At 34.7% G+C, this 128,856-nt stretch overlaps 3 protein-coding genes across 8 annotated transcripts; 2 read left to right on the top strand and 1 right to left on the bottom strand.

Annotated features, from left to right (window-relative positions):
* Positions 1–31,531: 31,531 nt before the first annotated feature.
* On the top strand, positions 31,532–111,032 carry ftz-f1 (ftz transcription factor 1). Of its 6 annotated transcripts, XM_090105157.1 has the most exons (9): positions 31,532–31,844; positions 87,100–87,393; positions 97,095–97,717; positions 100,338–100,596; positions 100,772–100,872; positions 102,586–102,728; positions 104,029–104,088; positions 106,057–106,104; positions 106,401–111,032. In XM_090105157.1, coding segments are annotated over exons 1-9 (1,713 nt in total). In that variant the 5' UTR covers positions 31,532–31,660; the 3' UTR covers positions 106,402–111,032. The 6 variants fall into 6 exon arrangements, with proteins under 6 accessions (XP_089961283.1, XP_089961267.1, XP_089961299.1 ...); XM_090105141.1 differs by lacking the exon at positions 31,532–31,844 and having other exon boundaries at positions 86,524–87,393; XM_090105173.1 differs by lacking the exons at positions 31,532–31,844; positions 104,029–104,088 and having other exon boundaries at positions 86,524–87,393.
* A 211-nt stretch (positions 111,033–111,243) lies between these two features.
* On the bottom strand, positions 111,244–117,704 carry scu (hydroxysteroid 17-beta dehydrogenase 10). The gene is made up of 6 exons (XM_090115168.1): positions 117,457–117,704; positions 117,174–117,338; positions 116,677–116,841; positions 116,157–116,285; positions 112,649–112,757; positions 111,244–111,497 (listed from the first exon to the last, which is right to left on the bottom strand). Exons 1-6 carry the CDS (start codon positions 117,463–117,465, stop codon positions 111,307–111,309), a joined length of 768 nt encoding a protein of 255 aa, XP_089971294.1. The 5' UTR covers positions 117,466–117,704; the 3' UTR covers positions 111,244–111,306.
* A 2,974-nt stretch (positions 117,705–120,678) lies between these two features.
* On the top strand, positions 120,679–123,829 carry LOC149911300 (RNA polymerase II subunit A C-terminal domain phosphatase SSU72-like). The gene is made up of 2 exons (XM_090105066.1): positions 120,679–121,000; positions 121,555–123,829. The coding sequence occupies exons 1-2, from the start codon at positions 120,938–120,940 to the stop codon at positions 122,137–122,139; spliced, it is 648 nt and encodes a 215-aa protein (XP_089961192.1). The 5' UTR covers positions 120,679–120,937; the 3' UTR covers positions 122,140–123,829.
* Positions 123,830–128,856: the final 5,027 nt, after the last annotated feature.

Below are 128,856 nucleotides of genomic sequence, written 5' to 3'. Positions count from 1 at the left end.
ATTTTTGCTTTTAGTCCCATAATATTATACCCAGTTGTTTTGCAATGTTAAGTAGGTACCTAACATGTATCACATCATAACTGATAACATATTATATAGGCTGTATAATAAAATGACCGCCTCCTTGGTACAGTGGTTGACGCGTAAGCGTAAAACCGAGGGGTCCGGGGTTCGATTCCCGGAGGAGACGAAGAAAAAAAAATGTCTCGGTCTGGCAGGACACAAAAGGCTGATCACCTACTTGTCCCTAAAGAAAATGGATCAGTGAAACCCACTTGGGGACACGGGACTTCACTTTTTTTGTATAATAAAATGTAATATGTACTTAAGAAATGTTTGTTTTATACACATAGATGTAACTACAGATAAATAATTGTTTTTCTAAGGAAGCGGTACATTATCCGAAGTGTTAGTTCAGGGTAGAGAAAAATAGTGATGCAATAGGTTTTGAAATATGGATTTTAGAGTTTTGATTAACTAAAATCGGCTCCCTTTTCTTAATGGAAATAAGACATTTACTGAATATTTCATGACAGATTTGCATCGACCGCGACTTGGTATTATTTATTAAACAATTATGGGTTTTAACTACTTCAAACATACTTACCAACTATTTAAGGGCAGAAATTATTACCTACTTATGACGTACTCAAATAAGATCACAGAAGGAATGTAGCACGGTTTTCCTTATTTGTGATATTTTAACATTATAATAATATGCTATTAGAACTCAAAATTTTCACCACCCGTTTGTCGCGTTTTAATCGTTTCTGTCTTTTTCAAGTAGCTCAATAGAGCCGGGTCTCCTTAATTATTATGGGCCTAGCCGTATTTGGGTCCAATAGATATTTATAAGATGTCATTGTCAGAGTTACTCAAAAGGGAGAAATAAACCATCCACGCGAAGACCGACATCAGCGCGGACGTACTCGCGGGCGGAAGCTAGTATACAATAATTAACATATGAAAATCAATTACCTCATGTTCCTAGGTACAAAAGAATCAAACATTAATTATCGTTAAAGGAACTCAAGTTGCAGTAATAGGACGGGGTATTACGATACTCGTTGTTTGGAAAAAGGTTGTTAGTTTGGGAAACCTGAATCCGATCAAGATAATAATTCTTTTTCACCAATATTTGCTACTGAACACTATTATCTAAATGTCTATTGAAATTAGGAAAATAATGTACAACTTAATTAATGTTAAAATTTCTCATTTAAATTAATAATATAAAAATACATATATCTATATCAATTTCCATGTGGCTACGATGAAAAAATGTTATATAATATGCGATCTCAATAATTTGATTACAAAATCATGTTGCATCCCGATTCCTTTATATTTTTCATATTATCTATGTTTTTATTACAACTGCAACGTAACTAGGTATTTTAAGGATGAAAAAAACCTCTTAAATTCTTATTCTCATTATTTTCTCAGAAAAATAAACCTATATGACCGGGCCATGTTATCTTTTTATTCTTGATTTTTTTCAATACAACAAATAAACTGATAATGTAAAGTTATAGGCCCTCTTCAGACTTCACAATGGGCAGCGTTGGGCGAGTAGAGGCAATCACGATAGTGTAGAGGGCCTAAATGCCTATGATCGGCCGTCATTGTAGATGTTTATTCACAATCGCCGTAGCGGTAGCAAACATTGACGATCACTTGTTGGGCCAACGCTGCGCATTGTGAAGAGGGCCCAAAATAGTTGTAATTTCCATGAAAATTTTGCTGTCGTTATCTCTCACGTTTCTGCAGCATCATTGTTTTTGTCGATTTTACATTTGAAAGATGACAAATTAAGTTACAATAATTTTTTTTTCTTTCAGATGTATTACTTTTAAAATTCGTTAATTTTTTAAGTATATTTTGGCGAACAGAATAATAAAATAGTTTTGCTGGGAGATATAAAGGTTTTTAGATTACATTTTTAGAATGATTAATAATAATGCAGTTGTGAATTACGCACTTACATGCCTGTGCTGTGTGCCCAGAGTATAAAAAAATCACCAAAGTATACTTCCTGCATATTGGAGTAAAAAAAGCAATCGACTACCGATCTAAAAATATATATTAGTATATTTAATATTGAATAAATAAAAAAAATACATGAGCTCTGTTTTTGTAATTTCTTATAGTTTTAATCCAATTTATTTTTCTAATTTTGTTAAAACTAAGAGGACCATTTTGTTTATATGTATTTAATAATTTTGAAAATAAATAACCTGAACTCATGCCATAAGACATGCTCTGTTGGCGTTCACAAATCCACGTATGGGTTCAAGTTATTGCAGTCTGTACCCGTATATGGACTTGTGGCACGCCCTCTGAGCCCCGACAACGTGGGAGCCATCTTGTGAAGTTTTATCACTATGCAGTTCAAACCAGGACCATTTCCGGCATCCCGTTGGTCTGCGTTTATAGTCTTTAAGTAATATACTACATAATAAAAGACTAAAACGCCACTAAACTATCGGGATACCGCTACAAAACGACAATTGATTTGAGAAACACGGAAAATTATAGAAAAAGAAATCCCTCGGATAGTTCCGACTGATAGGCACCTACAGGAACCCTAGTAGATATTTTTAAATGGAAATCTGTACGTGTCCTGTCAGTTGAGATTATTCCCGAAGTCCTGTGGAAGCTGAAGATATCAAGAAAAACAAGATGAGAGCACGCCTGTCATATTATAGCTTTTAACCAATAAACATATTATATTACGTCTACTTACAATCCTTGGTTAAACTTTTTCCGTTATCGTATTAAATAACCATTTCAAAACTAAATGCTACAATTGCTTGTATAATATGAAGTTTTACAGTTAACATTGTTTTATGTTATTTTATTTTAATTTTGGACGGACAAGTATTAACCAAGGATTGAAAGATCAGCCGAAAACGATACAATGCAGTGTACACGCAGCAAATAACATGGCACGGTCTATAGAATAATTAGATATATTTTATTTAAAATAAACTACATTTTCTCAACTCTCAAGTAAAGAAAAATATAGTGGCGTAGGGATGTGACGACCCCGTTGCCCATGGTTGGAATATCCACGTGACAGTAGATATATGTATATCCCAACCTTGCACCCCTGTCCTGGAATAACAGGACAGGGGTGAGGATCTTATTTATATGTGCAGTAATAATTATTCATATATTAAATGATAATCAAGATATTCGTTATATAGGTTTAAGAATTTAAACTGGTCGTACCGAATATACCGCTGTTGGTGAGATTTTTGTGTATTTGTTGTTTATTTTATTAAATGTGTTTTATGTAGATAGCGTTAAGGTCGAGTGGCCTGTAAATATCTGTTAAATACGTGTTTAGCAGTAAGAGATATTCCGGTTGAGTGCACTACGGCGCGGTCAGAATATGGATGGGTAAATTTATTGTATTTCATAATATGTATATTAATTAAAAATTATTAGCGTAATACATATAATATAATTTCAATTTGTACATTTATTTGCTGTAAGTAATATCTACCTAAATTAACTAAAGCTTTCTATTACGGTGAGTTTAATGCGAAGTTAGAATATTTTTATAATTTAAAAAATGTATGAATTTACCCAAAGATACAAGTTCAAGTATTTTTTTCTATCTTATTTAAACTCTACAGCCCTTATTTAATTCAAGCTATATGTATTAGCAAATGTATAAAATTGAAATATTTTTCTTTCAGACTGTGACGTCATTTACCCCCAACATGGCAGGATTTGTTTTCAATCTACTTGTCTCCGGCCTTACACTAACTTACAGGGAACGAGCCAAACCATTCGTACATGTTACAGCTGAAGAACTTGTTTTTGGGTAAGTATTATTTATTTATCATCGGCACACACGCTCTTCTTTTTAACCGACTTCAAAAAAAGGAGGAAGTTCTCAATTCGGTCAGTATATTTTTTTTATTAGCAAGTACAGATACTATAGCAAAATTTACACTTATGAAGTTTGTAATAGCGCTCACAGTCGCATAGACCGTTTGCTATTTGCAAGGTGGATAGATTAAAATATGAATAATAAATTAATCCATACTTAATATTATAAATGCGAAAGTCACTCTGTCTGTCTGTCTGTTACTCAATCACGCCTTAACTACTGAACCAATTTGCAAGAAATTTGGTGTAGAGATATTTTGATACCCGAGAAAGGACATAGGATAGGTTATATATCCCGAAAATCCTACGGGAAAGGGTTTTTCTTTGAAAACGCGGGCGAAGCCGCGGGCGGAATGCTAGTATAAATTATATAGTAGAAAATACGCTATATCATGAAATTATTGTATTGTCACCGATCCTTGGTAAATGTACAATGCAGTAATTTTAATCTTTGGTTTAAGTTTGAATTAAATCTGTCCGTTTAAAGCACAAATAAACCATCCACGCGAAGACCGACATCAGCGCGGACGTACTCGCGGGCGGAAGCTAGTATACAATAATTAACATATGAAAATCAATTACCTCATGTTCCTAGGTACAAAAGAATCAAACATTAATTATCGTTAAAGGAACTCAAGTTGCAGTAATAGGACGGGGTATTACGATACTCGTTGTTTGGAAAAAGGTTGTTAGTTTGGGAAACCTGAATCCGATCAAGATAATAATTCTTTTTCACCAATATTTGCTACTGAACACTATTATCTAAATGTCTATTGAAATTAGGAAAATAATATACGACTTAATTAATGTTAAAATTTCTCATTTAAATTAATAATATAAAAAAATATATATATGTATCTAAGTATGTATATCAATTTCCATGTGGCTACGTCGATGAATAAATGTTATATGCGATCTCAATAATTTGATTACAAAATCATGTTGCATTCCGATTCCTTTATATTTTTCATAATATCTGTTTTTATTACAACTGCAACGTAACTAGGTATTTTAAGGATGAAAAAAATCTCTTAAATCCTTATTCTCATTATTTTCTCAGAAAAATAAACCTATATGACCGGGCCATGTTATCTTTTTTTAATCTTGATTTTTTTCAATACAACAAATAAACTTATAATGTAAAGTTATAGGCCCTCTTCAGAATTCACAATAGGCAGCGTTTGGCGAGTAGAGGCAATCACGATAGTGTAGAGAGCCTAAATGCCTATGATCGGCCGTCATTGTAGATGTTTATATTCACAATCGCCGTAGCGGTGGCAAACATTGACGATCACTTGTTGGGCCAACGCTGCGCATTGTGAAGAGGGCCCAAAATAGTTGTAATTTCCATGAAAATTTTGCTGTCGTAATCTCTCACGATTCTGCAGCATCATTGTTTTTGTCGATGTCGATACATTTGAAAGATGTCAATTAAGTTACAATAATTTTTTTTTTCTTCGATATGTATTACTTTTAAAATTCGTTAATTTTTTAAGTATATTTTGGCGAACGGAATAATAAAAGAGTTTTAGATTACATTTTTAGAATGATTAATTAATAATACAGTTGTGAATTACGCACATACATGCCTGTGCTGTGTGCCCAGAGTATAAAAAAATCACCAAAGTATACTTCCTGCATATTGGAGTAAAAAAAGCAATCGACTACCGTTCTAAAATATATACATATAATATATTTAATATTTAATAAATAAAAAAATACATGAGCTCTGTTTGTGTTATTTCTTATAGTTTTAATCCAATTTACTTTTCTAATTTTGTTAAAACTAAGATGACATGTTACCATTTTGTTTATATGTATTTAATAATTATGAAAATAAATAACCTGACCTCATGCCATAAGACATGCTCTGGTGGCGTTCACATTTCCACGTATGGGTTCAAGTTATTGCAGTCTGTACCCCTACATGGACTTGTGGCACGCCCTCTGAGCCCCAACCACGTGGGAGCCATCTTGTGCAGTTTTATCACTATGCAGTTCAAACCAGGACCATTTCACGTTAATGCCTATTCAAACCGGAGCTATTCGCTACCGCAGTGGGTGGCGGCATCCCGAAGGGTATGCGATTAAAGTCTTTAAGTAATATACTACATAAAAGACTTCAACGATGATTGGAGGAACACGGAAAATTATAGAAAAAGAAATCCCTCGGATAGTTCCGACTGATAGGCACCTACAGGAACCCTAGTAGATATTTTTAAATGGAATTCTGTACGTGTCCTGTCAGTTGAGATTATTCCCGAAATCCTGTGGAAGCTGAAGATATGAAAAACAAGATGAGAGCACGCCTGTCATATTATAGCTTTTAAGTTTTAACCTATAGGTAAACATATTATATTACGTCTACTTACAATCCTTGGTTAAACTTTTTCCGTTATCGTATTAAATAACCATTTCAAAACTAAATGCTAGAATTGCTTGTAAAATATGAAATTTTACAGTTAACATTGTTTTATGTTATTTTATTTTAATTTTGGACGGACAAGTATTAACCAAGGATTGAAAGATCAGCCGAAAACGATACAATGCAGTGTACACGCAGCAAATAACATGGCACGGTCTATAGAATAATTAGATATATTTTATTTAAAATAAACTACATTTTCTCAACTCTCAAGTAAAGAAAAATATAGTGGGGTAGGGATGTGACGACCCCGTTGCCCATGGTTGGAATATCCACGTGACAGTAGATATATGTATATCCCAACCTTGCCCCCCTGTCCTGGAATAACAGGACAGGGGTGAGGATCTTATTTATATGTGCAGTAATAATTATTCATATATTAAATGATAATCAAGATATTCGTTATATAGGTGGTTTAAGAATTTAAACTGGTCGTACCGAATATACCGCTGTTGGTGAGATTTTTGTGTATTTGTTGTTTATTTTATTAAATGTGTTTTATGTAGATAGCGTAAAGGTCGAGTGGCCTGTAAATATCTGTTAAATACGTGTTTAGCAGTAAGAGATATTCCGGTTGAGTGCACTACGGAATATGGATGGGTAAATTTATTGTATTTCATAATATATTGGCAATTATTAATTAAAAATTATTAGCGTAATACATATAATATAATTTCAATTTGTACATTTATTTGCTGTAAGTAATATCTACCTAAATTAATTAAAGTTTTAGTTTAAGTATAGGAACTATTATCGTGAGTTTAATGCGAAGTTTGAATATTTTTATAATTAAAAAAATGTATGAATTTACCCAAAGATACAAGTTCAAGTATTTTTTCTATCTTATTTTTTCAACTCTACAGCCCTTATTTAATTCAAGCTATGTAATAGCAAATGTATAAAATTGAAATATTTTTCTTTCAGACTGTGACGTCATTTTCCCCCAACATGGCAGGATTTGTTTTCAATCTACTTGTCTCCGGCCTTACACTAACTTACAGGGAACGAGCCATACCATTCGTACATGTTACAGCTGAAGAACTTGTTTTTGGGTAAGTATTATTTATTTATCATCGGCACACACGCTCTTCTTTTTAACCGACTTCAAAAAAAGGAGGAGGTTCTCAATTCGGTCAGTATATTTTTTTTTATTAGCAAGTACAGATACTATAGCAAAATTTACACTTATGAAGTTTGTAATAGCGCTCACAGTCGCATAGACCGTTTGCTATTTGCAAGGTGGATAGATTAAAATATGAATAATAAATTAATCCATACTTAATATTATAAATGCGAAAGTAACTCTGTCTGTCTGTCTGTTACTCAATCACGCCTTAACTACTGAACCAATTTGCAAGAAATTTGGTGTAGATATTTTGATACCCGAGAAAGGACATAGGATAGGTTTTATCCCGGAAATCCTACGGGAACGGGTTTTTCTTTGAAAACGCGGGCGAAGCCGCGGGCGGAATGCTAGTATAAATTATATAGTAGAAAATACGCTATATCATGAAATTATTGTATTGTCACCGATCCTTGGTAAATGTACAATGCAGTAATTTTAATCTTTGGTTTAAGTTTGAATTAAATCTGTCCGTTTAAAGCACAAATAAACCATCCACGCGAAGACCGACATCAGCGCGGACGGAGTCGCGGGCGGAAGCTAGTATACAATAATTAACATATGAAAATCAATTACCTCATGTTCCTAGGTACAAAAGAATCAAACATTAATTATCGTTAAAGGAACTCAAGTTACAGTAATAGGACGGGGTATTACGATACTCGTTGTTTGGAAAAAGGTTGTTAGTTTGGGAAACCTGAATCCGATCAAGATAATAATTCTATTTCACCAATATTTGCTACTGAACACTATTATCTAAATGTCTATTGAAATTAGGAAAATAATGTACAACTTAATTAATGTTAAAATTTCTCATTTAAATTAATAATATAAAAATACATATATCTATATCAATTTCCATGTGGCAACGATGAATAAATCTATACAAATATTATAAAGAGGAAAGGTTTGATTTTTTGTTTGTTTGTTTGTTTGTATGAATTGAATAGGCTCCGAAACTACTTGGCAGATTTGAAAAATTCTTTCACTGTTGGAAAGCTACATCATTTCTGAGTGACATAGGCTAGGTTTTATCCCGGAAATCCCACGGGAACGGGAACTATGCGGGTTTTTTTTTGAAAACGCGGGCGAAGCCGCAGGCGGAAAGCTAGTGTTATATAATATGCGATCTCAATAATTTGATTACAAAATCATGTTGCATCCCGATTCCTTTATATTTTTCATAATATCTGTTTTTATTACAACTGCAACGTAACTAGGTATTTTAAGAATGAAAAAAACTTCTTAAATCCTTATTCTCATTATTTTCTCAGAAAAATAAACCTATATGACCGGGCCATGTTATCTTTTTAATCTTGATTTTTTTCAATACAACACATAAACTTATAATGTAAAGTTATAGGCCCTCTTCAGACTTCACAATGGGCAGCGTTGGGCGAGTAGAGGCAATCACGATAGTGTAGAGAGCCTAAATGCCTATGATCGGCCGTCATTGTAGATGTTTATTCACAAACGCCGTAGATGTAGACGATCACGTCTTGTTGGGCCAACGCTGCGCATTGTGAAGAGGGCCCAAAATAGTTGTCATTTCCATGAAAATTTTAAGCTGTCGTAATCTATTACGTTTCTGCAGCATCATTGTTTTTATTGATTTTATGTCAAATTAAGTTACAATCATGGACGTATAAAAAAAGACGGACGCCGTATTACGAACAAACAACGTGAAGCCACAATAGTAAGCTAGCGATCGTGTAAAGACAATGAACACGCACACACTCTCACCATAGTAAGCTAGTCGGCCGCCATTACGTCGTGAACTACCGACCGATTAACTGCGTCACTGTTTCACAAAAAATATTTAAAATGCTGTCTTGCGTGGTTAAATGGTGTCGCAACAGTACTATTTTAAATAACAAAACACAAGGGATTACATTCCACAGGGAAGCAAGTTATTTCATTAATGTTTTAATGACAAAATTATTACGGCAAAATTTATAGAAAAAAAATACAGCCGCCATTGTCATCAGGACAGCTGTTGCCATGGCAACATGGCACACACACATGAATGTGTCGCCGCCATTACTAGGCTTCACTCAATGTTTAGGCGATATACCGTCCGTCTTTTTTTATACGTCCATGGTTACAATAATATTTTTTTCTTTGAGATGTATTACTTTTAAAATTCGTTAATTTTTTAAGTATATTTTGGCGAACGGAATTAAAAAAAGAGTTTTGCTGGGACATATAAAGGTTTAAGAATGATTAATGATAATGTCCATATAAAAGTTGTGAATTACGCACTTACATGCCTGTGCTGTGTGCCCAGAGTCTAAAAAAATTACCAAAGTATACTTCCTGCATATTGGAGTAAAAAAAGCAATCAACTACCGTTCTAAAATATATACAGGGTGTCCCAAAAAGTAGCGATGAACGGAAGCTGGGAGGTAGAAGAGCTAGAGGACTATCCGAATCACCCCCATATGTGTTATGCGATTTTTCGTATTTTCGGAGTTATGACATTTTTTTTTAATTTTTCATCTATTGCCGAGTACGATGATATTTTCACTCATGGTGACGTCAATTATTGCGCTAGATGCTTGGTTTTTGTGTGCTAAGCTGAAAGATAGGCCAATTCAGTATGGTAACACTTACTATCGTGAGATCTTTGAATGGAATAAAAAAAAGAATTAAATGCCAAGAAAGATAAATTTACCCAGTATGTTCACAATTTCTAGGGCCCATAAAAAATAAAATCACATAAAAAAAGTTTTCTATTTGGCTTTTAAAAACTTGCTCTATCTATCAGGTAGCTACTCTGAAAATTTCATTTTATTATTCAGAAGGCTTCAATCGAAAAATTGAATTCGAAATTGGGTAAGTGTAAAAATTGAATTAACATGATGATTAATAAAAACAAATAAAAACCAATAACAAGGTGTTTAATTACCAAAAATTTTTAAAATGATAAAAGGGCATTCAGACATTTAAAAGACAACTTTTACAGTGATGTCGCACTTGAACTGAGCAACAGCGGGGTCATTTTAAAATTTTTTGGTAATTAAACACCTTGTTATTGGTTTTAATCTGTTTTTATTGTCATCATGTTAATTCAATTTTTGCACTTACTAAATTTAGATTTCAATTTTTCGATTGAAGCCTTCTGAATAATAAAATGAAATTTTCAGGGTAGCTACCTGATAGATGAGCAAGTTTTTAAAAGCCAAACGGAAAACATTTTTTATGAGATTTTATTTTTTTACGGGCCCTTGAAGTGGTGAACATACTGGGAAATTTTACCTTTCTTGGCATTTCATTCTTTTTTTTATTCCATTCAAAGATCTAACGATAATAAATATTACCATACTGAATTGGCCTATTTTTCAGCTTAGCACACAAAAAAAATCAAGCATCTTCCGCAATAATTGACGTCACCATGAGTTAAAATCTCATCATACTCGGCGATAGATGAAAAATTGAAAAAAATGTCATAACTCCGAAAATACGAAAAATCGCATAACACACATGGGGGTGATTCGGATAGCCCTCTAGGTCCTCTACCTCCCAGCTTCCGTTCATCACTACTTTTTGGGACATCCTGTATAATATATTTAATATTTAATAAATAAAAAAATACATGAGCTCTGTTTGTGTAATTTCTTATAGTTTTAATCCAATTTACTTTTCTAATTTTGTTTAAACTAAGATGACATGTTACCATTTTGTTTATATGTATTTAATAATTATGAAAATAAATAACCTGACCTCATGCCATAAGACATGCTCTGGTGGCGTTCACATTTCCACGTATGGGTTCAAGTTATTGCAGTCTGTACCCCTACATGGACTTGTGGCACGCCCTCTGAGCTCCGACCACGTGGGAGCCATCTTGTGAAGTTTTATCACTATGCAGTTCAAACCAGGACCATTTCATGGTAAAGCCTATTCAAACCGGAGCTATTCGCTACCGCAGTGGGTGGCGGCATCCCGAAGGGTTTGCGATTAAAGTCTTTAAGTTAATATACTACATAAATAAAAGACTTCAACGCATACCTTTCGGGAAACCGCTGCAGAACGACAATTGATTGGAGGAACAAGGAAAATTATAGAAAAAGAAATCCCTCGGATAGTTCCGACTGATAGGCACCTACAGGAACCCTAGTAGATATTTTTAAATGGAAATCTGTACGTGTCCTGTCAGTTGAGATTATTCCCGAACTCCTGTGGAAGCTGAAGATATTAAGAAAAACAAGATGAGAGCACGGTAAGGTAAACATATTATATTACGTCTACTTACAATCCTTGGTTAAACTTTTTCCGTTATCGTATTAAATAACCATTTCAAAACTAAATGCTAGAATTGCTTGTAAAATATGAAATTTTACAGTTAACATTGTTTTATGTTAGTTTATTTTAATTTTGGACGGACAAGTATTAACCAAGGATTGAAAGATCAGCCGAAAACGATACAATGCAGTGTACACGCAGCAAATAACATGGCACGGTCTATAGAATAATTAGATATATTTTATTTAAAATAAACTACATTTTCTCAACTCTCAAGTAAAGAAAAATATAGTGACGTAGGGATGTGACGACCCCGTTGGCCATGGTTGAAATATCCACGTGACAGTAGATATATGTATATCCCAACCTTGCCCCCCTATCCTGGAATAACAGGACAGGGGTGAGGATCTTATTTATGTGTGCAGGAATAATTATTATTATTCATATATTAAATGATAATCAAGATATTCCTTATATAGGTGGTTTAAGAATTTAAACTGGTCGTAACTCGTACCGAATATACCGCTGTTGGTGAGATTTTTGTGTATTTGTTGTTTATTTTATTAAATGTGTTTTATGTAGATAGCGTAAAGGTCGAGTGGCCTGTAAATATCTGTTAAATACGTGTTTAGCAGTAAGAGATATTCCGGTTGAGTGCACTACGGCGCGGTCAGAATATGGATGGGTAAATTTATTGTATTTCATAATATGTTAGCAATAATTAATAAAAAATTATTAGCGTAATACATATAATATAATTTCAATTTGTACATTTATTTGCTGTAAGTAATATCTACCTAAATTAACTAAAGTTTTAGTTTAAGAATAGGAACTATTATCGTGAGTTTAATGCGAAGTTTGAATATTTTAATAATTTAAAAAATGTATGAATTTACCCAAAGATACAAGTTCAAGTATTTTTTCTATCTTATTTCAACTCTACAGCCCTTATTTAATTCAAGCTATGTAATAGCAAATGTATAAAATTGAAATATTTTTCTTTCAGACTGTGACGTCATTTTCCCCCAACATGGCAGGATTTGTTTTCAATCTACTTGTCTCCGGCCTTACACTAACTTACAAGGAACGAGCCAAACCATTCGTACATGTTACAGCTGAAGAACTTGTTTTTGGGTAAGTATTATTTATTTATCATCGGCACACACGCTTTTCTTTTTAACCGACCTTAAAAAAAGGAGGAAGTTCTCAATTCGGTCAGTATATTTTTTTTATTAGCAAGTACAGATACTATAGCAAAATTTACACTTATGAAGTTTGTAATAGCGCTCACAGTCGCATAGACCGTTTGCTATTTGCAAGGTGGATAGATTAAAATATGAATAATAAATTAATCCATACTTAATATTATAAATGCGAAAGTAACTCTGTCTGTCTGTCTGTTACTCAATCACGCCTTAACTACTGAACCAATTTGCAAGAAATTTGGTGTAGATATTTTGATACCCGAGAAAGGACATAGGATAGGTTTTATCCCGAAAATCCTACGGGAAAGGGTTTTTCTTTGAAAACGCGGGTGAAGCCGCGGGCGGAATGCTAGTATAAATTATATAGTAGAAAATACGCTATATCATGAAATTATTGTATTGTCACCGTTCCTTGGTAAATGTACAATGCAGTAATTTTAATCTTTGGTTTAAGTTTGAATTAAATCTGTCCGTTTAAAGCACAAATAAACCATCCACGCGAAGACCGACATCAGCGCGGACGGAGTCGCGGGCGGAAGCTAGTATACAATAATTAACATATGAAAATCAATTACCTCATGTTCCTAGGTACAAAAGAATCAAACATTAATTATCGTTAAAGGAACTCAAGTTACAGTAATAGGACGGGGTATTACGATACTCGTTGTTTGGAAAAAGGTTGTTAGTTTGGGAAACCTGAATCCGATCAAGATAATAATTCTTTTTCACCAATATTTGCTACTGAACACTATTATCTAAATGTCTATTGAAATTAGGAAAATAATGTACAACTTAATTAATGTTAAAATTTATAAAAATACATATATCTATATCAATTTCCATGTGGCTACGATGAATAAATGCTATATGCGATCTCAATAATTTGATTACAAAATCATGTTGCATCCCGATTCCTTTATATTTTTCATAATATCTGTTTTTATTACAACTGCAACGTAACTAGGTATTTTAAGGATGAAAAAAACCTCTTAAATCCTTATTCTCATTATTTTCTCAGAAAAATAAACCTATAGGACCGGGCCATGTTATCTTTTTAATCTTGATATTTTTCAATACAACAAATAAACTTATAATGTAAAGTTATAGGCCCTCTTCAGACTTCACAATGGGCAGCGTTGGGCGAGTAGAGGCAATCACGATAGTGTAGAGAGCCTAAATGCCTATGATCGGCCATCATTGTAGATGTTTATATTCACAATCGCCGTAGCGGTGGCAAACATTGACGATCACTTGTTGGGCCAACGCTGCGCATTGTGAAGAGGGCCCAAAATAGTTGTCATTTCCATGAAAATTTTGCTGTCGTAATCTCTCACGATTCTGCAGCATCATTGTTTTTGTCGATGTCGATACATTTGAAAGATGTCAAATTAAGTTACAATAATTTTTTTTTTCTTCGATATGTATTACTTTTAAAATTCGTTAATTTTTTAAGTATATTTTGGCGAACGGAATAATAAAAGAGTTTTAGATTACATTTTTAGAATGATTAATAATAATGCAGTTGTGAATTACGCACTTACATGCCTGTGCTGTGTGCCCAGAGTATAAAAAAATCACCAAAGTATACTTCCTGCATATTGGAGTAAAAAAAGCAATCGACTACCGTTCTAAAAATATATATAGTATATTCAATATTGAATAAATAAAAAAATACATGAGCTCTGTTTTTGTAATTTCTTATAGTTTTAATCCAATTTACTTTTCTAATTTTGTTAAGGGCCGATTTTTCAATGCTTGGATAAAACTTATTCGTCGAATAATGTATTAAAGTACCACTTTAAAAACGTATTCTAATTGACATGTTACCATTTTGTTTTTATGTACCTATGTGTTTAATAATTTTGAAAATAAATAACCTGACCTCATGCCATAAGACATGCTCTGTTGGCGTTCACAAATCCACGTATGGGTTCAAGTTATTGCAGTCTGTACCCGTACATGGACTTGTGGCACGCCCTCTGAGCCCCGACCACGTGGGAGCCATCTTGTGAAGTTTTATCACTATGCAGTTCAAACCAGGACCATTTCATGGTAAAGCCTATTCAAACCGGAGCTATTCGCTACCGCAGTGTGTGGCGGCATCCCGAAGGGTATGCGATTAAAGTCTTTAAGTTAATATACTACATAAATAAAAGACTTCAACGCATACCTTTCGGGAAACCGCTGCAGAACTACAATTGATTGGAGGAACAAGGAAAATTATAGAAAAAGAAATCCCTCGGATAGTTCCGACTGATAGGCACCTACAGGAACCCTAGTAGATATTTTTAAATGGAATTCTGTACGTGTCCTGTCAGTTGTAATTATTCCCGAAATCCTGTGGAAGCTGAAGATATTAAGAAAAACAAGATGAGAGCACGCCTGTCATTTTATAGCTTTTAACCTATAGGTAAACATATTATATTACGTCTACTTACAATCCTTGGTTAAACTTTTTCCGTTATCGTATTAAATAACCATTTCAAAACTAAATGCTAGAATTGCTTGTAAAATATGAAATTTTACAGTTAACATTGTTTTATGTTATTTTATTTTAATTTTGGACGGACAAGTATTAACCAAGGATTGAAAGATCAGCCGAAAACGATACAATGCAGTGTACACGCAGCAAATAACATGGCACGGTCTATAGAATAATTAGATATATTTTATTTAAAATAAACTACATTTTCTCAACTCTCAAGTAAAGAAAAATATAGTGGCGTAGGGATGTGACGCAAGGGCGGATCCAGCTTTAGTGCCAGGGGGGGGTCACATAGACGTGGTCAATTTTCAAAAGCTATAATTTGGTAATTTAATTTATACGTAGATTTAAAAAAAATGGTCAAGTGCGAGTCGGATTGGCGAACCAAGAGTTCCGTACAAACATTTTTATATGTTTTAATATTAAATTTATGCTTTTTGCGATTTTTCCTTTATCTGTGCTATAAGACGTAAGTTTCTATTAAATAAATATTAAATATCAAGATTCTGTGTTCACGGGAAGTACCTTGTAGGTTTTGAGTTTTGATTCCCTTGCGAATGTCGAAATTTGCGAAATTTTTCGGCATTTACGGCTGTATCTTCTGATTCGTTGACATAGAAGTTTGATTTTATTATAGCGTAAAGGTATTTTAGACTTGAGTTTTTGGTATGAATATCAAGTTAATACATGTCAGCGTTCATGAGTAACAGGGTTGTAAGTTAAAATTTTTTAAATTTTTTTTTTATATTATAATCTAAGGAAAAATTCATGCTTTTCGCAATTAGTAAACAAAGTCGTTGTTTCTGTGCCTATGTCCCTATGTATGATTAAATCTTTAAAACTACGCAACGAATTTCGATGCAGTTTTTTTAAAGATAGAGTGATTCAAGAGGAATAGTATATAATTTATAAGGTTTTAGAGAAAGCGGGCGAAGCCGCGGGCGGTAAGCTAGTCTGCGTTATAAGACGTTTGATTGTACTAAATTTCATGACTCTGTGTACTCGGGAACTACCCTGTAGGTTTTGATTTCTTAGGGAGTGTCGAAAAATTTCAGCAATTACAGCTGCATCTTTTGATTGCGTTGGCTAAAACGTTTGAATTTTTCACAGCATCAAGGGACCTAGACCGTAGGATTTCGACATTAACAAGGGAATCAATACCTGCAGGGAGCACCCTGTCCCGTAAACACAGTCTTGAAATTGAGTAAAAAGTATCGTGTTATAGCACAGATGTAGTAATAACTGCGAAAACCCTAATTATTTAATTAAATTAAATAAAAAAATATTTTTAAATATGTAATTTTAAACTTACAATCCCTTTACTCATGAACGTCTACATGTATTTAATTGATATTCACATCAAAACTCAGGTCTATAATAACTTAAATCTGTTATTTAATTCAAATTCTATGTCAACGCAATCTGAAGAAAAAGCAATTAGAGCCGCATATTCTGTAATTCGCAACTACTTGCAAGGGAATCATCAATCAAAACCTACAAAGTACTTCCCGTGAACACAGTCTTGAAATTTGGTTAAAATAAGCAACGACTTAAGCACTTACAAGCACAGATAAAGAAAAAAATCCTTTAAACAGAATTGTAAGATACAACATAATGAAAAAAATATGTTTGCTCGGAGTCCTCGGTGCGCGAGTCCGACGCGCACTTGGCAGTGCCGGATTAGCCACGTAGCAAGAGTAGCAAATGCTACGGGCCCCGCGACTCGGGGGGCCCCGCGGTCTAATACCTGTCTCTGTCTGACCGTAAAAAAATATCAATTTATAATACACGTACCGTAAAAAAATACACGTACGTACCACGAGAAACGTTGATAACAAAATCTACAACAATAATTTAAAATTTTACCACGTGTCTACAATTGAGCGCTGGCTACACCAAAAGTTGTTTTGTACTGCTTGCACTGCGCTACACGCAAGTTGGTAGCACGGCAAAACTAACAGGGGAATCCCCTGATATTGTCATCGAACGAGCTAGTCGTAACAACCCGATCAAATAAAATAGGATTCTATCGACTATCAAACCTTAGATTACAAAATAAAAGGCAGATGGAGCATGACAATCATCCATCGCCCTTGTCAAAGAAAATACGAAATCAAAAACGAATACGAAGGAACCTCCGCCAGTGCTATAGCGATTATAGTGTCATGCAATACGTCAAAAGGGGTTTGCTATTTTAGTAAAAAAATGCTGTCTTGTGATATTAAAACGCTGTAAAATTTGTTCCCGAAAACAAACAAAAAGATAAAACATCGTTTTGCAGGTTCTCTGTAGATTATTTGGCTTATTTAATTTTGTATACAAATAATAATTTTACATATACGAAGGAATACAAAACTTCAACGTATGACGTATGCTGCCATTATTTTGAAAATGAATTTGCTATTTTTATGGGCAAAACGGTAAAATGGTTAAAAGATCTTAGAGGTAGTGCTGTTGGATTTATATAGGTATTGTAATTTTGAAACATTTTTTTATGTAGTTTATTTAAACTCGCAGAATCTGGACTCCAAACTTTAGCTAAAGCTCTCGATAGAAATCTCCTAACTTTAAATATAAAAAAAACTAAATTAATTGCTTTTTCCAAAACACAGGCATCGAAACCAAATCAAAATCTCCAAGTTAAATTTCATACGTGCAATAATCCTGAATTAAACAACTGCGACCAAAACTGTACTATAGTGGAACGTGTAAAAACTATAAGATATCTCGGAATCATACTGGACGAAAACTTATCATTCAAATCTCACATTGAAACATTGTCTTCGCGAACTAGAAAACTCATTTATGTAATGAAAAAACTGCGAGATTGTACTCCTCTTCCAATTCTCACCTCCGTATTTCACGCGCTCTGTCAATCTATTCTGCAATATGGCATATCTGTTTGGGGGGGTGCAGGAATAACTAACTTCATCACTGTGGAGAGAGCGCAAAGAGCCGTCATAAAGGTGATGCTGAGAAAACCCTTCCGCTTCCCAACAGCTGACCTGTATAGCGAGTTCGCAGTCCTAAGGGTCAGGCAGCTCTTCGTTCTCAAGGCTGTGTTAACTACTCACAGAACCTTAAAAACAAGAAAGGACTTTAAAAAACTCACCTCAAGGCGTACATTCTCACTGCCATGTCCTCGTGCATCCTCCCTTTTAGCTAAACGATGTCCAAAATTTTTGTTTCCTCGGATATACAACAGTGTCAACAAACATTGTAACATAACACTACTATCGAACTACACATGCAAGAAGGTCATAAAGAAATGGTTACATATGCTGTCTTTTGAAGAAACCGAACAATTACTTAAAGGACCTCTGAGCTGACACACACTATAACAATATGCCTTCACTCACAAACAATGACACACACACACAAACACGCACTCACTCACGCACACACACACGTGAACACACACACACACACACACGTAAACACACACACACTATCACGAACACGCGTGCTGCAAACCGCAAAATAATGTACTTTGTTTTTCTTTTATTAATTGTATTAACTTCCATTACATTAGAGTATTTACCTACTTGTTAACTTTCTACTGTCCATAACATATGTATATAACCAAGAAGCGCAACTCAGGGTCCCAAGACACAAGTATTTCACTTAGTTTGGGACCCACTGTCGTACATTAATTGTAAATCATATAATGGACAAATAAATTTATTTCATTTCATTTCATTTCAATTAAAAATTTATCGTTTATGTAACAAAAGAATTTTAACAATATTATAAAAAAAATATCATATACAAATATTTATATTAAAATCGCTGAACTGCTGAAAACAGATGTGGCTACTGTTATTGATAGCAAGAAACAAGTCTCTGGAACTGCAATTTTATAAACTTTTATGAAATAACTAGATTTCCGCCCGCGGCTTCGCCCGCGTTTGCAAAGGAAAACCCGCATAGTTCCCGTTCCCGTGGGATCCAAGTTACCCTCTATTTGTGTGCTAAATTTCATTGTAATCGGTTCAGTAGTTTTTACGTGAAAGAGTAACAAACATCCATACATCCATACATCCTTACAAACTTTTGCCTTTATAATATATTAGATTCCTTAGAATCGTGTTTCCCAAACGTAGAAATTGCCTTGCGCATTTATTTGTCTCTCATGATCACTAACTGCAGTGGCGAACGTTCTTTTTCAACGTTAAAACGTATTAAAAACGAGTTAAGAGACACGATGGGCCAAGAACGTCTTAATCACCTTATATAGAGAATATAGAGTATAATTTGCTTAAAGAAGTCGATAGTGAAAGTGTTATCTCTAAATCTGCTCATATTAAATGCAGAAAAGTTTATTTGTAATAGTTTTGTTTTATTTAATACCCTTTAACTTGAGAAACTGTAGCAAACGAAGGGCCTCTTGACAGAATTTGCTACAGGCCCCGCGCTGGCTTAATCCGGCACTGGCACTTGGCCGATTTTTTGTTGTAATTTGACTGTATTTTATAGTGTTCATTTGAAAAAAAATTGCTATTTTATGTCTTATCCACGAACTGGAATATTTCGATATTTGAGGTTTTGTGTGAAAAGTGTAACAGCAAAAGTTGTAGAAAAAAAATTAATTAGATACAACTTTACCATTACACTTTATTCCGCAGTTATAGTTTTTTTTTTAAATCGAAAAACCTGTTATTTGTCCTTAAATTACGACCACAGGTCGACCCTAATAAACTTTTTCTATAATTTTTGTTATATTCTCTTCCGTTACCGTTTGTAATTGATTTCATTGTTCTTTATTACTTTTATGTCTCAGAATTCAATAAAAACATCATATTGAACAGTATTAATTTGTTAATTTAAAAAAATTAATATTAAATTAGTGGTCCACTTAGGTCGTGGACCTAGCCCAGGGGGGGGTCATGACCCCGTGACCCCCCCCCTGGATCCGCGCTTGATGTGACGACCCCGTTGCCCATGGTTGGAATATCCACGTGACAGTAGATATATGTATATCCCAACCTTGCCCCCCTGTCCTGGAATAACAGGACAGGGGTGAGGATCTTATTTATATGTGCAGGAATAATTATTCATATATTAAATGATAATCAAGATATTCGTTATATAGGTTTAAGAATTTAAACTGGTCGTACCGAATATACCGCTGTTGGTGAGATTTTTGTGTATTTGTTGTTTATTTTATTAAATGTGTTTTATGTAGATAGCGTAAAGGTCGAGTGGCCTGTAAATATCTGTTAAATACGTGTTTAGCAGTAAGAGATATTCCGGTTGAGTGCACTACGGCGCGGTCAGAATATGGATGGGTAAATTTATTGTATTTCATAATATATTGGCAATTATTAATTAAAAATTATTAGCGTAATACATATAATATAATTTCAATTTGTACATTTATTTGCTGTAAGTAATATCTACCTAAATTAATTAAAGTTTTAGTTTAAGTATAGGAACTATTATCGTGAGTTTAATGCGAAGTTTGAATATTTTTATAATTAAAAAAATGTATGAATTTACCCAAAGATACAAGTTCAAGTATTTTTTTCTATCTTATTTAAACTCTACAGCCCTTATTTAATTCAAGCTATATGTATTAGCAAATGTATAAAATTGAAATATTTTTCTTTCAGACTGTGACGTCATTTTCCCCCAACATGGCAGGATTTGTTTTCAATCTACTTGTCTCCGGCCTTACACTAACTTACAGGGAACGAGCCAAACCATTCGTACATGTTACAGCTGAAGAACTTGTTTTTGGGTAAGTCTTATTTATTTATCATCGGCACACACGCTCTTCTTTTTAACCGACTTCAAAAAAAGGAGGAGGTTCTCAATTCGGTCGGTATATATTTGATGAATGGAATACAATGATACAAAGTAAATAAAGATATATAACAGCATTTTATTTCGATAAATAAAAATAACACATAGGTATAGCTAAATAGAATAAAAAAAACAATAATTAGGTACTTAATAACTTCATACACGTGCCAGAGAAAAATTATCGAATTGAACTACGGCTTGCAGCCTGGGATACATTCGGATTAACTCTTTTCATTCTTTAACTGGTGTCAACCACGAAATCGTTTCCTTTCACTTTAGTTATGATAGTTCTACCACTATCATCTTGTTGCCTGTGATAGTTTCTACAGTAAATTTTCGTGGATTCCTTTTGGAACACTCGCTGTCAACCATGCATAGTGATTGGCGGTTGATGGTGCCACACGGTCCATGAATCATATTCGTGATTACAACATAATGTTGGTCTGGATCGATTTCAGGATTAGCAAATAGCAATACTCGCACATACAATCTCATCTATTTTATCTGCCCGAATTCTTTCGACTAACCAAATTAAAATGTGTGCATGCTGCAAGCCTGATTTTTTCATTCGATTGAATACATCCATCATTGAATAATCCGTTGTGTTGCTTAAATGAAACTCATTGCTTGAAAATACGTGTGGTAATGTCGAGCCGATCACTAATTGATAACTGTACGAGAAGCAGCAGTAGAATAATTTCCATCCATTTTGGATTTCATCATTTGTCATGTAAATGTAATGAATAGATCAAGGCAGAACATAATGACGAACATAATATTATGTCATTGCATCTTGCGCATATTCATGCGTATGACTTGTGCTACCTGTGTAGGTAACTATGTCGCCGGAAAAATAGCACCTAAGCATCTAAGTAAATAGCCCAACATTTTCTGCATGTTCTTCTCTGTTATAATTGCATCGCATAAATAGATGTAATCTTCAAAACGCAATTTAGCTTGGTTCAACCGAATGAGTCAGGGCCTCCGTTTCAATTTTAACGTTATAAGTAATATTATTTCAATTTTCAACGCAATATTGTTGAAGCAGTCGACGAAATCGCGACAAATAATTGTCAGAATTTTTACATTTTTATATTATCAGATGACGTAAATTTTATAGTGGAAAAAGTAATAATTTATTTATTAGATTAATTATTTTTTGTTACCTTTTGTTACATTGATTATTTTTCCGACCCAAATATCGACCAATAAAATTGCACCATTCGACGTCACGTGGTACAACCTACATGGTATTATACTGATAATTTTTTGAAAATTTTCTCTGGTCGTTGACGTCAAACTGACAGGTTCAATTCAATTGTGAAATTATTGGCCGACATTTGGGACGGAAAAATAATCTCCCGAATACCACACGAGCTTAGATTACGAAATAAAATACAGATGGAGCATGTCAATCATTCATCGCTCTTGTCAAAGAAAATACGAAATCAAAAACGAATACGTTCCTCCGCTAGTGCTATAGCGATTCTAGTGTCATGCAATACGTCAAAAGGGGTTTGATATTTTAGTAAAAAAATGTTGTCTTGTGATATTAAAACGCTGTAAAACTTGTTCCCGAAAACAAACAAAAAGATAAAACATCGTTTTACAGATTTTCTGTAGATTATTTGGCTTATTTAATTTTGTATACAAATAATAATTTTACAAATACGAAGGAATTCAAAACTTCAACGTATGCTGCCAGTATTTTGAAAATGAATTTGCCATTTTTAGGGGTAAAATGGTTAAAAGATATTCGGGGTAGTGCTGTTGGATTTTTCGATCGTGAATGTGATTATTTGTATAGTGCAATAAAAGTTCATGGTCGTTATTAGATTATTTTAAAAAGCATTATACATTTTTTTGATAATTTTATAAAAAGCGTCGTTTTCGCTTGATTCGATTTAATTCATGTGAACTCCATGATGGATATGATGAAAATAAAATGTCCCGCATTCTCGACTAAAAACTACCGCTATTCGCATTCATATGTTTTGAAAAATAAAAACTTTTTTTAATGTAATTTATTTAATAAATTTAATGTAATTTATTTAATAAATTTAATGTAATTTATATAAATTTAATGTAATTTATTTAATAAAAATTGAATAAAATTATTTTGTCCATGTATAACTTTAGTAGATAGGTGCTTTATGTAACAAAATAATTTTTACAATATTATAAAATAATATCAAAAACCCGAATTTATATTAAAATAAAAATTAAAACATGACTGCTAATAATTTATGTAGCCTACGTCACTACCACCACAGCTACCTTCATAATTCAGATGATTGCAATGACACCTCACAAGTCACAACTCAAAATCGATCCAACAGTTTATACTGCAGGGCGTGTCAAAGAAATATTATACATACATACCTACACTCGAAAAACATAACCCTCTTTCTTCCGTAGTCGGGCAAAAATTTGGGAAATTTTTCATTATCTGGTAACATAACACGCACACAGAAGCACCGTGTTCGTACAGTGCAGCGGCGAAATGACAGCACACATAGCTTTATGGAAATGACGATAAATTATTCGGTTTAGTTCGGCAACGCTCCATCTGTCTTTTATTTTGTAATCTAAGCACACGAGCTTCAAAATTATCTGGCATTTCCCTCAAGGTTCCCTGCAAACAAATAAAGTCGTCAAGTTTTTCAGGAAAAATCACTCGCGCTTCGCGCTCGTGATTTTTTAACCTTGACTAAAAACTTGACTCCTTCATTTGTTTGCAACGAACCTATCGGAAAATACCCGATAATTTTGAAGCTCTTGTGAATAAGTGATTATTCTTAATTGATTATATTTAATAAGCAAAATATTTACAAAGTTTCGCCTCTGTAGCGGTGAGTCGATGACATCGCTTAATCTATGACTCACAAGCCGCCCCGCGCCGCCGCGCTTGCAGCACAGATTTTGTTCGTGGTGTCTCCTCTATATCTATGTAGTAGAAAATAATGTACGACCTAATTGGGGTTAAAATTTTACATTTAGTATATCGCCGAAAATCGGAATCCTCGGAGTTGAAATCTCGAGTGACGTTCAATTCCGCAGTCATTTGGAAGCGAAGGCTAAATTAGCCTCGAAAAAACTTTGTGTGCTCACTAGATCGAGACAGTACTTCAAGCCGGCCCACAGACTTCAGCTGTACAAGGCTCAGGTGCGACCGCATATGGAGTACCTACTGTTCTCATCTCTGGGCCGGAGCCCAACAGTATCAACTCCTTCCTCTTGACCGCATCCAACGTCGAGCAGCTCGAATTGTCGATGACCGTAGGCTTTCCGATAGGCTCGATCCTCTGTCAGTACGAAGAGACGTTGCGTCTCTCTGTATACTCTACAGAATCTACTATGGGGAGTGCTCTGAAAATTGTTCTGCGGAATTGTTCCACCTTTTACCAGCCGCACAGTTCCACCACCGGACCACACGCCGTAAAAACCAGTTCCATCCACACTATCTGGATGGTTGGCGCTCCACCACTGTCCGCTTTACCTGCAACTTCCTTCCGCGTACGGTGAAACTGTGGAACGAATTGCCACCTGCGGTGTTCCCGAACAACTACGACATTGGGGCCTTCAAGAAAAGAGCTTATTTGTCCATAAAAGGCCGGCCGGCCGGCCGGTTTATGGGCGGTGGTGACCACTTAACATCAGGTGGCCCATCTGCTCATTTGCTTGCTCTGACATAAAAAAAAATTGAAAATAATAAAATACATATTTCTATCAATTTCCATGTGGCTACAATCATACGATGATACGATGAATAAATGTTAAATGCGATCTCAATAATTTGATTACAAAATCATGTTGCATCCCGATTCCTTTATATTTTTAACCGACTTCAAAAAAAAGGAGGAGGTTATCAATTCGGCCGGTATGTTTTTTTTATGTATGTACGCCGATTACTCCGAGGTTTCTGAACCGATTTACATGATTCTTTTTTGTTCGATGCGAGATGGTGTCATATTGGTCCCATAAAAAAAATTTTATTCGGATAGGCCCAGTAGTTTTTATTTTATGAGCATTTTTGTCTGTATTTGTAAATGTTGCAAGTGCAAGTTTGAAGTCGGTTGTTTTTAACGCAGTTATCACTTGTTCATAATATCTATGTTTTTATTACAACTGCAACGTCACTAGGTATTAACATTAAGGATGAAAAAAACCTCTTAAATCCTTATTCTCATTATTTTCTCAGAAAAATAAACCTATATGGCCGGGCCATGTTATATTTTTAATCTTGACGATAAATTCAATCTCAAAAATCATACCTAAGTCTGAAACTATGTTAAATGCTTCATAATTATCTTTTAAAAATTACATTGTAATGTTAATGTAATATTCATATTACCGAAACAAATATTCAGATGATGACTGTCTGGTTGCCAACGTTATAACCAATATATCAATAATATTATCCATAAATAGTAGTATATAATAAATCATAGTAGGCACAATAACTCATTATTTTTCTATACATTTCTATATAAGTATAGACTTTAAAATGATTAGCGATGCTGGTTTTTCAATACAACAAATAAACTTATATTATAATGTAAAGTTATAGGCCCTCTTCACAATGGGCAACGTTGGGCGAGTAGAGGCAATCACGACAGTGTGAAGGGCCTAAATGCCTATGATCAGCCGTCATTGTAGATGTTTATTCACAATCGCCGTAGCGGTGGCAAACATTGACGATCACTTGTTGGGCCAACGCTGGGCATTGTGAAGAGGGCCCAAAATAGTCGTCATTTCCATGAAAATTTTAAGCTGTCGTAATCTCTCACGTTTCTGCAGCATCATTGTTTTTGTCGATTTTACATTTGAAAGATGTCAAATTAAGTAACAATAATATTTTTTTCTTTGAGATGTAACTATAATTTTTAAAATTCGTTAGTTTTTTAAGTATATTTTGGCGACAATTATAAAAGAGTTTTGCTGGGACATAATATAAAGGTTTTTAGATTACATTTTTAGAATGATTAATAATAATGCAGTTGTGAATTACGCAATACATGCCTGTGATGTGTGTCCAGAGAATAAAAAAATCTCCAAAGTATACTTCCTGCATATTGGAGTAAAAAAAGCAATCAACTACCGTTCTTAAAATATATACCTAAAATATATTTAATCTAATATTCTATTCTAATATACATATATTAAAAGGCGAAAGTTTGTAAGGATGTATGGATGTATGGTAGACCGGGAGATACTGACACAAAATTTCGAGTCATTTGTAACAGGATGGCGGTTCTACAGGGTTCTTAGTACGCAATGACAAAAAGAAAAATGATGGTGTGAACGCTGGTACCGGCGGCTTAGTCGCGTGGGCGTTAGTCGAACTCATCGGAAAATAGCGAAAGTCAAACGATTTGTAGCAGTATGGCACTTATTTTTCCTGTAAGTTTAAGGATCAACGAATATAAATACAAAATTTCAAAGATCTAGGTGTTGGAAATCTTCACTTATATAAATTAATAATAAATTTATTTTTCAAGTATGACAGCCTTTTTCCCCCTACTAGAAGTATGGCAAATATAATAATGGTCACATTTTATCAAATACTCTCCAAAAAGCCAAATGCAATACTGGTACAAAAAGATAGGCGAAATAAAAAAAATTTGCAGATTTTCGGCGGTATGGCGACCATTTGGAATCGTCCGAAAAGTATGGCATGGCGATTTTCGTAAATGGCTGCACGACGATGGTTACCTGTGCAAAAGTTAGCTTGGTACAAATGGTTGAATAATTGTTTTTTTTAAATCAACACATTCGCGTCGGTATGGCGGGCTGTAAGTCATACCGGAAAAGTATGGCATGACACTACCGCCTACTTCTTTTTTATGGGCTATCGGTAAATTCTAAAATTTTTGTGTTACAAATCGTTTGACTTTCGCTATTTTTCCGACGAGTTCGACTAACGCCCACGCGACTAACCCACCGGTACCAGCGTTCACACCATCATTTTTCTTTTTGTCATTACGTACTAAGACCCCTGTAGAACCGCCATCCTGTTACAAATGACTCGAAATTTTGTGTCAGTATCTCCCGGTCTAATGTTTGTTACTCTTTCACGTAAAAACTACTGAACCGATTACAATGAAATTTAGCACACATATAGAGGGTAACTTGGATTAACACATAGGATAGTTTTTATCCCGGAAATCCCACGGGAACGGGAACTATGCGGGTTTACCTTTGCAAACGCGGGCGAAGCCGCGGGCGGAAATCTAGTATTGAATAAATAAAAAAAATACATGAGCTCTGTTTGTGTAATTTCTTATAGTTTTAATCCACTTTACTTTTCTAATTTTGTTAAAACTAAGATCACATGTTACCATTTTGTTTATATGTATTAAATAATTATGAAAATAAATAACCTGACCTCATGCCATAAGACATGCTCTGGTGGCGTTCACTCTTCCACGTATGGGTTCAAGTTATTGCAGTCTGTACCCCTACATGGACTTGTGGCACGCCCTCTGAGCCCCGACCACGTGGGAGCCATCTTGTGAAGTTTTATCACTATGCAGTTCAAACCAGGACCCTTTCACGAAAAAGCCTATTCAAACTGGAGCTATTCGCTACCGCAGTGGGTGGCGGCATCCCGAAGGGTATGCGATTATAGTCTTTAAGTAATATACTACATAAAAGACTGAAACGCATACCTTTCGGGATACCGCTGCAGAACGACAATTGATTGGAGGAACACGGAAAATTATAGAAAAAGAAATCCATCGGATAGTTCCGACTGATAGGCACCTACAGGAACCCTAGTATTTTTAAATGGAATTCCGTAAGTGTCCTGTCAGTTGAGATTATTCCCGAACTCCTGTGGAAGCAGAAGATATTAAGAAAAACAAGATGAGAGCACGCCTGTCATATAGCTTTTAACCTATAAACATTATATTACGTCTACTTAAAATCCTTGGTTAAACTTTTTCCGTTAATCGTTATCGTATTAAATAACCATTTCAAAACTAAATGCTAGAATTGCTTGTATACTATGAAGTTTTACAGTTATCATTGTTTTATGTTATTTTATTTTTACGGCGGACGGACAAGTTTTAACCAAGGATTGAAAGATCAGCCGAAAACGATACAATGCAGTGTACAGTGTACACGCAGCAAATAACATGGCACGGTCTATAGAATTATAATTAGGTATATATTTTATTTAAAATAAACTACATTTTTTCATAGTGGCGTAGCTTAGGGATGTGACGACCCCGTCGCCCATGGTTGGAATATCCACGTGACAGTAGGTATACAGGGTGTTATCGTTAAGTGTGCATAGGCGATTATTCCGTAACTATTACAGATAGATATCAAAAAACTTTAAACTGATCTCGAAAGTACTTAACCTAATGAATAAAATGGCCCTAATAAATTTTTTAAAATAAAACGATAAATATCTTAAAAACTTAACTTTAAAGTTTAAACCCTCCCATACATTTAGTATGAGATAATATTTAAAATGATAGACTTTAGCTTTTTCTTTCTTTTTTTGGTTTTCTGCTCGCAAATTTGAATGGAAGTGTATTTAGAAACTGTAAATAGCTCCTCATTGTATTGCACAATAAAGACGTCACTTCCAAAATCTGCTATGAATATAAAATGTATGGGAAATAATATGTATGGGAGCGTTTAATGTAACATTTTGGTATATTTCTCGTTTTATTTTTAAAAATTTATTATGGCCATTTTACTCATTAGGCTAAGTACTTTCGATATCAGTTTAAAGTTTTTTTGATATCTGTAATAGTTAAAGAATAATCGCTTGTGCACACTTCACGATTACAACCTGTATATATCCCATCCGTGCAATCCACAGACATAATATTATATTAAGACGTCTGTGGTGCAATCAGTTGCGCGCAGGGCACCTTGTGGCGAGGTGTCGGGGAGTTGCGACCCCGCGCTCTCGAATGCTCCCAGGATAGGCCCCATTTCTGGAAATAAGACATTTACTGAATATTTCATGACAGATTTGTATTGACCTCGACTTGGTATTATTTATTAAACAATTGTGGGTTTTAACTACTTCAAATATCCCAACTATTTTATTACTTATGATGTAGGTATTTAAATAAGATCACAGAAGGAATGTAGCACGGGCTTTAATACCGGTATTCCTTATTTTTGATATGGGCCGTAAGTCGCGTTTTAATCGTTTAATCGCTATTTATATGGTGGCAAATACTGCTCGTCTCATATCAAAAGAAAATAATAAGTAATATCAATCAATACTAATATTACAAAGCTGTAGAGTTTGTTTGTTTAAACACGCTAATCTCAGGAACTAAACTTCGCTTTGAAAATTTATTTCGGAATTCGGTGTTATAGCCCTTTTATCGAGGATGGCTATAGGCTACATATCATCAGGCCAAGACCAACAGAAAGAGCACAGCTGGTAAAACCGCGGGGCACAGCTAGTTAAAACATAATTTCCTTTATGTATAATTTTTCTATTAACACATAGATATCTTTCCAAGGTATTAAATTTTAATAAAAAAGTTGTTTTTGTTATTTATATCCAAAAGGAGCTTTTATATTAGACAAAAATAAACATACAATTTTTATCAATTGTTCAACTTTTTCCCGCATTTTCCCGAAAATCGGGAAATTTTCGGGAAAATGCCTCAATAGACAACCCGAGGTGATAAATTTCAACTATTGCAGTAGCATACTTAAATTACCTACCGCAAATTTTAATACCGGAATTGAATTCACGCTTTCTTATAGATACTGGTAGCAGTAGGTCGTACTTTATTAGCCCTGAAAAGGCGAAACAATTTTATTCTGCGAAAGCGACTGAATGCAGTGTGCCAGTGTGGCCGGTTGACCTCTGTTGAGCGGATCATAAGTGATGTAAGCGGTGTCTTTTCCATACGTAGTAATAGTATCGCAATGGTTCCTAGACACTCTTTGCCAACTATATGTTTTATAAATTCATAAGAATTATATTTAAAAAAAATACCGGCCGAATTGATAACCTCCTCCTTTTTTTGAAGTCGGTTAAAAAGAGTAGGTACCACCAGCAACCAGCCAACCAGCGTTTAGTTACTACCTATAATGTATTCTATGACCTAATATGAAATTGCTTAGAATTTATAATTTGCTCTTTATACGATAACTTCATATTTTATGGGTGGTTTAAATAAGTATTATCAGTAGATACATAATTATTTCTTAAGAGCGTGAAACAGCTAGCTGACATTGGTTCATGAGCTGACGTACAATCCACCATGATGGTCAGCAGTTTGTTTTTCTTTCGAGATAATTATAACAAACCTGTCTGACGAATTTTAAATCGAGAGGAAATGACTGAAACAAAAAATTTCTCCCTGCGTGGGAGGCTGTCACTGCCGGCCCCACCCACGGAGTCGCAGTATTCAATATTTTTTCATTCATTGGTGGCGTTATTCGGTGGTGTTGGACATTGGTATAAGTCCCTGATGCATTTTACGAAGTTTCGATTGAGAGGAACTTGGTCATGAAATTCTGTCATGGGCTCCCGTGCTATAACTATGCCCCAGGCACGACTGGGCACGACTATCGAAGATCGACAGTCGACTACAGCTTGTGTAATTATTATTGTAAATTTATGCAAGAAATCAAAGTTCTGTATCAGTGACATCTATAAAGTGTGTTTAAAATAAACAATTGAAAACAGAGCCCTCTATTATTACTGAACCACACCATGAAGTAGTGTCAACGATCACTGCATAGATGGCGCTTATATATACCGGATGTTGAAGTAAATACCAGGTCTTTTAAATATTTAATGTGCTTTTATTTAAAAGGCATTAATCCCATTATCATTAAATTAAATTAATAATAATTCTAAGTTTAAAGCTTTTGTTTTTTTTAATACTTTTAACAAAATTGGTACAGTAATGCTATGCTATCATACTCATACAGATTGACCTACATTCAAAGCCCTTGTGAAAGGATTGTGCAATAGAAACGGTCATTTATTACACAACGCAGCGTATTCATAAGCAAATGTAGTAATTTTGCACTATTTTCATGAATTTAAGCAGATTTAACACGAAATTAAAACTATACAAAGAAGTACTTTTACAAATATTTTACATATTTTTGGGTATTTAACAACTGTAAAAATTCAAAATAAATGAATAAAAATTGACTATATACTATTTACTTTTAATATATTGAAAAAAGCTTGTGACATACTTTTCTAAAATTGGGTTAGTTTCCCACTGCCCTTTACCGACTTATTTCAATGTCAGTCATGAGTACAGTAGTTCTATTGAGTCCGAGTTATGTCGGAATATCAAAGTGTAAGTGAAGTGGCCTAGAGACCTACATTTGTGTTTTACATGGAATTATCGGTTTTCGTGGACAATTTTTAAGATAAAACATTATTATTTTACGCGTAGATGGTATTTCTTCTATTTTGCGAACAGCTAAATTTAGTTGTTTCGCCCGAATATCTGTAAATGTTGCACGAAGATTATCCAAAAATGAGTGTTGCGCAGGGTTTGGTTGCCTCCACGAGCCAGGTGAAGAGCGATATTATACTAGAAACTCCATCTGAGTACGAGATGAGTATAACAGAAAGCAAACCGACGCAAAGCAACATAGAAATGGAAATGAAAATTGCATATGTGGATCCCACAAGCGGTACGTATTTCATCAATTAATCAATTACTGCTTCGACTAAATTAGTACAGGAACCCAAACAGAGATATTATTAGACATTAAATTCATAAAAGCCGGATCATAAACCTATTGATTTAAGTCATTACTCACAGGTTGATAAAAAAGAGATGAATATTCGATTAAGTAAGTAATTTACCTTTCAAATGATATTTTGGGACTCTATATGAAAGATAATTTCGAATTAGACTCCGCTTGGAAAGAGTATGAATAAAACAAGTTTTGGGACATGAGGCCATAAGGAATATGAATGCTTTTATTCAAAACAGACAAGTGCTGGTTGTATAATAATTACATTGTATGCATTGTGGAGGCTATAGGCTACCTGCTCGTACGCTCGGGCGCACGGTGTGGCAACGCCGCATTTGCTTTTTGCGGTAACTACGATGGAACGAGCCGTGTAAAATAGTTTGACTGTTTTTTTTAAACGGATATTATTTTAAAAGACTCATGCGACTGACTAAGTTCGTAGAATCTGAATTCGACATAATTGACTGAATTACACTCGCGTGCTAGCGAAAAAGGCATCTTTTCCTATTGTTAGATTGTTTTGTGTTAGTAGGGCACGCTCAGTGAGCCCGCAGTGCGGCGAAGAGTTCCACAGTCCACAACATCACGTTATACAATATGAAGTAATCATGACGCGCGGACGCGCTTGAAACACGCTTACAGACACGGGCATCATGATATTCTATAGTTTTGATATTTCGCAGATCGATGATTGACTTGTTCTATCTAACTCTGTCATAATAGTACGGTATTGCGCAAACATTCTGCGTATTTTTGTAAGTAGGCCGAGCGATCGTTCTGTTTGGAATCTGGCTACTACTTTACTTTAGCGTGTTGGATTATAATGTGATAATAAAATCGTTTATTTCTTATCAGCTTTAGAAAAAAATGTATAGTCGCTCTAACACATTGGTGTAATCAATTAACAAGCACTCAAGATACTATTCATAAACTTCTATATGATAAGACTATTAACAAACTTATATATAAAAATTTTTGTTTAATAAAATAATACCTAACTAGGTAGTTACCTACCTAAGTAATAAAATAAATGAGATAAAACCTGCGTGTGAGTGTGAGTGCGTGTGTAGTTTGAATAATTCAGATTTATTACGTGACTGAGGCTAAATTTTGTAATATGAGTTTCGCTAAGGATTTTGTAATTTGTTATTATTACCTATAAACCATAAAGTATATTATAAATCAGTGACAGGTTGCTGTAATAGTTTTAAATACTTAAAAAAAACTAGCTACTATCTGCTTTAAATTTGACCTAGGAACAATGCAATGGCCAAAAAAGCTTAATTTCACTTAGAAATATAGGAAAATAATATAAGAAATAAAAAGCATTTACAAGCCAATCTATTGAAAAGAATCTTGTAAAATAAAATTTTCTTGTAATGATATTCAAAGCATTATCAATAGTACCAGTCGATATTTGATAGGAAGTTAAAGACTTAATTTATAGTGTAAAAAGATTGAAACATAGACCTTTGGAATTCCCAGAACTAGGGTTCAATTCGTAGGTAGGTATTAGGAAATACGGATACTCGCACGAATTTACCGTTTTTCCCATACCCTTTATCATAATATATTCATGATTTTTAAACTAATTAATTCCCTGGCTTGGCTTGTCAATTTTTGTGATAAGCAATGATAGTAAAAAACTTACCACAACAATACCTACTTAAATAGATAAAAATTAAAAATATTAAGTTCCTAATTAAAATGTTATGAATGGCTGAAATGATACCTGCAACCCTATCCATAAACATTTAAATTGCTGTAATCATGTAATACGCCCATAACAAAAGGACACCATTAGACAACAAAGGCTTTGGTTACTAATTGATAGAGAAAAATTGCAGTATTTGGCGTCCAGCGTTTGTATTTGTCAAAGATAGCATAACATTATAACATAATATAGCCCTTAAACATACGTAATATGCAGGTACGGGGGTAGCCATCTGAAAACAATATCTTTTCACGCTTCGAAAGAGAAATGACATGAATAAAACTTATATTTGACGGCTCTACTTCGTATTCACAGCGTAAAAATAAATAGTAAATGAAAGAAACCATTCCAGTAAGGAAACCTCGAAAAATATTTAAAAGGCACAGATAAATCGTATGGGGACACCAAACACTTCAAGAAAAACAATAATTAATTAATTAAAAAGCAAACTCGACTGGAGAGTACCTAGTGCATAAAATATGATAGTTTGCTATGAATTAAGGAATATGATAATATGACTGAAGAAAATATCGCCCTGAGCCCCTGAGCAATTGAGCATCGATACTAAAGTATTTATTACAGGAAAAGTCCCTTTCAAGTAAGGTACCTTTTTCACGGGATTATTAAACACTTGTTCATTTTAATCAGCCTCTATTCTATTAAGTAGAGCGGGTCATATTTTCTTACTGATCAGTGTATTCACAAAAATTATTAGAAGAAAAAAAATACAGTAATTAGCAAACCTGTCGGAGCCTAAATTGTAATAGTAGTTCCTTTTTGTACCTTTTAAATGTAATCCGTAAAAAATACCACAAAAATACCAATCCAATGAACTTAGTACATATAAGCATTCCCATTAATACAAATTTAACGAAACCACTCGAGCTGAAATCCATAAAACCGTTAGAGCTACAAAGCGTGCCAAAGAAATATACTTACCTATATATACACACATAATGAAGATATATAATTACCACGTGTACCAAAGCTTCATTCACATAAACTTACTACGTGTACTTTAATCAAAAATTCTCTAAGCTTTAAAACTACGCTACTGATTTTGATGCGGTTTTTTTAAGTTTTAGTGTATCATTTATTGGGTTTAGGCAAAGCGGGCGAAACTGAGGGCGGAAGGCTAGTAGTTATATAAAAATAAAAATCCCTGTAGTTAATTAGCGTCGCAGTAGGTATATGGCAGTGTATGCGAACGTAAAGGGATTGTACGTTTTCAGATAATCCCACGTTTTTGCTCCGAGCGTCCATTTCCGATCCATGTCTGAAATCCGGATTAACTGTTGACACGGCTACGCCTGATTGCATTTGGTTGTACGTGCACTGGCGAAATGCTGACTAATAATTCTATTCATTTGCATGCAACTGGACTGTCAACAGCACTGAAACCCTTTTAATGGATATAAATCCGGAATCCGTGATTCCACGCGAAGCGCTGTGAAATTTTAACACGTTACTGACGTGGCATGGATCACAAGTTTTGCATTTCTCGTAAATTTTGTAATTAGTAGTTACAAAATGTGATTTTTTCGGAAATCGAAGTCCGTTTAATATACTAGATACCTACTTCTTATAAGTTCTAAATAATCGAAGTAAGATGCTTTTAAAATTACAATTAAGAAATGGACTAGATGTGTACCTACTCTAGGTGAAAAATTATATAAATTTGAAACTTAAAAATAGCATCAAATAAGTAGCCAATAATTCTACTATCCAGTATGAGCAGATATCAAAGAGAAAAATTAGCTCAACATCGTATGATGCATATTAGCAGAGGCTTGTATGAAACTAAAAAGATTGTTCTTTAGTTATTTTAGTTATTTATTTTGTTCTTTCTTTTAGTTATTTTTAATAGCAAAGCAGATGTTGATGTAACTGCTCCATACTCAGGTTGACAGGAATACAATCTAGACGTATAATTATCACGTCTCGGAGTAATATTTGTATGCAAATGGCAATCCATTATCGTGTTATAACATAACAAACTAAGAGCAATCTATATTTTATAATTATTTCGCGATCTTTTCTTATCGCAGCATAAACTCACTTGCATTTATGATGTGCATAGTATGCTTCGTCCACTCTATCATAAAATTATGACAATTCAATGGAAATATTATGATAGATACATAACATTCATCATGTTATATTTTAAAGAGAATATTAAAAATAGTTAAATATGTACACCCATTTCATATCTTTAGTCTTTTTTGCAAATCCATCGATTTACATATTTAAAAAGGTAACATAGAATATTCTATAATATTAATAAACATTAAGCGAACAAAGGATTACAGGCCGCATTAAAATGAAATAATTTAACGTGTTTGCAAAATCGCAACCAAGCAACAAGCACATTTCTACTTTATTATGATAATGTCGATTTGCATCGAGGTTAAATATTAAAATAGGTCTTCAAAGAGTTAGCAAGTGCAGGGTCGCCGTTGTAAACAGTAAACGATTCATTATAGTCTACCCATGACCCTCGAGCATGCAACTGTGGAAGTTACAGAAATATCGGACTTTCAAAACGAACACTACAAACAGTTATCGCCCTTATTCGCCTTTTACGTAAGGGTTGAGGCTGGTCGAACGCAACATTAGGATGTATATACGCATTTTGATGGAGATACGTGATGCATGTGTGCGTGAGGACCGTCGCCAGTGTGCGAGCATGACCAACCACGTGTGAATTTTACAAATGACACTTGTGTAACAATACGTTGCGCAGTGTATTTCGTATTATTATCGTTCAATTAAATCTTCACATAAAGTTGGAACCTTCTAGTGGCTAACAATGAATTTTTATACATAAAATAATATAAACTTTATAATATTTATTAATAGACTCTCATGCCTATTTGATCAGTTACAAACATTATTGAACATAATCAACTGGGCTCTAGTTTAGAGTTTTTAGACGAATTTTGTAAATTATTAATTAATGTTCATTTGGAATTTTCACCCTTTTCGTATAAATACTTACCCACATTTGTAAACAATTTATCACCATGTATAAAATCAGAACAATTACAGAAACCATTAGAGTATAATATTAAAAATTAATTATTGATGCAAGTAAGCTTCTTTGGCGCGTTAACTTATAAGTCAATTGGTAGTTACCAAGAACCATCGGTAAAGAAAACAGTTAAGTACCTACTTCGAAAATGAGCAAACCAAAAATCCTATAAGCCTATAAGGTACTTAGGTATACAATTCTCTACTATAATAGAGAAGATTGCATCAAATACATATTCATATAAACTCTGCATCGATCTATTAGTAAGCATCACCATAGCGACAATGCATCAAAGTGCATCTATTATACCTAGTTTCAATTTATTCCCCGATAGTGTGTTACAGTAACGAAACACGTGTAATATTTTATATATCTATTTATATAATAAATTAATATTATTATATAGAGCGGGTATATTTTATGTTGTTTGTTTTTTTTTTCAAATTTTAATAGTAACGAATATGACGAAACGGCGAAAGACACCATAAGAAAAATTTATGTAATAATCATCCTGGACGAAGTAATGACAAGCGTCTCCTATAGGTACTTATAGTTAGTGCTATTATCACAGTATTACAATATCTATTTATTATGTAATACTGTGCTATTATATTACATACTAGTGGTCCGCCCCGGCTTCGCCCTTGGTACATATTTCGCAATAAAAAGTAGCCTATGTCCTTTCTCGGGTATCAAAATATCTCCATACCAAATTTCATGCAAATTGGTTCAGTAGTTTAGTCGTGATTGAGTAACAGACAGACAGACAGAGTTACTTTTATTATAATCGTAATATCTAAGTATGAAAAATGCATGAAGGTTTTTCCATCTGCAATATGTTTCGACATATTTTCTTTGTGATGCGGATTTACTAACAGTGGCACTGTTTTCACCCGGGGCAAAACTGACGAGAATTGAATTTATATAACCGGATTTTCCGCATGGCCTTTTATAAATACGATCCGGGCATCCGATTAACAACAAAGGGGTGATATTTTTTACTTCGTTACTGACTAAAAGCTGTACTAATTGGACGTCATGTGTACCAAATCTATAAAATACTCGTAAATCATGCAATAAGCGCTGAATGATTAAACGCCTTATTAGCCTCAGCTCGGTATCACGACCATATCCGAGTTACGTGACTTTTCAAATTGAAACCCAATTTGCTTTCACTCTAATTACTAAGCATTTAAAATGTATCAAGTATGAAATGATATTAAGAACATTGTCAGAACCGGTCGAGACATTCTGATGGATTACGAAGTCCCAAATTTATATACAAATATGTGAGAAATCACATCATGAATGAAACAAATATTGTAAAATATGGACTTAGTATGAATGTAAAAAAAACTTTTGATAGTTAAACGGTGTCAATAGGGACACTGACCGAAAATATTACATCTTTAGTGTCGTCATTGTTGCTTTACATGATTTTTGTTTTATTCAGTACAATATGAATTCGCTCCAGATTTATTTGTTTTGATTTTATATTAGAATTCAATATTTCGAGAAATATCAAATCTAATCCCGTATCTATTCTGCGTAGATTTATTATCCCTTCCGGTGAATTACAGGCAACTGGAAGCTCGTATATTGCTTTCTTTTAAATTGTCTATGAAATAAAATTTCTAGAAATTCAATACAAACACTGAAAAACAAAGTAGGTAATATGCAGGATAAGAATTCACATATTATTTTCTATTCTCTGTGAATATTTCATGCTATTCCTATGAATAAGGGAATAGATTCCAGATTTACAGTCTTTTCTTAGGTGGCCGGGTTTCCCACAGTTATAACAATTATATGATGGTTTGGCGTCAGCTTTAAAAGCAGTTGATGTATCATTAGATGTTTCGCTCACATTTTCCGTATTTTTCACTTTTATTTTACTCTTTAAATAATCAACTGTTCTTTCACGCTCTGGCAAGACATCAATTAAATCCATACTAATATTATAAATGCGAAAGTAACTCTGTCTGTCTGTCTGTTACTCAATCACGCCTAAGCTACTGAACCAATTTTCATGAAATTTTTCATTCCGGCGAAGCCGGGGCGGACCACTAGTCACCTATATATCTGTAACTTGCTGGTAATGCTTTTAACATATTATAATTAAGTTTTTCTATTTCTGATACCGTTGCACCTGCCTGTTTCAAGTCATTTACAGACTTTTCAAAATCATCGAAAAAAAGTGCCACTTCAGAATAATTTTTCAATTTGATATTTTCGAGGTTATGTCGACAAACTATATATTTGTAACGCTGTTGATTTCTTCAGATACATCTCGTCGAATTTCTGTATGATTTCGTAGGCTGAATCGATTTCACTTATACATATATTCCAATTGCTTGTTGGTTATTGCACTATAAATATAATTTGTTGCTGGGACATCTTTGTCGTCCCACTCATCATTGTCGGTTGCTTTTTTAGCTCGCATTACAAGTTACAACATCTTTGCACTTTTTGAACTGTAGAAATTTCAATATTCTTATTTTCCAATACTGTATTCCGTACCGTCGAAAATTTGAATATTAATATCATTACTTTTGGTCGCCATTTTTTCCTTTGTTCTTGTTCGTTTTAATTCTTCTTACTTTTTGTAGTTCTCGTTATAGTACTTTTCGAAACTTTTGAACCACGCTCTGCTACCATGTTAAATAATTAATTCGAACACCATGTTTTAGCTTCACTTAGCTTTATTAGAGAAAAGAACAGTTTACACTTTTACATAATTAACATTGCTAACCGGCATCTGCCATCTTGCCTACTCGAATACCATACAGTGTTGCCAATATAAATGTACACATATTCCAACAATTATTTACTTGATATTTTCTGCATTTCAAATAACAAAGGTAGCACAAACAGTATTATAATATTATGCTCAATTAGTTGACACAAGAATAAAATGTTCGGAATATTTTCCATTTTGCTTCGTATTTATTCAGTGTCGAGCAGATGAGAGGTTTCCATCTACAGCTTTTGTATTCGAAGTCTATCGTTATTCGTTATACTAATAAGGTTAGCTCTTGCAGCTTCGGTAAGAAAAAAAAACGCGTTCAATGTTGTAATATTTATAAAATGTTAGGTACAGAGTACCTTTATGTGCTACGTTGTGACCCATTTTCTAGCTCGGAGTGGGATACTCGACCTCGTTGCAATTTTATTTGCTATCTGCGAATATCGGTGTGAATTATTACAGGTGTCGTGCATCTAAGGGGCGATGAGAGAATTCTTAATTGAATGACGTACCATTTCATTTTAATATAACATTTTCTAAGTGGCGATAAAAAATACATTTCGAGACATTCGTGTAACCTATTTCTTTTGAAATATTTTTATAACCACTGATGATAGGAAATCTGTTATGTAATATCTGTGTCATTTGAACGCTTTTGAAGAATTAAATTAATTCGAACACACAATGAAAACTCTTTCATCGTCATTAAAACAAATCGTTAGCACCTACGCAAATAAGAGTATATTTATTATCTGAACACCTTAACTAAATCAAATCTAGATCACTTATTGATACACTGAAAATAGTAAGAATATCATCGAGTCTGGGATCTGGTGGTACAATAAGATTTTTTGTAGAATATATCATAACAACCCAGTATTAAATTTGCTAATATTTTTACTAACCGGCCAGTACAACTGTACAAGTGAACTTATCGCGGGTAAATCCATTTACGTCGCACTAGTTTTTTTTTTAATTAACAATTAATTGTTCTCTAGAATGTGGCGCAAGGCTGATGGTCAACTGATGTTTAAATAGAATGAAATGAACCGTAATGATCATAGTTTGCCGGCTCGTGTTCGATTTGCGATTCTAATTGCCAATGTATGTTCTAATTCTGCAATGTTTACACATTAATGCCTGCTACCGTTTACTACTGAGTTGGTAAAAAATCAACTATTAAGTATGAACTAAAGATAGGACTCGATTATTTGTATAGCGTGTAGAGAACGAGGGTTTGGTCCGCAATGGGCAAATGGCAAAAGAAATAAATCGGATCTATCGGCTATTAGCGAATTGGGTAGAAACTAATTGTATTAAGTAAATAGTTTTCTAAGTAGGACGTATGAACATCGCTTTATTCATATTTTTATCATTGTGAAATAAATATTCATGGCGGTTTCTTGGGTAAATGTAAATATCAGAGTATTCAATGATATATCTATCCTGTTTAAAATGATATTATTTGTAACCGCTTAACATTCCCGAATAATTTGATGTTGCAAGAACCACCGTACGTCAAATGTTATACCGCGAATTTTGAGCAGGAAAATGTCCTTCGAGTCGACTTGACCTTGACTGTTTTTCTCCCAGTACGTTCTTTACCAATCAAAGTTGTGAAATATTTTGAAATTAAATGATGATTTGTTTTTTTTTTTTACTAAAATAGTGAGCAAATGTTTAAAGTAACGAATAGTATAGAGATATTATATAGAATGGACTGTACGCATGTCCCTGTTAGGTAAGCGACGCACGTAAGCACCTCCGACCATTAGCTGCGGATGTGTTCCCTACCTCGAATGGGATTGGGATCTAGACGGGAGACTCTAATCACAACGTGACAACGTACCTACTGTAAATATTGCATATACCTACTGTCAGCTCTTCTTTGCTTACTATTTACTACGCATGTACTTTATTCAACCAACAGCTTTTTATCCACTAATTAAGTTAAGTTTTTGTTATTGATCCCCTCGAAATATATGTCGAAGCAACATGTTATCAACGCCACCTGGTCTCTTTTACCCCGAACACAATAAAATGTGATAATGAAAACCATTAAAAAGTAGGTGCGTACGATAAATAAACTCGACTCGTATAAAACAATAATACACTTTGGGAAATGACTGCTCTTTACTATCAGTAGACCTCGTCTGTGACCCACTGACCCAGATACGTAGAGTAGCAGTCGCACATTATCCACGAGTATGTCTTACTCTGAATAAACACTCACTATTCTTCGTAAGAGTAAATAATAAATTATTTTTACATTTTACAACGTGATAAAGTATGGCTCGTTGTTTGTTATGTTTTCGCTCTATGAATAAGAGCTTTGCTTTTGTGACGTGAATATAAAAGTTTTAGGTGGAAAGGTATAGTGAAAAAAAAAGGTTTTCGATGAATAGATTTGAGGGAATTCGAGCGGATTGTCGCGTCAAAGAGGATCAAACACGGCTGCATACCACTACGCGAGAGCACTGAGTTTTGTGTACGGCAAAATAAAATGAAGCTGGGTTTTTGTTTTCTAAATTCCTGTGCACAGTCTAAACTTTTTTTCGAATTTATAATTTCTAACCTAGGACACAAGTTTCACGAATTTTAAATAAATGGGAAGGTTTCATTTAATTTCAACGGATTCAACCACTCATTAAGTTAGCACTCGCGAATATTTCACAAAAAAATATATTGATTAAGTAGCAGTGAAAGATTATTAATAATAAAATATAAAGCGAAGAAAATTTACCATAATGATATAATGGGTATGCTAGACGATAGACAACTTTTAAAAGTGAAGGAAACTTTAAGTAATTATATCGATTGCATCGTCGAAGAATAATGCTGGTTAGGTAAAAATGTGGGTTTCATCCACTGCTGTAATAAATCACATAGTGTTGAATCAAAATAGAGAGCCACTAAAAAGGAACCGAAGATTTAAAAAATAAAGCAATGTTTTAAATTTATTTATACTGTTACTTATTTCTTTAAAATACTTAAACTGTGTGTTTAAAAGAATTTACAGGTATAAAAATATTGAAGTATTCTTAGTAAGTAGGTTCTTACTGCTCGTTTTCTCTATTTTTCATCCACTTATACTTCGCTTGTTTACATTCCTTGATAGACTTCGAAGTTCGAGGGGTATCCAGGGTAAATTTCTATAATTTTGTTTATTATACGATGAACAAGCAGTCTTAGTTAGGAAAGTACATATATTATACAAATGGCATAAAATCGTTCTAGAGAAATACATGATCAAGTTGCTTTCAATGTTACAATCACGTTTGATTTGTTTAGTTATATTTTATACAAGAAGTTTTATAGAAACAGATAAAGCCATACTTTTAAATATAGCAACGATAGGTTGATCAGTGCGAATATTAAAGGTTTTGCTATTTGTCGTCAATTCAATTTTTATTTTTTGGTCCTGCTCGTCTGAAAAACAATTTCCACCGTCAAAGCCGCTTAATTTCTACCGTACCAATATACAGAGGCACTTGCTAATTGATAATTTTTGGTTCACGTCTGAATCAGCGACTAAGCCTTTGTTTCAATCAGTCGTTATTGTGATGGCAAAGCTTCGTTTTGCCATCGAGATTAATCTTCAACAGCGCATAGGAGAAAGGAGAAATTAATCCCGCTAAACCATATTGCTACCGCTTTATCAAAGAGCGCTCCCGTGAAAGCCTTTTTTTTTATTAAATGCTAATTTATGGAAGGTAGGTATTTACGTAATGAAATTGGTTAGAGGCGAATTGACTGCATGAAAGATTTCGTTTTTAAGATTATAACTACATGTACAGGAAGATTGTTAACATGTGCATGATGATGCATGTGCTATCTACAAAAGGTGTAAAGTAATTACAAGATCCTTTATTTTGTGTAACCTTAGATAATCTTATAGGTATATATGACTTATCTTATACCACTGGATTAGAAGTGATCCTTTATATTAACAAATTTATTCTTAAATTATTCCTTGCCATAGAAAACATAATTGAAAACTCTACTACTCTACTGTGTTGCTAAATTAATGGGAAGCCCTCATTGAAGCGGCGTCAAATATTAAAATTTATTTCAACCGAACATACAAAGCATTAACAACTTCTGAATTGCTAAGAAAATTAGGGCGAGCTCTGTAAATATCTACCAGCCAGGCATCACTGTTGTAGCATATTGGAACACTTAAATTCTCCGCATTGAGCTGGCCAATAACATTAATCCGTATGACGTGGTTCGTCACCCACTGACCCGGGTCGTCAGCTTACTGCGACATAGTTTTAAGCTGAAAATCTTTATTTACACCAACATTACATAAAAACATTGTTTCAGAATAACGTTTACCCTCTTTGCACTCGAGTGCGTATTAAAAACATCACTTTATTTTACAATTCCCACCAGTAATATCAATCGTGCATTTTAATTGTTATTTGCAACAGGAAAAAATTCCTGACAGAATTTTCAATGCCCAGCACACGGTTGAAATGCACAATATAACAATATCGTTGAAATGGATTGCGAAATTGCAATATCACTTCATGAACTCTATTATGCCCACAATATTGAATAATATCCGTCCACTCGATGAATTCCTGTATGGATATGAAAATTCAAACATGCAGCTTATTTGATTGCAATACCAATAGCATGAAGCTTTAGAACTATTTCAACCTTTGAACGGATTACGGGTGGTTAATATATTATAAGCTATTTGTAAAATGTATTTCTTTGAATGGAAATAATGAAGGGTAATATTAACTGAAGTTTATTATTTTCACAAACAGTGACGTACCTATAATTTTGTATAAAAATAATCAATTTTACGATAGTACGGATTACGGAACTCGAGAACCTGGTAAATACCCAGTTCTAGGAAATATAATGAAGTATTAAGAACTTAATTGGCATGTTTTGTACTGGCAACCATATACGTTGACGTGAAAAATGTCCAAGCGATGTAAACATAATCAACTTTATGTCAGCCACCAACGTAATGACTCGTAGGGCTTCCCACTACTGTGGAACTGTGTCCTTGATATTTCGTAATCAGAGACTCGTGGGGTTTGGCAGGCCTATTGTTTAAAAACCAAATTATGCGAAAGTGCGTAGCTTCAATGGAATATATAAAAAGTATTTCATTAATGTGAGGTTTCAAGTCATGTGTTTGGTTAAATAAATGCCACAAATTAAAAATCGCTTAATATATTGTGGCAAATTTTAAAAGTATTGTAGGTAGGTATTGTTTGTAGATCCAAATTGAACAACTCAACAAATCGATTTCCTAATTCTTTATGAAATAGGAGTTTTCAAAGCCTAGGCATTAACTTATAATTCGACATTAATAGTCCACACATTAAATATGAAAGCAATTTTCACATGAATTATTACTTTATGTATGTTCATAAAATATGCTTCAGTAATCACCTATTTTATGTTAATATTTCTACGAAGAATTGGGGCCTGCACTCCCGTTTCAGCTGAGAAGCTGAATACAATGCAGCAATACAAAAGATAGACTGAAACAACTAATAGGAATGTGTTTTATTATGACTGCAATCCCATTCAGGTCAAGATGTCTGCTCCATTCAGGGGGAGATACCTACTACGAATGACTTAGTTCCGCCGTTTCATAATCTAGTTATTCCAACAGTTTTTTCCATGCTCCTATACTCTCGTTATTTTATGCGCATAGAATCAAATTTATCACCATAAAAAAGAGTAAATAATTCAAAATAATCTTTGTTCGAAGCAGATAGAAAATGCCGACCTATATATTGTCTGTTAGTCATTGCAGGATAACACAAAGGTACGTTTGTATGCGGGCGCGTTTACGATTGCGGACGTTTTACGCAACTCTTAACACGTGTATTGTGTACATCTTTTTATGTGAGTCTTATTGTTTCAGCTTTTTGCGACGCGCTTATCCGACAGATAGTCGAAACTTATCTAACATTTTTCACGATACTACAGATACTCGGGGGTTAGGCTCTCGAACAGATAGTCAATTTACAAATATCGCTCCGAACAGATTCATAATCAGTTACCAACATTACGACAGCCTTTGTGACGAAACTGCGTTTTATTATGAAACTCTGATATAGCTGATAATAAATATTATTAAAAATAAATGTTTTTACGATAAGATCTATAAGACGTGTTAAAAGAATATGGTTAATTGTTTAGAATACACACAGGTTCACATGAGAATAGTTAAAGATGTTTTTCATCGAAATCATAATGAAATAGAGGCAGTAATGTATAATTTCTATTTTTTTAGAGTTAAACATTTTAAGATTTTTTTAAATAGTGAAGGCAGCGTCCGGTTTTGTGTATTCAAAACGACAGTTTGAGCTCTATCTGTGTCAAGGTGTGGATCGACTCTTGCGCAAACCGTTTTTTAATACTACGCTCGGTTGCGAGGTAATTAATTCGATTCGGAGTGTCGCAATGAACGATACTTGCTGTAGATTTGGTGTATTTGAAACATTATTCATGTTAAGTTTTGAATTTATGAATCTCAAATACTGTTAACAATAACACCTATGTCCTTTGTCGATCAAATGGATTTCATGACATTTAATCATGACTTATTAATACATATTTTATTTGGAGCATTGCACACTTATCGAAAAGTTTCTTACTTAGGAATTAGGTCATAAAGGTTTCTATGAAGTCTGAATATTATCACAATTTAGTTAATCCATTATGTGATGTCGATTTTTTTTTAATAGGTACAGGAATTTTATACTCTGCCCATTATATTATTTGCTTTTTGACAGCTTCACGCCTATGTAGGATTGTATTGTCTATGTTAAAATGTCATACAAATAATTATCGTACTTCATGGACAGGTCCCGCCCACTTAGTGATGTCTACACAGAATTATTCAATGATGGGTCGATAGATTATAATAATCGATAGAAATACTCTGTAAAATATATCCGATACAGAAAAATTATGTTATATAATTTAACCGTAAAGACAACCAAATTGTAAGATAGAAACCAAAAAATAATAAAATATTAGTTTAGTTTAGTTTTAACATACAATGCATAGATATGTGGTCTTATTATTACATATCTTATTAGTACGTTTACGTTGTAATTATTATTTACGTACCTGATTCGATTTATGATAATATTTTGAATTTATAATTGAAATGGTATCTCAATCGATAATCTTTTGAACATCACTTCTGGTATCACCCGTCGAGCTGTCAAAAAGCAATTCTTATAGTGGACAGACTATAAGAGATCTTTCCCAACATCCTATCACATTTGCCATTCCTCTAACCGTAGTCTTGCCAAGATTATTTTAGAAGAAGTACTACGGTTACTCAACCTTATTATCTATTAATTTTTTGTTTTACACAAAATATTTAAACGTATGTAGTCATTATATTTATAATTTATTTATAAGAGCATATAAATATATTCTCTTCTTCATCTTATGTTTCAACCTTTAGACATGAGAGAGACTTCGTGTTATATTTCTAGAAATATCAAAAGAAATCACGTGATAACGATCTCCACCTCTTCGTCATACAATAGCACCAGTCAAGGGCTAAAAAATAATATGAAATTAAATTAAAAATGGCTCAACAATGTCTCCTTAATAGCTCGATGGCCCTGCTCTCGATAGGTCTCCTTAGATGGCTCACGAGCAGACTAGGTCGAGGAAAACAAGTACGAATTCAGTGTTATAACTTGCTCTGTTAAATGAACGACGACCGATATTGTTATCCAACGATGCTTGACTACAGACATGTCTCCAGCATCGTTAATGTAAATGTAGACATGTACGACGACATCGAGTGTATGATCTTGGAACGTTGCATTTAAGTTGCTCATTGGTAAACGGTTGAGTGGTTGTGTGGTCAGCCGTACACGGCATATGTAGATAGGTATGTTGTGTGTTTGTTCGAAGTTTGTTGTTGCGTGAGTGGCCTTAAGTTTCAAGGTACCCAAAAGTTTAATGCAAGAAAAATTTAAATACATACTGCGAGTAAGACGAATCACCCGCTAAGTGCGTGATCGTTTTTATTTGTTGTTAATATTGTTAAAATGATTTAAACTCCGATGTTACTTAAATTTAATTATATACGTTATGTTTAGGAATAATATTATAATATTTATTGTATCTATCTATGATTTAAACAGTTTACACGTACCATTTGGTCCTCTCGTAAGAATATAGGTATATTGTATAGGTATTGATTATAATGAATTCAAGATAAACAGGACTCAACATTGACAGTGTGTGCACAAATTGATATTTAATTGTGACAAGGTGACGATTATAAATGCAATTAGCATTCAGTTGCAAATGCATACGATGCGTTCATTGTACTTTTGGGTCAGTATAGCATGTATGCAACCTTAGAAGATGGACATGACTTGGCATTTTGCCCTGGGTGTGACAACGATTACAATAATGTACACTAAAATTGATCGTTAAACTCTGTAACCTTTTATAGCCTGAATTCTGAATCAGAAAATTGACTTTTCAATCAGACGTAGACTTACAAACCAGAATTTATAAGTGACTAGCAAACCGGGCGAACTCCGTTTCGCCACCAGAGACACCTTTTCTTTGCTACAAACCTCACGGAGCCCAAGACCATACCAAATGCAAAACCATGGAAATCGGTTTGTGCGTTCTGGAGTTATAGCGTCAGGAAGGAAAACCCGACTTATTTTTATTATAAGTGATATATAAAAATAACATAGACCCACGTAAATTATGAGAATAGCATCAATTGTTACAAATACATTATTCAATTTCCTCTTTCCAAAATTAACTGACAATACTGCTCTGAAATACGGCGTCCCACGGTCCCACCATTTGTTCCCACACACTTTTCGTTTCTAATGCGACATTTCCATTAATCTCTAATGAAGGACGCCACGACCACGTACGTCCTTCCGTATATCTATTGAATTTTCTACTTGTCCTCTCAATGTATCGTGCGCTAATTCGTTTAAGCATGGAGAATTTCTTATTGCATTTCAGTTTATGATGTCATAATGTGTAACATCGCCACGACATGCTCCGCTGGGGATCGGAACGACCATTACATCGCTTACGGATTGTTTTCTGGGAAACATACTCGTGCTAGAAATATTAAACTATTATTTTATATGCCCCCGACATCCCTTTGAAATTTCATAATAATTACATATGAAAAAATAGCATTTTACGAAATAGCTTGTATCCATCGTTGATCGTAGATGATTAGATCTAACACGTGCCTATATTTTTGTAAAAATTCGATTTTATTTTAGAGTGTGTAATTTATTATGTTTGAAGGTCATAAATATGTGTTTTTCTTGAATGTGCCATTAATTTATATCGGTTTAATAATATGTTAGTTAACTATTTTGTAATATTTACGTTATTGTTATATAGGATATGGTTGAATGATTTAATAAATTTATTTAAAATGTTTAATTTATAAATAGTAATTACGTAATCAAAAACTACATACCTAATAAGAAATAAATATAAAGAATACAGATAAGTAAAAAAAAAAACAATTTCTACTAGATTAAATGCTACACTTGATTTTTACAAAGAACTGTGAAGTATAATTTATATCCTCATTGGTTGAAACTTTAGGTCTTCTAATGACAGTCACCTACTGCATGTTACGAGGCTATAGCTACATATTTTTTCTTTAGTCTAATGCACTAACTTCGACAGTAGATAAACATTCGTTTCCAACAATATATCCGTTAAAAAGTCTTTAATACTCGCGTAAAATCAAACATAAGAAAATTCGTAATATATTTTAAAAGAGGCAAGAGATGGGATAGCCTCTGCTCAAAGATATACCATAATTTGATGGTAGCTTAAGATATTTGAGACGTGGAAATGCCAGGATAGTAGTCACAACAACATGGGAAATGGCTTCCTCATTATACCATATGTAAATCTGGTTCGACATTGGCGCCGATCTTCCAAGAGGGTGGGTTAGAGCGCGTCAACTAATTCATGCTCAAGCAAGCTCCCTCCCACATGAATATTGTCCACATATAAAATGAACTCAAATATTTATAACCCTCTATCTACATCCGATAAATCTAAATAAGGGGCTGGATAGAATAGAATCGAACGATCCAATTAAGAGTCAGATGTATTTGACGTCACATCTAAGCCTAGGTTATTTAAATATGCTGAGTACAAAATAAAAATAACTGACCTATGCCAATAATAAACAATAAACATGATCTTTTATTTTGCAAACCTAAATTCAGTGTCATTTGATGCATGTGATAGATACTATTTGATGATATCGCCTATTCATCTCTCTTCATTCATAAACATTGGAATATTTTCAACGCTCGATGAAATTGTAAAACGATGTGGAACAACGTGGGCAAGAGGAATTAAACAGTGGAAGGAATATGGCTCACTTTTAAAAAGGAGATATCTTCATACCTTAAAAGTATGAAAATGATTATTTCGCAAATTAAGTATATATTTCAGAACTTTATGAAAAACTACAGCTTGCATATATATTTAATGAGCTATTAAAAACTTTTTAAGCTGAGGTTGGAACATACTTTCTTCCCATAACTTTAACATGTCTTGCTAGTACTGTACTCCCAGCATCCAAACGCACTAAGTGAATTTTATCATATTGTAACTGCGATTTGATAAAAAAAAATTCGTACCTATTTCATAAAACCAGGAGAATTGAAAGGATTTCTATTCACATAACCGTGTCAAAACATTTACAGTATACACCAATAGTAACCAAAATAAGGAGATGCGTCGATTAGTGGTACCGGTGATATCAGCTTATCTATAGGTGTAACGTCATTACAAGCCGACCACAATGGCTGCTAACCTTCGCCTACTTACCCGCTCAGTCGGATCCAACCTCTCGGTATATCTTTTCATAACACACGCTTATCCGTCTGTCTCACTCTTAAGCGCATTATGTTGTACTGTTTGATACATCTGTGGTTTTCCAAATATAATATTGGGGTTCGATTCGTACTCTTATAATTGATCATGTGGATTTGATGTTATTTTAGGATAATTTTTTCAAAGGATTTTTTTGCTCATTACATGTAAGAACCTACACCTACCTGTATGTAATAAGCTAAAAGCGTTTATCAAATGTATGGGGTGTTTTTTATTATTTTAATGTATGTGGGTATCCATTTGATGTCGTTGTATGGGATTTTTTTAATCAAAGAATTTTTTTTTGCTTTTTAACCTATGAGTTTATTTTTGGTTTTAATTGGTAATTTCACCTTCAGGTAAAGCTTTTACCTGAAGGTGAAATTACCAACCTACTCACGTAAAAGTAACGACGGATTAATTTGTTTTACCTTGTTAATTATAAGTGGAAAAACAAGTTTGTTTTTAAATTCATTTCAAATCTAAATTCATCAACATTAACAACATAGTATATTAATAGATATTATTTTGTTAATTTAGTTGCAACTTTATATTGTAGGTAATTATTATTGACCCTATAGTATATTGCTACTATTAAAATGAAGTACTTCATAATGTTGATTACGTACTTTACTTATATGTATATTTATTTAACCCACTAATCCAAATAGACATTTTAAAGGTGACCTTATTTGTAATAATTAAAACAGTATTGATTCAAATGTTATAAAGTTTGGACGTAATGTTTGAGAAGTGGTCTAAATCGATGTAGAAAAGTATGAGCATAATTACAAAAAATCTTTCGATACCTCTTTCACAATAATATAACTGAATAATACCTATTTCCATAACTGTATACTTATTTAAGAAATATGTTCAAAAATAATATTTAATGATTGTTCACCCAACGTTACCACTATGTACATGTCTATGATTTTCTCAAGAGACTAGATAGTTTCGAATTGAAGAATGTTATTGCTAGGTTTGTTCTATTCTGAATAAAGATTTAATATAATTAATTGCTAGCGTGGTTTCCATTAGGTCACCCTCCCTGCTATACAGTCATAAGTACCTATAGCAGGGAGTGACCTTTGTCGTTTTAATTTTACAACGTATTTTTTTTACTCTTAAGTCGAAAAGAAGGCAATTAGCTGTTTTGATAGGATGGTAGCTTAATTCTCGATTCATTATATAATTGGCTTTTCTCCAATAAATTAAGAGGAAACCGATACCTCTAAATAGATTAAGCTATATTTAGACATATTTCAATTTTCAATTTTCATTAGGTACTATAATTTAAGTGTAAAATGGAAATTTTTAAATTCATTGAATTCATGGCAATTCTCAATGCTATGTAGTCCATTGAAAAGTTACATTTGGGGTTGCGTTTTTTAGAGGACGCAATTTTATTTTTGTGGTGTTTAGGGGGGGTCAGTGTGAAGCTAAAACCAAGTTTATGGGGTCGCCACCCTTGTCCCACGGCCGCCATCTTGAAAATAGCGGCTGAAATGGTTTTTACGATATATCTCTTAAACTATTTATCTGATAAAAAATAATTGATAACAATATTTGTTGCAAATTAAATTCTCTGCAACTTTGGTCAAGTAACGTTTTGTCGTAAAATTATAAATAAAAAAGTTATAAGTGAAAATGTTCAGAAATTAGAGATATTTATATTTTTCAATAAACCTTTTTTTATCATTTAAGAAGAAATTATATCAGACCATTTTTGTAGATTATTTTTCGAGGAACAACTTTTATATACAACATTTTTTCATTAAGTAAATAGCTAAGGTTTTACAGAGCTCCGAAGTGAGTACTATTTTTCACCACTCTTAGCTATACAGTATACATATATTATGTGTGTACTAATAATAATTTGTCATCAGTAATTGTTTTTTTTGTTATTATAATTTTTTTAATAATTAATTTTGCAATATTATTTATACTTAATGAATTATTGACTCTTTTCCCCGCCACCCAGGAGGTACAGTCTGGAAGCGCGTTTTTTTTACGTCGAAAAGCAGGGCTGAAATATTTTGCAGTGTGCTTCCATTGTTCTGGAGTCTGAGAAAAGAGCCAATGCCCAATATACGTATAGTTAAGAGTAAAGAAAAATAGTACTCACTTCAGAGCACTGTAAAACCTTAGCTATTGTCGTAATGAAAAAATGTTGTATATATAAAAGTTGTTCCTCGAAAAACAATCTACAAAAATGGTCTTATGTCATATTTTTGTTATATGATAAAAAAATGTTGTGTGGTTTTATGAAACCACTGTAAAAGTGAAACTGTTCGAACGGTTCCGAACACTGCTTTGTGTAGCGCATGTCACGTGACGGTCGGCTGCCGAGTAGGTATACCTACTCGGCAGCCGCGACATGCGCTACACAGACCAAAAAGTTTGAGACGATGTAATAAAAGTTTCACTTTAAAAAAACTTTTATCGAAAAATATAACTCATATTATTTATTATAAATATAATCTCTAATTTCTTAACATTTTCGCTTATAACATTTTATTTCTAGTTCTATGACAAAAAGTTACTAAACCAAAGTTGTAGAAAATTTAATTTGCAACAAATATTGTTAACAATTTTTTTATCAGATATATAGTTTAAGAGTTATATCGTAAAAACCATTTCAGCCGCTATTTTCAAGATGGTGGCCGTGGGACAAGGGTGGCGACCCCACAAACTTGGTTTTTGCTTCACACTGACCCCCCCCTACACATCACAAAAATAAAATTGCGTCCTCTAAAAAACACAAGGTTAGGCCTAAAAAATGTAACATTTCAATGGACTAATGGTACTTGCTAAAGATAAATCATTTGTACCAGATCTTTCGAGCATAAATTCATTCGGAACGAGCGAAATATTCATACACAGTATGACGCGTTTATGTAACCTACATTATATTCGTGTCAACTGCACTTCTGTTATCCTCTGCCCTGGATTGAACGAACTTGACACACTTTCCGCTCTTAAATGGAATAACTAATACACACTCACTATTACTGCAAATAATTCATCTGTGTGTGTGTCATATCGGAGTGGTTTACGTACTTGGCTATAATACATAAGTACTATTCACGGTTAATAGCAAGGATATACCTGCATGCTGGCTAACAAGCGAGCTACGTTTAAATAACATGTTCTCGAACATATATATCGTAGAATTTAATGCGACTAAAATTGACGCCATGTAGTGTGGTGGACATAATGAGTATTGTCAAGCATGCGAGGAAAACATCCTGGAATTATTTATATCTAATGACTAGGTTTAAAGGAGTCAATTATGGAAAATTCTACTATTTTAGATATGCGGCGCTTTTAGTGTTCTTTAAAAAATACAGGCTATTAGATTCTTAATAAGTATACCCATTGAGCCAAAATATTGTTTGTAGGTACGTAGGTTTCGTTATCATTACACTTAAGAATTTACCTAAAAACAAACTATTTTAAACACTCGTTACAGTAAATTTGGAAACAAAAAAACGTGCGTATCAAAAATGAACTTCGTGCCGTACCTACTTCAGTTCCTTCAAAGGTAATTATTTTATAACTCAATGATATCATACAACAATATGTACTACCCAGGATTTAACTGACGTTTTTAAGAGCTCGAGGAAACACAGGGTGTAGTCAAGTGCAGCTAATAGATTGTGACACGCTCCCCCTTGTCAAGGCATCTCCCCGAGGCAAGGGCACGGTACCATCGAGAGCTCGACAGTCGACAGCCCCGCCCCTAGCCTCCTTGCTATGTCAAGGGAGGTATGAATGTAATTCCCTGTGACCTATTTCTCTCTTGATCTTGACCCGCTTGACCTACTTTCCAGGAAATGGCAATAACGTCCCGCTCAAGTGTAAAGCGTTGAAACAATGCTATTAACTTGACGTTTTGAAAGTTTGCAGATTTAATTTTCCATGTCCATGTCGCATCGACTTGACTTTTATATTGCGACCGATTTCTTTTTGTATTGTGCTCAGGATTGTAGATTTTGTGATAGAGTAGATAGACTAAAATTAGGTATACAGAAGTAACTCCATACTCCATAACACCAATTTTCATAAATAGCTTTTATCTATGCAATATGTTTTATTTATTGTACCGGCTACAATATGAAACAGTGGATTTCCAAAAAGAGACACAGTGTAACGATTTAATTATTATAAAATTGAACAGAGAGAATAGGATCTCAAGGCCTAAACGTCACAACTCGCAGTGGAAGATCTATTAATACGGACCCTAATATTAAATGTTGAATCCAGCGACTGGTTCCAATACAAACATTGAATGTGGTTACGAAACGAGTTACAGAAATATCCGTACAGGATTGACCATTAGCTCGTCTGTATCCCCCTGACCTACTTTTGTGAACTTGGCCCATATTCCGACCTAGAAGCTTCTCGTACGCAGATAGTAAATAAAACATAGCGAGCGAGAATTATAAGATTTAAACTAGGTTAATTGTAAGGTATTACGTATTTATTAACTGTATTTTTTAATCAGCTCTTGTTGTTTTGCTTTGACGTAAGTACTCACTGTAGCTAGTGATTTGTTCTCTCCTATTTACAGCAAAAACATCCGCTAATGATGGGGATGTTTACTCGTGAAACAATATTTTTAATTGGGAGTCGGGGATTATCTTCTACTTATTTTATATTTTACTTTAAAATTGAGAGAATAAGCTCATATTTTTCTTTTAAAATGTTATTTATAAAGAATTTCTTATAATTAATGTAAAGAAAATTCTTAAAGTAGAAAATCTTATGATCAAAGTATTTCATATAATAATTAGTTTTAAGAAAAAATAAGCTCTTTTAATACTTTCTTATTATGATTTCATAGAACGTCGCTAATTAATCGAATTAGCTTCATGGCGTCTCAGATGAAACTATTTTTATGCGCTGGCTGGAAGGAAATCCGTTTATATATTGGAACAAACATATATACCTCTAGCATTCATTTCTGCAAGGAAGTTTCATTGTAATTGAAGAAGAGTAATGAAGGTATAAAACATCAATATAGTAGATAGTATTTGACAATTTTTTTAAAGTCAATTGTAATAGTAGTATTTAAATCAGAACCCTCACATGCGATTGAGTTTTAAACTTGGCCGATTTGTGTCTTTATAAGTATTGATGTAACAATGACCATCACGACTCCGTAATAGATTGTATCAACAATAGGTAAAATGGAATCACCCTTGACACAGTACAACAGAATGCAAGGGAAGTCCTTAAAGGAAATTCCAGTTTTCAATGGGAAAGCGAGATAGCGAAAGACCTTGATCGAAGTACTCGTTTTTCTTTGTTTTAAATAAGAACCTATCTATATTCATAGCTTATTTTTGCTTCAACTTTATAAAGTGTAGTAATTGCATCATACGGTTGAAATAAATATATAAAACGCTATCCGAGAATTTGGAACATAATGTCAATCAAAGAGTTTCGACATTTTTAATTTATATCTACGTTTTGCATTTGTAATTGCCTCGATATTGTCGAGGTAGAATGATCGTTATTTTTTTGAAATTGAATTCTTGTTCATTGAAACTGTTAAGCGCTATGACGTAATGTTAAATAATGTCACAGTGGTAAAGTAACTACTGTTGACATTCTATATAAGGAAAATGCAGATAGTATTCTGCAGAAACATAATTGTGTCGAGGTCGTTGCGTTCTTGAAAATGGATCGATGCTTGCATCAGAGGCTGCCTTATGGAGACAAGTTATTTAATTACTTTATAATTTTGTTGTGGGCAAACAATAACAATTACTAAACAAATGTAACCTTCGCTTCACCTGTTTGTTACATTAGTCAAACAAAATATTACGTTATTGGCGCGTTTTAAGTTTAACGAAGCTCTGTTGAAGATAACAGTGGGCGGATATTTCTAAATATACTTTTTAGAAATTGTTAATGCTATGATGTGGCGTAATAAATTATAAATTACATTATTCGTAGTTACTTCGCGTAATTAATCAAACAATTATTTTGGATAAAAATCAAAAAAATTGGGATTTGTTATTACACTACTGATAGTTTATTTAATTTTGGTATCTAATACCAACCTACATTTTTTGGAAATTTCGTGTACAAATAACAGTATTAAAAATGTATACTTATTGGATTAAATTCCACAAACTTTCGATAAGTAGTACCTATTTCGCTTCTGATCATTACGAAAATACAGCGGTCAGCCTTTTAAGAAAATTACATTGAAAATGCGATCTGATCACGTAATGCAAATTCTCCGAACTTTGAGAGAATATGAATATTATAGGAAATATCGCTACGGATACAACGCAAGTATCCAAGTTAAAAGTATGTATATTGTATATCAATAATAGATTTGGTAAGTGATGTTTTCGCTAAAAAAAATACAACCTATCTAAATATAATTTGCGCCGATATGAAAGCTGCATAATCTAAAAATAAAGCAATATGTCTGGCATTAAACAAGAAATAGTCATAAATGTTCTTATTAAGAATGATTTGTGCCTTGGGTGGGTGTTTTCTCTTTCGCGAACCTTCGTCAGATTATTGTCAATTTCCTTGCATGACGCATTGGAGTTTTTAACTCTCATCCCCACTATCTGTTATATGTATTAGTCGTTTTATTTTACCTGCTAATTCATCAGTATTATAAGTCGGCTCTGGGGGCTTTCGAAATCCATAATTACTAATCGCGTGTCTGCATATTTGTCTTTGATTTCATAACGACATTTACAAGGCTATTGTGCAATATTTTCTTCAGTAACTACATCTCACGGGTCAAGGTCAATAAAGAAAGTAAATTACAACAGCCACCATATATACTCATATCCGCAAAAGTAATTTCCTCAGGATCCCCAAAGAGAGCAGCGTTGATTGATATATATTACGACGTAATTCAATGCCAAAGCGATTGAAAAATTACACGAGCACTTAAGTTCTATCTGAGTACTACCGGATGTTGTGATAAGAGCGTACATGTGTATGGATTGTGAACAAAACAAAAAACAAAACTATGGAATTCATTTAGTGCAAATCGTCATAGTTCATCCTATAAATCTAAGCTAACGTGCTAGGAGATTCTGACCGATTACAGTAAAGTAGCGTGACGGTATCGTGATGCCAATTTTTAATTTAATTTAATTAGCGGCTAAATATTCGCAAGGTTGAAATGGCAATGTAGATTTTTCCTTTCGTCTCTGCGCAACACGTTAAACCTTGACATAAAAATATTTCGGCAATTACTTGTAAAATACTTATGAATTCATACATTTGCATTCGTTTGGGCTATTTAATTTGTTTTCTAATATTTCAATTATTATTGATTGTGTGTATAAATAAACTTTTATAGCGCCCATATTGGATTTAACACATCTCATTACTGAATTGGTGCCACAGAAACAAATCTTCTACGTAGTGTGTCATCACTTGGATATATTTACTAATTAACTACTTACCTTACCACACTGTATTAAAATATATTCAAGTTTATATTATTTTCTCAACTGTAATATAATCACGGTTGTTGTGGATATCAAATATGCAGTACCAATTTCAGTACGTAGACGTACTTGCTTGTATATGATAATTGTTCCAGTGACTTGCTCGTCGTTTCAAATGAAACGGCATTATTCAACATATCGTAAGATTGGCGCAATTTCGTTCCAGTCGGTTTGGTTAGGTGGTGTGAACGTTAGTGTACTATGATACCTATACGTACGATACGTAGGACGCACTAAGCGGCCTCGTCGCACTAAAAGCAGTACCACTGTCACTAGGTAAGTGTGTCAGTGTGTCAGTAGGACGCGCGTCATCCGCGGCCATGCCGCCTCCCGTTCCCGCCCCCCGCATCAAGGTCCCGAGAGATTGCAGTTGACTCGATAAAGCTGAAATCTGTAGGACAATACGTTTTTAGTTGCTCTTGTTTACAGCTCCACTCGGCAAACAATCGAGTACAACGGAATCTTCCTTTCCTAAGTGTTCGGAATGAAGTCGTCTTTCGACCAAATGTAGTCCGCACCTTAGTCCTACAAGGAATTTAAATCGTAGCGTACAGATCTAATAGTCAAATGTCTGGAATACTCCAGTGATTTTCTGTTTGAATCCTGATTTGATGTATAATTTTCATATCTGTAGTGCGACCTTTATCTCATGCTAAAATTATATTGTATGAAGGAATTTAAATACAGGCCTTTAGTCTCCTTCGGTATGATTATAAATAGAATACGGTTATTGCATACACAGCCCGCTACGTCGTGCCTTGCCAAAAGGAAATGTCTATCAATGGTCTCTTCTGTCCATCTTGGGGTGTCAAGTGTCGATCTGCAAACGAAAATGTCGTATTACACATTAGAACTTCCTTTCAGAAGATTATTCTAGTATTTATAATATACATTTACTGGAAAAGCAGTAACCTGATTGCGTTCTTCATTATAGGTTTTACGATAAATAATGTATTTTGCGGTAAAAGCAAATGCACACAGATTATAAGTTCCGTGAAATATTAATTTGGCAGCTTTAATGTAAGTACTCAATGTTGTTGATTTTCCATTATAAAGTAGATACATATTAATCCTTAATCTGCTTGTTAATTTGGTATGAGTCTGAGTGAAATGTTCTCAATATGATTATATTAATAAACCTTATAGGTTATTTTAAAACATATTTCACACACATCTACTTCAAAATATGGAAATACGTCCTTACATTAATGCAAATATAAATACCTACAACAACCCAGTTTCATACGTCTCTAAAGAATTTGATTGTCAGCGACAAGTTATATCCATTTAAAGCTCATGGTTTATTTCTAATTCTGCATTGGGACACTGAGAAATGCGAAAGATGATACGATAAATCAGTTCCTAGTAGAATATTTCTGTCGCATTGTGAACGAGCCTTATAGCTTCACATTATAATCAGCAGCTTGAATCTTTTAAATGTTGTTATCGACGATCCAGGTGGTCGCTGTTAAACGAAGCATTTATAACGTTGACGCCATTTTGAAAATGCTCTTCAGATTAATTTGCTGCGTTTATTGAGTGGACATTTTATGTTTTATGTGGGTATCTGGTACCAAATTACTTTTTGCTGATATACAAAATATCTGATTTGTAATTTTGTCACCCCTACTCTGCATTTGTCAAAATATTAATAAGCTATCATTATAAATTTATAAACGAGTGGCTGAGTTGGTGAGGCATCCGCCCCGGAATGGCGCGAAGGATGCGGGTTCGAGTCCCGCCTCGTGATCGAATTTTTTCTATTTTTTCTATTCTTTATAAATTTATATTTTTTAAGCATTTGAATGCCATAAAACCAAAAATATAAATTCAAGCTATCATTATTATATTATTTAGAGCAGTGGTGGCTCAGTGGTGAGACCTCGGACTTCGAATCGATAAGTCCGGGGTTCGAGACCAGGCGAGCGCGCAGGAAATAAATTGATTTTTCAAATTTATCTGCGCATGTTGTAACATCACCACTGCTCGAACGGTGAAGGAAAACATCGTGAGGAAACCGACATGTCGAAGAATCAAAAGTTCGACGACATGTGTCATCCGCCAACCCGCACTTGGCCAGCGTGGTGGATTATGGCCTGTACCCTCATAGGAGGCCCGTGTCCCAGCAGTGGGAACGTATATGGGCTGATGATGATGATTATTATTATTATTATATTATTTATAGCAAAAAAGTGCTAGTCTTTGTTAAAAAAATCAGTTTTCCAAACCAATCAATGGCAACCCTGTATAGTCCATTTCCAATTTATACCAGGTAGGTATCTATCTATTGATTCGAGTCTGCTTGAAATTGAACTTGGCAATGCAGGATCTGCAGTGAGATGTTAGCTGAACCCGGGTTAATTAACAGTAGGCATATACATATACACATTACGTACCAGCTTCCTCTACATTATTAAGTGACTTAGTAAACTTTGGATCGCGTTAATGAGAAAGTTCTGTATCACAATAGTGACGGTACTATTGTGGTACAAAACTTTGTAGCGCTTTAACAAGAAGATAACTTTAATTTTTGCTTGTGTTGTCACTGTAGACCGGACTCTCAGTGGAGTTTCGTTTGCAAAAATACCGGACCTAAATCTGACTTCTGATATATATTGTATAGATCCCAGACATCCTATAGACAGATGTTGCCAACCAGTTTTGTGGTCCCCTTCCCCGCAACCCGGTAATTAAATATGGCATACAAAGAAAAAAATAAACATTTCCAAAACATGCCGCGTGGGGTATCAAATGAAAGAGCTTATTGAGTAGATCACGAATATATAGCATACTATAACATTTCTTACACTTTCTCTAAGATTTTTTCGAAAATTTACGAAAATGGTCCATTTTTGAGTTAACTTTAAACCACTATAGATTGAAAACTCATGAATATATTTTTTAAATTATTATTTTAAATAATTAACAATAGTCCATTGTTTACGATTCAATAGTTCGTACAGTGAAATAGTTGCATGGGGGAGTGGGGGGAGCATTCAAAGATGGCGAGTATATTTTCAAGTTTAGAAGAGGCTGATGAAGTTAAGAGGCTGATTCAAGAATGTTCTGTCATATTTTTCATTCTGTCAAACACAACGACAGTGCAGAGATAATTATTCTAAGCCCTGACACCGATATTTTTGTATTAGGCCTTTATTTCTGGCATAAACTTAAAAACATACTCGCCATCTTTGAATGCTTCCCCCACTCCCCCATGCAACTATTTCACTGTACGAACTATTGAATCGTCAACAATGGACTATTGTTAATTATTTAAAATAATAATTTAAAAAATATATTCATGAGTGTTCAATCTTTAGTGGTTTAAAGTTAACTCAAAAATGGACCATTTTCGTAAATTTTCTAAAAAATCTTAGAGAAAGTGTAAGAAATGTTATAGTATGCTATATATTCGCGATCTACTCAATAAGCTCTTCCATTTGATACCCCACGCGGCATGTTTTGGAAATGTTTATTTTTTTCTTTGTATGCCATATTTAATTACCGGGTTGCGGGGAGGGGGACCACAAAACTGGTTGGCAACATCTGTCTATAGGATGTCTGGGATCTATACAATATACATCAGAAGTCAGATTTAGGTCCGCTATTTATGCAAACGAACATCTCCTTGGAGCCTGCTCTACTGTGCAATCACAATGTTTTAGCAGGTAACTATATTAGTGTTGAAATTCGAACACTAATATATCGAAATCCGTATCAGATATCGTTTAGAAATGGTACTCAATTAGTATAATTATTTTAGTGATAAATTGAATACCACCCGCTGAAATGGGGATACGTGAAACGCTAATTTTGGAAGCAATATATACGGACGAGTAATTTAGATATGTAATTAGTTTCGCGATGGTATTTACACAAGCTGCAGTAAAATATAAAATCATTATTGCAGTTTCTTTAAATTTGTTATGCGGTTATCTTTGTTCCCATAATTCAATTTTTAACAGACTGAAATCAGAGATGAATATTACATATAATTTGGAAAATCCAAAAGTGCACGCCTCATAATTTTTTTTAATAAATATTTATTAATTATTATTTTTGTTTATTTAATAACAATTAAACCACATCGAATCAGACCCTGAAAAATGAAAGGGTTCTATTCCTGAGCATACTCAAGCGTAAGAGAAAAAAAAATACTCGATTAGTAAAGTATTTCGGTCGCTATCGTGTTAACAAGAAAAAGGATCCGCACATACAGACACACGGACGTCCAAGACAGAACTTTTTTAAACTGTTTTTTAACTAGTTTAAATAACAAAAATGACATCAAAAATATCATGAATGTTAAAAATAGTGTTTTTTCTTAATACTTATGTGTGTGTATGTATTATCTTACAAGTGCAATGTATGATACATAAAGACATTTTAAGTTTGAAAAATCAGATGTTTTGCGCGAAGTGACAGTAGTACCCACCTCAACGCTTCGCTTATGAGGCGTGCAATAGTCCATTGAATGAGTCCCTCCAAGGGGGGTCCAGAGTGCGTGAGTTAGTAACGTAAGATGTTTCTTCGGAAACATGTCAAGAGTCCCTGGGTAATAAACATACTAAAACCCCGGGACACTAGGAGGAGCCCCGGAGTGGGGAGAAGGGGGGGAATGACCTAATTAAGAGCAATCTATCAGTACCACAAGTTGCACATTTGAGTTTTTTGGAAGAAAGAAATATTTTTTGATCGATTGATGCGATAAACATGGGTAATATGGGGAAATTGTTTGAGCCAAAATCATTTTTTACTGCGCGTAACTCAGAAACGATAGGATATAGGAAAAAATGATTTAGGTACAACTTGTAGATAATTTTATTGCCTTTCAACTTTTCCTTGAAAGTTTTTCTCTAACATGTACCGTTTTTTTGAGATTTAAGCGAAAAATGAAAAAAATGGACCCATTCCCCCCTCCCCCCACTCCGGGGCTCCTCCTAGTGTCCCGGGGTTTTAGTTTGTTTATTACCTAGGGACTCTTGACATGTTTCCGAAGAAACATCTTACGTTAACTAACTCACGCACTCTACTTTTTATTCAATGGACTAATATTATTATTTCGTGAATGTATTGTGTTATGTGCAATCTTGTTTGATATGGTCATACATTTCACTGATAATTTTTTAATGAACACAATATAAATAAATATATGTATATACAAAACCTGAGCTTCTTGTTTTAAGTACTACCTACGTTATCATCGTTTACGTCAAAATTATGGTAAAAGTTGATTTTTATATTTTTGAAATTATCTAATTTCATCGATATCTATATGCAACACACATACTTAGGGTGTAAAGGTAAGAGCGCTACTATGTACCTATACGTATAGGCACTATTCGGCTCAGCAGATGTCCCAATTTTTAAGCACATGTTGAAATTGCACTCAGGCTTCACATTCTAATTGCAGGAACCAAGCTTTGATCACAAAATATTTTTACATAAGATTAAAAAATATTAACTATGGGTATCTAATAAATTAAACCTGTCTACATAAAATATCACACACATAAAATTCCAGGTAGCATTATTTCAGTAAACATAAGGGGAACCTTAATTAAAAGCTACCTATTCATCCTGAAAACGCAAGACCTGGAACCCCTTGTTGTATTGAAGTCGCAGGTTAAAGCATTCAGTTATCATAATTTACGTATATGGCAGTAAACAGTACTCGAGCAGAAGGCAATGTGGGTTGCACGTTTCTTTTCACATTTCGAAGGCTACGGTTGTGCAATGGTTGACTCGATACCGTAACCAGAATGGTTGGAGAATATAGCTTTGGTTGCGCGAAATGTTTTGTAGCTTTTCGCTCGTTAAACATGTATTGAGTGTGGTGCTGAAATCTTACACTGTATCGCACTCCTTTGGGTACGCATGTCACGTTTAGAGTGCTTCTTTAAATAACACCATGATTGGTCTTTCAGCGTATGCAATAAATTTAGCATAACAGAGACCTCAAATTTAGAAATACCAATATTGAGTGAAATAAACAATTTATATTTAACGATCCAAAATCAAATGCAATGTCTGTCTATTCGAGTACAATAGATTCAGTCTTAATCATCGCTTATTATAGGTACTATAATGCACTGTTAATTGTGAATGGCGATGTATTGTTCGTAAATGTGACTTCACAACGTTACTTAGCATTCAGTATGTTTAAACGTGTGTTGCCCTTTGGCGAAATTGAATTTCAATTTATCTTGGTAAGTGGGTCGAGCGTTTTGCAATATATGCGTACCGATGAGCGCCGAGGAGACGTCGCTTGTAGCTGTATGAAAAATGTCTTTGTATTCGACATGGGGGAAACAAAAAATCGTATTTACGTAATGTAGTTTCGAATTATTCACAAGATTTTAACATGGAAAATTATGGCTTTTAAACTGCCAATAAAAAATAAAAACTGTTAGCGAAACCACCTTTTGCAATGATGAGATAAAAGGATTTATTTGTTTTCTCGCAATAAAAATATTATATTATACCACTGGCGCAGTGAGTTTGAATCATTACAAATACACAATGATACACGTGAATTGCGTAATTTGCGAAACCAACTTTCACATAAACTTAGCCCAATCAGTCTCCTTTTGTAAAGCTGTCCAAACGCTCGGCAATATCAACATTTCCGAGAAATGGGATCGATTCATGGTAATCTAGCGCGCCGTTGCGCTCACTGTTTCTGGATATTTCCTATCTCGACCACAAATAAAGCAGAATTTCTGATTAATCCGTTCAGATTAGTGAAGCGCAATAGAATTATTGCGGATAACGAGGGTTGACGCTGGTGTCAATATGAATCCATTGCATTGCACATTTTCCAGGGTATTTAAAGGTCGATTCTCGCTTTACACAACAGAATTATTCTTGACTAATTAAATAAAATGAACATTAGGTATGTTAGATAGATTATCTACATTATTCAGAGGCGTTCGTTTCTCAATCGCTATCTGACCTTGCGGAGTTGAGCAATTGACTGGCAGGCCCGAAAATGAGCCGCGTATTTTTTCTACGAGTATTTCATTTACGAACAAATTATATAGTAACAGTTTCGTTATATTCTATTTAGCGCAATTATAATCAAAGCGCTCACATTTACATCGAGGCGAGGTTGAAATTTCCAAGAAATTGATATAATGTCTATAATGAAGTATTATTCATTTCTATTGCGATAAATATTCCAAGCCAATAGGATGATTTAGGAAAAGAATGTAAAATAAGAATTTGTTATATATGTTACAGTCAAAACCCTGAACCAGTCAATATCCTTATTGACGGTTATTAAGGTTATAAACCAGGGCGTCAGTCAATATCCTTATTAACTGATTTTATCTGAAAAAATCATTTAATAAGGTTATTGACTGACACCCTTAGTCAATAACCTTCTTGACTGATTTAAAGAGCAGACATTCAGTCAATATAGGTTTTAACCAACGTAATGAATAGATTTTAACACTTGAATCTTTCTGTAATGGGCAAGTAAAACAATAGCGAGTCGGTTCTGGCATGCATGCGTTCAGGCGTGAGGGTCGCAGTTCAAACCTAACCTAACCTACTGGGTCGAATTTGACACTTAGACCTGTCAGTAATGGGCAAGTAAAACTCGCTATTGTTTTACTTGACCATTACAGAAAGATTTAAGTGATAAAATCTATTCAGTACATTGGTTTAAACCTATATTTACTGAATGTCTGCTCTTTAAATCAGTCAATAAGTTATGATATTAACCGACGCCCTTAGTCAATAACCTTAATAACCGACAATAAGGGTTTTGACTGTAGCATATACATACTACTACATTATATACTTTCAAAGAAAATGTATAGGTAATAAGATAATGTAAAGGTAGAAAACATTATGAGTTGTTCCTGGGCACGTAAACGATGATCTACAGCTGAGAGGTCAACATTACTGGTATACGACGTTTTCTTCAGAAAATTTAAGACACGTTGGAAGCAATATTACCTATATTGCTTCCAACGAAACGTGCCCCACTTTCTTACATAAAATGATTATTTTAATACAAGTTTTCAAGCTCTCTTTCAAACCATTTATGATACGCTTTATAGTCGCCCCACATTGGCAGTTTGGGTTAAACCTCTTTCTTATCCTTAGTCTTACACCACGGTCATTTCTTTAGTTCTGAAACGTCAAAATTATATAGATATTAAATAGACTATACAATATTTAATTATAGAAATATTTTTTTGCGTGGCATTGATAACTATTCAGCGACAAGCTTAGTATAATCAATATATCTAGGTATAAAATGAGTATGCATGACTGAACTGCAGCTTTCATAGTTCAGACAAAAGATAGGTCATTGTATCCTCAGCGAACCGCGCACCGTTTCTACAAGCAGCATTGGGCCACATCCCCGTGCTGTATATTCGACTATTCGTACAACTGGTATGCATTGATTCATCGCACTTTAAGGGCCTCTCTCTACCCACTTCAACGTATCTTACCATGACCGTAATAGGAACGTGTCAGGATCGGAAAGCTAGTATGTTCACTAGAGTGTAGGAATCAAATATGTATTAAAGACATTTGTTGACGCTGCATGCCACGTGATGGTGACGGAACAATTTACTGGAGTCTCATACTCTTTATATAGGTACAAAGATTTTTTTTTGCTTGACGTGTCTGCCTGACGTGTGCCTGTTACGGTCATATGATGATTCGTAGTAGTGGGTAGCGTCCTATAAGCGTCTGTGGATGCGCTAAATTATATCTAGGCACGATCGACTCAATCGCTTTGCCTGCAAGCGACCCATTATAGCGAGCTCATGAATTGCTCAGTCAAGATGTCAACTATATTGCTTGCTCTAGGAAGATTGCTACGATGCCTTGTGGTTCTACGTATTGCTCATTTACACATCAGTTGTCGATTGTGGACAGAGTGATGTGTTTGTTATTCATAATTCCAATGCATGAACAAATCAATTTACTTGCAACAATTAATAAATTCAAAATGCGACCGACCGCATAGGCCAATGTTTCATAAGCAACTTAAAATAATTTCAGGCTAGAATGAAGTTTAATATAAGTAAAAAATTACAGCGCCAAAAACTGTAGGCATTTTAAAGGATGTGCAAGCTTTACTTTATTGAGAAATCGGCCATCGCGGTCATGTACAACTTTCTAATTTTTTGCCGTTGACCTAAACACATTTTAGGGAAAATTAAAAATTCAAGGTTTATTTGCAATTCGATAGGTATACCACTCAACTTCAATTAGAGATAATTTTCAATGTTATTTAGGTACTACACTAACATAAGACGGTGTTGTTCTGTTATAAGTGGTTCGATTCGAAAATATTTGCATTTTATTTGTGTTATTTTATATATATATTTTTTATATCATTATTATAACTCTTTTTTCGTCACTGGTTGGTAGGTATCAAAATAATGCTAGGCATGACGCGTGGTAATATTATTTTATATTTGTTTTGTTTAAATTAAGATTCTGAAATTTCATATTGGAAATTTAAAGATTTATATTTAATTCATTTGAAGTCTCTCATAGATCCAGTAAGCATGAATTGATATACTATAGTTTCTCTTATATAGAGGTACTAATAATATAAGTATCCATACGAGATTTGTGTACTAAAACATGTAAAACATCCGTTCTAGAAACCTTTACAATCATAAAGTACTATAGTACCAGTATTGTGCCAATGTAGGTCATACAAAGATATACTAATAATTATCATACAAGCATTTAAACATAATTAGCGGGTTATTGTGTCGCGATTATGTGCAACCTTCAAAGGCCTCGGGCCCGATAAAAGTTGTGCCAATTTTCATGCCATTCGTTGTACTTTGACAGGTGACAATAAAAGGAGTATTTGTGTTGCAAGCGCAAAAAAAGGGAGAGCATTTTATAGGCTGCCGATCCTGTAAAATGAAATTGTGATAGGTCTGGAAATATCGGCTTGCAAAAATGAATTGTTATCAAAATCTATATTGGTGGAAAATTTCTAGTCATATCAACTACTTACATAATATTTTTCAGTAGTATATTCCTATATTAGTAAAACATAATGGATTGTGTAAATAATGGTAAATATAATGTTTCATATTAGGAAAATATACACACTACTTATATAGTTCATTAGAAGCTAAGCTATACGAAAGTCATGTTTAACCTAGTTTTAATTAAATTTAATTAAAATGCAAATGGGACCAAGCTAGACCTCGCTAATTGTAGATTTGCAAAGAATAATTCAGGAAAATCACATTTTTACTTAAATTTTTACACTCAAGTGAGGATTCTCGCAAGCTTCGTAACACATTATAATTTATACCTACTTTATTATATTTTTCAAGTTATTCCTTTTCAAGTTATTCCTTGCCTATAATTTATATAATATATATATATCATCACATGGATATTGAGTATTTCTTATGGGTCCTTCTTTAATTTCGTATAATTTGTATATGTGTAGGTATATATATGAATGTATATATGTATGTATATATATATATATATATGTATTTATGTAATAAGTTATTATATTATGTATATAAGTTATTATATATTTATTTATATATTTATTATTTACGTAATAATTATTTATAGATTTTGTTTAATTTTAAGCAAAATGTACCCAATTGTTATTGCACCTTCACCATAAAATTATGTTATCCTTATGGTTTTGCGGGTTGTCTGGCAGAAATCGCTTACAGCGATAAGACCGCCCTCTGTACATGTTTTAACTTTTATCGCTCTTCTGTTGTAATCCTGTATGTGTGTGCAATAAAGAATTTTTCATTCATTCATTCATTCATTTTTTTTTATATTTTTTCTACTCGCCTGATGGTGATTGGTGATGATAATAAAGATGAACGTGACGATTATAGCAGTTACGAGACACGATTAATTAGATAAAACTATTCCATTCAAAAGGGATAGTCGTTTGAACCATATAACATTTGATCACTGTGAATTTGATATTTGATATGCTTGTTGAATGCAATAGCCCAATAATTATGATTTGTATCAATTGAACGTGCAGAAAATGTATACAAACTTTCAACTATGAATATATGATTCATTGTTTGCGTTCATTCTACGGTGCGATTACCGAGTATCAATAGGTCCCTAGATTTGGAATTTCAATTCAAACATTCAAATTGAAATGTTTCTAGAATGAATTTTTATGTATTGTTGTTTTATTGCACGCCTCATAAGCGAAGCGTTGAGGTGGGTACTACTGTCACTTCGCGCAAAACATCTGATTTTTCAAACTTAAAATGTCTTTATGTATCATACATTGCACTTGTAAGATAATACATACACACACATATTAAGAAAAAGCACTATTTTTAACGTTCATGATATTTTTGATGTCATTTTTGTTATTTAAACTAGTTAAAAAACAGTTTAAAAAAGTTCTGTCTTGGACGTCCGTGTGTCTGTATGTGCGGATCCTTTTTCTTGTTAACACGATAGCGACCGAAATACTTTACTAATCGAGTCTTTTTTTTTTCTCTTACGCTTGAGTATGCTCAGGAATAGAACCCTTTCATTTTTCAGGGTCTGATTCGATGTGGTTTAATTGTTATTAAATAAACAAAAATAATAATTAATAAATATTTATTAAAAAAAATTATGAGGCGTGCACTTTTGGATTTTCCAAATTATTTATTACAAAATACTCGGCGAATTACATCCATCATTGTTAGCGCTTTCCTTGACACTTTTATATGAGAACGTTATAATAGATAATACATATATGTACCTACAATTATTTAATAGTATAATATATGCGTAGCGCTCGTCGGTCGGTGCGGGCGCCACATCACTCAGTATTTTGTAATACTGCTAAAATCGTGGTAACCAGGCCAAGGCTCCACTTATTTACATGTATGTGAGAAATACAGTTTACATTGTGTATATTACACTAATATTCACTATATTTCTGCATCCAATACAAACTATCAATGATGCTAGTGTATTTAGTACCTATTATTCTTGTAATTAATATTTTCGGTCTGCATGTGTGGGCATTAGGTATATACGAGAAGATAGCTAACAATTGTTTCGTAACGTTTTGATGTGCGTTGCAAAATTGTTCTTTGAATAACTTTATACAGTTGCCTAGTATAAGCAGTGTGGGGTGTCGTCCTCGGAATTAATAAACCGAAAACCTCGGTTAATATTCGATTTTCGTTTTTCTCTGTTTTCTTTGTTCTCAATTGGAAACAATACACTGTTTTTTTTTCAATGCCTATAAGTAAATTAGAAATTTTCCATCAACAAAAATTATTTGAGTAGGTACTTACTTACTACTTACTATTATTGATATATAATTCAGCTTTAGATATCTACCTGTTTCGATAATTGGATTGAAAAGTGAAAACAGATAGGTATGATTAATGAATCTAAAATTATATCCCTAAATCTGCAAAACAATCAAATAAGAACAATTTTAAAATGTACCTTTCAAGCAAATACATATTACTATAGCATTATAAAAATAGATGATTACATATCGATATAAATATACTATATTAATGAGCTGTTACTAATTGTTGGTAGTTGAACGGAGTGTTCGATTCATCGAGTGTGTGGGTGTGTACATTACGCGTCTCGTATGATGTGTATCGAGCGTTTCGTATCCATACGCGTCGTGCGTTAGTGTGCATGCGCCCGCGTCGCTCGCGAGTCACCTCGAGGATTGATAAAAAAGTGGGTCAACGCCTAATTATGCTTAATGTAGTACTAAGTTATGCGTGCATGCTGCTACACGATTGCGTTCGTCGCTTATTTTTGTGGTTTATGATAGGTAGGTACTAGGTATGTACTCACATGTCGATCGGGAATGAAAAATTCATAACGCAACGGTGTTTCACAAATCGTTTCGTATGCGCTTACCTACGCTAGGTTATAAGAACAATGTTGTTCTTTTGATGCTGTTACTTTGAATTTACACATGTTGTAGTTTCTGTATAATATTTACAAGTAAAATAACAACATATTTTGGCTCTTGCAACAAAACGAAATATCATGTTATTCTATGTCGTGGTTACTAGGTAAGGCGCGGGTCAAACACAAGCGGCGCGGGCGCGGGCGTGCCATAAGCGCACCTCTTGAATCTGTTTTGCACCTCGTCCTTCTTATACATTTTGTATGAAAGAATTTTGGAAAGGCGTCGAGACGGCACGCCACGGTTGCGCCGCCTTTCCAAAGTAATTTCATACAAAATGCCAATAGCGCACCCGATGCACGCCGACAGTGCGCCCGATGCGCGCCCGATGCGCGCCGCGCCGCTTGTATATGTCCCGCGCCTTACGTTGCGATGTTGAATTTTGTTGAACTGTCAAATGTTGCCTATTAAAATGGCTCTACAATAAAGAATTACGGAGCAAAAGAAGTCAAATTTACGGAATAAGTTGAATATGTTTGTATAAAAAATTACCTATAATGGAATTCCTTACTTTACGAAAAATGGTGTGTATTTCTTTATGATTAATAGTTATTGAACACAATTCAAAATTCTTTATTTTTCAGTAATAGGCCAGCCTTGTTAGATACCTACTTATGGGAAATCATGCATCGACGTCGTTACAATCTGAAATTCTACGAAAACTAAAGAGCGATAGACATACCTACTTTACGTGTACGTCTTTCAATCCATTAAAGCAATTAAAAAAAAATATTGACTGATCACAGAAACCATAAAATAAACAAGAAATTAAATCAAAAATATTACATGTAGGTCGTAGGTACAAAACAGAATCTGAATTGATATTTTGACACTTATGCGGTATCTCGCAGTCGCCATGACCGACATATTACGGAGACTTATGTGTCGGCGATGTGACCGACTGCAGTCTTGTACAAGAATATAATTATTGTATCTACAGTCTACTGTATTGTTATTGAAAAAATGCCGTCACGGGACGCCTGGCAGATGTGAAGCATCGACATTATTTTGTGCGACGAATTTAGTGAAAACACTACTGCATATAATTACTAATCTTCTATACTAATATTATAAAGAGGAAAGGTTTGTAATTATGTATGTATGGTTTTCACGCATAAACTACTGGACCGATTTCAAAAATTCTTTCACCATTAGAAAGCTGCATCTTTACTGAGCAACATAGGCTATATTGCATTTTCAAAAAAATTAGAGATCCTTACCAAAAATGCAATAATGTAACCCAAGGTGTAAAAAATTCCTCAATAAACTTCTGTCATCGCGTGCGCTGCGCAATCTATTGAAGATAGAACAAAAATAATTTGGAAAATCCAAAAGTGCACGCCTCATAATTTTTTTTTAATAAATATTTATTAATTATTATTTTTGTTTATTTAATAACAATTAAACCACATCGAATCAGACCCTGAAAAATGAAAGGGTTCTATTCCTGAGCATACTCAAGCGTAAGAGAAAAAAAAAGACTCGATTAGTAAAGTATTTCGGTCGCTATCGTGTTAACAAGAAAAAGGATCCGCACATACAGACACACGGACGTCCAAGACAGAACTTTTTTAAACTGTTTTTTAACTAGTTTAAATAACAAAAATGACATCAAAAATATCATGAACGTTAAAAATAGTGTTTTTTCTTAATATGTGTGTGTATGTATTATCTTACAAGTGCAATGTATGATACATAAAGACATTTTAAGTTTGAAAAATCAGATGTTTTGCGCGAAGTGACAGTAGTACCCACCTCAACGCTTCGCTTATGAGGCGTGCAAAATGTTCTACGGTATTATAGAATGGATCAATATCTACAAGAAAGTCCGCGATACCATATGTCCATCTTCAGTAGTTATGTTACTTCAACAACTTTTTTACGTTTTCAAAGTAAACGGACGGGGTAAAGGTGATTTTCATGTGATTAAAAATTAAACCTATAGTCCGACCTATAGTAGACTTTTCACTGTCACGATATAACTATATCTACCTATGCGGGTGAAACCGCAGGGCATTGCTAGTATACTATATTATATGTACCATCATATAACGTGGCGACTGGCGACGCGTCGCCACGCCAGAAATCGGTTTTACGTGCGCCTATAGATGTCATCAAAAAGTACTGTATTGCTTGCCTTTCCTTATCTCGATATGGACAAAGATGAACTGATCACTGAGGGCTTGTAGAAAGATATTAATGCTTCCCTTATACATATATAAAGCAATACACCGGGTGAAAAATTATTCGAGCGATTTAGAGCGAATTCTAATTTCGTTCTGCAAAGGCTTGGTTTTGCGTTATATGCTAATCTAAAATCTTGTTAAAGTTTTAGGAACAGAGTTTTTTACCGTCGGTTGTACCTGCATGTTTGCAGTATAGACGATTCATACATATTCATATTTTTTTCTTTGTGGTTTGGGTATCTATCACTTTTGTATCACTATGCAAATTTGTCGAATAGTGCTATGTATACCTAGTTATACAATAGCGACCTGCGACACGTTAAATGGAACGAATGTTGGAGATTTTATAGTGACAAGAACAATTTACGACCACAGGGAAATCCTAGTAGATTACATTAAAATAACACATAATATTATGTTTAATCCTATTAGAGAAAAAAATCATATTGGATTTGCGCAATATTAATACATAGGTAGGTATCAGAAACAAATAAGTAGTAGTAGGCATACTATAAAATAGTGGACGATAAAATTAAAAGTAGGTATGTAGAGAACAAACTCTCGGCTCAATGGTTATGAAATAATTTAACTAACAAGAAAGATTCTTTATACTGAAAATGTCCAATAAGAGACGACCTCCGAATAACAATGCGGAATAAAATCCAATAAACAACTTTCTAGAGGTAAATTTCACAAAAATAGAATACCGTACAACATTGGCCAGAAAACATTTTTCATTTCAACTCGGAAATTACATTTTTCGATTGTACCGCGAAGTTCCGCGAGTCAAAGAGGTTTAACATGATCGACATAAAGAGTAGAGCACTATGCGTACAAAGCCGGGTAGTCGGTAAACAAGTGCAAATAAAAGTAAAGTAAAACATAAAAAAGTGTACGAGGAGACAGTTGTTCCGTGAACCGCCTGTTGACCTTGAGGTTTCCAGAATGTACGCTCACGGCGAAATACTTGCTTCACTGATCGTTCACTATCACAATAATATATTATAATACACTAACATAGCAATTATGCGCAAATGTGACTCGCTAAAGGGCCTCGCCAAATGCTTTTGTGATTAGATCGTCGAATTCGAATCACTTAAATGTTACAAAATATATAAAAAAAATATGTACCTACGTAAAAAGTTTTTTTTTGTTTGAAAATGTGAAATCATAGCGCGTTTATTGTTCAATAACATTATTCAAAATTTTCTTTGTTCAACAAAAATTGGGTCACAAAAGTGGAGTGTTGTATGCATAATTTTGAAAGCCCACGTATATATTACCAATCCGAATAAGAGCAAGGATTTTGAAACATCTTAATTCGAGCTGTTTCGAAAACATGGAATATTTTTGTATCGTTGGGTTAGGTTAGGTTTACGCTCTTATTTTTTGTAAAACTGTACTGAATTTATTTTACTTGTAAGTTTATTTTAAAGCGGTCCGCCCCGGCTTTGCCCGTGGTACATTTTTCGCAATAAAAGGTATGTCTATGTTCTTTCTCAGGGTCTAAAGATTATCTGTGCCAAATTTCATCAAAATCGGTCCAGTAGTTTCGGCTCGCGCTCAAGTTGGCTCGCGCGGTACGCGTACCCTGAGTGAACGCGTAGCTGCAGGTATGAACTAGGCGTTCCGGATACGCGTAAACTGGGAACGCGTACCAGGCTACGCGCAATCCGTACGCAGCTTTAGAAATTCTTTAAATAAATGGATTGTTGTCTTAAATAACATAATAGATCAAAAAGTACAACTAAATCATAAATTTTAAAAATATATTTAAATTTTAAAATTTGGGTTAAACTAAATTAATGGTTCAAAAATAATGACTGCTGACTTTTTTCTGTTGTGTTGCGTAGGAATATGGAATGTAACCTTTATATGTATATGAATTATAATGTAATAGGTATGCACTTATCATGAGCAATATAATCAAATAAATTTGCATAGATTAACCCATTTAGATACCGTATTCGTTCTTATAAATTAATCATTTTTCGTGACACATTAATCAGTGTTTATTTTTATAAAAAAAATAGATATAAATACGTTTTAGGAACAAAGAAAACGGGCTATGATAGTGACTTATGTTTCAAATTTCAATCGATCCCTATAGGTAGGTTTTCATTGGTGAAAAATATCCGTTTTCTTATGGAAAGTAGGAATCTTATATGAAACAAATCTAAATCCATCTATAAATTATAAACTAACTTTATTAGACATGTTACTCAGACGAATATTAAAAGACCATATCTTAGTAGAATGGCAGTAGGTAATCCGTATACAATGTGTACAAATGAGACGTTTCCAGGATGCTGCGCTTCTGTGTTCTGGATATAACCGCATGTATTCTCTATTAAATCTAGATTTCAATGCTGTTAAGACCTCTCAATCAAATTAGAATCAAAGGAGGTACTGTTCCTTTGTAGTTATGTTTTGATATGCTCTATAGTTCAGACTTCAGGATCCATCGCCCATTTTTGCACTAGATTACTATCAAGCTAATTTTCCGTGAGTAGCTTTATTTTGATGAGACGACCAATAATTTCCTATACGAAACTCTCGATTGCGGTAGCTAACAGAGGTAACAAGGATAATTTTTTTTATTTGATGGTTCTCAAACATTTATTACGCAATTTGTAGGACAATATGTCTGTTGAATTATATAAATATAAACTAAGTGAAAACAAAAAAATCAGCTGGTTAATAATCATTTATGATGACCTCGTATCGATACACATTGGAAAGAGGGGACTCTTTGATCAAACTATACATTTTGTAGGACAAATATTTTTTCGAATAATTTAGATAATTATCTTGAGATTGAACAAAAAAAAATTCAGTTAGTAATAAATATTTGAAAACCATCAAATCAGAAAATTGTATCCTTGTTACCTCTGTTAGCTACCACAATAGAGAGTTTCGTATAGGAAATTATTGGTCGTCTCATCAAAATAAAGCTACTCACGGAAAATTAGCTTGATAGTAATCACTTGCCAAAATGGGCGATGGATCCTGAACTACTACACTATGGTCAGAAAATGTTATTGACTGATGAGTCGAAGTTGCCAGCAATATTCAATTATGGAAATTATATTAGTCCTTAGATTCCATTATTTAATTTTCATCTTTGTTCTTAATTTATTTAGCTATTATAATCTTTTTCTTCATATGTAGAGTGATTTGGTTCTAAATTCTGCACAGACTCTTACGAACTCTACATTTGTTATCCATACTTCACTACATAGTATAAAACAAAGTCGCTTTCCCTGTCCCTATGTCCCTATGTCCCTATGTCCCTTTGTACGCTTAAATCTTTGAAACTACGCAACGGATTTTGATGCGGTTTTTTTTAATAGATAGAGTGATTCAAGAGGAAGGTTTATATGTATAATAATATCCATTAAATAGTGGAGAAGTACTGTTATTTTTGAGGTTTCTAATGTGATGTCGTAAAAAATTACATTATTTCCGCTTACATTGCAAACGCAGGCTGAACCCTACAAGTTTTATCAAAATAATGTACTAAGTATTATACACATTGAAAAGGTCTACAGAAAAGTCCGCGATGGTATATGTCTATCTCTTATGGATAACCCACAATAACTTTTTTTGTCATTTACTTTTTACGACAAATAATGGCTAATTTTCGAAGCGATTTTAACCAATACAGCATTAATCCTTAACCAATTAAATACCTTGAATACGTTGTTCATTTAATATAGATCTACATATATGGCCCTTTACACCGTATGATTTAAGTGAATATTTTCGAAGATATTACAGATTTAAAAATTGCGGGACGTAGCGTTTGCGGCGGTACCGGCCGGCCGCCCGGCTATATATTATACTAGCTGTTGCCCGCAGCTTCGCTAGCGTGGAAAAGATAAATTTTCATGATAAAAGTTTTCATCCCCTATTTTAGGTACCCCTTTAGGGGATGAATTTTCTAAAAATCCTTTCTTAGTGGACGCCTACGTTATGTCATCTACCTGCATGCCAAATTTCAGCCCGATACGTCCAGTGGTTTGGGCTGTGCGTTGATAGATCACTATATCAGTCACCTTTGAGTTTTATATATAATATATATATATGTAATATATAGATACCCGTGCGAAGCCGGAGCGGGCCGCTATGTTTTTTATACAACGTTCACAGTTTTTCTGTAGTGTATTAATATCAGCAATGCACCCGTGCGAAGCCGGGGCGGGTCGCTAGTAATAATATTATAAATGCGAAAGTAACTCTGTCTGTCTGTTACTCAATCACGCCTAAACCACTGAACCAATTTACATGAAATTTGGTAGGGATATATTTTGATACCCGAGAAAGGACATAGGCTACTTTTTATCCCGGGAAAATGACCCAATCCCGGAAATCCCACGGGAACGGGAACTATGCGGGTTTTTCTTTGACAGCGCGGGCGAAGCCGCGGGCGGAAACCTAGTTTATGATATATGTATATAAAATATATTGTATGATTAACTTCTAATCTAATTCAACCACATGAGCCAAAGTAAAGAAAAATCATAGAAAAGCCAAACCTACTTGCGGAATTAGTACGCGAAAATAATTTAAATTTTTTAATTTACTTTTTAGTTTTGATACGTGTAAGTGCGAATGAAATGCTAATATACATCTATTCATTTCCACACTACAATCTAATATACTCAGTAGGAACTATGATAAACGCGACACTGTTGTGTTCTTTATTTATTCAGACTCAGTATGTGTAAAGATTGCTAGAGCTAACGACCCACTTTTCAAGCGTGGATTGTGTTAGGAACTGATAAATAGAAATCACTCATTCGAATTGCAGTTACCGTTTCTATTTAAATTGGAATCTACATATTGCATGTGTGGGGAAATTTATGACTTTGGTCGTAATCTGAACTTTGTCGTCTATCAATTCGGTCACAAAGTTGCCGCACGTTTTGGAATGCGCCTTAATACCTAATGCTAAGATACTAAAGTTGCAGAACCTATATCGGACATAGGTTTTTTTAATATACCTAGTTAAAAGCGTATAAAACAAACAGGCAAGCAATGCTCTGGATAAGTGGCAGGTTATTCTATGTTTTCACGCTTCGAAAGGCAGGAAAATGGATAAAGATCCTTTTCAAACGTATAGGATAGTAGAAACTCCACGATAGTTATTCCACCTGAGTACTCAACACTAATAATGTTAAGTATGGTTAATTCGGAGTAGGTACATATCGCTAGGATATCACCTCAATTGTCTTGACATAATAATAAAATTTATATACAATTAAGGGCCGATTTTTCAATGCTTGGATAAAACTTATCCGTCCAATAAAGTATTACACGATAATATTAAAATGTCACGTAAACTGTCAAATACGAGCAATTAGAATATGTTTTAAAAATGGTAGTTTTATACATTATTCGACGAATAAGTTTTATCCAAGCATTGAAAAATCGGCCCTAAAAGTTTATGCGATGCCGTTCTTGTATTGTGTACTGACAACGCCTTTTAAATAGTAAAATCATAATTATAAACAGCAGCGACTCTCTTTTATTGCCTTATTCAACAAAATTAACAGGATAAGCATAACATTGACGGCTTACAAAGTGTAATAAAAATGCGTAGTAGGTAGTATTTGTATACATCTCAAAGGGACAATGGAGTCCAACGGTGCTTTACAGTGTAGCAATTAAGCGACTAAATAAACATTTATTTTTGTTTACAGCTCTACCTGCTTTATATGAAATGCCGATGTATATTTCTCTTGATTTCCATGTCCAATATATTTTTAATACGTGAACTTTAGAACACTTTTTAAAGAACATTTCGTGGATAGAGGAGGAGTAGAAATTTGGCACACTTATTTAGGAAGATGGTAATATTTAATATTTATTAAAATAAAAATACACTGCGCTTAGGTATACCTACTCTTTTGTTATGCTCCGAATTCGAACATTGGACGTCCTCTAGGTTTTTTAAATGTATTAACATTTCACGTACCTATTGCAACTAAAAATAGTAAATAGTCGTGACAAGCGCATATCAATTCGCATTGTTGGTGACACCGACGCGGACGTTACATGTCTATCCCGCTTCGCTTAACTCAATTTTGCGAAAACCTTGTGTGCTGTCCACACCATGAGAGTCCATTAAATTTTCACTGTAAAATCTATAGGTATACTTAGTAATATACAGCTGAAGGATTTGTTTTAACGCGCTGATCTCAAGAAGTCCTGAACTGTTTCTAAAAATAAGTTCACCTTTGGATGTGTATTTTCTATATTTAAATGTACAATGATATTTAATTCATGTTTTAAATCGTGTGATAAAAATTTACACACATTAAATGGGTGAATAAATTTTAGAAATTCTTACAGGTGGCTCATGTTTTTCAAAGACAAAACAGACGGGTAGGTTGCTACTAACTAAAAAAGATTAAAAAATTTTGGATTAAAAAAGTCATATATTATGCATTGAGTCGAGTTTTTATTGATTTAAGCTGTTGTGTTATATTGCAGCTATTACAACTTACTACGCTATAGAAAATGAGTCTCACTTAAAGAAATGAGTTGCTTATTACTTTTATTTTATAACGAGTCATTTTTTTTACCTTGCAATGAATGCAGATTTTATTTTTGTGATTAGAGATACGTAGTTAGGCTAGACAATAACATTTTACCGCGACGAAAATACGAAATATTTAACTCAAGTGGGATTTTTCTATGACCACACGGGCGGATAGCTAACTGCTAATATGATATGAATGGACTAAGAAAGCACAATTACATTTGACATATGATTTGTGAGTAATACCAGAAACAGAATTCATAAAAGAATTAGCTCATGCATGTCCGGATAGGCCATAGGTACGCGATGACGTAACTCGGAACAGACTAATCGCTGTGTCTACCGCAAACTACAAAGGGAATTAAATGGGAATTATAAATATGTTTTTATTCATTATAAATGGCTTCCCTATCGTCGATAATACACGAAGGTCTCAACGTCATACATCCTATCTAGGTCAGGTTTGGGGTGGATTTAGGGCGCGGGGGGAACGGGGTCAGATGATCCTTTTTAATGGAGCAATATTGGATCGAGATCATCGATGGAGAATATAGGTTAATTAGCGCGGTGGTTGCGTGGTTAACCGTATTACGTATCCATTAAATTATGCAATGGATTTAATTATAATTTATACTCTTAAGTGAATAATACCCTTAAGTGAAGAGAGCTTTCAGGCATTTTTAATTTTATTGAATGCGGTTAGAAGATTACTTTTTAATATTTAATTACTATAAAGTAACAAGATGTAAATCTATGGAGAAGGGTGGAATGAAATTGGTTAAGAGTTCATGACCTAGATTTTTTTAATTTGTACAATAAAGCGGTAGAAGTTTATAAATAAGTTTCATAATTATTTGCAAAAAATATGATTGAGAACAAAGCGACTGGTCATGAAAGGCTGTCATAAAATATAATTATTAAAAATGAATTGAGCCGTACTTATAAACTATTAACAAGCACTCCAGCATTTATGAGTTAACCTAATTTACCAAGCGGACCGTGGCACGAAGTCACGTAGTCAGTTTTATTTAGCTATGTTATTATCCATAAAGATCCAAACTTATTAGACCGGGAGATACTGACACAAAATTTCGAGTCATTTGTAACAGGATGGCGGTTCTACAGGGTTCTTAGTACGCAATGACAAAAAGAAAAATGATGGTGTGAACGCTGGTACCGGCGGCTTAGTCGCGTGGGCGTTAATCGAACTCGTCGGAAAATAGCGAAAGTCAAACGATTTGTAACAGTATGGCACTTATTTTTCCTGTAAGTTTGAGGATCAACGAATATAAATACAAAATTTCAAAGATCTAGGTGTTGGAAATCTTCACTTATATAAATTAATAATAAATTTATTTTTCAAGTATGACAGCACTTTTTCCCCCTACTAGAAGTATGGCAAATATAATAATGGTCACATTTTATCAAATACTCTCCAAAAAGCCAAATGCAATACTGGTACAAAAAGATAGGCGAAATAAAAAAAATTTGCAGATTTTCGGCGGTATGGCGACCATTTGGAATCGTCCGAAAAGTATGGCATGGCGATTTTCGTAAATGGCTGCACGACGATGGTTACCTGTGCAAAAGTTAGCTTGGTACAAATGGTTGAATAATTGTTTTTTTTAAATCAACACATTCGCGTCGGTATGGCGGGCTGTAAGTCACACCGGAAAAGTATGGCATGACACTACCGCCTACTTCTTTTTTATGGGCTATCGGTAAATTCTAAAATTGTTGTGTTACAAATCGTTTGACTTTCGCTATTTTTCCGACGAGTTCGACTAACGCCCACGCGACTAACCCACCGGTACCAGCGTTCACACCATCATTTTTCTTTTTGTCATTGCGTACTAAGACCCCTGTAGAACCGCCATCCTGTTACAAATGACTCGAAATTTTGTGTCAGTATCTCCCGGTCTATATACGAAAATTCGTATTTAATTGACTTGCGTCTATATGAAGTTTCAATAGATAAAGAAAATCTTGTAAGTCTCGATGTTTGTAAAAAATAGCCAAACAAGTTCTTAACTACCTGAATGGAAGATTTTGGAAAAGCTTTTCATGAATATTTTTTGTTTCTTTTGGACTGAATGTTTGCGACCTTATTCCTCAAAATTGGTTTCATAGCTAATTAATTTTGATTTAGTTTATAATTCTATAGCAAATTGACATCCAAAGTATTACACACTTGACTTCCCCTAGACCACATGGTTCGCGTTTGAACAAAAACTCTACGTTTTGCGCATTCATGCTTTATTAATTCTAGTTCTATCGCAGCTTTATCAAGTTAAAGACAATAAAAGCGTGGCATTGATGTAACAAGCTAGTATAACATTAAATAAACGGGTAGCTTCATCCCCGAGGACGGGATCACAAGGTCTCGATTCCCTGCCGCCTGCAGTCGCATCACGTTACTGATTACATTCCTAGCCTTCTCCTTGGAATTGTGAAACCTTATTGCTTTAACTTCGTACAACCATTCTTGTATTTATTATACTTTAAAAGTTACTTTATATAAATTAATTTAATTGGTTTCAGTCGGTCGCGTTGAGAAATTTGCCCTTTTAATGAGTCGATTCTATTGGCTTCCTACTAACTTAAATAACGAAGAAAATGTTCGCCCTTTTTTTACCTAATTGTTTTTCTTTGGCTTAATTAAAATGAAACCGTAACTCTTGTAAATATTTTATGAAAATATACAAAGAAAAAACTTTGATATCTCGTAATTATCCATTCAACATCAAATAAACAAATGTAATCAAATCGAAGTTGACTGCCTATTCAACTCTAACTTTATTTCAAACTTCTTGTGTAATGTTTCAAGTTAGTTCATATTGTGTTTGGCATTAATTTCTTCATGGTTAATTAAGTACATGAATACGGCAAAAAAATAGAAGTTAATTATGAACATTGAATAAAATAATGTAACGAGTTATAACAGCCGAATAATGCATCTGCGTCAACTAAGGTCAATTTCAATTGTTTTGAATCTTTTGTTTCGCTCGGTACATGATTAATCTGTTAAGAAACGCCTTTTGAGGACAAGTGAAATCGTCGTATCTCGGAATCAGGTCGGCTGTTTCTTTGCAACTATCGAGTTGGGCAACACTACTTTGTTATTCCAAGCATCTCTATACTGGGGCAGATTATGCTCCTTTGTGTCAAAGTAGGTGGTGTCGGATAGTAACTGAATTTTGATTTGCTCGCTCGTCTATCGGCGTTTTGCAATATTTTTCAGTTGTCATGTGGTTTATATTTATTCAGTTATACAATGGTCGCCCTCTTTGCATTAATTTTTCTAAAGCCCTTACAGTTTAGCTTCAGAATATCGAATTAATATAACAATAAATAATAATAACATTAAAATAACACCTTCCGGTGTTTTAATTTGTAATACCTCGCCTAAAGTGGATCAGCATATAGAATTATAGATGTTTAGAAATGTGATCCGATACTCTGAGCAAGTGCACACCTGTTTAAATGATGAGTGATCAAGTGTACTATATCTAAACGAAATAATCACGATTAAATACCTACATATTAAGCTTTATATATTACTAGCGGTCCGCCCCGGCTTCGCCCGTGGTACATATGAAAAATAGATGTTGGCCGATTCTCAGACTTACCCGATATGCACAGAAAATTTCATGAGAATCGGTCCACCCGTTTCGGAGGAGTATGCAGACTAACATTGTGACACGAGAATTTTATATATATAAGATTTAAATATTTTTTTTTATTTTTTTTATTTAAATTGTCACTGATATCTTCGTATCCGTGTGGTTGTAAATTAAAGACAAAGGCTGCTGAAAAACAGTTCTTACTATCTTACGAGCCTGGGTCACTTCGATTTATAAAATTATGATGTGAAAATAAATTATTTATTTATTCATATTGAATACAAAATCTATGTAGCACATAGGGCACTAATCCTTCTTAGTTCCCATGGACCATTTTCATGTGTCTACAATAATAAATCGAGCTCGTTTCAGACCTAATTACCAGGCGCATAATTGGTTTTCATTTTAAATAAGAACTTACCTTGACATTTTTCTTTAATAACTAAGCAAACGGGGTCTGTGTGTTCGAGTTTAATAAAACGTAGGTTGGGGAACTAATGGGTTAGCGCCGCTGACCTACTGACCCCGTGCACTTGGCTCAAATATTCAGTACCCTCACGCACCCCTCTTCACGCAGGTATTAGACATTTTTATCGATTGTCGTGACCTCTTTTGTGCCACGAAACTAATTAACATCGAGTCCTTACTTCCGAATAATTACGTGAGCACATAAAACTCCTTTGAAGAGGGATAAAATGCTCAAATACGTCGTGTGGTATGTTTCAATTTAAAGCATTTTCTTGCAATATAATTTATGGAATATTACCCACGAGTTTCACTTGTAAGAGGGTTCGTAATTTATTTCGAATATGAATAGATGTGTTGGCTGTGATTCGTATTTCATACGTTTGTAAAATCATATTAAAACATGTAGATATAAAGGAAATGGCGTTACATGTCTGACGCCCTGTAAGTTTTTCCCTTGATAAAACCATTTCCCAGTAAGGTAATTTGTAAAGTGTCCATTTAGAAATATAATGTCTCCGAAGGAATGGGTCTTGAATTAGTTATATGACTGACCCCGTTCTACATTCAAGTTACATTTTCTTTACAAATTTAGAGCAGATGTAGGTAACTCTACAGAGACGTTTTACATCAATTTTCCAAACTATGTACATAATACATTTAAGTATTCCGAGTACAGATCGTATAATTTATTTATTACATTGAATTCTAAGTCAAATGCATGAGGCTCGATCTGCCTTTTTGAATATAGAGTTACTACGTATACACACCAAAAAAAATACAAATGTAAATTTACTTAATTTGGGTTATGGAACTTGTATGAAATCATATTGGCATATATTAAAGCAATATTCTCAATGATTTACCGCTGAGTGCCAAGTGATGTGTCGACGTTTAAATTTAAAACAACATCTCACAACGTCTACAATGTACATACGCTCGAGATTAAATGAATAATTAATTTATTAAGCCCGCATGTGCACGTTTCCGTGTTATGTATTTGAAACGAGCGCGATAATACAATCGATGACGGCGCGTCTATTACACAGTTGCGGATTACGATAGTTACATCAGCGCACGTCACCGCAGGCCGCACAGAGAAAGCGTGACGTCACTCGCAGCCGCGCATGCGAAGAAAGCAAAGTTGCGCGTGAGACTCGAACCACTCTTGCTTTCGTAGGAGGTCGCGGCGTCTGCACGATAGCGAAATGACACACTTAGTGTAACCACCGACACTGTCGCTTTTTCATCCGGTATTCAGGTCTTGATTATGAAATCGAAACTTATTGACTCATTACGTCGCCGTGTACGCAATATGTGCTTTCCTCTGTAATGAGGGTGCTTTGTTGTGCGCTCGAGATGATTCTGCACGGCGACTGATATTTTGCACGTTCGCAGCGGTTCCCCAGGGCAATTTGTAAAGATGTGATGTTTTGTCAAAACATTTTATATTTTTATCGAATCACACGACTGCAATTAAACGAAGAACCATTAATCAAGAGATGATTAAGCAAAACGAGCAATAGGTCAATACTTAATCGCTTAGCCTAGAAACGGAACCTGACGTATGAAATAATGTGATATCTCCGACGCAACAAAGTTTGCAAGTTCAGCGTTTCAAATTCAATGAAAGTGAATCGAGAGTAGGTACCTTGTGTATTGTGTACCTTGTGTAGTAAATAGTTAGCGTCGACGCGTCTCTATTCTGTCCACGTGTTGATGTATGTCTGCATGATATGTTTAGTGCATTAGGACAGGCTGGCTCGCGCTACTCGCCACAAGGCTGTCACAGACAGTCACTCGTTCGTGACCCGTTGACTGATTTTAAGCAAATCCAGGTCAAGATCTTTAATTTATTTCGCTTTGATATTGAATGATTCTCGAACTGCAACTATTGTGAAGTTATTTACACGCACAAATGAAAAATAAATTGTAATTTAATGAGCTAAAATTTTTAACAAGCATCGTAGGCAATGGCATTGTTGATTGATTTTTGATGTAGAGTCTCGTTGATTAAAGGATTAAATATCGACTGTAATTATTATACTTATAATATCATTTTATATATCAAATGATTTTTCTAACGTGGGTAGTTAATGAAGTCCAGCAAATTCTGTTATTTGTAAAAATAAATAATAAGTTTTCTGTTTATAATGTTTGCGTCATATTTTGTAGCAAAATATAATTCTACTACACACATGAACACTTTTAAACTGATTTTTTTTTGGTGAAGTTTAAAATGTCTAAAAACTTGTACGTTTTACGAAAGGATGCACTTTAAATAGATAGTTATTGTAAAAATGAGTCACTTAATAATGTTTTAAATAAATATTTTTTTAGTTTGTGTTGCGTTCATTTAGTTGGATCTACGCACACTGACCTTACTCAACTATCTCTTGTATTTATATTTATTGCAAAGAATACATAATATTTATAAAAGGTGTAGACCGTACTAGTTTTGCGCTATTAGGTATTTTAACGTTTAATGTAAATTTGTGGCAAAAAAATATTTTCATACAATCTGAAACTCTTGCGCATAAGCTAAGCTAAGAATCGCAAAGTATGAAGGGTATCGTTTTGTAGTTTAGTAGAAGTTTTAAGATCTGTAAGCGTGTGACCGCTCCGGTGACTACGATGACGCTTCGACATGTTACGTAGAGCGAATGCTCTTTACACAAGCAATGCTGTGCGAACGTAAACATAAGCTCGTTGTTCGCGGCAACCCTGCCCTGCTGCGGCACTGTGCGCAACTGGGTCAGTGGGCCGCCCCCCGCTTCGCTTCTCGCCCGCGCGGTGGCGCAACCGCGCGAACGCGCACTAACATAGACCTGGATCGCGGGAAAGTGGGTCACCGACTCACTTTCACTTATTACATGGGCTCCTAATCGTTTTCCATTGTGCGAGCGGGCGGGGGCTCGCGGGTAGCGGCGGGGCGCGCATGCGGGAGGCGCCGGCACGCGCGCCGATGTCGCCGGCCGGCCGCCAGTCGATCGCGGGACGTCTCTTGAACGGCACGTGTGCCGCCGCGACACCAACACTTGTCGCGATCGTAAAAACGCGCGCCGTCAACAAACTGTAACAACATTTCTCGTTGCGATCGTATGCATAGAGCACGGCGCTTCGCGTCCGAACTTATCTCCACCCGATTCGTTTAGAACAAAATGTGCTGGATTTATGTGCCTCTTTCTATAGTGCTTGAACAGGTGCAGCCCGCCAGCGGCAGATAGTGTTGCGGTCAGACCGCCAGTGAACTCAGTGACTGTGTGAACGTTGTTTCGGTTGAACGCCGTCGTAGGGATTTGTAATAAGCAGCCGCTACGTGCGGCCGAGCATGACGATGGATCAGCAGACAGGCCTCATGTCCCTCAACATGTCCCCATTCGATCTAAGTCCGGGACCAGAAGGTTCGGGTTCGGGCAGCGGACCCTCGGGACCCTCACAGCAATACGTGCCACAGGGCGCCGCATACCAATGCACATCAGACCCGCAGCCTTTTGCCTACGCTAATCTGGATGCTTCATATCTGTTCCCAACAGGTGCCGGAGGAGAACCCGGGGCATACTTACCCACAGCTGGTACTGTGTGTGATCAAACTGACACAAAAGATGTGATCGAAGAACTTTGTCCCGTTTGCGGGGACAAAGTGAGTGGATACCACTATGGGCTGCTCACTTGTGAATCATGCAAAGGGTTCTTCAAGAGGACCGTGCAGAACAAAAAGGTGTACACATGCGTTGCTGAACGCGCGTGTCACATTGATAAAACACAGAGGAAACGATGTCCCTTTTGCCGTTTCCAAAAATGTCTGGACGTCGGAATGAAATTAGAAGGTGAGTTGAATTTTTATTTTTACTTTAGCTCTAGCAGAATTGTCTTCAAATTTAGAAGACAATTGACCTGTCCATACATCATTTCCGTCAGCAGTGCCGGTATCCTTCGCAAGAACTAATGGTATTTATGTCTGATGTCATCAATCACCAATTTGGAGAAGATGTCATGAGACTTAACATGAATAAACAGAAATTGATGACTTATTCGTTGTGTGTCGAGGCAGCTCGTTTGCGACCTTCACCTACTTTTCAACACAGGTTTTGTCACTATCTACTTGAATCTTATCAAGAGTTAGATAAAAATATTCGAAAGCAAGCAAAGGCGTAAAAATACAAATAGTTTCATTACCTAAATTAATTCTAAACAAGCAAAGTAATAAGACTAAGTTGCATAAACGATCTGACTCATTACAAGCTCTGTCTTAACTTAAAGGTTGCTCAAAACAATTTGGCAATAAGTCAACGCCTGTCTAGTATTGCTAAAAGTTACCTAATAAGATCGTTGAAATAAGAATTATATTTTTTCATCGGCGTAACCACTTATTCAACTTTCATTTACTTTTATCATTGTTCGGTAAATAAGTCATGTATTTATTGGGAAGGTTAATAACACCTCACTTCATAAGGTTTGCCTAATCTGGACTAAAATGATTAGGACAATATTACACTCATTATTAAAAGGAAGTTGTCTAGGATTTAAAATCAATAATACATAAAGAAATATAACTGTATCATGAGTAATCTAACTCGTTTCACCAGAGCTATCTCGAGCCGTTTCTGAAGTGGTTTATTGCCTAATTTCCTAATTCGTTTGTGGTCCTAATTCACACACAAACAAATACTTTAAATTATCAAATGTTGGAATGACTGTAAATTTCTTTATATTTTACGTAATTTCGGTCTAGCATAATATTGGAACACCAGATTTGCTGTAGTTTATTTGTATTTATGTGATACAAAAGTTTGAATATTAGTCCTGCTGTGTCTTATTTGTTGTCTTCTACCCATGCCCATAATCTAGAAATTTCTTAACACTTGATCCGTGTTACTGTCTTCCTCTTCAAAATAAGTTTTTTGAGTATTGAAGATAATTTTGTCAATACTATTTTGTGACATTTTTTTGTACCTAAAGCATGCTTACTAATAATTCGAATATAATATGACTCTATATTACTCTCATTAGTGCAAGCATAGGTATTAAGTACTCTATTCTCGTTAAAATCGTATATTAAATCCTTTGTCTGATACTTAAATAGTCACACGTTCGTCATATTGCTTCATAGCAAGTAAATATCTAGAGCTATGATATGTATTCACGGTGTGTAATTGTAACAAGTTGGTTAAATGTATATTGGAACCATTTTTGAACTCCCTTCATGGTTGGTGCTTACGACACCGCATTGTATCGAAATACCTACTAGGTATAAGAAATGCTTTTCCTTCAGTTCTTCTACATGACGTGCACCTCTTGTTTCGAATTTCTTTATTGGAATCTGGTTAGCATTATCCCCCTATTAGACATTATTTGTCATCCAAAAATTACTTTAGTGTTCCAACTCGGGATCAATGTGGTATTACGAAATTTTGAGTAATAAGAATTAACCGTTAAGGTAATCTTTAGTTTGTAGCTAGGTGATCGAATGGGGCGGAGTTTGAAGCGCAGATCATTCTAAATTTAAAACGCGCACGGCCGCATAGCGCCCTGACCTACTTGCAAGCGGGGCCGCGATGCGGCGCGCGCGCTGCCTGTTGTGAGTTTATGTACGCAACATAAGGTTGCGGCTGTGTGCGTGAGCCACTCGCCATTGCGCGTTTCGCCAGATGCTGGGATGTTTGCAACATCTATTACTTACATTGAAACGTGTATAATACATAATATTACACACGGCTACAAATTAATCTTCGAAAACTTACGAGATTAAACCTTGGGTAGAATGGAACTTTAGATTTGTTATGCGTAGTTCTAGGTACAAGTTTAGTATGTATTTTTTTTTCATTAGGAATATATTACATCAATATTGTTATGGATCTTCTATAGCCTTTCGCTAATGCAACACCATCAATAGGTCGTTCTTTTTTGGTCTTCCTACAACAGGTTTATTATCCTGCAAATTCTTGACTCTTCCAATTTAAATAAGTCACTGAATCATCGACACTCAAATGTATACGATTTTGTAAAATGTAATAAATACATATATAAATTTTATTGAATCGTTAATCGCCTTTGTGGATTCATTTCTCACGCTCATGTATATAAAACAGTATCCCTTTTGACATGACGACTCATTTATTCCCCATTTATTCAGAATCGTTTTTTCATCCCGTCATATAATAGCTACATTTGAATAAGTTTGATTCCAAAATTTGGGAAACTTTCAACTATCATATACATAGTCACCTGCGATGGATCGTCTCTACATAGTGGTATATGAGCTCGGGTCTCTACTCGTTTATCAAATTCTGAAAGGATTATATATGAAAGTTTTTATTTAGTCGTGCACTACTATAGAAACATGTGTGAGATGACACAATTCTCACAAATCGGTTGCTGACCCGAATAGCGGGTGTTGCGAGAGGTTCGCACCGCCCGCTCGACCTGCAACCGAGCCTTGTGTAATGCCATTACTGACGTCGTATCCTAAACTTTATAACTACCGTTGGTTTATTATAAACGACTTTGACTCCACCAGGGATTCCCTTGCAGTATTATTAATTATTTCTCATAGCGTACCTAATACAATGCAAACATTAAATTGGTCTCTTGAACGCGGTTTAGTTAATTGAGAACTTTTTCAATTGGCAAGTTGAAAAACTGCTTTATCCACTTTCGATTTATTTAAGTGCTGCAGCGAAGGTGTCAAATGTGAATTGAAACCAATAATAAAGCTCGGTTTTGAAACCGACCTGCGACATTATGACATGAACGCTAATTAAAAAACGAGAACGTTCATGAAACGAGGGTAGTTGTTATGAGCTGTGTACAAGCGACTGTATCGTGCATTTCGACACAATCGGCCGTTCAGTGGGGTGCGCTGCGCAAGCGCCATTTCACAAGACGCCTCGCTCGACCTGTCGCAATGGACTACCCAAATGTGACCTGAACACGTATCACGTTGCAGCTTCAAGACTACGAGTATTGAATTAGCTTAACATTGTCTAATTATTACTACACAATGTTTACTATGTCCTTTCCATATCTGTATTCGAGCGATCATAATATTACTGAAATATCGCAGGTGACCTTCATTCCGAAGACTTCATATGAACAACGATTATTATGAAATTGAATTATTGACAAATTTTAACGTTAACGATTATTAATTCTGCCATAAACTGTGTTTGATGCTCCAACTCGTAATTATAAACATTTATTAAGCACCTCTATATGTTCCCCTACGTGACCACATAAGCGCATCGGCGGACGGAGATGGTCAAATAATGATTGTTACATGGATTGCTGAGCGTTGTGTTCACACCACCTTACGTAACGACTAACGACGTTGCTACGCCACGCTTGTTTCGAGCGACAGTTAAAATGTAATCAGTATTCAGACTGATGCTCTATTCAATGTTTGGCTTTATAGTTCTCAATATTTAATTACGCAATTTTATTACGCCATGAGCATTAAATAAAATATACAGTATTTGGATGAGCCTCAACTATGGTATGAACGCCGTGTTCTTGTATGAATTCAAGGGCTAATTGGAATCTGACAAGACATTTGGCTTTACCTTAAAGGGTTTTAGATAGTGAGGCGTGATTCATTGAAGGAGAGGATAGATGCCAATACTAAACGTATTGAGAGTGCGCGGGGGTCAGGCGCTCGCGACAGATGTTAGATCACAATAAAAACGCGCGCGCCAGCCGACTATTTCGGCGCGCTGCCTTGACCTGAATCGAACGTTTCGACAGAGCGGCCTCGTACACCGGGCCTTTCTATTTTTTAGGTATTACCTGTCTTGTTATTACAGAAGTTGCAGGGGGCGGTTGAGGCCATCTTTAAAAAATAAGTAATTTTTCGAAGGGTTATTTCGTCATATATCTGTATGAATAAAATCATACAGGTGTGACTATTTTTGTCTTCATCGTCGTATTGTCGATGTAAATTTATGTGTTCGAGAACACATAATTTATATCAAAAAGAATTTCATAGGTCTTGGGCTCGAAATCGGCAATGGTCAATGATTGTTTGGGAAATCTTATTAGAAATAATAGTTTTGCGCTATTAGTCTCTAGTAAGTGTTCGTTTTCTTAGATATAAGTTAAAGGTCACTACAGAATAGCTTCGGTGATCTTGTTACCACGCATTTGAAAATCTTATAAGCGACATCTTCAAATGAGTGGAGGAGATCTTGACACAGTTGTGTAGATCAGTGCGGGTGATGATTTATCTCGGTTGTCTTGTGTAACGATCACAGCAGTGCTATCTAGATTCTAGGCGCGATATAGCGCGCGGGCGTTCGGCGGCATTCGGTTCGCCTCGGAGTCGGTCGTGGCTAACGAGGCGAGGAGGCGGGGGGCGCCGCCAGCCTTGACCAAGTTTCACTGACTCGTCGGTACAAGGAGCGTTCCCCACCTCTTCCCGTCCTTTCGGAACACACAATTTTTTATCTCGTTGACACGATTACTTCATTTGACGACCCTGATGCGCGCTCCAAGGTCGTATCTTCGTTTCGAATAGCTGTAATCGCTCGAAATCTCGTGATGTTGGATTGTCGCCGTCGCTAAGGTCGTCACAGTTAGATATATTGTTGCGTATCGCTAAGGTAGACCTTGACCCATCTTAGACAAGTAGGCCATATCTTAGCCGCAAATAGCTCTAGAATGCGAGGTGAACATACACTCGTTTGTAGCTATTTTTGCACACCGGCTGTTTGTCATAGAGTTGTGTGTTTTTGATTTGTAAAAATGACCTTGACCTTGATCTACTTACGTCGTGTAATAAGTGCCTGACCTCGTTTCCAACATTATCAGCTACTATCGCGTGCTCATTACAATAACGATACATTATTAAATGCATTAGAACTTAGAAAATATCCACTGCTCCCATTTAGGTTCGTACCTAAACAATGCTCAAGTTTCCAAACGGAATCATGTAACGAGGTAATTTTTTCCAATAAGAATTAAACGAAGTAGATATTATTTTTATGCTGCTGTACCTGTCTACGAATAATTATGTATTTTTTGCTACGTATTTTAATTTTATTCTTGCCCAGGTATTTATAGATACCGAGAAGAGTGAAATGAACGTACCTAATACTCGTATAAATATAAGTAGTGAATGGAAACCGCAAATGTGCTGGTGACATAGTAGAGCCCTTAGAGCCATGTTAATAGGCAACATTTGACAGTTCAACAAAATTCAACAACGTAACCTAGTAACGACGACATAGAATAACATGATATTTGGTTTTGTTAGAACTGCACATTTGCTTAACTTTTTTCAATTACGATTACATATTTATAGTAATTGTGCCCGATACAAGTTATTTTAAAGATTTCATTTTACTGATAAACCATTCTAAACATAATAAACAAATTCTGAATTAAAGAAATTACGTCGCTACAATTTTGTGTCAATAAACTTATACCAGATACGTTACTCTAAAAATCGAAATCTGACATCTAGCATAGAATGCATAGATTACTTTACTTGTGAATAAAAATCATCATAAATTAATAAATGCGTTGTGTTTTTTTAACTATGTATTATACTTATTACCTTATTTTGCTCCTTAAATTTACGAAAGAAAGTGTATTACTGGGACAAGGATTCGCCTGATGAATTTTAAAATTTACATACGTGTTTCAAGTTCGATTGACAAATGTTTCAAGTCCGTATCGATTAATTCACAATCGATGTTTTTAAGCAGGTTACCTCTCTACGAAGATAAAATTGATAGACGTCCAATGTTGCCTATTAAATTGGCTCGACTATAGTCATGATAAAATAAATTAGTTGTGCTTCACGTAATATCCGGCTAAAAAGAATAGCTTCATGGAAAATAATTGAAAGTGTTGTCGTGTGAATAATTGTCTAACGATAACATAAACACATATGTAAAAGGAAATACAAAACATGGCGAAAGTGTATTACGATCTGTAAGTAGTATGCTTAAAAATCGTTTCATACACAACACGAAATTTAAATAAGTGCTGTGGACCGTAATAGGGCATAGTACATCATAGCACCGTGACACAAAAGAACTCCACAGAGTCACGAAAGGTATAACATTTACTCGTGTATTATGACGCAATCTAGTTTCGCATATTCCGATCTCTATGAATACATACACTCCAGTTTTCAACATTAAAGCCTACGCTGTCATTAAATTGGATTGAAATTATGAATGCCAAAAGAAAAATAGATCTAGATTACTTGGAACATTTTTTAATGTTAGCATAATAAATTTCATTTTATCTTTTGGTATTATGTCATAATTCTTTCACAGACATTATGTATGCATGTTTGAGAAGGAACTGGTTTCTCTATCATAAGTCCTAGTTAAGAAACGAGTACAACAGATAATTGTAACGTGAATTGAGTCAATAAATAAAATTTAGATTACAATGATTCAAACTTCTTTAATTGCTATTATATTATAATGAGGCTTCTTCGGTATGAAAATCTCTCTGAAGCTTAAAAAAATCATAAAAAGTTGTTGAAAATTTAAATAATAATGGCTGTTATTTTTTTCCTTTTAGCTGACAGTAAATGGTACCTATATTTTGTTCTTTAATTAGTTTTTTAAACAGTGTCGATGAAATTCGTTTCTTTATATTGCTAGCTTTGAATTAATAATGAATAAGTGGTACATATATTATATATTCTTGAAAACACAACAAACCAAGCACGATGTGACTTCAGATTTTTTGACTAAAATAATCGTCAAAGGATTTGCTATCGTTCAATTTCTTTTTTCTAATTTCAATAGTTGTAAAATAACATTCCTAATTCGCTAATCGTTAGTCTATAAATTGTTCAGTCCTAGTCAAAACTATTTACCTGCTGACTAGAAACCATCTATTGATAGTATATTTTTACGTAATGATAAACGAAGGAAAGTCAAAAACCCGTTTAATCAAATTGTGTCAAGGGACGACCATGTAAACCAGTTTTTGTGAAATGAGAAGAGGATCCTATCGACGTACCGCATTCACGAGTATGCTCTCATAGTTGTTTCATGTTTGTTGCTGCAATGAATGGACGAATGTTTATCGAAATTGTATACCGACTTCCTTGTTCCTACAACTATAGACCACTCCGAAACATGCTAGCCATTTAAAACCAGCAAACTTGCAGTCCAAACATGATATTTAAGTTTGTAGGCAAAGTTTGAAACAGTCTTTACCGAGTTCTGCGGTTGTAGATACATAAATTCTTTCATGAAACAGACTGCAATACGAAACTGGTGGAATTGCACACAACAACGCTCAAATCCGTTACGCTCTGCGTCTCTCTTGGATCCTTAGCGGCGCCCTATAACTTTGTCCTTCTCGCACAGAGGCGCGATGGCTACAATAAAAACTGGTTGTTATTTTTAACTCGTGGGTTGGGCGACTCGGCAACTGACTGAAAGCCCCCTTCCGTTCCAGGTTCAGACTTATTTATTTACAGTTTGTAACAGTTTCGATAACTTGTCTGCGAGTTGCGATATGTCTTGAACGTACAAAAAAGTTTGTGATTTGGAGAAGTGAAAAATCAGAACGACGATTGCATGTCGTGACTGCGTTTTTTTTTCTTTCCTTGACATTTATCTTACTTTGACATTGTTGAATGATGTGCCTTCGATTTTAATATTCTTATGGTAATTATAGGAACTTATTGGGGCTATAATGCTGAGTAGGAAAGTTTCTGCTTTGTCGAAAGCGACGTTAAAGCAATTCAAAAGTAAAGCGAGAAGTCGTCAAACCTCAACAATGCAATTTTTGTCCCGACGCAAACTCGAGTGCACTGCATATCCGGGAAATGCGACGATGTCGAGGGTATTAATTTCAAACAGATGCTCGTTATATTATACATGCGTTTAGTTATGTACAGTACTAATATCTGTTCTCATTCTAGAGGCACCATTTTAGACTTTACCTCTCAAATAATCGGAACGGACATAAATTGCTGATATCGTGAGAAGCGGCCGCTTGATATTTGGAATATTGCCAAAACAATAAAGAGCAGTAGACTGCGTGCATTATGGGGCCGCTGTCCTAATTTTCAAGAATGTTATTAAAACTTTATCGAATTGCAATCTAAGATTAAAACCAATGAGCGACGCCATACCGACATATAAATATTTTAGGTTGACGAAGATTCGTTTTACTTACATTCGCTATTAGGCGAAGGAATTCTTATCTGAGCGGCACTGATAAGAAATGGTACCAAATATGCGTTTAATTTTATACATGGGTTTACGAATAGAGTAAACAACATAATGTTAAAATGTTGAACATTTTAAACTAAGTCTGCGATTCATTCAAATAAAATATAATGTGCTTTGTAGATTCGACTCATGTGGTGGCAAATATGGATTAAATTCTCTATACAGATAATAAGGTCTAATTTATTGTTTTGTAATTCGCAAATCCCCTTACAATCATCAATTAGTGCAATGTTATTAATCTGCTTAACGGATAACGGTTCACTTTCATGATTAAATATGTTCAATCTACGCTACATTATTTATTTATTGTTATTTATTTATTGTACCATTCATTGTAATTACAGTAATAATACCAAAGCATACATTGAATTTAGTAATAATACGTTAACAAAAATAAAAACAAAACGGAGTTACCTACTGTGTAAGTACCTGTTTAAGAGGTCTAGGACAGTATTTGTACTGCTAGCAAAAATATCAATTGTGGCATCAGAGGCCAGCACACGATTTAACCGATGAAGGGCCGAGTGCTCTCACTCCGCACACAGGCCTCATCGAACAGTGGCCGGCGGCGCCCACAACCCGAAAAACCAATTATGGAAAATCAGGGACTGAGCTTTAGCAATTAGTTAATATCAAATATCAAATTTGTGGGATACAAAGCTGATGTAGTATCATGCATTAGCATTCAACATGATCTGATGAATTTAGGTTATTATTTTGTGTCTATCGGATTATGTTATTCAGGCAAACGTAATGTATCAGTGTAGATAATAATTTCAACTGCAATAATGTTTGCTTCGTAGTTTATTTCTTACAATTCTGAATTACTTTCATGCATCTTTTTCATTTTCATGAATAAATATGTAGGTATTAAAAGTTATTACTATAAATCTGATAATGAGTTGTTTTTAAATCAAAGTCTCCTAGAGCAATAAGGAGATGAACGCTAATTTACAACGCATCTTATTTGCACAGGATACTTGGCTTCAAATTATCCTATCTCTTACTATCAAAGGCTTTAATTAAAGCGAAAGCAGTAGTCATCTTGCACTCCTGAATATACTGACGCCTTCTCTAAAAGACAGATTTTACGCTTCGTATATTAGAGAACGTTAGGTTTTAGTACTAAATGACTGCATTACAGAAATGATGTATGGCTTTTTTCCATACAAGTAATAATTAAGATAATTACTGACTTATAAAGACACTACTTGACCTATAACTTGCTAAGGCCATTCAGAATTTAATTTGATTTACTTTATCTGTCCACGTCAGTCTCAGTCAGTTTGAAAAGATCGTAATGAACTGTTTCTTTGTTACAGCCGTGCGAGCAGACCGCATGCGAGGTGGTCGCAACAAATTCGGTCCAATGTACAAACGCGATCGCGCCCGCAAATTACAAATGATGAGGCAGAGACAGATCGCCGTGCAGACCCTTCGCGGTTCGCTCGGAGACAGCGGGCTCGTCCTGGGATTCAGCTCACCTTACGCCTCGGTGCCCGTGAAACAGGAGATTCAAATACCACAAGTGTCGTCGCTGACGTCATCACCGGAGTCATCCCCCGGGCCGGCGCTGCTGGCCACCCAGCCGCAGCCTCCACAACCGCCGCCGCCGCCCTCGCACGACAAATGGGAAACCCACTCGCCGCACTCGGCCTCGCCGGACGCCTTCGCCTTCGACACCCAAGCCTCCGCAGCCGCGACCCCATCCAGCACCGCCGAAGCCACGAGCACAGAAACTCTCCGGGTCTCGCCCATGATCCGGGAATTCGTACAGACCATCGACGACCGAGAATGGCAGAACTCCCTCTTCGGCCTTCTGCAGAGCCAAACCTACAACCAGTGCGAAGTGGATCTCTTCGAGTTAATGTGCAAAGTTCTCGACCAAAATCTGTTCTCGCAAGTCGACTGGGCGAGAAACACCGTGTTCTTTAAGTATTTAAAGGTGAATTTCCAGATAAGTATAAGAATCCCATCCCGAATCCCGTCAACCCCCTCCTGGTGTACACCTATCTTTGCGATTGTTGTGATGCTTTTGCGAATTGTTTTGTTTCGCCATGCGAAGGATGTTTCTTATGATTTGTGTGTAAAGGAAGGGATCCGGCCGTGTAAATAGAAGCGCGTGTGACGCATAGAGCGGTGCGGTGCCGTTCGCAATCGATACCCCTCCGCTCCGCCCGCCGCGCCTCACCAACTGGGTCAAGTTCCCACGACAAGCATGCCGCCAATCGTTGCCGTCGCGTTACGATTCCACATTAGCGTCCCTAATTACATTACTCGCTGCCATTACATAATAATAATATTTTAACAATTCATTTCCGAGTGACTCGCGACTCACTAAATGCAGTAGTTTCCGGCCATGCTTAAGCATTTATATTTCAAAGAGTCTAACAACGTTCATGAATACAAATGATTGTGCGTCCAGTGATCAATTATGCGTGTACCGGAGTTCAATCAATCAGGAGAAGCCAACGGAGGAGCGAGCAAAGCGGTAGCGGTCGCGTTCCGTGGTCGCCGTACGCTTACGCAAGACCCGTAGCCGGTCACGTGGCCGCGCGACGTTGCCGCACCGACCCTCATCTCCTCTCGCTCCCACAGATGGCCTCAACTCCGCAACTAGCAATTTTCATTTGTGCTAAATGACGCGGCTTGTTTACGACCCATTCTCAGAATTAGGACGACGGCGTACGTACATGAATCTCGCCGGCGTTTACACATGTTTACGGAAATGGGCTATGTTCTTTAATCTTTACACGCGAGCAGTCGCACAAGCATTAGAAATGACCGCCCTTGCCGTAGCTCTTTCTAACGGGATGTGAGCACGTAAATAAAAGGACGAGCGAAGCATGGAGCGCGCGAGATCGATGTTGATGACCTATGCTTTCTCCAGACGGATGTGATGTAACGGTATGGAGTGCGGTGCGGCAACGTTGCACTTTCGTCGGCGCACTTGACACAGTGCCCGTGGCCGACTTGCCGCGAGAAAGCACTTTTTACTGCGCGCGTAACCACTGGTAACCGAGACGTAACTAGTTATGCGGCCTTTCGTTGCTTTCTCTTACGTAACGTTTAACGAGTCACGATTAGTTTAGACGCGTACCGCAATGAGTTCGAACACGCAATGACGTTTTTATCACGTCAATGTTCAATGTACACATGGACTTTGTATGGGATACCTACGAAACCAATTGACTATTTAATGGGTTCCCTCAATTTATTTATACAGTCTGATAAGCTACTTAAAAAATACATTTGAATATTAGCTTCCTTTTTTTATGTTCAATTAAATTATTACATACTTACACTTTATTGCTGAAAAGTATAGGGTCGTGCAATTTGGCTCTTTCGCCTTTCTATTTCATTACAGCCCATTCGTTAAAGACATTAGCCAAGCCTTAGTTTCAAAACCGCTTATGATAACGTTGAGCCTGGCAAATTTAACGCTCTACAAAATTGTTACAATATAATGATTTAGATGGTATTTCATAATTGCGTATGACCATTCAAAGCCTCGACTATAAAAAAAAATATCTAAATCCGCTTAAATAAATAATTCATTAAAATCCATGTTTTCCATCAAATAATAATATTTCAAAAACGTCTTTCGTTACAAAAAATTTGGACGTAACTAAACAAAAAGGTTTGTTCAATATCTTATGTAATAGACCGCGATTCATAAAGTTATGTATAGAGGCTGACAAAGCCGTATTCTATTAAATTGACGTGTTTGTATGGTATCTGGCACTTTACTCGTCGCCGCGACTTTGACCCAGATCATAAGCCGAGTACGGACTACGGACATCTCAAGCCAAGATAGCTCACCTAAGAGAATGCTAGCTAACTACGCTAGCTCAAACATTCAATGGCAATTAGTTTCGTATCAAAAGCGGCATGCAAAAGTGTTGATTTTTCATTTCTTCACTCATGAACGTGATGTTTTATATTCATAACTACTTCGTCGAAGTTAGGCGATAATTATTTTTGAAAAATTATTTGCCAGTTTTATAGGCAGTTGGTGACAATTTTAAAATTAAACAGTATCCAAGTATAGGTATAGAACGCAACGTTTTGGAAGACCGGATCTTGATGACCCGATCTTGATAGACATTGAGTAAGCGCTGCCGCGGTGGTGCAATAAGTTTGAGCTCTAAAATTCAGTTATGTCGTTTCGTAAACGGCAAATTTACTCGTTCGTACAGCCCTGTACACTAATGCAACTAGACAAAATGTAGGTCAGAGCTGAGCCGTGAGCCGCTCGCGTCTGTCATTCGGTTCAAGATAACATACAAATCGCTTATACATTTAATGTAGCGAATTCACCGCTGCATTCAGGGAAACAGGGATTTGCGATGAGCAAAGTAACGTTACTACGTCACACGCGATACTATGAACAAGGACGGTCCCTATGTCCCGGGTAGTCGAAAAAGCAAAGAATACGGCGGCCGTGTCTGACTCGTCTGCTCGCGAATGTATGTAACCGCCGTATTCCCGTATTCTCTTCGCCCAAATGTGCGTGCATTTGTCGAAGGTAGGCCGCATACAGCAACGCTGAATGTTCTCCCCAGGTCGACGACCAAATGAAGCTCTTGCAGCACTCGTGGTCCGACATGCTCGTGCTGGACCACCTGCACCAGCGGATGCACAACGGGCTCCCGGACGAGACGACCCTGCACAACGGCCAGAAGTTCGACCTGCTGTGTCTGGGCCTTCTCGGCGTGCCGTCCCTCGCCGAACACTTCAACGAGCTCCAGAATAAACTCGCAGAACTCAAATTCGACGTACCTGACTACATCTGTGTCAAATTCTTGCTACTACTTAACCCTGGTTAGTATTTTCTTCCTCCTTCCGACTTTTGTTATTTTGTTTTACACGCCTGGCCCTATGCGAATTGATTGTATTTTTATTTTGTTTATTTTTTTTATTTTCTATGTGTGTGCATATTTTAAGTGGACAAGTTATTCATTTAGTACTTGTTTGAAGAGTATTCTTGGGGTTTCAGACGTGAGGGGTATCGTAAACGTGAAATGCGTGCGCGATGGCTACCAGACGGTACAAGCTGCGCTCTTGGATTACACGCTGACCTGCTATCCTACGATACAGGTAAACATTTTTGAAGTTCTTTATTTTACAGGCCTTTTAATGATCATTGGTAACGTATCGCCATCAGAGAAAAGGTCATGCAACATTGTAGAACCAACTAAACTTCATTATACCGACGAGCAGCTTTGAGAGGAGAGTTCGCTTCGGCTTCGGGAGTATTGTTTAGAAACCGCGACGTACAAAAATAACCTAAATCTCTATGATGAAGTGTGAAAAAATGCATCTTTATAATAGTTTATACTTTGTTCATCTAAAAATAACGTCTGGTTATACATATAATTCTAGCTGTTCTACAACGTTTTTCTTATAGGAGTAATCAACTTCTTTATTCAACGTCCGCACTAATCGAAATACGTCTATCTTACTTGGCCAATTGATTGCAAAGATCAAATCAAACATTCTACGATGAATTAATACGCGATATCTCGAGAGAAAAATCTGAGACAGTCGTAACAATATATCTTTATATATTTTAGCTTCAAATTGCAAGGAAAATTTTTAAATTTTATGTTGCATTATAATAATTGCATAACCGCACGATTAGCTTACACATAATGAAGGTAGAGTTAACAATTGTTTACGAATTCAAAAATTATGTATAGCCACAATACAATTGCTATTATAATAATACGCACAACATGCATACATAATTATTTATTGAGTTAATATCGATACAGCTCCTATCACTAAACTGATTTGCTATGTAGTGTTACACAATACAAAGCTTTCAAATTATATTTTATTTACGTTTAAATTGAACGGAGAATGTGAAATTAAAACTGTAATCCGAAAAATGGGTCACTGAAAACGCGAGAGAGTATTCAGCGGGCGAGTTTATATAGACGTTTTGTCTTTTGCAAAAATACCACGAGTATCGTATACATTACAGTTTTTGTGTCAATTCGTCGCATAAATTGTATAGACCTAACAAGTACAACGTCATTATGCATTTACAAAGCATATTCTATTCATTGCCAGCAACAATGTTAGATAAAGACAGACACATGAATGTAATCCCGTGGCATGTATTAACATAGTCGCATTCGTATAAATAACTAAAGTTCTTTATTGTCTCGTCTAGTAATTACATTAAAATAGCGAAAAGATAGCCCCAGTTAAACAGGACAGTTTTCTGTGGCATGCATTACAGCATTAGAGATGGCGTGTTAAAAAAAATCGATAAGTTTCCGGAACAAAGCAAAACATATACGTATTGGGATAGAATATTAACATATTGTGCTCTGGGATTCCCAGTTAGCTAAGCGGAACGAAACATAAATAGGTACGAAACATTTCTTGAGGTTTCATAAACACTTCAACTAAGAAACTTACACTTTTAAAGCTTGCACTTGAAAAATATGGAGCGAGAAAGTTTTCAACGCTTTATTTCCTTTGTATGCATTTCTTTTACACGGCGGATAACATTTTTCAAGGTATTAACTTTTAACTTTAAAAGGTCTGATATTTCTGATATCATAACATTTATTGAAGTTTTATAAACACTTCAACTAAGAAGTTTGCACATTTTATTTGAAAAAATGGATAATTTTCAATGCCTTGATAGGATATCTGGATATAAACCAGATTGAAAACACCCTTTTTCCAGTAGTATAAATTTGGCAAATAGCTAATAGAAACGACTATCAACATTTTTTCCAATATATTTGGTAATATATTTGGCAAACAGCTAATAGAAATCACCGTTTATTCCAGGATAAATTTGGCAAATTGGTAATGGTGGTGCCCGAGATCCACGCGCTCGCGTCCCGGGGGGAGGAGCACCTCTACCAGCGGCACTGCGCCGGGCAGGCCCCAACACAGACGCTGCTCATGGAGATGCTGCACGCTAAACGCAAGTGAGTAGCCGTTCTGGAAGGTTCTCGGACGTTCTGGAATATTCCAGAACATTCTAGAAGGTTAGGTTACGCTTGAACGAGTTTGGAAGAAAATTGGTGTACACATTCCAAATGTTTGGATTAGTTAAATTAATTTCAGGTAGAGAATAGGTACTGTAGCTTGTCTCTATGGAGAGCGACCCTCATAGTAATACGGTCATGTAAGCTATTACCGAAATTAACTAGCAATCTAGAAAACTTTTGATACGAACAGTGACAAAGGCGAACCGGTATGACCTACTTTTATAGAATTTATATTTGGAAATTTAGAATTTTGATAAAACAAAGGGAAATAAAATGATAAATGAAAAGTTTCGTTCTCATTATGGTCTCAATATAGTTTCGCGATAATGACGTCATTCAGTTACGATACTCGTTAATTAAATTGTTAGGCGATAACCTACTTTACATTACAGTAATTTTTGTCGAACAGTGAGAACTTTCAACTGAAAGTATTTTATGTATAAAACTCGTGTAAATATTTATTAATATCGGCTTCCATAAGTACCTATGTCAAAACATCCTGTTTTGATATATTATTTTCTTGAAATATGAAAATAATTGGTAATAAGATTAATTATTTAGTTAAAAGGAAATTGTGGGAGTAAAAGCCGCTTATATATTCAGTAAGTTCGCTGAACTCCTACATTTTATCATATGTACAAAAGAAATCTCAATTTTGTTCTCATCTTGATGGAACTTTTTGGTACGAAACGACCAATTATTGTTAATTAAAAACACGTGATCTGAGATAGAAAATAAAATTTCTATTACCTACATGTCTTCATTTAATGGATCTTGGAAATAAAGTAAAATATTATAGTGTTTATAATTCCACATCAAAACAATTACCTACCTAATATCAAACTATAGCAAATTATTGTCAGAACATATAATGTCAATATAATAATTATGAATTATATGGACATAATATCATCATCTTAAAAAGTAACATAATATTAGGTCAAATAAATTTAAAAGGTTCAAACTACGTCCCAATACAACGTATAGTATATTCACAAGTGATATATAAGTCATATATTTATCTAAACATAACAATTAAAAACATCAGACATACTATATCAATACACATAGACTATAGCTACACAAAATTTTAATATTAACACAATATACAAACATGACATTGGAAATTAGTCATATATATTTAGTAGATAGTACCTATTTAAAAAAAACTGAAGGTATACTCAAACTCAAACTCAAATATATAGTATGAGTTATGCAGTAATGTGTCTCTTTCTAGGCCAAATGGAGGCGAGATGGTAAACCGGAGTGCTGAGCACACATCAACTTTAGACCGATTGTACGTTACTTGTTATTATATTATATATTCATCTCTCACTCATTATAAGACCACACCTATAGAGTTGCCAGTGCTCTTTGATATTCTTACTTGTTTACAATTCACTTAATTAATGTATATTCGTTAATTAGACAATTTACAGTACTTTGAAGGGATTAAAAATCTATCTCACAACCCACACAATGAAAATAATTGCAATGTTTAACGAAATTTTAACGAATTTTCTGAAGTACCATTGTTGTATAAATTCTGTTTTGTTTTTGAATAATAATCCGATTATAAAATGAACCTGAATTTAATAAAGAACATATAGAAATTACAAATGAATAAATTGGCCAAACTCATGTTTAAGTAACGCAAGTTCATAGAAGATCTAACGCATACGATTCGTATAACAAAAAATAAATGTAAATTTAAACATACATATTGAACATGAAAACTCATTTATGTCTCCGATAAATATTCTTTGAAAGTGCTGGCAACTTTATTATTTTCATTCGCTTTATAAACCACAATATTGGATGTAATCAATCTATACATATAATGTTTTTGCATTTCACAAACATCGCTTTTATTAAAATATTAATCAAATCAAACGTGATGAGATGTTATTCATATTTCTGCAAATACAATTGAGTAAAATTCATTATCATTCGAAATTCATATTTCATCGCTGACCACATAAAACATGCACCGAGGTACATGTAATATTTAATTAAATATTTTATCTTAAATATAAACAAGGATTTCATATTCGTGAAATGCAAGGTCTATTTTCAGACTCATTATTAATTATCTGTGTATGTACTTATATTGTGATATTTAAGGACATTAATCATTTGTTTCTGTCTCTTTCTTCTATTTTCTATTACGTTGATTTATGTAGTTTAAATATATCTTGTATACGCACATTATTCTTATACACTTCATTTACGATAACATGAAAAGATAAATATTTATAAACGGGTCATTGAATTTAAATGGGGCATTTAATGTTTTATACTTGACAAAAATGGGTTAAATATATAATACGAATGAGCATATAACACAGTCACATTACACGTGGTATTTATCAATTATATAAAGAGCCTTTCATACAAATGTAGCACAACATAAACAAATACAGCGGTGTATTTTAATAAAAATGTTTACTTTTGCAAGTTTCAATAGTCGCCGTTGACTCTTTAAATAGGTCACGTGGGATTATAAGCGAAGAATACGATAAAATAGATTTATAGAACGATCGCGCTGATATAGCGCGATCCGAGGCGCCCTCAATGATATAAATCTTCAAACGCTCTATTTGCATAAGCTTTGTAATGGAAAACTATTTGTTGCAATTCTTTACATGACGAAAGCGGGTTACGGTAGTCATGGTTACCGTAGGCTTTCGGCACGAATGAAACACAATAGATGTTAGCTAATCTATCAGTTACATGATATACGATAATATAATAATGAAAGATGTGCCAATTGTGTACTATATTTAAGTTGCTGACTTGAACTGATTACATTTATAATAAAGCGAGCACGTTCACAAGCCTTTTTGCTTGCACCGCTCTTTATTCTGATGCGGTAATATAACGACACTATAAATAACAATAGAACATCGCAATTCTAAATTGTCGATATCCAAATATAGTACGATAGAAATAAAGTTTAAAATGGCCCAAATCGTGCGGCCTTGATCCATCGACCCAACAATAGCGTGAAGCCTTAAAAATAAGATTGCGGTCAGTACGGTTTTAGTTTGCCGTTGAAATGGATATTTATGGCCAAATATAATGAGAGTATGTGTTGGGAGATTTGCGGGATTTCTATATGATGAATTATGGCAATACAATATACCAGTTTGATTTTGAAATATAAAATGGAAACGTGCAACGCTGCCTCATTTGGGATACTGGGACGTCACCTCTGAATGACGATGCAATTGACATTTGATTCTCATGACTCTGTCTGTGTCAGGTGCGGTTTCCTGCCAAACGACACGATTGAGCCGCATTCTCCAATATAGTAAGCATTCAATACCTCCGAGACTGCACCACTATTGCACCGTATTTAATACAGCACCACCACAAAGGCACTAACTACTTCGTATTACATATTAACGGTTGTAGCAATGCGGCTCAAACGTACGACACTGCACCTAACAGATACGCTTGAATAATTCGCACCTCTAGGCCATCCGTACATCTAATATCGGTGAAGGAGTCACTCGTCCAAGTTCTAACCATTATTCACATAGCACGGCCCTAATACAATTCCTGTTCATTACTGTTTGAGAGCTGAAAGCCACTTTCTGTTCGCAGATCTTGAAACACCAGTGACGGGGAGCAACAGATCGTGCACGTGATCGAGACTCCCCCATCTAGCGAGATAGCTACTACAAAATATTACTTATTGTTAATCTAGATTTAGTTGGTAACTTGGTGTGTGATTAAGCATATAAGTTATTGCCGAGCGCCGGCGACGCCGCGCGCGCCTAGTCCCATACAGTAATACAAATTATTTATCTGCCTAATCTCTGTAACATATGCAAATATTTAACGATCCGTTTCGCGTAGCTACGGTTTATTTATTGTGCAGTCAATATATCGTCGTATCAAAATTGTGTAAGTACCGATTAATATTAGCTCGTCTTAATTCCGGTGCGTAGTGAAGGGAAAATATTACTATACATATTTTAGGAAAACGTCTGTGATTTTTATCGAAGAAAATTGATGAACCATTTTAATGTTAGTTGTGTGATGTATAAATGTTAGTGTTAATAACGCTTTACCTAACTACGTGCGAGCCCGCATACCTTCACCTTATTACTTACTATATTACGATAATATTATAAATACACGTTTAATTCGTCTTCTTAAGTATCGCACTATGGAGCATATTGTGAGCGGTCACGTGACTAGGTGAAGTATGAATTGTTAAAGTAGTTATTTGGCTGAATATATTTCAGATTTTATTAAGAGTTGATATTTTAAAATAAAAATCTCTATGTATTATCACTATAAAATACTATTAAGGACTAATTAATAAACGATCGCATTGAGGTCGTGTTTAAAGTTTACATTTGTTCAATCGATGTTTTAAATCTAATCTAAATGTTGTATAAAATTTAATAAAGTATATATATAATTTATCGGCCGTACCAGTACAAATGAGTATATAATTATAATCTTTGTAAATATTATAAAATAGCACATAACAGTGATTTACGCTACTTGTATTGTAATTATGTAAAATATTTCTGAACATACGTGCAAAAGCCTTAAAAATCATAGATTTTTAATAAAAAGATGGGTACTAGCGTCAAATGGCCTGCGGCCGAGGAGACAATGTATTTTTATACAGCATATTGTTCTTTATTAACATATATAATATGTTAACTGAAAGTACATTATTTCGTATTTTTCTAACATATAGTGTAATGTAATCGAAAATTATGATCAACTTGTAAAGTGGAAAAGGATTATTGTATTTAATTATAAATAAACCGTTATCATTGTGTTATATATATCTATATTATATCTCCTATGTACATATGTACGTTGCAAATTTAATTTGAAAACGTTTTATTTTTGTAATGGTTCGTCGGATAAGATGTGGACGGTCTCGGCCTGCCTTCGCGATCGAGTACAGGGAGCGGCAGGCCTGGCCCCGAAGCGATAAGATTTTAGTTAATGTGATCGACGGTTTGTGTTAGAGTCGTTATAAACTTTAGTTTACCCTATAATTATTGCACCAAGTGCGCATCTACGGTAGACCGCATCAACGAAAAGTACATAATATTAGATGTTATCGATTAATATTATTTTCATTATTTCTTCTCGGGGCTCTCACCTAAGCTTTTATTTATATTTATATAGATAGAGAGGTTATGGTACCGTGTTTGTCTATATACCGTCCAGTCAACTGAAATTTATTAGTCAAAAACGTGTTTAGAAATTCCGGTCTATTACGGATTCGTTTGTATTATTTTTTGACATTCATCGGTACATCGGGTTTGGCTTTACACGGTTATTGGATCAAATCATTCGTCAAAATCAATTATTGAAAGTTCCTTGAAATGTTGTCGGTACGTTTTTATCAATGTGTGAATTTTTATCGATATCGTTTTGGGAAATATTTGAATTAAATATAAATATTACATTGCACTTTAATTTCCCTTGTACATGTGTATATTATTTTTTACAAAAAATAGTATAATTATTTGAAATATACAAATGAATGGAATCAATAGATGTCGGTGCGACGCACAGAAGCGAAACCCCATTGTATATACATATATCGGAACTCTTAGAGCTGTGGTATAAGCGAGCGCAGGCGACCGTTACCGCTGGAGTGGCAAGTTGCGAGTCATTTAGTTTCAGTTAACGCTTAGAGGTTTGTTCGAGAGAACACAGCTTCGTAAACGCTTTATCGAAGGCAAAGCTGATCTGTGATGGTATGACGTAGTTAGGTACTTTGAAGGCTGTGGGTCTGTCCAAACTTTGGCGAACACGTTATTTCCTGTCCACTACGAGTTTACCCTTTGGAGTATTGTATGTTACGCGTCTCGCGCGAGGAACCCGATCCGACCCCGCTCGGGCGACTCTTCCTACTTCGTTATATTAGTTTTGTGCTCCGCGCACGCGTTACCATTTCTACAGTATTTTTAATTATACACTAATGCTTTATATCACTTTTTCGTAGGATGCATTCGATTAACGACCGATTCTCTGATACCTAATCGACTACTATTGAATTATTGTCTGTGTAAATCCTATATACAATTTATATAAAATAACAACTTGGATGTTTATAGATAAAATATTTAAATGTATCGCAGTATTTAAATGTATAGATGTATAAATATAACTTTATGTATATATTTCAAAGCAGATTTATAAATACTATTTTAATTAGTCGTACGTATTGAATATTACGTGGATACCCCTCGTCATCTACAGACCGGAGTCGTGTGCCATTAGCTAAGCCCGTACACGGTACAGGGTCCGCGAGTGCGTCTCCGAGCCACCGGCCTTCGGCCCGCCGGCCCCCTGGCCCTCGGCCCGCTTGTGGTTTGCGTTCGCTCGCAACGAGAGTAGACAATAACAGCTGTATTAGGGTGCCAGTGTTCATTCTAACTTTTATTAGACGATCCGAACGCCACTTCATTTTAACCGCTTTACTATACTTGGATTACCTATGATTTTAATATTTAATCGATCGATATAGATTATAAATAGTTTATGCTTGTAATGTTAAACTACTATGTACGCGTAAGTTAGGTTGTAATATACGGCGTATGTTGTAACTAGTGTTTTTGTAAGTAAGTAATATCTATATTTATGAATTATAATAAGTGTTTTATAACGTCGAGCAGCACGAAGAGTGTTTCTCGGTACATGTACATTTCGTTTCGGTGGTGAGGAATACGGATGCATACCAAATAGGCGTTGGTAACTCGCGGTGTGATGCGGTCGGTCGGAGGGCGGCTGTTTGTTCGCTCAGATTCGTTCGCTGGCGCCGGGCCTCACCGGGCACATTATCTGCTGTACGAGATCTCTTCACTCTCTGGGTGTGATTATCCACATTCAAGTTTGTACATTCTCTCAATTGATATCAATTGCAATGAAGACAAGCCCGGAGCCGCCGAGGAGAGCCCGTGCACGCAACGTGCTCGGTGCAGTGCCGGTCGCAGTCGGTCACCATCACACTTGCACGGGACGGTAAACAATTGGGCGACGAGTTATCGATGGCTGAGTGGTCGTACGCGTCAGACACATTCCAAAATAACACTAATCATAACATAATAACGCGCGTCAACAAACGCGTTACAATTTGTAAGTTAACCACTTTGTTGTTCATTAACGATAAGTTAGTTTTAATCTCAGTCGATGTTGTTTACTTTAGTTTGTGTATAGTATTTTCGATTAAGTTAATGTGAGGACGACGTGAATTTGAGCGAATCGACAGGCCTAAGCCTGGGTTCACCCTAGCTGTAAATTTATGAACCTAAGTGATTTTTTTTCTGTTGCACCTTAATTTGTTTCGCGAGCCGTGTTAGTTATATAATAATATCATCATTGTACATATAGATAGGGCGAGGTACACAGAATTCAATTAATGTTGTTAAATTTAATAAAGGCGCTGACAGAATACCACTGTGACATGTCGCATTCGCTGTTTATACACCGATACGATAGACATAATTAGGTACTTCTGTTCGTCGTAACTCGTAAGTGTTAACTGTTGTGGACCTTAGTCCCTCGATGTTCTCTAATTGGTTACTGTACGGCCTCCGTGAGTCGACCCGATCCTCACGTCGAGAGGAACACACCCCTCGCATCTCGGTCCCCGGACCGCTGTAATTGTAAAATAAGTACACCATCTAAGCTCTGCCTGTAAGGCGCATTGTAAGGCTGCTCCTTTGTTAACTGAACGTTTAGATGTAATGTACAAACGTCTATCCACTATACATCACTTCAGACATCACGCCTTGACACCCTTCGCAACGCCGTCGCGTCCATCGTCACTCGCAATGGCTGATCATTTATTGTATATACTAAGGTAATCCGCGTCGAGTTATACATATCGGTAAAGTTGTGAACGGTTCAGTTAAAAGATGAGCAACCGCGATCTAGTAGCCGCAGTTGTACCGTGTCATTACCTCACATATTAACGTCTTTTTGTACATTTTAAAATAGTTATTGTTATCGCTAAATCTTTATTGTCTTCATTGTGTTTCGAGGTGTTAAGTTGGAAACTGCAAACACGAGATCTATTTTTAGATGTCCACTTAGATACATATATGTGGCGGTGTAAAGATGTCGCCCGCATTCAGTGTATTTATTTTCATGGTGTTTAATAAATATTGTGAGACGCACGACGCGTCGGCGGCGGAGGACAGCGCCCGTCGTCGCCCGTTATTGTAGAAATAAATAATATTTTCGTTTAAATTGGCTTTTTCTTTTGTGTTAATACGTCGAATTATTAGCTGATATAATAATTCGCAAATACCTATATTTTAAGTTATATAAGAATAGAATAAACAAAAACTGTGATGAAAAGCAAGAACGTTTCGAGATCTTTACGCATTCAATACATTGTGTGGAAGTCCTTGACATGTGCAACAGAATTTCTTATCACAAGATAAATGAAACACAAACATATCTAAAACATAACATCTATTTAGATTTCATAAACATGTATAACAAAAACAGTACGCTTAGTCTAAGGTTGCATTCTCAAGGACCCATCTAATCTTATAGTTTCTCCATTAAGCATTGGGTTCTGTATAATGCTCTGTACAAGTAACGCATACTCGCTGGGATGTCCCAAACGCGAAGGGAATGGTACAGACGCCTCCAACTGTTTGATGGCTGGCTCTGGTAACAAATCCATCATTGGTGTTCTGAATAAACCTGGAAAATAATTATCAATCTTTATAATACATTAGGTTTATATTTATCTTACATAAATTACTGCAAAGGCAGGACCAAATATGTGATTATCATTTCAATTTTTTGCTCGCAAAGTTGGAAAAATGAGTTGATTATTGTTACATTCATATTTATTTCTAACATTCACAAGCTATGCATTAATTTTATACTATTGAAATTAACTCGCCATCTGCATCGCAATTAAAACATATAAATATTAAAATATCTTTGTCTCAAAGCATCTACTACACAGTACTATCAACCATACAGTGTTTTTTATCATGACGCAAAAACGGTTGAACTGATTTTGGGGAAATTTGGTTTGATAAATTCGAATTTATAGAAAATAAAATTTGTATAGGAAATCAAAAATGCGAGTGATACGAGCAAAGCCAAGAGCGCATACCTTCAAAAGATATATTCTAACATAGATCCTGATAATTGACATTCATTTTTTTAACCAAACCTGCATTCTGTGTTATTAATTATTATGATACAAGAAATTAAGTTCTTTATAGTAATTATGTATATACAAATGAAATTTAGGTTAAAATTGCAATGCAAATAATCAGCACAATTAATAGGACGCTTATGATAACATTGTTTTATCAAGAACTGCATACAATGATAAAATGCATGGACAAATATATTTGTCACAAAATTCATCCAAATAAAAATCGCAAATAAATTATATAATATTTCGCACAGTGCACCAAACTAGACAAATAAAAATACACAAAATAAATGCATACACTTATTTTATAAAGGGATTTTTGAAGTGAAACTTCTTTAGGTGCGTTGATAGTAAATTCATGGTGCATCATGGCAATACCGTCACAACATGGAGTAAAGTGATATTTTGGAGTAATGCCAAAGAAATTTCACTTCTGACATGTGTGCTTGGCACACACACTCTTTTTTTATTAATATGTATTTAATCAAAACACTTTAGAAACATTATGTATAAATGTTATACATATTTTTTTAATATTTGTCAATTATTTAAACAAGGGATAAAAATGAGGAATATCTATTATAATATTTTTAATAACTTCTTATTCTAATTCTTTTTCTAGTTCATAACTCAGCAATCCTAATGAAAATAATAAAATACCAATAAAATGGTCACCCACCTGGTGCTATAGTAACCACTCTTATGCCTTGCTTAGAAAGATCCCTCGCAATGGGTAAAGTCATTCCCACGACTCCTGCTTTTGATGCAGAGTATGCCGCCTGTCCAATCTGAAAAAATATTTAATTGTATAAGTTAGTTTGTAGAATGTTTTATTTATATGGGTTTAAAGGACAAGCTCAGACCTGATAGCCACATACCTGCATGTATGGATACAAACTGTAGTTGTTAATGGAGGATGTTCTGGCGGTGCGTCAATTAGCATTGTCATATAGTGTTCCACAGGGATCTATTATATGATCCCTGTGGAACACTATATAACAATGTTAATTAGTAGATCATTGGATCTACCTTATTATTTACAGGATAGGTGTGAAATAGTTCAGCTTGCAGATGATACCTCATTAATATTTAATGTGGATAGGCATGACCCAAATGTTGACAAGTGAACAGTGCTCTTTTACACATATCCTGCTAATAATTTATTATTAAATGCCAAAAAAACAACTTGTGTTGAATTTTTACTACCTAACGTTTAAAAGTTAAACAGAAATATTACCTTGAACGGGGAGGTATTACACCCTATAGAATCGGCTGTATTTTTTGGGTTAACATTGGACAAGAAACTACAGTGGGGGGCCCATGTCAACACCGCTGCAGGTAAGCTCAGTTCAGCAGCATATGCAGTTCGAAAAATAAGGCATCTCACCGATGTAGATACAGCTAGATTGGTTTATTTCAGCTACTTTCATCTAAGAATTATGTCCGATGGAATTCTACTATGGGGCAGGGCAGCAGATATAACTATATTTATCTTACAGAAAAGAGCCATTCGCTCTATATATAATTTACATGCTCGGGACTCACTAAGAAATCTCTTTAAGAATAAAATAAAGAAGAAGAATTTAATATTTTGCATTTACATAAAAACGCTGACTTACGCACAAGAGTAGGAGTTAGACACTGTTATGACACAAGGAACAGAAATACAGAACACAATAAAATTGAAATGCCATTCGCGTCGGTTTACGCTTTTACAACAGAATTCCTCATAATATTAACCTTTTAACCGCCTACGTCGGATTAATCCGACAAATATTTTCGGGCCCATTTCGCCAGAGTCGTATATTTACGACCAAAATATCACTGCTCGTTTAATCAGCTTTTTTATTTAATTACGCTGTATTCTATCAAAAATATGTTTATATTAGGCAAATAGTTAACTAAGTAATCATTTACAGTTTAATACACTTTAGCCTCTTAATTAGGAGTCCTAAAAATAATGTCCAAAGTTAGATGAATTACTAACATTATTTTTAGAAAATTGTATTAATGTACAACGCCCATGACGACAAAATCCGACATGAGGGACGGGACATATGCGATACAAAAATAAACATAAATCAAAATATTTCTCGTTATACTGACTAATTAACTTTAAAACAAATACAGCAATTGTTAATAAAACATTTGTTTACAAATATTTGTGAGTATTTCATTTAATTCCTTTAAAATTAAGTAAATTTACATATGAAATGTCATCGATTCAATTGATGGTTCCCATCCCTAGCCTACATGTTCCGAAACTTACTTTGTTAGTACGCCCTGCGCTACGGTCGGATAAAGACGACCGCTTCTTACGTCATAAACGAGTGCCGACTTCTGGAATTTTCCATCAGTGTTGTGCTTGTGCATGAAGTTTTACGTTCGTATGTCGATAAATTCTCTGGACTGATTTTATTGTGAATAGTTTAAGTAATAAATAATAATTAATAAATCGTTCAAATTTTTAAACACTTTTTGTTTTACTGACTTGCGAAAAATGTCGAATAATTTCGTAAGGTACCTAAGTAGTATTCAAGTAGGTAGGTACCTATATCTCCACCAAGCTAAGTTAACACCTCGCTGGAATGCGGCATGTACCCGTATAATATAATGTTAAAAACAACAAATGCAAAGTAAAATCTAACAAACATTTGTTTACTTTTTTAAAGTCATAGCGAATCCTTTTTTACAGCCCGTACCTACCTAAGCCTCAGTGTGACGTAAACGACGCGAGGTGCAAACTTAGCTTAGTGAGATGTAGTTGTTAGTTAACCACGCTCGCAAATGCAAATGTCGTTATTAAAACGAAATATCGACATCACAAAGTTAAGTATTGCACATCCCTCTTTCTTTTAGGTATTTAATTTTCGATTCACTGTGCCGGGCGCTAGGGACACGCCAACTGTTCTGAAGTCGGGCGGTTAAAAGGTTAATTAAAGAGTTTAATAGTTCTAAATTTAAAACTTATACAAAAATGTACTAGTTCAGAGAGCCTACTACAGTATTAAGGAATATATGGAATATAAAAACCCATGTAGGGTTGTCGCGTAAAAACCACAGGACAGTTTTGGCATATTATTATAATATATGATGTTACATATGTATTTTGTAAAATTAAATTGTAAAACTGACATGATTTAAGAGAGCAACAATGGAGTTTCCTGCCGGTTCTTCTGGAATCGGTGGTAAATGTTAAAAATATGTAATGACGTATCAAAAGTGCTCTAGAAGCAGAAGTCTAATTGAATAAATAAATGTTTGAGTTTGAGTTCTACCACATGGTGGGGTTTGTGTCATACATGTGGGGAGCAATTAAGTGTTCAGTTGATAAGGTAAGTTAAGAAAATGTAAGGCCTTGATATGATAAAGGGTTTATGTATGGACGTAACCATGAAAACACTATACTCGGATTTTTAATTAGATAAAGTAAACTGACGTTTTCTGTGTTGTCAGTTTTTGATGAAATAAAAATAGCGTTGTCACAAAGTGAATGATTGAAAATCGGGAATGAATGAAATTGAATCGATCGTCTAGTGAATATTTAGTTTGTAACAATATAACATCAAATAAACACAACAATGACAACAAACACAACGTAATTAGTTACAATTAACGAAAAAATTACAAAAACAATAATGTTAACAGCGTAACAATAAAAATAAAAAAATGATTATAATTACACTCTACTAGTAACTTATATCATAAGTAGCTTTATATATTATAATTAGAAATAATGTTATTTTATAGTTTGAAATGATGAACTATTCACAGTCATTGTTCATTCATCTGATTGAATGAGAACTGAATTCCTCACTAGTTATTACTTTAAATGTGGCAACATTATTTTACAAAGTGACATTAGCTGCTGTCAGTTTACTTTATCTAATTAAAAATCCGAGTATAGAAATCCATTCAGATATTGTGATTGAAGTAATAATCTGTCATATGTCAGACTGTTTTGTTGAGACTATCTTAAAATATGCACATTTTTAAAGTACATTAGTATAGTGTATATTAGTCCCTACTTGCATCAATAAGCAGCAAATAACTAATAAATTGATCAGTGAAGCAAATGCATACCTACTGCATCTGCTCGGTACACTAGACTCAGAACCTCACTTTTTCATAATATACTTATAATTTTCCATAATAATACAGATAGTATTTGAGTGAATCCCACTTACTTGGCCATCATAAGCAGCTATACTGGCAGTGTTGATTATAACCCCTCTCTGACCATCTGCATTTGGTGCATTCTTGCCAATGAGACCAGCCACAAAGCGAATCACATTGAACGTTCCAATTAAATTCACCTGAAAATAAAATGTTAAGTTTAAATGTATTATGTCTTCTGTCATAGTAGTCTTTCTTAGCATAGCATCGCATCGCTGTGCTGGTTGCAGTGGGGGGTGTTAGGTTTTTGCTCTACGGAATTTTTAGATTCGGTCACCGCGCTCAAAGTCACTACATAGTATAAAACAAAGTCGCTTTCTCTGTCCCTATGTCCCTTTGTATGCTTAAGTCTTTAAAACTACGCAACGGATCTTGATGCGGTGTTTTTAATAGATAGAGTGATTCAAGAGGAAGGTTTTAGTATATAATTTATTTGGTTTTAGACAAAGCGGGCGAAGCCGCGGGCGGTAAGCTAGTCTGAGATAAAAGCTATACAATAGCTTAATAATTGTTATTTCTGTAAACCCATACCTCAATGGTCTTTTGGAATGACTTCAAATCAAATGGTTGGTTCTTCTTGAAATTATATGTTCTGGAGGCAGTGGCAATGCCAGCGCAATTCACAGCTACATCTAAACGGCCAAACTTGTCAACTGTTGCTTGTAATGCATTCTTAACATCATCTTCAGATGTTACCTGGAAATTTATAACAGTAGCTAATAACAGTTTATACTACTTAATATTTTTTGATACAATTGTACAGTATTGTATTTACTTTATTAAAGTTATTAAATTATAGGCAAAGCCTCCATAGCAAACATTGCTTCAGATACCCTTAACACCAAGGACAAAAAAAATCCGACATAATCTCAGACTTGAGTATAAGATGGAGTATATAAATATGTCATAAAAATTGTTAAAGATATATCAGAGACATTGCGACTTGGTTTAATGGAAAATCTAATGAAACATTTATACTTCATTTAAAAAAATGTGCAATTAATTAAAATGGGCAATAGTAATCTTACATCGACAGGAACAAATGCTGCATCATTTCCTAATTGTTTAGCGAGATTGGACCCTGAACTGGAGGGCAGGTCACAGATTACAATACGCCCTCCTTGCTTCACTAGATGTTCCGCAGTCGCTTTTCCAAGACCCGAAGCGCCGCCGGTGACTAGACCAACCAAACCCTAAACACAGTCGTAAATTAAATAAAAAACAAAACTGAAGGAACAAATTTATGTTAATTGCTTATGCTATTTAAATGACTTTATTTAAGTTGTACATTACTAATTATTTAATACAAACCTTAAACATTTTTGATACAAAATAGATAAACACGTGTGAAAATCAAAGAGGTAATGGTTAATCACGAATTACGCAATACCCTCGGAATGAACTTTGAGTTATGTTTGTAAAAATGCTAATCAAATTGAAATTGTGTTATCAAAATTTAAATAAAATGCCTACGTAAATATCATTTATATAAATTGTTGTGACTTGTGTTGTGCGATAGGTACCTATTCTGCCATTGGCTCTGGCTGCCGCCCTTTTGACACTTGGTTGACACTGAAAAGACAGACTGAGACAGACACAAGAGACATGGCATGGCATGTGGCTTGATATTATTTTTGTGATTACAGTGCGACACAAAAGAGATGAAAATAAATGAGGGCGCCACCGTCGCTCATATAGCAACACTGATACTGCGACGCAAGCGATCTTGATACTATAGAATAAAAATCTAAAAATCTATATAATATAATCTAAAATAAATACCGCGATTTAAACCGTTATAATTGTTTCATTGTAGCAATAGTGTAAATTTAAGACAAAAATACATTAGTATTTTAATTGACCTACCTAGGTCAAATTTTACTTAAATGTATTTGGAATTAGTTATTTTATAAAAATCGGTCAAGTGTTTAGACTGCAGAGGCGCACATAGAATCAAACATACAAACAAACAAGCATACATGCAGCTCAAACACATTACCCTCTTTCTGGGTCCGTCGGGTAGAAAAAAAACAAGGCGATTTGAAAACTACATATTTTTATTTTTTTTTGTAGATAAATTTTGTACTTTAATATAATTCATCAAAATCTAAATATTCTACTCCTTCAAAGGACTGATCATCACTCTGTTTCGAAGTACCTCTCCTATGTTTGGCTGGCGTTGAAAATTTGCCTTCATTTCTACTCCCTTCCTCTACTATCCTGCGTACTGTGCTTTCAGAAACCCCTATAACAAACGAATTAAGATGAATAAAATCAAATAGTACATTTAACATATTTTTATAGTAGCTTAAAACTAAAACTTCCTTTATTTTATTAATTTTTTTTTAATGTAGGAGGCCAGCGTCCCTGCGCTACACTAGTAAGTAGTTAGTAAGCTAAATCTAAAATATGATTTTTTTTCTTATGGTTTGATTGATTAATAGATAGCTGTATGAAAACAATTATCACTATACTATGTAGTAAAATCTAAACTAGGTACTTTATTTGAAGCTGGTTGGATTGGATATAACTTCTTGACTCAAATTGTGCTGGTCGCACTATAAAAACAAGTTTTTGTTTACATACAAATAACCTCAAATTAAATTGCGAAAACGTAATAATCGCCATACATACATACATTTAACACTCGTCACTAATGGAATATTCTATTTTACGTAGTAATGAACAAAAATAAATGGAATCTCACCGGTATATTCTGCTGTACGTTTGTAAACGTTTTCCAAATCAGTCAATAACTTTCCAGCTTGAAATTCGGACAAACACCGAATAAAAACTTTATACACGACATCACGGACACCGCTACGTTTAACCTTTTTCATGATGTCTCCTTTTTTATTTAAATTTCTTGTTCTAAATAACAATTTTATCTCAATAATTCTCCACTTCACGAAAAAAACAACAAATTTTTATTCAACTTGACAGCTACATTGGCAATTCAGGGTTGCCAGGTAATGAAAAACGAATTAGTTCCAAAATAATTAATTTCATCTCTTTTATGTCGTACTATATATTGGATGAAATTAAAAAAAAAGACTATTTTACCCAAAAGTACTTTTTTTTATTTTTGGTACCTGCATAATATAAATAACTACGTGTGTTCAGTCTCAGTATCTTCAGACGTCGCTGGCGCGCGCGTTCAATGTCCATTCTTTATGTAGCCTCTACACACAGGCAAGTGCATTCACCAACGCACTGGCGCGGGCGGTACGCTTGCCATCGCGCTATTCCACACATTGGTAAGTCGTTCATTGCTGTGGTTCGGCCAATGTGCGGACTGCCGTATTATTATAGTACTCTTTGGTGCGGACGTGTTCAAAATGGATGTTGAGTAGCTTACAGCTGCTGCTGTATATTTATTCAAAGCTTATTTTTTCGGTTCCACAGGCAGTTTCCACTCTGATACAGCTCAATAAATTAGAGAACGTTTTCCGTTACTCAAATTATTATACACAATTTCGTTAGGTTTGATGTTAACTACTGGTCCAATGTGTAGAACGGGCGTTGGAGCATTGGCGATAGGTATGTATTTGAAATTTTGAACGTTGGCCAGCACGCTTGCGAGCGCCTTGTCATGTCGGTAACATCAAAGGACACTTGTCGCGAGCTTGGCGCACCATCCACACATTGGCCGCGCGATCAAGAGTGCACATTTTCTTCTTGCGGCGAATTATAACACCTAGACACTAGAGTATAAGTCCCTGAATCCCTGATTCATTTTACGAAGTTTCAATCGGGAGGAAATTAGTCATGAAATTATTAAATTATTTCCTGCCGCTCAATTCCACCATCGCACAGCCCGCCATAGAAATCTTTACCATCCTCACCACCTGGATGGCTGGCGGAGCACCACAGTGCGTTTCACTCGCACTTTTCTCCCACGGACCTGTAAGCTCTGGAATAGCCTACCACCTGCTGTGTTTCCTAAGAGCTATGATTTGGAAAATTTTAAGAAAAAAACTTATCGATTCTTAAAAGGCCAATAAATTCCCGCCACCTCCCAATCCACGCATAGCTTCCGCCTTATACCATTTTAATTCCGTCTTCCCCTTTATCCTATTCTGGTAGGCAACAACCATAACCTCTGCTATGGTCTATGGGCGACGCAACCTGCTTACCACCAGGCAGTGCGTCCGCTCGTTTGCCTCCCTATATCATAAAAAAAAAAAAAAAAATTAGTCATGAAAATCTGTTATAGGCTCCGTGGCAAATCATTATCTAGATACCCGTAGTCGTGGCTGTATTAAGCCGCGTCCGTAAGTCGCGTCCGATAGTTTGTTTGCACCACAGAGCAAGTGATTGGTTTGCACTCTGTGGTTTGCACCTTTACGTATTCTGGTGTGCGACAGTGCCTATGCGAAGACAACCCCTTACCAATTACCCCTCCACATTTCCCTCAACACTAGAGTTATTTGCCGCTACTTATAATTAAAATATGCATAGTCACCTCACCTTTTTTTGATCAAGCCCACATCAAGCCATTTGATCGTATCGTATCTCCATAATACTTGTCTATGGCAAATACGTTCATTTTGATTGCTTGGTGTGTTCAATTTTGCATCTACGCATTAATCAATAATCATATTACAAGTATTACTTGCTCTGTGCATTAATCAATGATTCTGTATTGACGTTTGCGCAGCCGGCATCCAGCATCCTTTTAATACAATATTTTCTCCTACGACCTACGCTTTTCTCATTGCCTGTTGCGCTGTTTGCTGCGGTACGTGCTCTGGTAATATCATTTAGCTCAACTTGATCTGTGCATATCATCATGAGTGTCGTTTGTGAAGGAAACGTTTGCCGTTTAGTGTTTCCAATTGATCATTGGACTCAGGTGGGTTTAGTTTATTCTTATAATTTAAGAGCTATGCTGCAGTATCTTATAAAAAAGCTCAAACTCAAACATACTTAGTTTAATATTAACCGCTTCGGAAACAATGTTCGGAAAGCAGTTTCTAGAGCCAGCAACAAACTCTGTAGTTCTTCTTTTAAAATCATGTTTACATTTTAATTTTTCGTAATAGGTAATTATAATTATAATATGATAATACGCCAAAAAACTCTTCTGTGGTTCTGAATCGATAAAATTTCATGGAAAATTCCATCATTTATATCTTTATTGAATGCTCTCTGTCTGAACTAGTATATTTTTAATACAGGTTCTAAATTAAGTACCTACTACTTTTACAGGCATTTCTGTTTGTATATACTATGTATTTAATTATTTGCTTATTTTAATGCTACTGCTGAGCGCTAATCTCAATAAATATTGGACCTATTTAAAAAATTCATTCACCATTTGATAGGTTCCCTGAGACTATATAAATGCCACAAGCATAGCAAGTCTATACAATATGTAGCATACTTTATCTCCCCAATTTTCTTCAGGCCATCATGCAGGATGAATTGAAGTTTGCCGTTGTTTGTTCATCCAACATGAATCGTAGTATGGAGGCTCACGCCATCCTGAGCCGCAGAGGTTTTCAAGTTAAATCTTTTGGGACTGGCGACAAGGTAAAACTACCGGGTAGAGGGAACAAACCAAATTGCTATGAATTTGGCGTTTCTTATAAGGACATATATAATGACCTTCTTGAAAAAGATAAAGAATATTATGAGAAGAACTCTGTTTTGAATATGCTTCTGAGAAACAAGAATCTAAAACCCTGTCCAGAGAGATTCCAAGATTCTACTGATAGATTTGATATTATTATAACTTGCGAGAAACGGGTATTTGACCAGGTCGTCGAGTGGTTTGTCTTAAAGAAACCTGAACAAAACAAACCCGTCAATATCATAAATATTGATATTAAAGACAATCTCGAGGAAGCTACTTTGGGATCTTATCTCATCCTTGACCTTGCCACAAAACTAACTGAGAGCTCAGATTACAAAAAGGATCTACATCTTATTTTAAAGGCTTTTCAAAGGAAATGCAGGAAACATGTATCGAATTGTATCATGTTCTATTAGATGCACTGTCATGTCGTAAAGATCTTTTTAGTTGCTTTTCTCATATTTTTATTTATGTATAGTATACATTTTTATTTATCTATTCTAGTCTTGACTTATTTACTGTTTGATCTCAATAAGCCACATATATCAACTCTAAGAACATTTAACCATATAAACATAACCATACACTCACTCAGAATGAATGAAGTCATAAAGGTTTATGAACAACACATTTCAGAATTAAGTTGATTATTCTTTTCGAAAAATAAACTCGTAATTTAAACTCATAATTACTGATAAAAAAAAATTGAATTACAAATATTGTATAAGCACATCTATAAAAAATTATTTTCGCAAATATATTTTTTTTTTGTAAAACAAATATTTAAGTGTTCGTACAATGCAACAAAGTGCGGTCTTTGATTTTTGCCTTATGTTGTTACTCAGAAGCTTTTGGGTTGCTAAAACTTCCCCTAGCTTCCACTACACACTGAAACAAATTACAGACTTTTTATACCCTAATAAAAAATACACATAATGGATAGATGGACTTGAGTTTCTAAATTGAATTAGATTTTTTTTATTTGTCTTTCACATTCTGTTTGATTAATTTCCATTCCACATATTATTTTTCTTTATCCTTATGGATTTTAGTTTCAATTCAACTTCGCATTTTTGAGCATAAAACTAAAAATGTATGTAATATCATATTATGTTAACCATTATTGTAATACATAGTAGATTTAGTAATTAGTAAAATTAAGGTATTTAAGATTGTATTTCAATCAATTATTTAACGCAGAAGTTGCAATTGAGTTACATTCTATTTTAGATATAAGAGAGACATTTGTAAGTTTAACTGAATGTCTTAGGCGCGGGTCAAACACAAGCGGCGCGGGCGCGGGCGTGCCATAAGCGCACCTCTTCAATCTGTTTTGCACCACGTCCTTCTTCTACATTTTGTATGAAAGAACTTTGGAAAGGCGTTGAGGCGGCACGGCACGGTTGTGCCACGGTTGCGCCGCCTAAACGGGCGCGGGCGTGCCATAAGCACACCTCTTCACTGCCACGGTTGCGCCGCGTAGGCGTATATTCACATAAAAATGCTTCAATTACGTGAATTTTGCACCCGATGCGCGCCAATAGCGCACCCGATGCGCGCCCGCAGTGCGCCCGAGGCGCACCGCGCCGCTTGTATCTGTCCCGCGCCTTAGGATCTCAAAGTTAGACGTATCTTAGATTTAAGTGTAATATTGATTATAACCATATTACGGTCTTTCCATGGTTCTCTTGATCTCTTTCTTTATTGGGAATGGTTGGAAAAATATCCGCTATTAAATCTACTTCGCAAAAATGTTATGAATGTTTTTGTTGATGTTGATGTTAAACTAGTAGAAACTTAATATATATTTAATGAACTGTACTGAGTTTAACTTTGAGCTTTATACTTCAATTTTTTTTATTGAATCAATACTTTTTGGAGGCTATGTATACCTACTTGTCAGTATTATTTATTGGCCAATTTTTACAAGCTTTTAAAATAATATTACATTATTAATTTTTGTATACTTTAAAAAATTGTATTTTCATATATTACAATATTTTGGATGTGAGTAAGACTCGCTGATATCTGTATTTCTGATTATGTTAAATTATAAGACTGTAAAATTAAGATTGGTGTCAAAGAAAATAAATGTGATTAAAAATATATATTATTTTATTGATACATCCCTTATCGAAAATAGCTAAATTTTTATCTGTTATGTATTTGGCTTGGCTGGCATCTACCTCAAATAGATGAGTGGGTAGCGCAGCGCTTCTGATATTATTAATTTATTTTTTGACTGTTGTTTTGATTTTTGATTTTGTAAAAAAATGCAATTTTTTTTAAATAAAATTAAATGTATGTAAATCAAACAACCAGCTCGCGCGGGGGGGGCTCCGAACAAACCTATTGCTTATTACAGCCTACTCTAATTTTTCCTCTATAAGTGCTATAAGATGTTGCTTTGGTACACAATTTCATGACTCTATTCACAGGAAATACCCTGTAGGTTTTGAATTGCTTGCGAATGTCGAAATTTGCGAAAAATTGCGAATGTCGAAATATGCGAAAAATTGTAGTTGTCTTATAAGTTTAATTTTATCATAGCTTCAAGCGACCGTTGACTTGAATATTCAATACAAATTTGCGAATGTCGAAATATGCCATAAATTGCAGCATAAGCGGCTGTATCTTTTGATTGCGTTGGCATACCTAAAAGTTTAATTTTATCACAGCTTCAAACGACCGTAAGTATGAGGATTCACTATAAAATTTCAGCTTGATATCTCCACGCGTTCCTGAGAAAAGACGGACAACAAAGTGCTAATAAGGGTTCCGTTTTTTCTTTTTGAGGTTCGGAACGCTCATTATGTTTATTTGCTGTTAACCTTTGAGGACTTCTACTCATTTTTGCTCGATCGCAAACCGGTAAGGTAAGTAAAATGGGTCAAAATTTAATTCTAAAACTTTATTTCACAATAATACAGTTGGCTTTTCCTGATTTCCCTTTCGAACTAAATTAATAATTCTTATATCGTATATCAATTGCCGAAAATATCATTGAACTAAGCATTGAACATACAAAATAAAAATACATGAGACAGTCGTTTAAAAAGATCGTCTTTCCAGTAATACTATACCTACTGGCTACATACCTCGTACTTGTCGCATACTACCTAGTAGAATTTGGAGCATTATAAGGTTGATTGCAAAAAACGTACCTCTGCAAAGTACCTAGTTAGTTACTACACTAAAATGGAATACATATATATATATTAAACTATAAAAAAAAAAATTACGCAGGCTGAGAACGTATATCGCTATCCGTATTCTTCTCCTAATTCATTTATACCAGGTTGCCTGGCAGAGATTGCTGTGTATCAATAAGGCCGCCTATTGTGACATTTCCTGACATTATTTTGTACAATAAAGTATTATAAATATTATAATTAGATAAATAAAATATAAACCTCTACAGTACTTAGTTGAGATTTAAAATGAAGCTTTGTATGATAGGGATTTCCTAGAATAGCCACCCACCCCGTACCTGGAAAAATCAATGTTATGTACTTGCAAAGGTAGCCGAATGCAATTGCGCACGCAGGCCGGCGCAGGTCACCCCCTTATTTACCGATTATTTATTTCGAGGTCCATCTATACATTGGCGTTACGCCTTTTATTGATATTATCATTACCAAAATTATCCTGCTGTAAAATTTTCCTGAGAGATAGCTTCTCAATTTTAACCATTCACCCCGGTCACATACTAAATACACCATATACATTATACATAATATGCAGATTGTAGATAATGAATTTTGTTGAGGAAACTGTTGGTACGATTACCTTTAAAAAAATAGATATTATATGTGATACTCAGGGGCATGAAAATGAAAAGTAAACAATGCACTTGTGTTAGTACTGTTAATTTAATACAAAACACTGTTAGTACAAAGTGCATTGTTTACTTTAGATTTTAGAAGGACTAAACTAACTAACTAATCAGACCCTATTTTGCACAGAAAACGCATTTTATTTCAAAAACCGCTTCTGAATATAGATATTACTATTATTTATTACTATAATATTCAAGTGTTTATTTGTTTGTTTGAACGTGCTAATCTCAGAACTACTGGTCCGATTTGAAAAAATATTTCGGTGTGAGATAGCCCATATATGGAGGAAGGCTATAGATAGGCCATATAGTATCTATGTGTGTGGCCATGCAATCGATAAGTGTGCACAAGTGATTATTAGATATGTATTTATTCCAGATATCCAAAGACTGGTATCGAAAGAACTGTATGATAAAAGAACAATTAAAACTGTTTAATAATAAAACTATAAATATCCCAATAATTTAACATTAAACGCTCCCATACAATTAGTATGAGATATGAATATCCCATTTATATATTATGTAAGTAATATGAAAAAAATAGTTCTTTTTTTTGCTGTAACTAATCTGCAAATTTTAAGGAAAGTTTAGTAGTTACCTGCTTTTCATAAAAAATGTTGTGTTAAGTAACTATGGGAGTGTTTAACTTAATTTTTTTGGATATTTCTCGTTTCATTTATTACCTACTATTGTCATTTTACTCATTAGGTAGAGTGCTTTCGATACCGGTTTATAGTTTTTTTTGAAGTGAAAACTTCTTTAGCGGGCTAGCGGCGTTGAGCACTTTTTCTGTAATGGGTATAAAATCTTAAACTCGCGTCAGGACATGTGACCTGATCGAAAAAGCGTAAAGACGGCCATGGATATCAAACATGCTCAACGTTAATAATCAAGTTCTCACTTCTGCCGGCACTCCCGGAGTGCAACCCGTCTTTTTTTATATCTGTAACAAAGATGGAATAATCGTCTGTGCACACTTAACGATTACACACTGTAGGGCGTATTCAGAAAGAAAGCTTGAAACTTATAAGCGCTTATCGGCGCTTATAAGCGCTGGTAACCCACGCAGGAAAATATATGAACATGCAACTTGTCGGCGCCGACAAGTTTGTTGAAACTTGTTGAAACTTGTCGGCGCCTATCAGCGCTTATAAGCGCTTATAAGTTTCAAGCTTTCTTTCTGAATACGCCCTTATAGGTATAGTGATAAGTAAAACACACAATAAAACAAATGTACAGAACATAGACATTCAATATACCTACCATAAATATACGCCTCAATACTCCTTCACGCGACAAGGAACAATGTATAGTACGACATAAAAGAGATGAAATTAATTATTTTGGAACTAATTCGTTTTTCATTACCTGGCAACCCTGAATTGGCAATGTAGCTGTCAAGTTGAATAAAAATTTGTTGTTTTTTTCGTGAAGTGGAGAATTATTGAGATAAAATTGTTATTTAGAACAAGAAATTTAAATAAAAAAGGAGACATCATGAAAAAGGTTAAACGTAGCGGTGTCCGTGATGTGGTGTATAAAGTTTTTATTCGGTGTTTGTCCGAATTTCAAGCTGGAAATTTATTGACTGATTTGGAAAACGTTTACAAACGTACAGCAGAATATACCGGTGAGATACCATTTATTTTTGCTCAATACTACGTAAAATAGAATATTCCATTAGTGACGAGTGTTTAATGTATGTATGTATGGCGATTATTACGTTTTCGCAATTTAATTTGAGGTTATTTGTATGTAAACAAAAACTAGTTTTTATAGTGCGACCAGCACAATTTGAGTCAAGAAGTTATATCCAATCCAACCAGCCTCAAATAAAGTACCTAGTTTAGATTTTACTACAAAGTATAGTGATAACTGTTTTCATACAGCTATCTATCTATTAATCAATCAAAACATAAGAAAAAAATCATATTTACTGTATCATATTTACAGATACTGAAGATGCCCAGTACCCTCTTGCCAGTACTTCGAAACAGAGTGATGATCAGTCCTTTGAAGGAGTAGAATATTTAGATTTTGATGAATTATATTAATGAACAAAATTTATCTACAAAAAAAATAAAAATAATTTGGAAAATCCAAAAGTGCACGCCTCATAATTTTTTTTTTAATAAATATTTATTAATTATTATTTTTGTTTATTTAATAACAATTAAACCACATCGAATCAGACCCTGAAAAATGAAAGGGTTCTATTCCTGAGCAATGAGCATACTCAAGCGTAAGAGAAAAAAAAAGACTCGATTAGTAAAGTATTTCGGTCGCTATCGTGTTAACAAGAAAAAGGATCCGCACATACAGACACACGGACGTCCAAGACAGAACTTTTTTAAACTGTTTTTTAACTAGTTTAAATAACAAAAATGACATCAAAAATATCATGAACGTTAAAAATAGTGTTTTTTCTTAATATGTGTGTGTATGTATTATCTTACAAGTGCAATGTATGATACATAAAGACATTTTAAGTTTGAAAAATCAGATGTTTTGCGCGAAGTGACAGTAGTACCCACCTCAACGCTTCGCTTATGAGGCGTGCAATATGTGGTTTTCAAATCGCCTTGTTTTTTTCTACCCGACGGACCCAGAAAGAGGGTAATGTGTTTGAGCTGCATGTATGCTTGTTTGTTTGTATGTTTGATTCTATGTGCGCCTCTGCAGTCTAAACACTTGACCGATTTTTATAAAATAACTAATTCCAAATACATTAATAAGTAAAATTTGACCTAGGTAGGTCAATTAAAATACTAATGTATTTTTGTCTTAAATTTACACTATTGCTACAATGAAACAATTATAACGGTTTAAATCGCGGTATTTATTTTAGATTATATTATATAGATTTTTGGATTTTTATTCTATAGTATCAAGATCGCTTGCGTCGCAGTATCAGTGTTGCTATATGAGCGACGGTGGCGCCCTCATTTATTTTCATCTCTTTTGTGTCGCACTGTACCCAGTACATGCAAAATATTTTTATTGAAGTGTAGCTCGCTTGGCCTTCTGTTACACCGTCGCGGTCGTGAAAATTTTTGCTTGAAAATAAGTCTCATTGAGTAGGTAGTAGATCGGTATGTCTTTTTCTAGGTTTATGTTGTATTCCTAAGTTGTATTCCATGTGAAACCTACTCAATGTGTTTGTCAGACTAGACATTCTTTATATTAATCGTAATTCATAGGCACCCGTTACACGCTCAATCCAGATCACGATCCAAGTCAGGTGACGGATTGACGAATCTTTATGTGGATCGTCGCGACATTAGATGGTCAA

This window comes from Colias eurytheme, chromosome 1, assembly GCF_061535395.1.
Source record: "Colias eurytheme isolate Ceu_HAF_F1 chromosome 1, ilColEury1 Martin Lab GWU primary, whole genome shotgun sequence".
NCBI classification, from domain to species: domain Eukaryota; kingdom Metazoa; phylum Arthropoda; class Insecta; order Lepidoptera; family Pieridae; genus Colias; species Colias eurytheme.
Note: the sequence above shows the minus strand (reverse complement) of the source record. Positions and strands in the feature narration are given on the sequence as shown.

What these genes read in the sequence shown, in the direction of transcription:
- scu (XM_090115168.1), bottom strand. An exon ending in CATTCCAAAAGACCATTGAG is followed by an intron (nt 116,286 to 116,676) that starts GTATGGGTTTAC and finishes TTTTATTTTCAG; the next exon opens with GTGAATTTAATTGGAACGTT. An exon ending in AGTGGTTACTATAGCACCAG is followed by an intron (nt 111,498 to 112,648) that starts GTGGGTGACCAT and finishes ATTATTTTCCAG; the next exon opens with GTTTATTCAGAACACCAATG.
- LOC149911300 (XM_090105066.1), top strand. Translation starts at nt 120,938, where the DNA reads ATGAGTGTCGTTTGTGAAGGAAACGTTTGCCGTTTAGTGTTTCCAATT. An exon ending in CAATTGATCATTGGACTCAG is followed by an intron (nt 121,001 to 121,554) that starts GTGGGTTTAGTT and finishes AATTTTCTTCAG; the next exon opens with GCCATCATGCAGGATGAATT.
- ftz-f1 (XM_090105141.1), top strand. Translation starts at nt 86,895, where the DNA reads ATGACGATGGATCAGCAGACAGGCCTCATGTCCCTCAACATGTCCCCA. An exon ending in TGTTCTTTAAGTATTTAAAG is followed by an intron (nt 97,718 to 100,337) that starts GTGAATTTCCAG and finishes TGTTCTCCCCAG; the next exon opens with GTCGACGACCAAATGAAGCT. An exon ending in CTTGCTACTACTTAACCCTG is followed by an intron (nt 100,597 to 100,771) that starts GTTAGTATTTTC and finishes TTGGGGTTTCAG; the next exon opens with ACGTGAGGGGTATCGTAAAC.